The 114,055-nt window shown below is 38.3% G+C and overlaps 1 protein-coding gene across 2 annotated transcripts; it reads right to left on the bottom strand.

The window, feature by feature from the left end:
* Positions 1–9,476: 9,476 nt before the first annotated feature.
* On the bottom strand, positions 9,477–111,380 carry vav3a (vav guanine nucleotide exchange factor 3a). 2 transcript variants are annotated; one of them, XM_086151467.1, is made up of 28 exons: positions 110,905–111,379; positions 95,070–95,186; positions 60,828–60,886; positions 60,646–60,711; positions 58,605–58,713; positions 57,594–57,695; positions 55,694–55,762; positions 53,629–53,732; positions 53,276–53,375; positions 52,591–52,686; positions 48,899–48,967; positions 47,380–47,466; positions 47,205–47,290; positions 45,794–45,926; positions 42,162–42,271; positions 36,031–36,132; positions 34,129–34,220; positions 31,314–31,336; positions 29,759–29,777; positions 26,891–27,021; positions 24,917–24,982; positions 24,346–24,380; positions 23,752–23,868; positions 20,922–21,009; positions 20,202–20,331; positions 12,556–12,636; positions 11,572–11,723; positions 9,479–10,061 (listed from the first exon to the last, which is right to left on the bottom strand). In XM_086151467.1, the coding sequence occupies exons 1-28, from the start codon at positions 111,109–111,111 to the stop codon at positions 10,017–10,019; spliced, it is 2,595 nt and encodes an 864-aa protein (XP_086007593.1). In that variant the 5' UTR covers positions 111,112–111,379; the 3' UTR covers positions 9,479–10,016. The 2 variants fall into 2 exon arrangements, with proteins under 2 accessions (XP_086007594.1, XP_086007593.1); XM_086151468.1 differs by lacking the exon at positions 12,556–12,636 and having other exon boundaries at positions 9,477–10,061; positions 110,905–111,380.
* Between the last annotated feature and the right edge of the window lie 2,675 nt (positions 111,381–114,055).

Below are 114,055 nucleotides of genomic sequence, written 5' to 3'. Positions count from 1 at the left end.
CAAATGAATGAGATGAAATTCACAATAAATCAACTATGAATTTGATGCTATTAATAATGATAAAATAAGCACGCCATAGAATCTAAATCGCTATTGTGAATCAGTTAACTTGCTACTTCTGTGGAATTACAAAAAAAAAACCTGACAAATATTAAGTACATGTACCACGATATTGAGACTTCTATAGTGATAGTGGTAGAATTTGATTCCTGATCATTTTTGTTCATTTCTTTCCAGAGGTGTTGTGTTTGTGTTCTTGTAACTATAGAAAGAAATACATCTGTTGTAACACAGGTGATGGCCCGCTACAGTATTACTGATTTTCAGCAGCCAGGCATGTTTCCCAGTCATTTAAAGCCATTTAAACCAGAATTTAACTACCACATCTGGAAAAACCTTAATGCATTCCTAATGCATTTAGGACAGACAGTCCTGCTTAGATTGAATCTATGCTAGTTTTGTACGGCCTGAAGAAAAACTGGAGCGTCAGAGTCAGACCTTCAGCGAATTTAACGTGTATTATTTTCACTGTTTTTATCATGCAAATGAGGATTGAAGGCAAGGTTTATGCCACCATCTGGTGTCATTGTGTTCATGCATATATGGTTGTGTTTGTGTGAATAAAGGAGCCCCTGGCAGACCTGCAGATCACTACACATGAGAGTACGACTTCATTTCATTTCATGCAAGGGCCATCTGGGATAAATGCAGTCACCTTACACACACCTCCTCTACAATGCTGAGGTATTTCAAAAGGCACAAAGACACGAAGAGAACATACACTCTCCTGCATCTTCTCCTGCATTACTGCCAGCGCTGTAATCCAGAGAGACTGTGTGTGTGTGTGTGTGTGTGTGTGTTTGTGTGTGTGTGTGGATGTATTTGTGCGTGTCTATACAGTAATTCATTTTTTGTGATTTATTACCCTTTTTTGCACTGGTATAACAAATAAATTGTTTACTTAAATATACAGCTATTAATGTTTAAACTGATGTAAAGACCCCCGTATTTATTCCATTCTATTTAAGATGAAAAATATCCAATATATTTATTACACAGTTTGTTCAATGGTAAGACCAATTACAAGATATTTTTCCTGTACTCCAGTAATAATAATGAGTTTTGAAGAAGAAGATTGAGCCTATGATTAAAGAGTTTGTGCATGCATGTGTAAATGTTTATGTGTGTGTTTTATGGTGATGAGCTGTCTAAGTGCGTTCCTTAGACAGCACCTCTATGTTTATGCAGTGCTGATAATCTCCAGGAAAACAGAGGGAAAGTGTGCTGCTTGATATTTGCACACAGCAGTCGCACCGTCTGGCTGTGATGATGACTCCCTCCTGGCCTCAAAAGGCAGCAATAAACCTAGAGGAAGCATGAGAAACAAAGTCAGAAATATACTGGGAAAGGTGTTGAAGAACTCATAACATGAAATACTAAGAGAAATGGGTGAGATCAAATGACTGTTGCAGTGAACTGAAACCGGACAGGTTCAGTCGACTAAGCACAATCCAATTTGTTTCCTTGCTTCTGGAGCTATGAAATTGGAGGTGTATGATGTCATTGAAATTATATTCATTATAAATCACAAGTTTGCATATCAGAGTGTCTCAAATTACATGCCACACAATAAAGAATGACAAAAGAAAAGGATGTTAACATTTCACCAGTATGTATGTATTTATTAATTTATTGTTTCAATTTACCATTTTTTAAATATTTGTTTTCATCCATATACTTGTTTTGACCTTTTTTTAATTTTGTCATAATTTGAAACAAGAAAAGCTTTACTTTGGGTAAAATTTTGGATAACTTGGATGGCAGCTAGTACGTGTTGGATTCAAAATGACTATTACAAAAACATATTTAACCAGTAACCTAAACAAATAGGTCACGTTTGTTTTGGGAACCACATGTAACAAATAAAGTCAATAAAAATATTTGCGGGAAGGAAACACTTGGAACTGAATATTGGGATGTAGTAATACAATCGTGTGTTTTCACTCGAGGGCTCGGGTCTCATAGCGGTCGTACTTGAGCTGGAAAGTTCCTCGTTCAATTCCTGGGTCCTTTACGGCCTATCGGTGTGTTTTGACAAGGCAATCCACGTGTAACTGCCCGCTGCTCATGGTTCATCCATGATGGATAAAATGCAGAGGATAAACCTCTCCATAAACAAACGATAGGAAAATAAAGGATTTTTTTTTTCAATCTTCTTTAAATGCCAACTCAGGTGAGCCACTTGAATAATTCTTTTTTTTTTCCCAATGACCAACACATTAGCGTAACACAACCCGTTCAACTTATATTGGCACCAACACCCACCCTTGGCACTTGTATACAGTCTGTCAGAACTTAAGAAGCGCCTCAGATGACGGATGAAACGTCTTAAAAGAATAACAGCACCAAGGAAATCAAAACATGATTTGACAATGAGAAACCTGGATGACAGAAAAAAAAAAAAAAACATCTCTACATCGGAGTGTGTTTCTGTCATTTTGGCAGAGCCATCAGATTATTCCTTAGCATCAAGAGGAGCATGTAAGTGATAATTTCCTAATCATATAATTGAATGCAGCTCCAAAGACTCTCCTCAACAATGATGGTCAACATTGTGTTTCTTCTTGTCTCAAACATCCAGTTTTGATATTCTTCACGTAGCTCTTTGTTTACTTCAAGCTGCGGTTCAAATGTGCTCCAGAAATAAACTGGACTTACCTGCTCATCTCCGTGTTATTATTGATCCAACTGCCGTTCTGACCTGCGTTTGGAAAGCTGGCCTTCAGTTATAAAACAAGGAGGTTGGTTTGATTCTTGAGTTATTTTCTTTATTACATTTATTTCCAGTTTACTGCTGGTTAAATTAATTTCACGTAAATGATTGGTTGGACTCTGTGAACAAAGACTCCGGCATGATTTTGATTAAAATGTGTTTTTTTTTGTTTTTTTTTTCCACAATGTTGATTGCACGAGGATGAATTCCTGTCCAATAATTGTACATCAGTGGTCTTTCCAGGAAAAGCTGTGGTATCTGTGATCAAACATCATCTCTACTTTTATTAAAAGACAACCTGGCAGGGAGCTGCTTACAGTGATGCAAGGATGCCTGTATGTGTGCGGGTGATGTAGCCCAAGAGTAATCCAGCAGCTGAGGAGGGGGGAAGGCTGAGGCGTGAATATGAGGAGCAGCCAGTGGGGACTGAAGAACAGAAATACCTGGCACTGTTAAGCCATTTTTGAAAATGTGAAATTGCTGCCACTGAAATGGAATGAATAAAGGAAAGATGTTAGCGGTAGCCTCCTTAGAACTGGGATTTAATTTGCAATATATTTTTAAATTCTCCAAGCCATTTGGGAATATTAGAACTTCATTTGTTTTTGTAAACATGGTTGACCGTTACATTTTCCAATCTTAGCATGTTATCATACAATCCATAGATCTTTTAGGTCGTTTGTTCCCGCATTCCATCACTTACTGATTATAATATTATAATTCACCAAAATTCAGAGATGTGATAAGTTATATCAGCTGTTGATGGGAATGTCCTATTGATATTATTATAAGTAGTACTGGCAGTATAATTGTTATTGTTAACTGCTAACAGTTAAGTCAATTCATGTTTCATTATATTTCTTATTCTTCCTCCTTTCTACTATTATCTATTACTGTTATGGTTTTTGTTTTTTTTTTACTTGAAACTCTGGCACAACAATTTCCTTCGGGATTAATAAAGTTGTTCTCATCTCATCTCATTGTTGTTGTTGTTATTATAAATAAAATGATATGTCACTTAATATTAACAATATCGCTGGTGGTTCTCAAGGTCCCTTTGGTATTCAGTGAAATATCTCAAAAAGCACATATTTTATTTGGTTTCTTTTAAAATGTATGATTTTATGATAAGTACTGACATGGAATTTAAAAAACAAAATAAATAAATAAAAATACTATCATAACATGGTTGAAAATGGATTGAGACTTTCATCCCTCCTATCCCTTCAATATTTATAGATTTATTGAAAAATATTTGAACAAAATATATTATGTGAGGCACACCGCTTGTGGTGGCAGAACCTTATCCACCCGCGATCAATTACGACCGAAATATAGCAGCAATAAAATAATAGAGGTAACTTTGATGATTACGTTCACAATGAAGACTGAAAATTGAACCGTGAGCGGAAAATTGATTTGGAGAAGAATATCTCGGTTAATAACAGCCAAAGCCAATCAATAATATTCTTATTTCAGATCGATTGGCCCCCGCTGTAAACTATATGCAATACTGTATTCTTGTTTGGGTAATTTAGTCATCTTTTGGTTTACGATGTCCCAGAAAGCGCCACTTGATGCTAAAAGCTTAAGAAGTACAAGAAACCCAGTCAAGCACAATGAAAGGCTTCTCTTGTGTTCAACCCCTTTCCCTGTCAGAGGACTGCCGTGTCCAGAGAGTTTGGCTCCGCAATCCTTTAACTGTGAGAGAGAAAGCTGATGTCACTTTCTTGCGAGCCATCTGTCACTTTGGCGGTCCGGCCTCAGCTGGAAACAGACCTGTGTGATCCAATCTGGCCCGGTCAGCTCAAAGCCGTCCTGGTGGGCTTTTAGCTCGGGGTCTCTCTCCACCCCTGCGGTGCCGACAGCAACTGGCTGCAACAGTGTTGTGCCGCCGATTGTTTTGATGCCTCCCTTAACTTCAGCAGGTAAACGGGTGCCAGATGGTCAAAGAAACCACCACCCACACACATGGACACACGTACACGATGCACCGAGTATAAAAACATCCGACGCGCTTTCACAATGATTCCCTGCATGTTATCGCACAGTCGTAGCAGTCACCTTTTTGTTTTTAGTCTTATTGTCTCTATTAGGAATTCGGGAAAAGTTGATTTATTCTCTTATTGCCAGCGCGATAACACAGAGAACCACTGGTTCGCCAAACATTCATTCACACCAATTAGCCAATGATCCAGCGAGAAGCAGCGCCCTGCTGGTTTCAGGTTTCTAGAACTCCCGGGGTGGCGAAACAGCGCTTGAACTCCATGACAGCCTTTTAATAAGCGCCGCTATATGTTGAGATACTAATGTTAGCACTAAAGTCACTTGGAGCCTGGCTAGGATGACTAGGACAGTAATGAGGAGTAAAGTGTAATGCGTAAAGGGTGAAAACCAGTGTTTTTTACTCAAGGTTAGTTTTCTGCGTTTAAAAAGGAACAGAATCTTATTTTTTGTGTTTGCAGTTGGGTTTTTTGAAGTTCATGGTGCGGCTTTTCAGTTGGATTATGCATACCTTAAATCATACCAGGATTGAAAAGCAATTTATATAGGTATTCATGTGTAATTTTTATAAATTCTAATATATATATATATATATATATATATATATATATATATATATATTTTTTTTTTTTTTTTTCTAATTATGTTTCAGAATTTACCAAAGAATCATACCTAACAATAAGTCCCACTCAAGAAAAATACTATTTTGCAGAACAATGGTATATCTATGTGATTTTACATTTTCAGTTAAATAATGTTAAATCTACTCTTGTTCTCCTATCTCCACATGTGTATTTATTTAGTCTGTTAAATTTATGTTTTTGGCCCATTGTTACCTGTAATAATGATAAAATGAAGAGAATGTGAACTGTCATTTACATGCATAAAAACAGATTTGGTGAAATCATCTGACCCAAGATCATAATGAAGTCTCACTTTTCCCACAGGGTTGCAAGATGACTGTCCCTGAAATAAAAGGTTGTGAAAGTAACAATAAACATTTCTTTTTATTTTTGGAAGATTTAAGGCAACGTTAAAGTGTTGACCCCGTTGTACTGTTGTTCTGTCTCAGTGATTCCTGCAGTCGTAGAGGGCGGACAACTAGAAACCAAAAGGTGTTGAAGCATCAAATAAATAGAGACAATTTACCATAAATTAGTTAAGGATCTTACGAGTGAGTTTGTCTGACTGGCAGCTTTATGACCGATCATCTTGCTTTCCTGTCCTCACGTATCCTGTTTTGTTTGTATTCCTCTTTTTTTCTCTGTCAGATCCTGTGTCTGCTCCCTGGTCTGTTCATTTGCTCTCTTCAGCCCAATTTGTTGCCGCTCTGGCCCTCCGAGTCCTCGTTTTTGAAAAGAGAAAGCCGTAGATTTTGTCTCGGGTGATTTCTGTGTTCAGTGCCGTCTGCCTCCTCTCACCTTGACAGTACGACATACTGGAAAATAACCACCTATCCTTAAACAGGATAATTTAATTTAGTGTAATAATAATTCAATTCAGCATCTAATTGTATGATCTGATTATGTTTTCACTGTAAACGTAGTATTTACATAGATGGTTTTAATTGAAAAAAAACCAAAACAAAACTAAGAATTATATATGTTCGTTGAGCCGACAGCGTAGGCAATGCTGTCACACCAGACACCAAATAAAATTTAATTTATTCGAAAGTCTGTTTTGATTGTTTACTCAAAGTAACACACATTTACTGCAAAAGCATAGTATGCTTTAATGACCTGACAACACTCTTATAAGAAGCAACGTAAAATTTTATTATGTGCACTGTACATATTTTACAGTATGATACAGAAAAAATACAGGGTAATGCTACACAGTCTGGATTGCACGGTTTTAGAGTTAGGCCACAGCGGTACCGTGGTATGAAAAAAAAAAAAAAAAAAGGATTGAAAAATAACGTAACAATAGCGATCATGAGTACATCTTTGGCTTCGCAAAGAGAACATGGGCACGCTGACAGTGGCGTAATAAACATGTATCTGGATGGTGGATTTCTTTTTGTGAGTACATGTGATGACTATTATATTTCATTTCCTGGTATTTAGCTCATTAGGATTGCACTCTCAAACCCAGCCAGGATGTTTTTATTTCATGCATATACACCTGTAAACCCAATCTTTGCACATGCGGAATATGTGGTGAGAGAAACTTCCCAGATTGGATGATAAAAAGCTCTGTTTGTTTGTCCGGTATCGCCACATTTCTTCCCTCCTCGTGCAGCGGCGGTTGCAGCGTATAGAGTGTTGGGGTGAGGAACAGAATACAGAGAGAATCCAAGAGGACAGAGATTGGATGAAAGATAGATGGGGAAAGAGTGTGGGAGAGAGAGGGGACGTGACACAGTCAGAGAGGAGATGGATGCAGTGGGGTCGCTGAGGTGAGGAGATGGTGTAATGATTAGATCACAGATACCCTTGAGCTTTCCTCCCATCACTCCCGCACAAAAAAAAAAAAAATCTGGAAGTGCAGTCAGAGGGAAGAATGCCTGCAGTTGTAAATGGCCACGCTGTCAGAGTTCATTTCAGCGGAGAGGGAGTGGATTACTAGAGAACCCCGACGCAGCCTCTCTAGTTCTCCCAAAAAGGGAGGGGATGTTTGTGCCGGATAGCAAACGTAGGTTTACAGAAAATATTAAGGATTGTGTTTGACTGTTTGGAGCCTGCGGACACTGTGGGAGACAAGAGGAGAAGAGGAATGTCGTCCTCTCCACCTAACTCAACTCGGGAAATGTAACATGAAAAGTTCTGAGTTGAAGACAGTTGAGCAAATACTTTCTTATGAATGCCTGTTTTGCTGTAGGAAACTAATGGCTACTTGTTAGAAAACGAGTGGATACTTTGGTCGATCTGAAAGCAACAGGTTTTAAAGTTGTCTAAAATGCTTTAAAAATGGCCAATTAGTTGACGTTATCCTCCAAACTTCCACCAGCTGAAGGTGACCGCTCAGGAATACAGTGTTTTGGATGCTTCCATCTAGTGGTCACCCAAAGATATTGGTGAAACTTGAAACGACGAGAAAATATTCAAATGTTTAAAAGGTTTCGACGAAATCTATCATGACGCATTTCTTGAATAGTCACTCAATTATTTTGACAAAAATCAGCAAAAATGTATAAAATGTAATGGCTTCTAAATACTACTTAGGTCTGTACATTATTTTACCTTTGGCAAAATATTTTTCACAATAAACATGTGACAAGAGAGAATGGTAGCTGAATACTGTGTTTGAAATCCGTGAGCTTCCATGGAACGGAGTAGTGTTTCATATAAAAAAAATACATACGATAAAAATATTCTCCCTTAAAATGTGTTTTAGTCCAATACCGTTGTGTTTTATGTACATTTTATGCATTTTCCTTCCACATTAAAAAAGCAAAATAATTGTTGAGTCTGTATATAAGGGATGTAAACCATCCCAAATTAGAGAAGCTAAATCGACAAATCCAAGGTTGTAAATCAGAACACATTTAAATCCGTGCAAAGTTTGAACCGAGTTTGCTGTGATCAGAATGTCTCCCTGCAAAGTTGCTGATCTTTTTGCATCTCTCTGCCTTATTCTGTCTGTGGCTTGATCTTCTGGAATGCATTAATGGTTATGTTTTGCACATGGTTTTCTTGTAGAGGTATTCATTCTGACAAATGTGGGAAAATCCTCTTTTACTGCGGATAACGGAGACACTGCTCATAATGTTTATAGGCGGTGATGGTGGGACGAAGAAAAGAAGAGGGGGCGAGAGGGGGAACGGTTAGGGAGCAGTGAAGCAGGGAAAAGGGTTTCTTAATGCTGATTTTCCTCTGGATTGGATGTTGCGACTTTCAGCTAATAATAAATATATATATTTTTTTTTTAATTCCATCTCTTTCATGCCAAACAAAAACCTCTGAAATGGCAACAATGCAAATCCAAGTGTGGGATGCTCAGTCTTAGCCCCTATGCCAGATTTAAATTGTGTGTAAAGTCTAGAAAAACAACATCTACCGTTTATGACATTTTTTGAATTTCAAAATTTAAGGACGCTCTGCCAAATACATAAAAATGTGGAGGGAGAGAAGACTGAGATTGATGAAAGGAAATAAAGTTGGACTGCCTTCTCTTTTCATCGCTTTTCTTACTTTCATTTAAACGGCGCAGGGGGTTCCAGGTTGTGTGGCTTGTTCTCCAAGTGAGCCGGTAACACCTAAAATAAGATAAACTCGGCTCCTTTCGACAGGGCTGCCATAGATAAGAGCGGGAGGATCACTAACGGCCATGACAAGTAAAACATAAGTGTCTGGGAAGGAGATAAAGAATGTAGGAGGTGGAAAGAAAATAGGAACAATGGCGATCAATTGCTGGCGCTGCGCTGCAACGTTATCCGATGCTATCTCTATGTAATGTCTCCTGACTGAGTTTGTGTGTGTTTGTGTGTGTGTGTGCGCGCGCGTGTGTGTGTGTGTGTGTGCCTGTGTGCGTTTGTGTGTGTGTGTGTGTATGCGTGCGCACACACGTGTGTGTTTGCGTGCAAGCTCGGTGATGAAAATCTCAAGGGCCAAAGAGATGGCTGGTGTGTGAATCTGGGTCATCAAGTCATCAATAACCAGCGGCAATGGTGGAACAAACACACAGACAAGGTCATAACACACTGAAATCCTTTCAGAGTGAGGAGATGATGAAAAGGAAGGAAAAGCTTTTTACAGCGTGTTTTTTTTTTTTTCATCCTACATGCTGGATGGATGGGAGGCTGGATGGATGGATGGAGGGTTGGAGGGGTCATGAGTAGAGAAGTGGCGTTACCGTTCCCGCTTTTGACAGACCGGCGATGGCCAACTTGGCGAGCAGAAACAGGTGGGAGCTGGGGGCTGCGTCTGGCCCAGGAGGGGGGAGGGAAAGGAGGAGAGGGTGAATTATGGATCGATGATGGAGTCAGGAAGAGGAGCGCGGGGGGGGGGGGGGGGGGGGGGGGGGGGACGACAACTGTGTCTGGCCAGAGCTCATGCCCCCGCTGACAGGCAAGCTGCTAGATGGTGAAGTCCCTCATCCACAGACCAGATATGTCTCTGCGACATTATGTAGCTCTTTCTCTCCAGAGCGTCGAGGCTTTGAGGCCGGAGACGAAAGCGGGTCTCGGCTTTGACTGGTCTTTAGCTTTCACACGCCGTGTCTGGACATCCTGCTGCTGCCGGTCCTTCCTTTATCTTATTTCATACTATCTTATCGTTATTAATCTCCACTGTTCAACTCACTCCTCGCCTTCCTCGACGTACGTGGACGGGAACCAGCCGATCTGAGGGAAGGATGAGAAGAATTTGTTTTTAAATACATGTTAACAAGGCAAGGGGGGCGGTTAAGGTCTTTCGGGTGTTTCAGTGCCCTATGCCCTATTACAGATAAAATGAAATGAAACAAAACTAAATAAAATGTAAAAAAAAAAACAACTACATTAGGGAGCTTCTTGCATCCCCCTCTTAGTTTACTTTAACCCATAATAATAGTGATAATTATTAATGAACACCTTGATCGTCGTCTTATTAAAATGCAATCATCAGTAGAAACCTCTTAAAACAAAAATTAATTTGTTTCTTTTGTAGCAGATGCTTAATTATATGCATCTGTCACATATGGCATCTTCACTGAAAAATGAAAAAAGCCGAAAAAGCCGGTCTATGACTGCCAAAACCATTTGATGAGACAGATTAACACTGACAATGTATTGTAATTAATTACGCAAATCGTTCATGAAAGAATGGGTTTAAAGGGGTTTAAAATTATGACTTAGATGCTGGCAGTTATTTACGCTGTTTTTTAATTTTTTTCAAGCACAGGAATTTTCTAAACATTCTGTTTTTCAAATAGCCAGCAACCTAATTAAAAAAGAATAATAAAACAAATACATCAAGGAACAAAGATCAGAACAAGTCATTGCATTTTTTTGTAAATAAACTGTTCAGAATGAAAAATTATGGTGTAATTGTCAGAAGGATAAAGAGTGTTTGTAAGAGCAATAACGACTGTAAATACGTGAATAGATTATTTAAATAAACCCATCTTTATTTTTCAATTTCTGATTTCCCTTCACTGAGCTCATTTATATATTTCATTTTTTTGAATAGTTTTGATAATTAAAACATGCATACACACACACATACACACACACAGGGGGAATGTTAGACTCTATTTAGATAAAAAACAAAAGTGGAGCTGATATGTTTATTTCCTTGCAACTTGAAATCTGCAAACTGGATGATTACCAGCCATATAATAGATGTTCAGTCAAAATCATTAATGTTGATTACAGTCTAAACAAAAGATCAAAACCTGAATGATTTACACTCGCAATCCGACAGATTTATTGTCACAATAGTTCCAACATTCACAATCTTCATAGGAATTAAGGAAATAAGCTTGAACTTTTATGGATCTTTTCCTTTTCACATACACACACACACACACACACACACACACACACACACACACACACACGCACACACAAACAGTGGTTTATTGGCTTCCAAGAAGTACATACGAGCATCTTGGTTAAATAGAGAAATTGAAAGCAGCTAATGGGTTCTAAATCCTTTTCACTGTGAAAAATGTACATTAATCTAAAATGAGTATAATTCCAGCCCTGTTTCATTTATGCATTCAGAGAAACCAAATAAAAAAAATAAAAAAAAAATCACCCACCACATTGACTTTTTTTTTTTCAAACAGAAGTCAATACCTGCACTCTAAAAAACCCAGGTTTATTTCATTTTATTCACTAAATCACAGCTGTGAAATGAGGAGTTTCTTACCCTGCCATTGACCTCGCCTCTCCACCACCCGTTGGCCCCTGACTTGGTGTAGATCTTCACCACGTCACCCTCCTGCAACGAGAGCTCACGTGTGTCACGTGAGCTGAAGTCGTACCTTGCGATCGCAACGCCGATCACTTTGGGAGTAAACACTGCGGGGAGAAAAAAGATAGCGAGTGAGACAATACAACTGCGACTCCATAATTCATCCAGCTTTCTAAATGGATAAGGGTACAAATATAAACGCACACACACACACACACACACACACACACACACGAACTGACATGCTGGTAAGACAAAAGCTATTTTTTTATATTTTTGATCAATTATGGAGGGCATACTGATGTAGATCTGAAATGTAGGCTGAGGGAAGACAGGCTCACTGAAACGCAAGTAACTGTGTGCATGAAGGGATAAACCTGCCAATCTGTCATTTTTTATGACACCACCCATCTAATAGCAACTCTGCTGCACAACTTTCTTCATTTTAGTTTGGAAAGTCCAGCCGTTGTGTTTTGACAGCAACGTGACCCAATGTCCTGTCAAGAACACAGAAGAATAGGATGAGTAGTAGGACGTGGAGTGTGTTAGTTAGTTTCTGCAGCTCCATCCCAACTGCTAGCTCTCTTTTTCCTTTGGACTGACTGGAGGTTTGACCTGGCAATAGCTGACAGGTGAAATTGCGAATTTCGCACGTCACAAGAATAACTCGTATGGAGATGCTATTTGCACACCCACACACACAGATGCGCACACACGCACCGACCGCAGTCGGCTACAAAACAACGCTTTCCAGTGGGCTGAGTCATTATGTGAAGAACAGGCAGATTACACATGCGTTACTGTAAAATAAGAGGCTCAACAAAAACTGACGAATGAGATGTAAAAGCAGCATTTGAGGTGATGCATGAAAGGAAAGTCAGAGGAAGTAAAGTGAGATGGACAGCCAGAGAAACAGAGAGCGAAAAGTGATACCTGTACCTGACCAGAAGGGAGCAGAGGAAGGAGGTACAAAGCTGTAGCCGGCAGGAGTTACTAAAGAGAGGCCGCAGAGCAATGGGGCTATATGGCGGGACAGGCCAGGCAGGAAGCGGAGGGATGCAGGAGAGGAGGAGGTCAGGAATGGGGGGTGTGGAAGGGTGGGGGTTGTTAGGAGAGAGAAGCAAAGAAAAAGTACATGGTTTTTAAAGAAATCCTATTTCCAGTTGCACTTCATTCACAGTGACAGTTGTGGCAGTATGATGTTGGACTGTGAACACATATTGGTTCTCATTAGTACAAAAGGGGCACTGAATTCTTCAGTTTGAAAGTAGGCTTTGAAAAGAATCTCTTCAGAGTCAATCCAGAACGTAGTGCTCAAAAAATTAAATCAAGATAAATTAAATAACAAAACCATATAAAGTGGCTGTGATACATTCATCGCTGTGTTGTGACCTTTGACATTTTTATAACCAACCCATAATCATATCAATCATTTACTTTTTACTTGCTTATTTTTTATTTATATTTATCTTCTTATTAGTTAATTTAATCAGAGTCGTGTATCACAATGACCTTTCTTCTATCATATCGGAACCAAGATATTTCTTATGTTTTGAGTTCTGCTGTTTATCCCCAGTTGACGTCTATAGGCTGATATCAGATACATTGCATACAGCGAGGGAGGGGTTAGTTGATAAATAAAATAGAAAAAAAAAGAAAAAAACATTTCCTTTGAAATGTAGTAAAAAAAACAGGCATTTTTTTTCCCACTATCATTGCAGCATAAGAATTATATTTTATTTTATGCTGAGATCTATGTGTCTGGATACAAAATTATACTAATTTCGCAAAACAGTGCAGTTTTCTTAATTTTAACTCATCCATAAAATGCACGACACTTATCTGACGCTGTGTTACAAGTGAATTGTTGCTTGAGTATCAAGTGTAAGTGCTGGCTTGAACCCCGCGCATCCAAAACCTTCACAATGCACAATATATGGCTGAAAAATATACATTACTTTTTTGAGCAGGTGACAGTTTCTAAATGACTGTCTGCAAAAACACACATATTCATGCATCAATGCACAAATACACTCACACACATACACTCATGGTTATTCACATACACATTGCATCCATTTGATAAACTTGCAAGGTAAATTTTACAGACTAGAAATTGAACCTTATACGAATATATTGCTCCTTTTTGCTGCATTTTGTCTACAAATATAATCCACAAGTGCTGCTTTTCTTAAAATGTTTCACAAGTGGGGGGAGAGGTGATACTTTTTCAAAGTTAGTTTATCTGAGAAAATATTCACAACTTGATAGGAGGGGGAGCAAACACAGCGGGGACACATCATGGATGTCTGCACCACTGAGGGGAAACATCATCTTCAGTAAACCAACCTACTTCAAATATCATCCACCTATAATACAATCATAACATTGTAAAGCTCCTATCATTCAAAGTTCTTCTAACAAAAATTTAACTTAGCAAATCATTGTGTTCTTTATTATGTCCTTATTGCCTTGGCATGTGTTATTTTGCTGCTCGACATGGCCAAGGTCCAAATTTTTTTATTTCAAAAAGTCTGCATATATCTTTATCTTGGAAACAGGTTGAAAATAACCCACTTGAGGCCCGCCACATTTGTATTTCTGTCAGTCTGCTGGTGTCTAAAGAAGTTAAAGGTATTGATTCGACACACGAATCAGTGAAATACTTAGAGGCATTAGTGGTCTTCTAACCCTCACGAACCTTTAACCCTGAGTTTCTCGGTTCCTACAGATGAAGTCGAGTCTGCCGTTTTTTGTTTTTTTTTTCCTGTAAAGTCAACTCAGGAACCACAGCTTGGAGAAAGTGCTGATGCTGAGTGAATGTTGCAGTCCAAAAAGTTTGGCTTGGAATGAACATAGAAGATCAGCTGATTATCTACATTATTTGTTTACTGACACAAAATAATACTAAATAAACACTCATGGTAAATTGCTCCTCATGAAATGGGACTTGGATTTTTTATTTATTTATATATTTGTCATTTATGTGTCTGTTTATTCATGGGGTTATTTATTTGTTCATTTATTTTATGGCAGATATGTTAATTACATTAGATTATGTAAGAATTCCTGTTTATCGTTTAAAATAACCCTTGCATTTATCGGATCTGTTCCAACATTTTTGCACACATTGCGCTTTGTCCACCTGAGGATTACATAAAACTATAAAAGGTTATTATTCGTTTTCCTCTGTTATTTTAACTACAGTGAAGTGGATTTGATGTAAAAAGTGACTTACATGTCAGTGACAACAACAACAGCAACCATAGATTTCAGCTTAGATGGCCACAGTTACCTGCACAGATTTCTTTTCAGCATTCACCAGAACTGTGTGTTCATTCAGATATATGTATCCTTTAGAGGGAATGAGGAATCTGATCCTCCAAAAGCAGATAAATGACTAAAATTCATCAAAAATAAGCCGCTCCTAACAATACAGCCAGACAGTTAACTGTCCTGTGATATTGATATAGTGGGGTTGGAAGGTTTTAAAAGTGAATACTGATGAGGGCAGCGAAAAACAGCTCAGCAAACCCTAATGGTATCGAGGTGCAAGCAACATGAAGAGGGATCATCGTCCTGCACTTCAAACAGGAGCCTAAAATACCAGCCGCATTCCGCATGCTTCATTTTTGCAGAATATCATTTGTGGACCACACTGGAATACAGAATGTGAGCCGATTGACTAATAGGGACCGAGATAGTGAATATAAACTAACACACACACAGGCATACACACACACACACACACACACACACACACACACACACATATTCTTGTTCATTGCCTCTCAAGAGTGAGGATCAGAGTTTAAATATAATCAGCAACTCCAAATCCCACAATCTGTCAGCTGCAACGCTTCCTTGGACACATCGATTGATATTTTCTTCAAACATGGGCATCAGTGCCATCATGGGTCATTGTATTGATCAAAAGCTATCAATAATTCAATTTTGAAAGTATGGTTGACCTGAAAAATATACAGTCGGTTATCAGTCACTCTACCCAATGTAGAGATAAGGTTAACTTTTTTCATATAAATACAGAGTTATAGTGGACGGGGAGGAGCAAAGGAGGAGCAGCCACAGCAGAGACCTCTCCTAAAAAGATGATGTACATAAATGTACTTATGATTTTTTTTTTCTTTTTTCTTTCTACTTAAGGCTTCTCTTTTGATTTTGTTGTATCTATTCAATTTATAAAAAGGGGAATGAGTGGTGATGCACATAATTACATTACAAAAGGAACCTTACACCTGTCAGTTGCATGGAATTTCATTCCTTCTGAATCTTTACAGAATTTTAATTTGTGTGAATTTGTTTTCTTTTTTTGGATTTATTGAAAATTGTTGCAGACTACACAAGGAATGTTCCAGTGAGTGGAAAATTGATCTCAATCTTCTTCCTCAGTCATTTGAGATTTGAGAGCAATTTACAACACTGTTTGACGGATAAGTTATTCCTTGTTATTCCTAACTAATAAGAGTAGCTCTCCAAAAAATAACAAAAAAGGAAAGTAGAGGTATGAATTTAAAATCTGCCAGCAGTGCCTTGAATGAAATGGAGCCAAAATAAGAATCCCTCAAAAGTTAAGGAAGGATTCAAGTTACTTGAGCATGTGAGGTGGAGGCTTAATCTGAGACGTAAGGCAATAGGCAGTAGGCAATCGGCAATAGGCAATAGGCTATAATAATAATGATAATAACAATAATAATAATTATAATATGGACCTGGGTTGTTTATGCTTGTGTTTGGAATTGGGAGTTTGAGCCACAAGCTGACTGGCTTTGCAGTCCTTTCTCAATTCTCTGGCCTCAACATGGGAATACCATTCCTGCATGTAGAGGCACGACTGGTTGAATTAAACCAAATTCTACCGCCGCTTATGATGCATCACACTTTCCATCTTTCCATTAACCAATGGAGGGTACTGAGACTCGGCCGAGCTGTCACACCGGGTTTAACAATTCTGCGTGGAAACAACATACGCGGCGAGATGCAGACAATATAAGTGAAACCTCTCATTGCAATACACAAAAAAATGACTTCATGTTGAATGTCTGAGTATCCATTGTCTGTCTCGTTCCCAAAATAAATAATTGCTTTTGTGCTTTTAACCCCAATTAAAGACTCCGCTTTTAAAATGCACTGCAGAACTGATGTAAATAACTTTTTTTTTCCCACACAGATATGTCAGGATTCGCTCCGGAATTGGCAGCTTGACAGAGCTTCCTGTTTTTTATCTATTGCTTCCCTTTTAAACTCACAAAAACATCTCATTAAAATCTCAATACAAAAGTTACACACGACACCTGTTGTGCTGTGAGTCAGAAATGCAGCACATCTTGGTGGATTGTGTGTTAGGGCTTCGTTCAGCCCCTATGACAATCCTGAATACTGAAAGGAATCAAGTTTGTTCAAGTAATGGCTGGCAAAGCCTCTCGGTTAAGAAGGAACAGCTGCTGCGTTTCCAAACACTCATTATTGTTGTCATTTCTATACAATGCAGCTTACAGACAGTGTGACATGGGAGACAACATCTGCCTTGGTGAGGAGTTCCCATATTTGCAAACTGGATTGCTTAAAATTAAGCTGTTTAAAATGATAATGACAATAATTCTAGGCTCATGGAGAGGGAATCTGCAAGCAAGTTGTTTTTATTTAATAACACTGCAGTCTTAACAGGTCTCTTCACGATGACACACCCTGAATAATATGATATTATTACACGATTTTGTACTGTATTACAATATATTGTGGTTTTGTGACGTTATAATTTGCAAAATTACAGACGCACAGAAGATTACCATTTATGTAAATGTGTTGATCTACATATTCTATGGAAGTGTGTGTCTGTGTGTTTGTGCTTTTTTGTGAATGTGTGTATGCAATTAACTTTTTAAGTGTTACAGTAGATAATTAAAAGATACATCAGAAATCAGTCACCAAAATAATATCCAACTAACTATGTAAACCGCACACATTATCAGAATCATAGATAACACCCCTTATGATATAAGCCTTTTTTAACAATAGCCCATTGAGTGTCACTCAATAACCTATGACTTTATTGGGATCTTACACCTATTTAAACTTAATATCCAATATTTTAAAATCCGAACATGTATTTATTTTCTGATGTGCATTTATTTTTAAAGCATAATAAAAGTTGATAACAATGTGGAAATTATAAAATTATTGGAAATAGACATTATAAACCTGTGTGACATTCTAAAGATCAAAAAATAATAATGAGAGAGAACATACAATAACTAACAACAAAGAAAAATATGTGAATAATATGGATGGATATCCATGTAGTAGTATCGCTGAATATAGTCTGATCTTGATGAAACTATCATCAAGTCTGACTGTTGAATCGCAGAGGGGAAAAAATATAGTGTATGAGGAAAATTTAAAAATGTGTCTTCTTTTTTTTTTAACATTCTCAAGACTCATAATGATGTAAAAATCGATGTAAAAACACAATTTTTAAAAAGGATTACCAACTGTGCAATAAAAAGCTTTGTAATATTGATGCTATGTCAATAATATTGGATTATTTACTATTTTATGTTTATATTATTACTGATATTATATTATTTATTATATTGTATTTATATATAAATGTTTAACTGCCATGTGACCTTCATAGCATTATACCACTACGTACATCGACACATGGATGTTCAGGTGGCAATCTTCAATTATTTTATTGTGACATTATGTGCTCAAACTCTGAGTTGCAGAAAAAAACATCACGTTATGCACGAATGAGCTAGAATTTAGAGAAAGAGAAAAATAAATTACAAATTAAAAGTTGTTTTATGGAAAGGAGAATAAAGAGAATTTGTACATATTGACCAGATAACTGCGAACCATTTTGGTTATTAAACATTTTGGCTTTTTTTTTTGTGAACTCCTCCTGGGAGAAAATGCCAAGAAGTCACTTTATCGGCAGCCAAGTGGCTATCAATTCTTTTCCTTAAAGACTGCAATAATCTGATCTTATCAAATCTAATAACACACTCAGAGGATCCTTAAACCATTGTTTGACTGTTCAGTCAAAAACAATAAACATCAGAGGTGACAGAAGAGGTTTTTAACAACAAAAAGCTGCGCTGCTCCTTTAAGGCTGTTAAGACGCTCCCAAGTGAATAAAAGCAGCATGTTCGAGGTTGGAAGGGATAGCAGATAAGAAAACACAGCGGGTGGCTGGAGTAGTGGGAAGGAAAATCTGTAGCATTTTGCTGGTGTTAAACTATAAAAAAACTATAAAGAAGATTGTTCATGTTCCACTGATGCTAATAAGCTCACAGTTTTGTGGGACAAACATCCACAGACACGCGTCAATCTGTCACCTTGCTCTTAAAGCATGTGTTTGCTGCTGTGACAGGAATGTGCATCAGAGCATTTATGTTAAAATTACTAATACAAACACATGCAAGGTATCCTGAATGACTCCAAGTCTAAACAAATTACTGCACTGGGAATTCTCAATATTAAATTTATAAGAACTCTGTCCCTTCGAAATATTCACCACCCCCATCAACCAACGGTAAGAAGGAGCTAAGAATGCCTATATGGTACACATTGCAACATGCAATAAAGTAGGTTTTCCACTCTTCTCTCTGAAATAATATTATTATGAATAATAATAATAATAAGAAGAATTATTATTATTATTATTATTATTATTATTATTATTATCATTATTATTATTATTATGGTGTTTAGTTGTTCCACCTCACAGCAAAACAGTCCATGGTTCAATTCCCAAAGGAAGCTTTTCTGTTTGGATTTTGAACATTCGCTCACAGAAAAAAACACGCACTAGGGTCATCAGAGACTCTAAACCTCCGAGGCGTGTGTGTGAGAGTGTGTGTGTCCTATGCCCCGATATGTGGCTCTGTGATTGACTGGCCACCAGTCCAGGGTGAGCCCTGCCTCTTGCCCAATAACAGGTGGCGTAGGCTCCAGCTCTGAGTACAAGATAGGCGGTGTAGGGAGTCAATGAATGAGAATTAATTAATCATTATCTCTACAAATCAAATCGACTTGCAAGTTGTACGATGCAAGAGGTAGAAGCAAAACAAGTGTGGCTATGAAGGGGAATATTTCGAGCAGTTGTGCGGACAACCGTCAAAAGTCAATAACCTGCTGCACTCAGAGTTTGTGTTGCTCCCATCTGGCTGTCAATTCAAGGTCAAGAAGGCCCAGCAGAATGTACATAAGAATTCATTATTCCCCCCTGATGCTGCACGTACTGAGTACACAATCACCACAGTATTTCATGAACCGCCATGTGTGATGAATTTCCTCCCTACATTTTCTGAATGCGCGTTGTTATACGAACAATAGATGTAATTTGCTTTCATCTAAGAGGTTGCAAACATTTTCAACATGCATAATAAACTCAAAATTAACTTTGAATAAAAGTTCAGATCTAATTACAGTGGGCTGATTCTACACTGTTTCGTTTTGGTCATATTTGTTTGGTAGCTATGGTAGCAAGTGGTGTAAAAAAAAAAAAAGATTGGTTATGATGAACCAATGGTTTACTATCTCGTGGGTGTGATACTTACTGTTGCCGCCTGACCGGTTAAAGCGATGCATAGCAGCATTCTCCGCTTCCCGGTAAGGAAACTGCAGTGTCGTGTCCAGACTCCTAAAACCTTCCCTTAGTGAGTGATGCTTGTAGTATTCAATCAGCTCCTGAATTCACAAAAACACCAACAAAGAAGCAAAGTTTGAATAGACATATAATATTTCAACTGTAGTGTCTGATTTTTTTTTCATGCAGATGCAGCAACATGCATTATATTTGCACATCTGTCTAACCACACAGACTGATTTAAAAAGCACATCATATTGTGTTTATGGTGGAAAAAAATTAAGTTGTTGATCCTTGAGAAAATGATTTTATCACCTTGGCAGACAAAACTTTCTATAAGCGAGTTTGAAATTAAATGTTGTGAAAATAATGCTCTCTCTCTCTCTCTCTTCCTTTGCGCTCAGACACACAGTATTACACTCAAAAATCCAAGCAACAGCAAATACAGTCCTGGCATAAATATAACTGGTGAACCCTTCCAATATGTGCTGGACTTATCTATAATGCTGAAGCCCTCAGGCCAGTATAAACACGTCTCTAATCTAAGTTATTTTTGTGCACACTGCTAAAATAAAATTCAGGTTTTGACACTTCATTAAGCGAACGTGATGATTTATTCATGAATTGCAGTGGTGGAATTAAAAAAAAAAAAAAAAGAAAGAAAAAAAAACAGCTGCTGTGAAAGACTCACAAATATGCTCCTGAACTTCTTGTTCTCTGCGATGTGGAAGCAGCCCTCTTTGGTCAGGATCTTTATGTGCTTCACGTCGTTGTTGTACCTGTGGGCCATTGAATAAGTTATGAGCGTTATTTCCCTCTCTGATCACCGTCATCGATCGGAGACCCTGGCGGAGGCCACGTCCAGCACTGTAATGCATTGCGTCCCGGTGCTATGTGACACGTGAAAGATGGGTGGCCGGGGAAATGTGAGCACATGGCTCTCACGGCGCTCTATCCATACAGTGTGGTTACATTACACTTTTCTTTCAGCCAATGCATAAGCACTAACATTGAAGAACTATCTATGAAACCATTAACACTTGCAGGGAAGGCATTTAGCAAGTGAGTCAAATTGAATACAACCCCCTTCTATTACACATTTATAATAGACTTTGTTAACAATAACAACAACATGAATAATGATAATAATAACAACAACAACTATAATAATAATAATAATTTTTTATTATTATTATTATTATTGTTATTATTATCATTAGAAGATGAAGAAGAAGAAGAATTTGTAGTTACTGCTAACAGCTAAGACAATTTATATTTCATTATATTTCTTATTCTTCCTCCTTTCCACTATTATCTATTACTGTTATGTTTTTACTTGAAACTCTGGCACAAGAATTTCCTTCAGGATTAATAAAGTCGTTCTCATCCCATCATCTCAAGAAGAAGAAGAAGAAGAAGAAGAAGAGGAGGAGGAGGAGAAGAAGAAGAAGAAGAAGAAGAAGAAGAAGAAGAAGAAGAAGAAGAAGAAGAAGAAGAAGAAGAAGAAGAAGAAGAAGAAGAAGAAGAAGAAGAAGAAGAAGAAGAAGAAGAAGAAGAAGAAGAAGAAGAAGAAGAAGAAGAAGAAGAAGAAGAAGAAGAAGAAGAAGAAGAAGAAGAAGAAGAAGAAGAAGAAGTCGATGACCAACAGCAATAAAAATAACGACAACATAGAAAGAAAGAAAGAAAAATACCCTACAACAGATTCAGGTAGTAATGTTTCACAGTATGTTTTCTGACAATCTAAATGCTTTGGACTGAGTTTGCCAATTTATAACATACATCTTTTCAAACAAATCACTCATATATCTTACACATTTTCTTTCAGAATTGTGATTTTTTTTTTTTAATTTATCCACGTATTTTTGGATTCAAATTTTGGTGTATAGTTAGTGCTATTTGTTTGGATTATGTTCTTTTTCTGATGGTGGAAACAAAACTGTGATGAAGAGCAACAGGAGTTCGTAACAGAAACAGGCAAAGAAATGATTGGAACCTGAATAATAATGATAGAAATATTGTAGAAGGATAGCTGAAAATATAAAGTTGTGGCATATCTTGACAGTTTCAGGGCAATGTCATTTATTTAGTTCATGGTGTCATAATTTCTTTCAGTCCTCAGTCTTGTAATAAAAAAATCTGCAATACATTCAGCAAAAATGCACTGATTGATTTGAGCAAATAAGAATTTGCTGAGATAGTGAATAAATGAAGTGTGCAGCAAGTGGAAAAGCCGCAAGATTTTTTTAATCATTAGACTGTAGATAGTATATTAATTGAACACACAAGTGAATATCCTTTTTCCAGCTCAAGAGCACTGAAAAAAGAAAATGTGAGTGACATTTTTGTAAATTTTCCTCCAGCAGCTACAGCCTCTTTTTTTTTCCTTCTTCACACCTCCATGCTGATGTTTTAATAACCTTGAAGAGACATACAGCCAGTCCCCGGTCTGTGCAGAGATCCATGTGTTTGTTTGTGTGTGTGTGTGTGTGTGTGTGTGTGTGTGTGTGTGTGTGTGTGTGTGTGTGTGTGTGTGTGTGTGTGTGTGTGTGTTTGTGTGCGTGTTAAGCGAGCATCAGGCAATTAAGACTCTAGCATAAAACGACATGAAGGGACAGAAAGCAGTCCTTCTGGCGAGAGAAAAATATGCTAAAAAGAATGGAATAGAAGTTTGAAGGAAAGACTTCACTTCTCACGGAGAACTCACTATTAGACTCCAAGAATCCAAACTTTTATTTTAAATTTTATTTTATTATCAAGGTTCAAATGGCAGCTTACAATTGATAAATGCAGATTATCTTCTTGGGTTTTAAGGTCAAACCACTAATTAAGATCCTGCTCTGTAATTAAAGTGAAATTTGTACTATGTGATTTGTACTATGTGACATATATTTTTTTTATTCCATTCAAAAGGGAACATGTGAAGTTTAAATTTAATTTGCATATTGGAAAAAAAAACCAGAAAGTCATATAGAAAAGAACAAAAAGGCAGTTACATTTAGGTTAGCAGCTGCTAACTCAGCTGCTCCGCAATAAAACCTTAAGTGCCATCTTGAAAGTACGCAGTTCAGTATAATGGTACTCATGAGGGAGATGAATATCCACTCAGGGGACAATCGGGGGCCTTGTACGCACCTTGCAGAGCACCCACCGTGCACGGATCTAAATTTCGTAAAGTTTGGATTTTGAATTAATTTGAATGCCTATATCATTCCCTTGGCGTACATCTAATGAAAAAGCACTCCTTTATCACAGTTTTTATATTTTCATTCAAGTTTTGTTTGGTAATGAATGAAATGGCCTCAGCTTTGATTAAACATCAGCTGAATAATTATTATAGACTAAAGCTTCATCTAATCAGTTGAGATTTAGTTGACTCAGTATAATAGACCAATGACAAAATCACTGCCAAGAATTGGCTGCAGGAGAAACCCTTTTTTTTTCAGAATTTGATTTGTGATATAAATGCAACATTTAGATTTCCTAAAAATTCAAGGCAGGACTTTTGGATAGCCTGAACTTACTTAATGCTGATGGCATATTCTGTGTAATCTCTGCTGCGATGCCGCACCAGGTAGGTGCTGTTGACCCTGTTGATGAGTTCAGCCTCAGCTTGGAGTCTTTCCATGGGCCCTGCAAACCTGCAAGGCAACATACCACCAAAGAATGAGAACAAACTCAACTTATCCAAGAATTATGCAATTTGGGTGGAGTTGATGGCACTCTTTGTATACATTGAATAAACTACTGCAATAATTACCAGTTTGTTAGCACTTCGAGGTATGGTTGCCCATTGTCAGTCTAATGATAAAGTGCCAGCAGTTTGTATACTCATTTATTTATTTATTGTGACACATAAAACCAAAAAAAGAACATGGTAAGTACAAACCTTTAAAAAAAAAAAAAAAAGATTTCCTGATAATTATTTGGTGATTGTTGAACCAGTGAACGTCATCTAGTACACATAGTTCAACCTTGATTATAATAATGCCTAGTTATCACCATCAAATGTGCTTCTTGTACATGAGGAGATTCTGCTCATATTTGTGATTTTTGGACATTTACTCTGCTCCTCCCATTACATCTAAACATTTAGGTCGGTGGATTAGAGGACATACCAAGGCTGAGTAGAGTAATCAATGGGCTTGGGCACCTGAAAAAAAGGAAAACATTGTGAGAAGTTTGCTTCGTTCCAATCCCTTCATGTCTGCATCAGTTTGGCTCCATTACTACACAACACTCAAGTCAAGAAAATGCTGATTTATTTCATGTTCAGCTATTTTTACATCCCCTATAAAAGTAACAAAATGCTCCTCTTATCTTTACTACAGTGTTCCACTGTGATAATGTTTTATTATCATAAGAGGGAGGGAGCTGGACAGTCTGAATTTCATCTTATCAACTGAAAAAAAATGATGAGGAAGAGGTTTAAAAAAGATAGAACGCTTCCTTCCAGCATTTGTTTGGCTTCAAATGTATTACTTTGTATGATTGCTTTTGTATTTTTTTTTTTCCTCTCTTCTCTGCTTATTGATAGAGTGAGCAATCTTTCTCACGAGTGACTTTTCCTCCTGGTTAAGGCAGGTGACTGTTTGCCTCCCCTTAAAGCATCTCACATTGCCGAGCTGCATGTAGGCAAATATGAAACAACAGGCGCTGATTTATTGACGGCATCGAGAGGCTGCTTACGCATGGGCACGGCTTCACAGCGTCGCTTGGAAAAAAGCCAACTTCTTTCGTCGACAGGATTTTGCCCTGAAACCACATAGTGATAATAGCATTATGTACGTCTGGTATACTCTGTCACCATAATTTAAAAGAAAATAATTAGCTTACAACAAAGAGGAGAGCTGCCCCAGTTTACTATCATGGAAATAATAGCTACTAGTTCCTTATTCCTTCTACAGCAAGGACTCTTTAAGCTCAATGTCTTCATTTATCAACACTGCCAAGACAGATCCATATAAACAGGCAGTAATCTCCTCCTAAGTGACTCAGACATTGAAGGTTTACTCAGTGTTTACACTGCAAAGTCAAGAAAATATCTTAATTGTGTTCAATGATTAAAGCATGGATGCAATAGCTAGGAAAGAAAAAAAAGCTTAAAAGTTAATCACCTATGTCAGACCTGAAAATCATTTCATCTTTTCTTTATTTATTCTTTAATGGAGGACGCAATCCCATTTTTATTGTCCAATCTTATTTACCCCAAATTATTTTTTTTCTGTTTTATGACTGAATCTGCAAATAAATCAGCAACTGCAACTAAATTCGAGTTTAACTCATTCAACACACTGACAGCCAGAATTGTGTCACAAAATGAGCAGCCAAGCCACAAGCGAAACACGTGCAAATGGGTGGGTGTGTATTTCTTGTGGTCTCTGGAAACTTACCGCAAATTCTACTTCCTAGTGTTGCTATGTGGGTCATTTGTTGACAAGAGGAAGACAATGCCTTAATTTGTAAGTGTTCTCTTGAGTCGTAGTGCGTGAAGCTCTGGATTAATTTCATTTTTTCTTAATAAACAGTCAAATTTAAAGAACCAAAGTGAGGGCATTTCTACTTTGCATCATGAAAACAGTTAGTAAGCAACATTTTAGTCAGTCGTGATCTGAAGAAACTGTCTCATTCAGTTTTAAATGAGGACTTGTATTTTCAGTAATACGTCAATATGAAGCAGTGGTCCGATGTACTATCTCATACCAGAAAAATAGATAAATAACAGACACTCTGACTAATTTGATTCAGTGTTTAATGTGCCATGTTAATTACGGCTACCAGTATCACAAATAAGAACTATCAAAATGAGTCCTCTTTTATGGACACATGCACAGCTTCTAATGCAGGACCTTTTATCAGTTGCCATAGGAAGCCCTGATCTATGTCACAGCCTTACTAAGAGTGTAATAATGATTATAGCTGGTAATGCTGACAGAGTAAACAGATGGGTACCATTGAATGAAATCAAATTACTATGATCGATTGTATTTATCATGCACACTCAGAACTGAAATGATTTAGGTCTCCTGGCCACGCATTTGATGGATGCTGTATCTTTGGGGAACTTCAGCTTCTACTGGTTAAGCTTTTACACACGATTAATTGAATTCTTTATCTGTGTTATCAGTTGCATAGCAAGCAATATGGGATTTTTCGTTTTGTCATTATACGTTTAATTATGGGAATGTGGCAATGCAAGTCAATGTGCTGCATGTTAAATTGTGATGAATATTATTCTTTCCATGCTCATACAAAAAGAAGAAACTACCTTACAACAAAATATCACATTTCTAGAAAAAAAAGTTCTTTGATGAGTGAACTCATCGCAAAGCAGTAATTGCTTGCATAAAACATGAGCTTTCTTTACACGTGGAGTGAATTTGTGTGTGGGTGTTTGTGTTTCTGTTATATTTTCCATATGCAGCCGGTTAGCAACAATTGTCTGCATGCCAGAAACACTGCAATCATCCTGTTAGAAAAACACGGAAAGAAAAATAATTGCGGTAAAATCTTTTTTTTTACTGCATCTAATACCTGGCATCAAATGATCACCTGACTGATAACACATCATTGGGAACCTCTTCTTGAATACACCACAAACATGCATATTAACTTGAGAAAATGAAATATGAGTATGTATTTGATAAGGCTGTGAACTCTGACCTGCCACCAAGGGCTGTGAATGTCGGCGCAGATTAATTCGATGATATCACCGGTCTGGATGGTGAGGGCCGGACCAGAAGTGGGACTTGGCACACCAAAGTAGTTCCTGATAACCAGCATCTTGGGCAGACCTGCATGAAACAGTTACTGTAGGCATACCGGGTTTCAGAAGAACATGTCTACAGGTACATGCTTGGTTTTGACCTGGTTTTGCATTCAATTACCCTGAACATTTCTTTTTATCCCCTTGTGTAATTTTAGTGCGCTGCTTTTGAACTTCAGTCTTGCTGTTTATGTTTTGTGTGTGTGTGTGTGTGTGTGTGTGTGTGTGTGTGTGTGTGTTTGTGTGTGTGTGTGTGTGTTTGTGTGTGTGTGTGTGTGAGAAAGAGAGAGAAACAGAGAGAAAAGAAAAGAGAAATAATACCTTTCCGTTTCACAGTAAACTCAGGCTTAATATGAAAATTTTGACAAAGCCATTTACATTAATGGGTCATATTTATCATATAACTTCTTAGTTATTCCATGTTACATTGAAATTGATATTACACTTTTGTTTTTTTTTTCATCCATTAATTGTCATTCACCCACTGATGGCAATCCAACCTCCTCTTCAGAAACTGCTAAGGTAGTTTGTCACATTTTAGTTTTACTCACAAAGGACACCTCTTTGTTCTTAGCAATCTCCTAAACATTTTCAAGACAAGGCACATTTATGTAGCTTCTACTTCACGGCTACTTTTTGGGTCCTTGGAAAAAGAATAGATAATGATATCCCATAATGAGCCCTAAGGGGATAATAGTTTATATTCTCCCACGTGGGGACTCAAAAACAGTGCAGCTGTACCACACGTTCTGACAGTATAGTAACACTATGTTATCACACCTACTTAATGTTTAACTAGGGCCAACTTTGACTATCATGAACCTAGAAATCAGTGAGACTGCATGACGATATCTCTTATCTGAATTGCCCTCCTGTGCCAAATACATTTCAAGCCAGTTTTCAATATAAACAAGAAAATAAAAGATGTGTTTGCCTTCATTTGCACTGCGTACAGAAATAAAATAAGGTGGAAGAATTAAGGGAGAGGAGCAGATGAATGCAAAAAATAGAAATGTAAACACAGCCAATATACAAATATACACTTTGTCTCTTCTGTAGCATTGCACCAGCCTACATTTAGCCTGTCTGCATAGCACATCTCAAGACACAGAGCCATGAAGAATTGCATTGGGGGATCTGGGGGGAGCGGGGGGGTGAGGATTCATTACATTCCTATCCTCAAAAGGATGAGCCATGTGTTAGCACACCTTTGAAAGCAGACAAAGAAAGCATTGGAATATTATGAATCGCCAGGGGCCGGCGCAATCAAATGCCTATTGATTTTAATGCATCTTCAGTCAGAAATGATTTTCTGCTGTAAAATAGATGGAGGGCTGGAAAAACCGTGTTGAAGCCAAGTTGATGAGAGATTTGAGGAGAGGTGTATATACACAAACACACAGCATTGACATGAGAGGTGAAAAGATGCTTGTGTTAAGGATATTCTGTGCAAGTCAGAGAGGCTGTTTTTACTGTACCAGGCAAGCTATTTTATAAACTCTTCATTTCGATTCTGTTCTGTAAGTAAACACCAGTTAACAATCTGCACCTTCCTGTTTGACAAAGCAAGGTTATCTCTGGCACCAGGAACAGAACCGGTGACGGCAATAATAATTCGAGCAAACCTCAGAGTGTGCTAAAAAATGTAAAAAATAAATGAATGAAATAAAAGAGATGGGAGGCAGGATGTACGAGGAGGCTCACATCAGAACAGAAACTTTCACCAAAGGCAGAAAAGATGCATAACTGCAAATGTTTAAGTCATAAGATTATCATACTGACACCTGGACACATTTGCTAGATAAAATATTTATATATACACATTCATAAATGTGTTTCTTTTTTCTTCTTTTCAAAACTGATATGTTTTTTGGAGGGTGATAAAATAGGATGAAATTGTAAAAAAAATCATCAGGTGTTGGAAATAAGCACCTCCCTGGTTCTGAACAAAAATGGGAATTTTAAATCAAAATACACGGAGGATTATACAATTTTTAATGCTTTTTGAATGTCTCAACTTTTGTCGCTGACTATTTGGAATCAAGGGGATCTATGGAAATATTGCTACATAATAATAATAATAATAATAATAATAATAATAATAATAATAGTTGTTGTTGTTGTTGTTGTTGTTGTTGTCATCATTATATTACATTATTGATACTGGTCAGCTTCATGCTGCTCAATATACAAGAAGTAAAATACAAGAAGAAACAGTACATGAGAAAATATTCAAATATCAAGTATAAGGTTTAAAACATCCAAATGTAATATTTTCATGGGCTTCCAGATGAACTAAAGCTTAGCAATATGGCACACAGCCAATGACTATAAAAATGTCCATCTGTAACTGGAACTGAGGGGAGGAAGTGTGTCCTGAATAGTTTACAATTTGTTTGTTTTCAAATAGACTCTTAAGTAGATCCTGAAAAATTGTCTTTGTTTTAAGCAGCACAAGACTGGAAATAACAATTATAGGGGCGTGAGGATGAATTTATTTGTAAAGTAACTATTGTGATGAATCGTTGTGTCACTTTTATTGCACAGCACTTGTCAGAGCACAGCTCATCTGCTTAATGGCTGCCCACCAATGCTGATCAACACAACAATGTCATAGTTTATCATCCGTAAGTTCTTCTTTACATTCCTATATAATTCAAGTGATTCATGTAAACCGTTGCCAAGAACACCAACGGACGAGGAAGAGCAGGTTGAAATGGGAGAGAGATGAGTCACTGTGTTAATTAAAGTGTTGGGTTTCTCACCTGGATCTCGATCTTTGAGCTGGAAATTTTTCAGAGAAGAACAGACAGAGAAAGACAGAGAGTTAAAAATACGGACTGCACGTTCATAAACAAAAACATGTTCAGTCAAAAGAAGCACTCAAGAGACATGAGATATATATTAACCACTGATACGCACAAAGCTCCATACTTTTTATCTACATTTTGCTAAGTTGAGATTTGTGCTGAGCAATGCATTCCTACTAATATACAGACAATGCTGAATCAACAAGAAACTCCAAAAAAAGCAAGAAAAAACATGGCATGAAATGTAGACATTTTCCTCAAAACACATTTCAAAGTACATTGATCAACTCCAAACTTGTTCACCCAGAAATCTTTAAGAATTATCCAAAAAATATCCACTATATACTTTAAAGTCTTCAAATAAACTAAAAATAAGCAAGGAAAGGGACGAGAAAAAAAAAAAAAAAAACTCGATATAAATATGGTTTATTTGTGTTATGACATGTGATTTTGCCAGCTGTATCTCAGAAACAGATCTGAGGATATCGATATACGTCATTTTCTGTGCTGCCTGGCTCAACTTTTAAACCCTTCAATCCACTTCCTGCTGAATGCAGAATTGATATTGGCAGTGAGTCTTATTCCACACTTTGGGAAAACTTATATCACATGCATTGTAATTTCCTGCAGGTCCTCTTGCATCAGAAATGCGTTGCAGTAAAACAGAGACTTGACCTGCAGTGTGTGTGTTAGTTGTAGACGTCAACAGCTTTTTCATTACAATGATTGAGGTCACTTTATACAGCTGCAGTAATGCCTCCTAAATGTTTTTCATTCTACTTAACTGTGACTATTTGTCCTCAAATGTAGATTTTCATGCGATAAAGATTATATATGACATAAAAAAAAAAATATATATATACGTTTAGTGATTAATTAGTGATTAATGTAAATTACTCCGTAGTGGCACTGTGATTAATCTGATTAAGATTTTTAATCATTTAACAGCCCAAATCTCAAAATAAAACATAACAATTTATAATACTAATAAATAATATGTATACCACTATCAATGGATATTAATGCATCTTTATCTTGTTGGATAAAACTTTGAAATGTTTTTTTCAGATTGTATTGAATATGAGTGCATCCACACGGAGCTTCCAACTTTCAGTTAATTTCACTGCAGTGTAAAGAAAAATAGCTTTGTAACATCAGATCCTCTTTCGTTATAACCGAACGAGTGAAAGACCATTAACGGCTCAGTTAATTTCCAGATACGAAGGGACTTGTTTCAGTTTAGCTGTTTTCGGGTATTTGAAAGCAATACGCTGAGGAAAAGGAAGCCATACAACAATTTCAGACAACAGCTCAAACCCGGGCTAAATCTGCACCAACGTTCTCAATCAGGTTGGTAGGCAAAGTCAATTGGAGTCTCCTTGGCAAACAGCTGCAGGAGAGAGAAGTCTTCAAAGTGTAGCAAAGCTTTTGGAGTAGAGGCGCATAGTGCACACACAGATAGGAAGGAAACACATCAACAGAGACATGCACACACACAGCGGCAGCTCACCTGAGTTCTGACGGGGCCGGGATCTGAAAGAGGTTTGAGAACAGGCATAGTGAATGACAGGTTAGCGGGTGCATGCAAACACTTGCACGCTCTCGTCGGTACAAGGCAACACTCCCTCATTAGTGGAGAAGGCGGACGCTGGTGTCTGACCGTGGTTCACTTTGTTTTGCTGCGCTGCCACTACCTGACAGCCCAGATAGAGGAGGTAACGAGGAGGGGGTAGGGAGGGAGTGGGGCAGACCTGTGGTTTTTGCTTCACCAGTTTCTTTCATTGGTTCCCTAAGGAACAGGTTACACCCCCTTGACACCCATACGCACACAAACATGCTCTTGTACCTGTACAAACAGAACACTTGCATAATCGCGCGCATACCTCCACACTTGGCTGGAAGCAAACTGCAAATATATGCACTGTACATACAGTGCTCCACTACAAATGCATACACACACAATTACACACACACACACACTCTCACACACACACACACACACACACACAATCATGCACAGTTACACACATGCATGAATACAAATACACACAAAGACATCCGATTGAGCACAAACTTAAGCAAAGACAGACTCACAAATGCCTACAAAAAGATGCACAAAGAAACACACACATGTGGACAAGCTTAAACAGACTCACTCACTCATGCACAAACCTAAACAAACACACAAACAGACACACACACACACACACACACACGCACACGCATACGCAGACATACACACATTATTCATGGCCACACACCTCTACTCAGCTGGCCAGTTGTTTGTCAGGTAAACTTTGACCTGTTATACAAACAGAGGGTGAAGGCGCGGATAGCAGAGAGCGCTGCAGATAAGCTTAGGCTTATCTGTGACCCACACAAGCACAGACACACACATACACACACACAAACATGGGTAACAAGAAGTGTGATTGTGTCCTTCTTCACTGCAGAGGTTTTTTTGCAGAGGTTTTTTGTTATGTTAACACAGGTGTCAGTCTGTTTGGCGATTTGGTAAGCCATAGAAATCAGGTTCAGGTTAAACCCACATCACCACCATGCCGTGTTTCTGTTCATATAAGATCACCGCAAAATCTCCAAAATATTACATCTGTAAAGGGTTATTGTTCAGAAAATTCATGAGTAATCTACAACGTGTTGCAACAACATAACCCAGAAGTCTTGGACGAATTTCAGAAGATTCTTACAAAATTTTACTGGAGATCTTATTCATCCTATCTTTGTCAGTTCTGAAGAACCAGATAATCCTTTTAGATTAGTGGAAAGCTCTGCAAGAAATGAAGCAAGGCCAGTTGCTCCATTGCCTCATGACACTAGTTGGAAATGACAAAAATAATTATTGAAAGAATACTTTTAAAGGTCAGATCATGACGCACACCTGATTTTACTTGAAATATCTGAGTCACAATCATCAGGTAAGATCATCAGATTTTGGGAGTGTATGTTAATGTTTGTGTCCAGAAATTTTAAAACAGTGATGAAGATGAAGCCAGTGTTAGAGGCCCATAAATAAGTCCAGTCTTTAAGACTTAACTCATGTAAACCCCTTGTTATTCCAAATTAGTTCATTCTAGAAACTTTTCCTCAACGTGAAGTTTCAAACTAAAATATCTTAACTTCAGTGTTACAACAATATAAGCCCTCTGCTATTCGTGACAGGGCACTGGGCGAAAACAGCAAGGAGTAATGACAGGAGAAATTCAAAGAGACATCCCAGCCTTCACATTTTCCGTCCCTCCCATCGCTGGTGTTGCCCAAATCTACTCAGGTACACACAGTGCCCAGGTGGGCCTGGCACTGGCGTTATTGCCTCTGCGGCCTGATAACACCATGACAGATGCAAGTCCAACAGGAGCTGGCAGCTTGCCACGGGGAATACAAACTAACACACTAACACATACACAACTGTGACACGCAGGTACTGTGTGTGCTCCTAAGAGTGAGTTTGCTTGATCATAAAAATATTATGCAGAGCTTTGGTTCAGTGAAAATACAAGAGCAAGCACCTCTTCGGTCCTTCACAGACACACGCATACGCGTACGCACACACACACACACACACACACACACACGCACAAGCAGAGGACATGTTAGGCTGGATTCCGAGGGCCTTATTTTCATTCCAAGTTTTCCCCCATTCCTTTCAGAAGTGTCATTGCACAGGGAGGTGAGTGACAGATACACAATCGGGGCACAATAAAAAAGTCAGGAGATTTTTAAGACTCCTCTATAAAAGTGCTATTAAGCTTCAGGGAGTGCTGCAAGTATGCACAGTGACATTGCCTTTAAGGTGCTCTGAAGAGTCAAAAACCTCCCAGGGAAGCAGAGGAGCTTCTGAATGAATATTAAATCTACCGATCGAATATTTGGATGACCTTGATTGCTGCAAAAAAAAAAGTGACACATTTGAGTTAAGCTGTCGCGTTTAATTCCCACAACTGCGCTGGCGAAATCTTTTTAACAATGTCACTGTGGAGATTTTTTTTTCCTTAAATCACAGAGCAGCAAATCTCACACAAACCTGTAATTAGTGACATGGGACACTTATATGCCTAGTTTTATGTGCCATTATGTCATCTGTCATGAGGTGCACAGTGCTATAAAAGTGCAGTTGTGCTTATACAATTAGATTTAATGTCTCTCTCAGACACATTTCGGTCAGTGACAAATTGTTCAGACTAGATGTGACTTATATGAGTTTGTGCAATAAAATAAACCACTGTGATAACTTTGTAGACCAAATTGGGTTTTATTTCAGTGCGTGTGTGAACGAGTGTGTGTATGTTTGTGCGCTGGTGGAGTACCTGTTTTCCCACAGCAGCCCAGGCGTCCAAGGCATTCTTTATGAGCACCTAAGCCACACTTGGAGCACAAGTATCCCTGGTTAAAGATGCCCCTGTAGGCAGATGAAAAGGAAAATTCATCACATGGATTGTTTTAAAGCACAGACGGTACCAGCGGCAGATCAGCGAAGGTGTTAGCAAAAAGCCGAATGAAGTTCGGAGACTTGCTACGCTGAGGCATTTAATGAGGCTTGATGTCGAGGAGAAATTAGATGAATGAAACCAGCAAAGTTGCCACATTTCTGACAGTTGTGGTGTTGAGAGGTGGTGGACATCCGTTCTATAGAGTCAATTGCTTGAAAAAGATTATAAGTCTATGTAATGTGACACACATTGTTTGGAATATTCAAGTATTTGCCGTTGCTCATAAATATATGATAATATTTAGGGAGGTGGCACTGAGCTTCATAAATCAATCAATTATTCTTTTAAGTAAAAAAATCACTTGAACAACAATCTCAATCCAACTCCAAGTTAGTCATACATCTGTGAAATCAAACTGTTCACTGATTGACAATCAATTTCACATGCTTTTGTGCAAATGGAATAACAAATGTGTGGAAATTTTACGTAATTAGCAAAACACCCCTAATAAAGGAGTGGTTCTGCAGGCGGGGAACACAGACCATTTCTCAGTTTCTACGCTTTGGTCACTTTTGAATGCTGGCCCTTGCATTCACTCTAGTGGTTCCGGTAGTGCAGCACATCCAGGATGTGAGGTTTGTGTCTGTCGGAGTAGTGTCCGGAGCGTGGAGGCGCTACCAGGAGACGGGTCAGTACATCAGGAGACGTGGAGGAGGCCGTAGGAGGGCAACAACCCAGCAGCAGGACCGCTATCTCCGCCACCTCATGCCCAGGTGTTGTAGGGACGTCACACAGGCATGTGGAGGCCACACACACTCCTGAGCCTCATTTTGATTTGTTTTACGGACATAACATCAAAGTTGGATCAGCCTGTAGTGTGTTTTTCCACTTTAATTTTGATTGTGACTCCAAATCCAGGCCTCCGTGGGTTAATAAATTTGATTTCCATTGGTATTTTTTGTGATTTTGTTGTCAGCACCCTCAACTATGTAATAAGTATTTCATTCAGGTCTAGGGTGTTAGTTTGGTGTTCCCTTTATTTTTTTTTGAGCGGTGTAATTATATGATGATCCAAAAGCTTGTACTTAGATTATGTAAGTTTTTTTTTTTTACATTTTTACATTTTATTGCCGTGTTGTTTAAAAAGCCACACACAAAACTGCACCCAGTCCCTGGAAATCAATAATGATCAAAAGCAACAAAACAATTTCTGCCTTAAAAATAATCTGACGGCAAAAATGCTGATGAAAAGCTGCATTTCTAATGTTTCTGCAGACTCCTTGATTCTTGTTTTTCACATATTCTATATTTAGAGAATGTTAGTGGAGCCTGTGGCTTTCTGCATATATTCACAGTGCTGCTATCTTGTCCCTTTTCCCCATCCATCGCCTTGAAGGAGTACTGAGGTGTGACAGACATTTTTCTCCACCGTCCTCGCTAGGTGAAACTACTCATTCGTTCCCGCTGTGAGAGGAAGCATGAGTCATAGTCCTCTGGGTGCCCATACTATTCAGTGAATTCAAAAGAAACTTTGTGTAAGTAAGGTACATGTGCAGGTAGAGAAGGGACTGAATGGAAAGTGACAAATAGATTGTGTAAAGAAATAAGAGGCCAGCTTTCATGATGCTGAGTGAAGGAAAAGGGTCCGTGTCTCATCCCCAGGCTTTATGACTGACTATAGCCTTGAGCAGTTTTTGTGCTGCATGCAGTATGAGTGTGTTTGTGCGGCATCCAGTGTGTGTGTGTGTGTGTCTCTGTCCGTCTGTGTTCGTTTCTTACCTCAGTAGCATGTGGCAAGAAATGCAGGAGGTGATTCTTTCAAAAGTGTGCATGTGAAACTCGTGGAAGTTGTTAGTTGCATTCTCTGGACGAATGTTAGATCTGAAGAGAACAAAATACATGACTTCAAACTCTTGTTTGTGTAAAGTTAAATTGCAATTAAATTTCCAATATGCCTGAATGAAAACAATTGATATACTATCAACTAGGCACTATACTGTATGTGAACTAATGACTAAAATTTCATTCTCCACTTTACTTGCAGAAGATAAAAATCTTCATGCAATAAACAAGTTGTATAGCAGGACCTGATACAGAGTGCAAAATATGCATTACCCTCAAACACAAACACATTGTCATACAAACTAAGAGTTCAGCCTTAGACTGCAGTAAAAAAAGGATGCTAATATGATATCTGAAGTGTTTTTACATTGTGGATCAAGTCTTCAAGTCCGTCATGAAAGTCTAAGGCACATCTCAAGATCAACTGATTAGCATGCTATTGCACATTTTACTTTTGGAAACTGGTTTAACTCTGATGTTATTTGTCGGGGAGTTTTCTCCCTTGTCAAGATAAAAAACCCTGAAGATTACATCGAAGATTCAAACACCATGTCACCATTCAAAAGTCCACATTCATGTACAACTTCATTGGGAACTTCTGCAGAGATGTAACAATAAGCCCCTCTAATTTCTTTTTGATTTGGCATGAGAGAACAGTGTTATTGTATGGTATGTAGCATAATGTGACAGTTGGGGTTCACAGCTATAGATGTGTTAGCTGCTCCAGATGCTATTTTCGATCTATAGGACATGAAGACAATTAGTTGGAGTGACTGCATTATATACTGCAAATTACAGATGAGCTGCGGTTAATTAATAAAAGCTACTCCCTGCTGTTTCTGTAACAGTGTTGCTTTTTGAAAAGGATTTGAGTTCCAAACAAGAAATAAAAAAAATGTGTAATTGTCGCTTAAAACTCTATTATGGATATGGTTAGATTATACATCTGTCTTTTGAAGCGGGAGGGAGGGGACAGAGTTGAAACAAGTGTTTTCGTCCCTTGAGATTTCATGTCATGTGCTTGCTCACATGCTTTCCAACATCTAGATTTGTCAGTCCATGACCTGACGGTGCATATTTTGTCAAAAGATTACATTTCAAACTCTTCTTGCATACTTTTTGATGCCCACACACATTAAGATTACATTAAATTTATGATATTTGTTTTCAAAAGGAATAAATTCAGAGAGAGGAATCATCACTGCAATTATTTAATTTGCCCGTCCTTTTCTTCTTCTCGACACACAGAGCTGCACATACAGTCCATCTACAGCGGGATGTTATTAGAGCCGTGCAGCCCGGCTCCCTCAAGGCAACATCATCACACATGAATCTCGAGTGCAGCTAAACACAGCCTAGTGACCAAATTCACAAGTTTGGACCTCCTCTCTGAATCTCTCCTGGGAACACAATTGGAGAATCAAGACAAACCTGACATCTAATGCTGGACTCTGTGATGTTGCCACCTTCACTTCTACCAGACGCGCAAGGCTGTGCAGCCCCGAGGGCTAAGCTCCACCTTGCTAAGCTCCACTTTTACTCTGAGAAGTTATCAAGCATATCAATGCTGTATGGCTTAAGCGTGAAATTTCAATATTTTGCCGAATCCTTGTTGGCTGACAAATGCAATGCTATTTTTTGCCAACCCCACTGTGAAAAGTTTTGTTTAATTTTTTTTTTTTCTCAAGAAAATGTCCAAACAAAATGAGACTGGAGAAAATTTTAAAGACAAATGCTGCTTCCCCTCCAGCCGGCATAAGCTGCTAGCGCTGCGGAGCGCTACAGTGCCACCCATGAGAGACCCCAAGTCCCCCAGGAGCTGAAAAGGAACAGTCGAGAGTGAACAGCGCAAACATGTCCCCCAGTCCGTTGTTATGGGAAATGTGAGATCTCTTCCAAACAGGATGGACGAGCTATCGGCACTGACTCAACATCAGAGGAAATACCGGCGGTGTGGCATCACGGTGTTCAAGGAGACATGGCTGAATTCCATGATTCTGGACAAGAAACAGGGGTAAGAGGAAAGGTGGAAGGCTTGCTGTGTATCTTAATGAAAAACGGCGTCACCCAAGGAACACCACGGTCAAGGAACAACTCTGTTGCAAGGACATTGAGCTCTTAGCTATTAGCATGAGGTAATACCATCTTCCTAGGGAATTCTCTCATGTAATTGTTATTGCAGCATATATTCCCCCCTCTGCTAATAGTGAGGAGGCCTGGGATGTCCTGCTTTTGACCCTGAGCAGGCTGCAGACATAGCACCCTCATGCCCTCTACCTTATCTCTGGGGACCTAAACCATGCTTCTCCTTCCTCCATGGTACCAACATTCACCCAGTATGTCACATATTGCACCAGGGAAAACAAAACACTGGACCTTTTCTATGCCAACACTAAGGAGGCATACAAGTCAACACCCCTCCCTCCCCTGGGGAGATCAGACCACAACCTGGTTCATCTCTGGTCTGTGTACGAACCCCTCATGCTCAAACAGCCAGCTGTGTAGTGCACAGTGAGAAGATGGTCCGAGGAGTCCGAAGGTGCTCTGAGGGACTGTTTTACAACAACTGTGTGGAGTGAACTCTGTGATCCTCACAGGGAGGACTTAGACAGCATTACAGATTACATTAACTTGTGTGTGGAGAACACTGTACCCACCAGGACTGTACGGTACTTCTCCAATGCTAAAGGCTAGGTCAACCCTGACAAAAAGGCTTAAAGAGAAGAAGAGGGTGTTTAAGTCAGGAAACAAGAAGGAGCTGAAGGCAGTGCAGGGGTATTTGAGGTGGAGGATTAGACAGGGGAAGAGGGACTACAGGAGGAAGATGGAGGAGCAGTTGTCGCAACATCAGCGGAGTTTGGAATGACCTAAAGACCATTGCAGGCTAAAAAGTGTCAGACTCCCAGGTCGAGGGAGATTGGAGTAAGGTGAACAAGCTGAACCGTTCTTCAACAGGTTTGATCAATCACTTTATCCTCCCCCAACCAACCCAGCCGTCTCTTCGGCAGTCGCCCGATCACACTTTGTGCCCCTCCCCCCGCCCCCGGCACACCCAGCACCAGTGCCCAACAATCCACAGCCACACATTCTGCCCCCCCCTCATCTCCAAATACCTTCTTTCCCCCATCACACTCCTCACCCCTCCTTCTTGTTACTTCTACCCCCACGGAGTAGAAGACCAGGTGAGAAAAGAGCTTAAGAAGATAAAGACTAGAAAGGTGATGGGTCCGGATGGGATCAACCCCAGGCTCCTAGGGTCCCCTTCACCCCAAGTGTGTGAAGGAAAGATTTCACAGGTCCTTCCTGCCAGCTGCTGTTCGACCATTTAACACCCAGCTCTACTCTCAATAGACTTTTCGTTCATTCATTCATTCATTCATTCATTCATTCATTCATTCATCTACTCAAGTGTCCATTCATTCACTGTCCCACACATCCACTGCTACTTACTACTGCACTGCTACCACTACAAGTATTGCTCATGTTCGCTGCTAGTTGAAATTTTTGCACATTTACACTGTTTATATATTGTCACATTGTGCAACTTGTTAATACAAACCCTATCTATTGATATATATTGTTAACAGTGACTATTGCTTATTCTTAGGTCTTCTATTTTTTGATAACTTTTCTGGCACTGTCCACTTCTGCTGTGTGTTGCTGAAATTTCCCCACTGTCAGATGATTAAAAGAATATTCTATTCTATTATATTCTACTCTGTTCTGGGAGCAGCAACAAAAAGTATCTGCTTTTTTTCAATTGAAGTGGTACGACACAGACTTCAATTTCAGAATAGGTAGAGAAGAAAAAAAATACTTGCTATTTTTGTTATGTTTTTTGAGAGTGAGACTGAGTCTGCTGCAAACTTTTTAAGCTCCCTGCTATGCTGTAGACCAAGGGGCACAACAGTCTGAAAAGGCATGTTAATAATATAAAGTCTTCCCCTGCACTCTTCAGTGATGAAGATTTCACCATCTGCTGTTCAACCAACAGGTTCTCTTTCATTATTTGGATTAGATTTGTCCTTTTCTGTATGCAGACTTTTGTGTCTCCCTGCCCTTTGTGGATGCCGAAACTGAATCGGCAAACAGCGTGTCACAGAAAGACCGATAACATGCGCAGAGAAATGTTTTCACAATCAGGATCAAGGAGAGCGTGTCCATTCATTTATTCATTATCTATACCGCTTATCCTGCTGTCAGGGTTGCAGGGGTCTGGAGCCGATCCTGGCTGTCATGAGCCAAGATGCAGGGCTCAACCTGGCCTGGTTGCCAGTCGATCAAAGGGACAAATATAGAGACACACAACCATTAAATCTCTTATGCGCATGTCCGAGCTCTTTGAGGTCTCGAATTAACCTGCTGCGTGTTTTTTGGATTGTGAAAGGGAACTAGAAGGACACGCACACAGACATGAGGAGAACAGGCAAACTCGTCAGGAAAAAGGCCTCCTGTTGAGATCAAACCAGGGACCCTCTTGCTGTGAGGCGGAGACGCCACTGCCTCACTCTGTGCCACCCCTGGAGAATATGTTATAATCTGATTTTCTCATGAATTCCCCCATTAAACAAGCAGAGCCTCTGTTTTACAGCCTCAAATCACACAAAGCATCATTTATATCCTAATATTTATCAGACGCTATTTTGTATTGTTGCTTTTATTTCCCTATATTCAGTGTAATATCACAAAATTGGCGAGCCCTCCTGCATTGCTGTTCTGATGGACCCTGCTGAGACAACACTCCACATCAGACAACAATAACAGATGGTTGAGATAGTGAGTGACATGTCAAATTCATTTTTAGCTTTTTAACATGAAACATAACACGAAAAATCAATGTATCCATTGATGTATTGGATAAATAATCTATTTAACAATTAGTGAATTATCACCAGGGAAGCTTTTCATTCAAAATCCTGTAACATAACGCTTAGTAAGCCAAGTAAAAATATTCACATTCGAAAGGCATAACAACGTTTCAGAGTCACAGTGCCCAGCAACTAGCGTGCACCGCATCTCACCATTATGCTGGGATGGAAGTTTATAAATCTGTGAACAGCAAACCACTCTACAAGCTGAATGTTGTGGCCCTTTAATATTAGCAGCTTTGGTATTTGACTGAAAATGTTTTTCATTTTCTACAAGTGTGCCACTTGTCCAGCCAATAATCATGCCTTTTTCTTTTCCATGACTGCAGGATCTGACACGCACTTGTTGATTTTTATGAACTATGTGATTCTAATTACACCGAAACAGCTTTATTTCATGCTTTAAAATGAGGGAATTGATTGTCGCCTGATTCCTGACCCTTGATGCCACTCAACAAACTGATGTTTCCCAGGTGAAAAATATCTATTTGTCTTTGTTTTTTTTTTGTTTTTTTTTTTTTTGTGGTAACAAAAATAATTGGTTTATTTTGTAAGGAGCAACTGATTTTTTAAACGTGGTTTCACAGTCACTGAATTGTTCAAAGTTTTTCATCAAAGTTTTTAGATATGGTCTCCATTCTTAAATGAATTCTAGTCGTAACACAGACAATTTGACTATCTTTATTTAGTAATGAGGAGTAATTTGAAAGAAAAGGAAATATGACCTATTGGCTGCTGATTTTAAGACAGCATATGTAAGAATGAAAATGAAGAAATATCCCGTAATTTTTTACTAAATAATACACTGCGTGGCACCATAGCCCACTCTTTCGGATGTAAACCAATAAATTCAGATTTACTACATGTTCAGTCAATTTAAAGCACACAAACCAAATACAACTCAACATTAATTCACTTTGTTTTCTATCTAGGGATGAGCCCTGAAAGATTCAGTTCTTCATCTTCATTCAGTTTGTCTTGTTAAAGTGTGTTTCTTATCACCAGCTAATCGTTTTGTCTCATTATCTCTCATAAATCATTTGAGAAACTCAACTACCAGAACAGGATGGGCAACAGGGTTTGTTTTGACACTGTCAGAATGCAGCTGTGACAAAGAGACACACATAGTTATCACACTGTCATGCACTTACGCATACACAAGCACACATGCACGCGTGACGTACGCACGCACACACTCACATGGCCATGCCAAACTGCTCCAGCCACTTCTTTTTCAGCTCTTTGGTCTTGAAGAAGAACTCAAAGCCGTTCTGGCCTTGGTTGTGAGTGAGGTAGAATCCGTAGGACCACTGCAACAGGAGCAAAGAAGACAGTTGAAAAATTAATAATAAAAGGATGACACACAACAACACCGGCTAAATAAAATAAAGGGAGCAGGAGGGGGCAGGAGCAGAACGAGACAGGATGCAGAGAGACAGATGGAAGCAAAGAGATGCAAAATGGAGGGATGCCTCCGGGAGAGCAAACAAGAAGGCTGAGGGGATGGAGGGTGGCATCACTGACAGACAAACAGACAACACAGAGAGGAAGGGAGCACAAGTGTGAAGTAGCTGTGCCATATAACTGCTGGGCATCTCACTGCATGTACGATTCTTTAATCAGCTGCTACTTCAAAGACTAACTTTTGGTCTTTAGCCTTTTTGTAAACACATGATCCTATTTCATACGAAAAAAAAAAACATCAATTAGCCGATGCTGGTAAGATGCACTTTTTGTGGCTACTATTTATGGTTTTGAACTTCTAGCACTCAGCTCTGAAGGCTAGAAACATGCCAAGTTCACAGTGCTGTCAGGGAGGCATTGCGGCTTGTCTTTTCCCATGAAAGAAGAGAGCGAAGAAAAGCAAGACTCCACAGAAGGATTCCCAGTGGACCCGGAGGCTTAAGCTCAGCAAAGATATCGTCTAGCTACCAATTTGTAAAGAGAAGGAGAAGGTGTTTGTCTGTGTATCTGTCAATTTTTCTATGCTCCGTTCCAGCCCCTCCCCCAAATCCTTTTGGGTGTCTCCTTGATTTCAATGGAAAGGGGATCGCACATGTAGACTTTTCTAAAAGTATGTATTACTTTATGATGTAAGTCAACAGTAAACCCAATACAACTGAAAAATAAACACCAGCCACTTAACAAAGGGAAGTTTTCTAAACATAATAAAAAGGCACCATAGAAGTACTATTACCATCTATTACCATCTAGTACTATTACCATACCATCTATTGCAGGGGCGGCAATTATTTTGGCTGGCGGCCCACATTTCTTATTTAATTTTTATGCATGGGCCAACTAGGTAGCATGCGAATTGAACAAAATGAAAATTGCTATTTAAATATTTAAATTTTGGGCATTTTATTTCCACTTTAAAATCATTAATAGTCATAAAAATGTACCAACATTATTTTGGATGTAATAAGGAGTTTTTAAACTCAATATTGATTTAAAACACTTATCAAAATATTCAAGGAAAATAGATTGGCAGGCCGGACAAAAAAGCAAAACGGGCCGGATGCGGCCCGCGGGCCGTGCAATGCCCAGGTCCGATCTCTTGGATATTTCCGCCCACAAGTAGGTTTAAGTTTAGCTTTAACTTTCTTAGAATTTACCGTCACAATGGCCCCCTCGGAAAAATCCTCATCTCGCTAATCTCGATGTTTTGACGATTAGCACATTGTGACGTTTTAATCAGAATGGAATAGTGAAAGCGGTGACTCGACAAGAGCGATTCTGCCGTGTGACAGAAAACTGTAATGATCATCTAAATTTCGACCCAGACTGAGTCACTGCTAGAGCAATAAACTCAAGAATAGCGCAAGCAAAACTTTCTTCAACATTAAATTCTGAAGCCATAAGATTTTGGATAATTACAAAAAAAGAGAATGCATGTTAATATGAAAATTACCTCAAGAAACAACTGACATTCAACCAATGTCAATGTCAATACATTTTATGATGTTGGAGTTGGCATTATAGCACAAAATCATATCACTGCATGACATAAAAACATATTTCAAATATATTTAGTTTTACCTCAAGATGACATGCATGTAAATATGAACTCTTTCACAAAAGTCACTCACGTCTTTAGTATTTCCATATGTAATTAAACACATTGCCTTCTATCCATCAAATCAGAGCTAAAAGGGACACAGACTTTGGCAAATTTTCCTGAACAAATACACTCTTTATGCCTAGGTCCTATTACAAACAGCATTATTACTGGAATCATTGTTTCCTGGCACGCCTTGGATACCATTCCTCATTATGATTGGCAATATTTTTCACCACTTGGCACTTAGTATTCACTGTGTATTTGTGTGTAGTCAGATTTAATGATAACACCATCTGGGAGGAGGTAGGCCGTTCCCATCTGACACTGTTTCAGTATTATGCAGCAGAAAAAAAAGGCAATGCAAAACATGCACTGGAACACACACACAGCAAATAAGTTAAGACTCTTTTCATTTGATTATTATGCTGTTTGTGTTATGAGCTACAAATATTGTTCATTAGGGATTTCACCAGCACAGAAGGCAGCAGTGTTGCACAGAGGTTTGTAAACATACTGTGAAGAAGCAAGTTAACGCCATTTTTACTCCATTTTATGAAATTGCATTTATCTGATAAATTGTTATGCTCCATCGTAATGTTGGAGTAGCCTTGTTAACCTGTTTGTCAGGAGTCCAACAGGGTTTGTGAGCTTTGCTGACTCTGTCATAAAGAAGCCATAATGGAGTCAACAGCGCAAGTCTCCCGTCATATTGGATAAGTTGTTATGAGATGCTAGTTTGTTCTTTAAATTTTACAGTGTGTTGATACATTCTGTTTTTCTTCCATTACTATAATAGTAAACAGGGGCAGCAGTGTAACATGAAAAGTCAAAAGTAGAAACAAGTGTTGTATATATTGTATTGGCCTCCATCCCCGAGTGAATTAATTAATTTCATCGATGGCAAATCTACCCGTCAAAAGTGGCTAATCTACTGTATTTTGGAAAATTGTAACAAAAAACACATTCAAATTCAACTAAATGTTCAAAATGTGTTCCGGTTTGTTTGTTTACTTTTTATTTCTGGTTTCAAACTGACTCAACTGTTCAAGCTTAAGAATTACAACCGTCCTTATTGTACCATAAAACTTTAGAAGTGTGAGTCACATGTTTATCCCCATTGTGATGTATTTGGGCTAAGATGTGTGGAGCAATCGAGCCAGCTGTCAGCTCAGTGAACATTATTCCTCTGGATGAAAATTCAAGGCTGATGTTTTTATTGTTGAAAGCTCTCCATTTCTTTGGGAGCCACAATACGGAAAAACTGACACTTTCTTGAGATGATGTGGTCTGCAAGCCTGGAGTTACACATGCATATAGCATCTGTTTTTTTGTTTTTTTTTTCCTCTTTGCCTTTGCCGGTTTAATTGTGCAAACAATTCTGTACATCTGCGTTAGACCACTGTCACTTTGGCCACGGCAAAATCTGAATTAGGTCACTCTTTTGAATTTAGAGAGGGAGAATAGTTATGAAAAGATGCATTCCTGCCAGAAATGAGAGTTGAGCTGATACCTTTTCCAAGGTGAGAGGTAGAGCTGACATGTGAAAAACAGGTACAGGAACATGTTATAGTGTGAGACCAACTTGTGTGCAGGATAGTGAGAATGTGATCTACAGTACAATGTCTTAGATAGGCACAGTATATAATACGCCACTGCCTGCAATGAGGCACGTGTTGAGTCACAAGGTCTGCTGGCAGCCTTGGAGATGTGTTTCCTTCCAAATGATGACAGCAACCATTACATGGCCCCGTGTCTTGACAGTACAGACCTTTCGGTTCTCCTTGTCCGAGGTCGGGTTGTTTGTGATCTTGAAGAAGTGAAGGTCGATCACTTCTTTCATCTCGTAGTTGTCTCCCCGCCGCTTGCAAACGATTACAGCAGCATCGAACAGGAAGATGTGCCTGGGTTGAAAAAAAAAAAAAAAAAAAGAAACATAAAGACCAGAAAAGGGAAAACAAAAAATATATTAAGCATAAATAAGCCAAAAAAAGGGGGTTTTGTTTCTAACTGTCAGTTTAATTTGAGGAAAAAAATGCTCTAGTTTTACATATAAGTATTTAAATTCCATGGTTCTTTGTACTTCCACATTTAATTTTTCCTGTATTTCTACATGCACTTATAAATTAGTGTATTTAAACATACATACAGTTATGCACTTTTTTTATCCATACATTTATGAGGCCAGATAAATAGACAAGATTAACAACGACTATTATAATAATAATAATGATAATCATTAGTATTACTATCATTAAATGTAGAAATACCCCTTTACATGAAAAGGCTTTATGTATTTTATATTTTTACTGCACTTATATTAATTTACAATACTGTACTGTTCTATTTATCATGAAAATTGCTGTTTGTGGAATCTTTGGATTCTCCAACATTTATTAAACATTAACTCAAGATCAGTAACACAGGGCATACCTGTGTAAGAAGCAAAAGAAGAGCAAGAACAGCATTCATAGTTTAATATGATTGAAAAGCATGCGGTCTTTATGGTCGCTTTCCAGAAGTATGACCTGTTTTTTTCTTTATTTGTTTCTCATGCTAATAGAGATGCTGCCCTCTTCTCCATCTTTCCTCTTCTTTTATTTTCCACCGCTTCCTTCAGGGGCAGCCACAGCAAATCATCTGCCACCATCTAAATCTATTCTATGCATCCTCTTCTCTCACACCTACTAACTTAATGTTCTCTTTCGCTCCTCCCATAAATCTCCTCTTCAGTCTTCCTCTCGGTCTCCTGCCTAGCACTTCCAATCTCACCATCCTTCTACCGATATTTTCACGATGAAACCTCTGCACGTTGCACGTGTACTGTCCGTCTGACAGACTCTTTCCTGACACTGGCCATCCTCGTCAGTCCCAAAGCCACTCCCTGGCTGTCATATTGATCGAAAGCGTGCATATTCACAGCTCTTAAGCTTTTGGTCAATGATGTAATCTTCTCTGCATTCAATCCAGTGAATGATAGCCAAAACAAAATCAGAGATAAGCTCTTCAGATCAAATGTTATTATTAGTCACTATATTTGGCTGAATAGCTTTTTCCTTGCTTGGCTTTATTTTGGCTTCCTGGTTAAAAGAAGAAAACACCTCACTGAATTTTAGTTCTGCTGCACCCGGTCAGTCATTATAGCGAGTCAGCTACCCGTCAAGGAAAAAAAAAAATCTTACCTGTCCTGTTTGGCTCGTTTGTCCACCGAAGCCACCCGTACCTCTCCGTCACCTTTCGGTCTCCCATAGTTACTGAGAGGCTGATTCTAGAAACAACAAGGAGAGGGAAGAGTTTCCCATGAACTGTGAAATCGATAAAAGCCCCCTTGTTATTTGGAAGAATCCAGTGGCTTACCAGGTTTTCAATGGATTTCTGATACTGATCTATTTCTCGCAGCGTCTCATTGTCTCTCTTGACTTCGTTGACATACTGTGCCAAGTCCTGCACGCATATTAGATAATAAAGTCAGGGTGCATAATGAGGATATTTCTCCACAGCATGACTAATTTCATTCACACAAAAGGAAGGGCCACTGCTTCTATGGTGATGGTGTGATTTGAGTGGCCTTTACATTTTGTATTTTCTCTTTTTTTATACTATTCTTCTCTCTTTATTTGCATTCGTCTCATTGCGGGCTTGCAAATTCTCCTTCCGATTTTAAAATTATACTGTAAAAAATATCAGCTTATAGCATCAGTTTAGGTTTTTTAAAATTTTTTTTTATTATCATACGCCAAACAGATACCCTGCATTCAGAGGACTTGGATGTTTGTCTACATACTTCTGTTTAGTCAGAAAAAGCAATCTATATGTCAATCCCACCCCTAATAAGCGACCTGCTGACACTGGAAAAACAAAAATCTGGTCTTGCTTGTTTGGACTTTAACAAGAGCTCCACGCAGAGAATGCTGTTGACCAGCAGTACGTCTGAAAGTCAGGAGGGGAGGTTCATCTCGCAAAATTGACTTTTCTCGCTAGTATCCAGAGCAAGGTTTTAGCCGGGCAACACGGTCTTTCTGCACCTGCTGGACATGACGGAGTTCGCCGGCTTTTCTAGGGGGCACTGACACGCTGTTTGAGTCTGAGGCCAGACAAGAGCTCCCGGTCTGAGGCGGTAGACAGTCAGCAGACTGCTACAACAAAATCACTTCTTTTGTCAAGTGCGTGTGGACAACATAAAATATTTGTGTGTGAACTTCTCACAGGAAGTTCTGCTAAAAAAGTGCAGAGGTCTTCACTCCGAGACTCTTTGATGCCTGACGGGTTTTGTCGTTTTAATTATTCACTTAAAGTTTGCAGAAAAGGGTCATTTTATTGGGAGATCTGAAAGATGGTAATGATGTGATGGAAAATAAACCTTCCATTATTTTTGCTGTTTGAGAACTTTTACAAATTAAGCAAGAAAACAAAACTGAAAGTTTTTCTGTGAAAAAAAAGTGGCAGTTTTTTTCTGACGATGATGTCACAGCAGTATGTTACTATGACAACTGCAACCCCCATGAGATGAAGCTACAATGTTTGGCTCCATTGACTGATTGAGGTGATCCACTTTCGAAACATCACTTGTTTGAAAACCAAAGGTAGATGACTCAGAATACTCATTTCATGGATAATCTAAATATTTCTACTTAGTATTATAAAGTTGAAGTCATCATTCAATCAAATAAATAATCAAACTAGACCATTGAGTGTTAGTTCTCAAATAGGTTTTACATTCACAGATTGACTTGTTGTATGATTTAATTTAATATGTGCCAATCCTTGAAATATGTTATTATATCAGTTGCAAACCAAAAAAAAAATTGGTATTCTCTAGTTTTTATACATGTCTTCTATACAATATACTAGAATATATTCAAATAGTAAAAAATACCTTCATGGCATCCAGTCCTTTCCTTAGGTTGTTCTTGTCTGTGAAGTCATGAGTATGTTTAACCAGCTCCTGTCGGTGAAAAAAACACACGGGTTTAAAAAAATTGAATTGGTCGTACAGGAAGACGTATTTTCCATTTAATAGAGAAAAATGTAATTGCATTACATACTGAATTAAAACGTGGTTCACTGAGGTTGCATTGCACCATCGACCTTTTTGGAATTGTGTGAAATATAAAAACAAAGCGACATGTGATAATTGCTATCTCCTGCTAACATATAGAGCAGCACAGCTACATCCCACACACAAACTTAATGCTTTGGCTTTAGATATGAAATGAAAAATGTTACTGCGAAAAGAATCCTGTCCCAAAATAAATCAGATAACGTGTGTGCTTGTGTGAGTATGTATGTGTGTGTGTGTGTGTGTGTGTGTGCAGCAGATATTCCTTGCGTTATGGGGACCGTTTTCAAGCCTTGCTTAAAGGTGAAGGTAGTACTAAGTCTCCATGAAATGAATATGAGCTAATGCAAAAGTCCTCCGAAGTGATGGAAACACAACGCAGTGTGAGTGTAAGTGAGTACTTGTCTATTGCTCATGTATGTGTGTTGCTGTGTATCTGAAATTGCTCGGTGGTGCCTTGCTGCAGCATAAACAAGACATCTCGACCTCAGCGGTGGAGGATAAGGAAGGATGCCATGCATGTCCTTCACACAGGCCCATACAAACTGCTTACACACACACACACACACAGATACAGGAAGACACACAGGAGTCCCAACGGAGATATATATGCCTGTTCCCTACTGCACAAATCCCTGTTGTCAGTCAAGCTCATCCTGGGCATTATTATCACCAGCATGGAAGAGTCGCATTTATCAAACCTCCACACATCCGGAGATACAGAGCCAGGGAGTGGTCACACTGATAGCCAGGGCCGTACATGATGGACTTATTGAGGAAACAGTGTTACAGTGGATTTGACGAGGTGGAAAAATTAATACCGTGAGAAAAAAAGATGAAACAAGGGGAAGACTGACACTAAGAAAAGAAACAAAGAGGAGAGAAAGTGCAACAAGTAATATGTTAAATGCATTATTCCTTGCCTAATGACAGGAGTTGCTGTCTGCACTTTTTTTGTTTTGTTTTGTTGGTTTGCTTGTAGTTCCATGAAATGATGATATACAGTAAGTATTGTTGCTTTAACATCAATCTACAAAGCTTGCATAGTCTCACATCCGATAGCACACATTCCCCAAGGAGGGTAGCTATAGACGGGCTGCTTGCAAGAGGGCATTATAGGGAGCTTTGTGAGTTCTCCATTGCAGTTTGGGTTCTCTACACCTTTTGCTTCTTTTTCCTTAACTTTAGCTTTCCACCCTCTTACACAGTGACTGTTTTGTGCTTCAGTCACAAGAAAAGTGACAAATAATGTGGCTAAAAATATAACCAAATCACTTCAGAGCATTGATGGGCCAAGAAGCAGTGAGACGATAGGAGCCAGGTGTTGATGTAAATGATTACAATTGCCATTTTTGTGACATTTGCCCCGAGAAGATCTTTTCCCATAGGTTTACAGTGGGAAAGAAGTGGCTGTAAAACAGAGGATACCGATTTTTGAGAGTCACAACCTGAGAAATGACCCATTTAAATATCCTGATTTGATTTGTTTGGTCTGATAACATTTTGAGAGTCTAGAAGAGCCACAAGATGAAATTATTTTATCTCCGTTCAAGTACCAGAGGACTAAATCAGATTTCAGTGGCACAAGTTTTTATATCCCTCGCTCTCTGGATTCCCATTGTGGAAGATGGATCACAAAAGTCCACTGATTTTTTTTTTTTCCCATTTATATCATGTGACACTGAGCAGCTATTTCAATACTGAATTCACTTTTCTTGTACATCCAAGGTCTGCAGCACAGAGCAAAAGTGAGGTTAAACTCATGGTTTATCAATTTTAATTTTAATTTTAATTTTTCAATGGCGGGGCATAACATTTAGCAAAATAGCTTGCATCAACTGACCGTGAAGCAATGCTTTTAACAGCTTTATACTTAATATCTGATGGTACATCCAAATAAAAAGGTTGGATTTTTTTTTATATCACACTCGAATCTATCTGTTTATCAAAATGGGATGAGATAAATTTGTTTCATGTGGGCGGGTTGCTTGAACTGGAACTTTATAAATTATGAATAAGTCATTTGAAGTGATAACATTTCTCGGCATGCATGAAAGGTCCTGCTGAGGCCATGCAAATAAAGATTGGTCATACTGGAGGGGTGAGATGCTTTCTGACCGGCACAGGAGATATGTTTAGTACCTTAATCATTTAAAAATCAAATATAAAAAACTAATAAAGAAGCTGCAACTCGAGCTCTTCGTTTCAAACATTGGCTAAAATATATTTTCTCAGCAAATACTATTAAGCATAACCATTGCTGAAATATGAGAACACTTTGAGACACAGTAAATTTTAAATATGAATGTCAAATTCCTCAGCATGTTTAATTTTCTAGACCTTGAGATCTAACAGTAAAGGTCTAGTTACTCAGATACTATCTGACAAAACATGAAATAAGTATCTGAATATGTAACATCAGATGCAGAATAGGCAATGTATTTATTAGCTTAAGAATCCACACATTCAGAGCTGATTTTTAAGATTGTAAATCATAAATAACTTGTTTTTCAAATATGTTTTCCTTTTTTCCATAGAAATCTGATTAGTCTCATACACAACAGACATCGCAACACACACGCATACACACCTTCAGAGTGAAACAAACTGAAGAAAGTTCATCTTGGCAACGTTAAGAAGGATGCAAAAGCCTGTGACAAAATCCAGCTAAGATTCCGTGAGGAAATGTTTCACTTCCCCGCTGACTTTGTCTGCACTTTTCAGAAACTCACAGATTCTCACCACTTCAGAAATTCTTCACCCTTCAGTCTCTATCTGTCTAATTATTTGTTTTGTTCTATCTCCGGCATTCACTTTCACTCCTCACTTCTCTTAAGCCAATTTTCTCCCTCCTCCTGCTTGATTGTCTTGATCAAGTCCGAGTTCTGTGGCATTTCAGAACTGTATTCGCCCAGCATCCACAAGGATGGTCGGGGGAAGAGTGAACGGCCTCAATGACAAGAGCTTAGAGCAACAAAAAGCGGATAATGGTGCCTCCAGTGGCTGTGTCCAGTAATAACAGTGATTCCTGTGACTGGCGATGATGGAGCTTGATGAAAAGAAACCTCCCTGATGAGACTGCATCATTTACTGACAGTCATCAGTCCCGTTTTGATCCCTTACAGTGACATGGACTGACTGATCGGGTTGAAATAAACTCGGGAACTACGTATTATACAGCTAATTATGAATTCCAATGCACTGCTGTTGCATTTGATAGATAACAATTACTGTCCGTGGGCAGATCTATTGATCTTTTCTTTTCTCACAACACAGAATAGCTATTGTGACATGTTTCTCTTTTCAGCAGCTATATGAGAATAAGGGCAAAAATCCATCCCTTCTACAATGATAAAACTCTAATAACTTTCAAAGTTCTCTGATTTCAAGGTATTCATAGGATACCCCACGGCCACCAAAAAGACAACCGCTCATGGCATGATGTGCAAAAAATTTGCCCGGCGACTGGAGAGACATTTTACTGAATATTGTGGCGAACAGTCCAATACCTGCAGAAAAAGGTGGTACTTCAGGACTCGCTGCATAGGAACCACCAACAGGTCCCTCAAGGTGAACTTGCCATAGTTTGCCCTCTTTGAACATTCCTGTGATAATAAAGAAAATTGAAATATATTCTAGTATAGTTTTTCATTTTAGAACAGGGATTCTTAAATAAAGGTGGGTACCTGGGCCGTTCTAAGTGGGCCAAGGATGTGTGTTAGAAGTAAGAAAGGTGTCTAAAGAATGATTTATGGTGCACTTTTGTTTTGAAGGTACATGCTTTTTCAAAAACATTTTTCAAAAACATTTTGAAAACATGGAAACAAAAATATTAAAGTGAGATCACTCAGTGTGAGTTCGTCGAGCTCATTAAGACAAAAAACAGGGAGCCAACTCCAAAAGTGTGCGATACTTCACTTCAAGTGTGTGACCTATGGCAAGATATGTTGAGAACTAGCAGCTTCAAGGAAAAATGTCCGGTTCCTTTTATTAGGCTCGTTATAAAGGAGTATTTTCGTTTTTCTTATGTAGCAGAAAATGTGTTCTTGATTATATGGGTTTCTTAAACCAAATGTCTCACAAGTGTAAGAGTATTTGATGATGCGGCGCCTGGGGAAATCTCTTGAGGGCGTCCTCTGACCATTCAAAGAATCTTTGTAATCATCTCCTGAGAGGTCAAACTTCTTTTTTTACCTCAAGCTTCATGCGAACATCCTCTCTCTCTTTGCAGATGTTATCCAGTGTGGCGATGGCTGACTCTACATGGCTGCAGTACTTTCCATAGATCAACAACCTGGAGCAAAACACACGCACGGAGGGGCATGGATTCTGGGAAAGTGGTTCGGCTACAGCTTAAAAGCAGAGTAAAAGCATTCAATTTGACCTTAAGACTTACTGTTCTGGCACGGAACACATTTAAACATGATAACTCAAAGTCACAGATGCCTGATTTGAGTATAAAGGAGTCTAGACTGTTTCAGGCACACATTTTTAAAGAATTGTGAAAAAGATAATTTTGTCATGTGCTTTGGAAGTGATATCCGTACCTCTCTTTGAAAGTGATGAAGATCTGGTAAAGGTTCTGGGCACTTCTTTGTTGGACCGAATCTTGGAGCTCCAGCAGTAAACTTTTGTGAACTTTAACAAGATCCTAAAAAACACAGCGCACATTAAAAAAAAAAAACATCTCAGTGTATATGACAAACCGTTGGATGGCATTTACAATGAACCCCGCAGCACCAATTAAATCATATGTGACCTACTACTTGTTGTGACATTCACATTGTTTCCTGGAGAGCCTGATTTATTTGGCTCTCGGAGATCACTAATGTTCCACAAAGGGTCAAAAGATACCAGATCAAAATCCAAGGTGAAACATCATATAAGTAAACTTGAGTTCCAAAGCAAGAAAATAAAAACAAATTTGGTACTGAGCTGTTACAGAGTTGGAACTGGCACCAAAATGTTGCAATTTTGAATAGAAACATGTGGATCGCGTGACAGCAGTGTAAAAAGATATCTTGAATTCTTGTAAATTTGGCATTCGGTAAAGTGGCAAACCATTTTAATCGAACAAATTCTATAAAGGCTTAAATGACATCATTGTTATGTATTAAGGTACCATATTTTTATACTTACAATTTGTAGTTTTTGTTTGCACAATAACAGAATCTGGGTTACTTTGCTTCCATTAAACAATCTGTATGATGATTAAAACACTAAATTCATTCTCTATACTATTTATCCTGCACACAGGTTCACTGGGGGTGGAAGCCAATCACAGCTGTCACTGGCAAAGAGGTGGACTTTAGCCTTTACTAGCCCCCCTCAATCACAGGGCAACATATAGAGACAAACAACCATTCACTCCTTCATTCACAACCACGACAGTGAAAGAGTCTTTAATTAACAAGTAACATGTTTCTGTCCGTGGGAGGAGGATGGAAAACCCACAGGGAACCCCAACAGGTGAGGGATGAACATGCAAACACTACATAGAAAGAGCCCGGGTGGCCATCAGAAGCCAACATGAAACCATCTTGCTCTGTAGGGATGGAGTACCGACCGTTGCATCAGCATGCAACTCCGATTAAAATTATAATAAGAAAGAATTCATAGATTAAAAAAAAAAAAAAGAAAAGAACCTGACTTGTTCAAGATTAAAACTGACTTGTTCAAGATTTTATTTATAATGCACATTGTGGGCGTTAGAAACGTTTGAAATTCAAAGGTTTGTCATCAAAATGCATGTTGATTTAGTTACATTTGATTTTAAAGTTGATGACTTCTTTGCACTGGTTTATATGCATTTATCGATATACATATGTAATTTCTAAAATGTAACAAGTATTTCTGCAGCAAGAAGTCTTACATCCATGACTCTTCTTTAGTGTTGGGCAATCCCTGTACTTGTCCTTTGGCGCCACCATGAGGTCAACTATTTTCCTTTGTGTCATGAACTATCTTCTGAATCAATTCCAGGTTATCTCAAAGCTTGAAAAAAATTCAACTGAAATTGTTATACAAGAAAAGGCAATATTTCAAGTTTGTGGGGAGATTTATATGCATGGAAAGGAATAAATAAGTACATAAAAATGATGATGATGATGATCATGATAATACTAATAATATTACTACTACTACAACTACTACTACTAATAATAATAATAATAATGTTAAAAATACGACAAACAATAATAATAACGTGTTCACGGACCATCTATGCAGAACCGAAAATTAAAAGTTAATATTAAAAGTGTTAAAAGTGTTTACAAATTGAGCCTTTGTCAATTTGTGTGTGCTGAATGTAGTTCTCAGTGTTTTTTCAGACCCAAGACTCAAGATTTTTTGGGGATGAGAAAAACACACGAGTAATCAGTGGTATTGACATTTCCACAGTAAATGGTATTCAGTTTGCATTAATATTATTTTGTCCTGAACTTTTCCCCTTACTGCATTTGGAACTTTATATAACAAAGTTGTGTAGCATATAGAAAAGTTTCATCACTTGAGATTCATCCCTTGTTTCGGTTTTCAATCTCAGACTCCAGCTTTTGAAAGGAGAACTCAACTATCAGATTATTCATCTCGTTTGCAGAACTGATGACTTACCGGGATGTTCACAAATACGTTTTCCATCTCTGCCATGGATAAGAACATGGTGAGGGGCGTCATAAAGTGCTGCAGCAGAGAGAGACAGAACAGATGAGAATGAAGCCTGCCTTTCCAGAATAAGAGTGGGGATGTGATTTTGGGAGAAGTCATACTGTAGGGCTGAGTTGCAAAGAGCCACAGTCAGCAAAAACAAGCAGAGCCGTCTAGGTCACGACAATAATCTCATTTTCAGAGTTTGCAGTTTAATGATTTCCTCCAAGAAAGCCACCGCTGCTTCCTCACCTCTACACCTCCTTGGAGTGGCCAAGCACAATCTAAATTCCACCATACACTTCAAATTGAGAGCTATCTACTCAGATCGTATGCCGGTAAATGAGCCGAGGTCTTTTTCCAGACGCTGAATACAAGCAAGCAAAAGACAAGCAGCAGGGCAGAGCCCGAGTCTTGGGCAACTTTTGTTGGGTTCATGTTGTAAACTGAAATAAGGACCTGAATAAATACAGATATCGGAAAATGTAGAGACATCCAAATTAATTCATTCATTAAAATGTAGAGGAAGTTAAGATAAATGTTAAAATAAACATAATTTTGCTTCACACATGATTTAATTTTCTATTGGGTTATTTATAGTCATCCATACATACATAATCATTGAAAGTTTTTTTCAAATTAATTTCTTGTTTCCTTTTTGGGAACTTTTCTGTGAAAAAAAAATAAGGACTTATTTAGGCTTGGTAAATTGGAATATGCTGTTAACAATCTCAAATGCAAAATTGGAAACCTTCTCTTTTGAATAGAAATATATGGGACTTGGAGCCTGATCATTGTGCTACATCAGGACAGTCCAAAGGAAATCATTGGGTTTAGAATCAGGGCTTTTTGAAAACCACAGCACCTTGAAACCCATGTCTGATGAAAAATTGTGAAAAATTCCCATTCAATTGTGTGAGACAGAGAGAGAGACACTCTTAATGTCAGAGGTGCTCTTCTTCCCTTTAGTGTGTTTAAAAGAAATGTAGTTTTTATCCATTCAACTTGCCACAGACTCTGTGTCGCTGTGACAAATCCAGACTTAATCAAATTATCATTTTTAAGGCGGATTTCTGTAACCACTTTACAATTGCCAGCGGGCAATTACTTTTAAACAATGTCAATAGTCAAACTGCAAATTTGCAAGTTGTCAGCAGAGGCAACAGTAAGAAACATTTATTCAACTTGTATCTGCTTAATCTGCACTCAGGGTCGGGATTTGGGCCGCAGCCAATCAAACTGGTCACCGGGAGAAAGGCGGATCTCACAATGTAGCGATCACCGCTCAGTCACAGGGCCACATTCACTGTCTGGCAGTGAAAAGTTTGGAATTGCAATTTGGAGTCTTTACTGCAGATTTCTGATCGGGGGAAATATTCTGGGAGAACCCGCAGAAAACCAACACAGCCACCCACACACAGACATATTCTATTTTATGCTCATTATCATATAACTCATCCATCAACTCAACCTATTTAGCAATGTTAAAAGCATAACTCATAGTTGTGATAACATTTTTCAATTATTTGTTACACATAAAAACATGAATAGAGATGATTTATTGTGACTGGTTAATGTTGTTTACAAGAGAATCAAGCAACCCGTCAGACTTCAAAAGATAAAAATACTTCTCATAACACAAAATAATTAAATATTGGCATGCAAGCAGCCCCAAGTTTCTTGCAACAATGCAACAATGTGAACCTCTGGTATTATGTCAAAGTAGATAATTCAGATTGTAGATGCATGTACTTTTTTTTTCCTTGACAACCTGTGATTTCATGTCAGAGCACTGTCATTTTATGTCAGAGTTGAAAACAAATGTTAACATGACTCCAATAATAATGTGCAATCAAAAAGACTGTACCTTCTCTATAGAGTCCAGAGTTTCAGTGTATTTCTCTTCTGTCTGCCTGATCTCTGCTAAACAGCAACTCCTGATGTCAGTTTCTGCATGCTTCTGGAACGCCTACCCACACACACACACACACACACACACACACACACACACACATGCACACAAAAACACATGCATATGGAGAGAGAGTGTATGCTTTCATTGTGTGTCAGGGTTGTGAGTTTAAAAGAAGTCTTCAAACAGATACGGCTAAATCGGCCGGTCGAATAGGATAGGAGGATACAATGGCGCTTTATTGATTATTTTGGAGTCACGTATTCACCCATGCAAATGAGATAATCTGACAGAGATAAACACTACATGGGGTATCATTAATATGACCATGACATAGGATTTATGATGCTTGGAAAAACAAGTTTCCACATGTATGAGTGTAGCAAATAGAGGAAGAAAGGGCGTACCGGTAAGCTATTTTTCATGACCACTGTTCTATAGCAATGCTCACATTCATATCTATAATCATATTTATAACAATGTTGACACTCTTCTACCAGCATTTATCCAAAAGCACATATCCCATGTCACATGTATGGTTCCTACACCATACATGTTACAATAAACACTTTGAATCTTCAATCTTTGTCTCCGCAGACTATAGTGCCTTAAAATGTAGCATTTTCTAATCTTAAAGTGAAGATCTGTGAAAGGTTCAGATGATAGTTGGAGTTGGAGCACCGTGTTTTCATTGAAAGGTATTATTTTGCAATTCAATAATAATTTGTGTCTAAATAAAACCTACAAAGACATGTAAAGACATGACATCTAAAGACAGTATGACTGATGCTTTTTTTATCTAATCCGGGTAAAGTTGAGCTGGTCAGTGGAGGGGGATTGATTTTCTCTTAGCAGCGGAGTGACGTATTTTCACAAATGAAAAATGTGATTCGGACGAAGAGTCAGTGTGGCAGAAGGCGAAGTATTACTGTGAGGAGGAAAATCACTGAGGAAAGGGGGACTGACCGGAGGCGGGATGGCTTCTGTTTTCATCAGGTCCTCATAGATCTCGCCGCCATCTTCATCGTCGTACACACAGTCATACAGATCCTCCTCATCCTCCACTGTGTTCTCACTGTGGCACACACACACACACACACATGATAGAACATGGATGTGATTTCAAATTTACACACGGCTGTTTGCTCCTCAATGGAATTTTTTCTTTATTGCTTCCTTCAACAGATTTATACAGGACTGTCTCAGAAAATTAGAATATTGTGATAAAGTTCTTTATCTTCTGTAATGCAATTAAAAAAACAAAAAATACTTTTTCATGATATTCTAATATTTTGATATAGGATTTTTGAGATATAAGTCATAATCAGCAATATTGAAATAATAAAAGGCTTGCAATATTCCAGTTGATTTGTAATGAATCCAGAATGTATGACATTTTTGTTTTTGTAATTGCATTACAGAAGATAAAGAACTTTATCACAATATTTTAATTTTCTGAGACAGTCCTGTAAGCAAAGTTAATGTATTTATTCACTGAATGTCCTCAACACCCAAGGCATGTGTGCTGATCATTAATTCCTCATTTCGTGTAACTTGGTTGGAAGTGTAACACGCAATTAGATGGTGTAAGATTTTCTCCAGATCAGACAATCAACTTGTTGATATAAAGAACTAAGTTACTGTGTTTTAATTTTGGACAAGTAACACAATCCCTCAGAATATTTCTCAAACGCTGGAAGAATGTACAAAGACTGTTATAAGAAACAAGAATCAATCTCGTTTGAGGCCTGGTTCAAAACCAGAGCTAGCATCACAAAGTGTGCTTCAGAGAAAATGAATTCTGTTTATTAATGCCACAATTCCTTTCACTGTTTCAAAATAAGAGCTTCAAACTCATGCGGTGCCACGGCTTGGGAGCTGCTGCAAGAATTCAGAAAAAAATCCTCCATCAATTTAAGATTAAATTGCTAACAAGCAGCTCATCCCTTACACAAGGCAGTGCGATAACAAAAAAATATTTTATGTTAATTGATGCATTAAAAATTAGAACCTGAACTCCTTATACATGAAATGTGTAAAAAAAAGAGGGGAGAGCTTTTTACACATATGGAAGAAGGAACCACAATGCACTGAAATAAAAAAAAGAAATAAAATCAGCGAAAACATTTAGTTGAATATGTCAGTTCATTTTGTCTACATTTGGAAATATTAGTTGCAAATGCAGGATTTGGATTGTTATATTTTGAGTGTAGGCCATCAAGAAGGCTCTATGAAGATCTTTATCTAGTTGTCTTGATTTGCTTGAATCAACAGGACGTATTTTAAAAAAGAAAGAAAGTGGAAGAGGTTCAAAGAGTTTTCTTCTCAATCTAAATACCTCAAATCACTTCTCATTAACGCCACAATGGCTCCATGTGGTCAAAATGCAACCACTTGACTATGTGAAATTGTATATGTCCTGTTGCTAGCATTTGAACTAAGGAAGATGTAAAAAAAATAAATAAATTGTTTCAGGAATCCCATACCTGCTAGTTTAGAAAAAAAAAAAATTGATTTATTAAATATACGGATTATCCTGGACCCAATCCCAGCTGAAATTTGACTAGGGGCGGGATTTAACCTTGAGCAATTGCAAGTCAATCACAGGGCATCATGTAAAGACAAACAACCATTAAAATTGTTATTAAGGGACACTATGGTGTCCAATTAAAATGGACTGTGGAAGAGAAGTGGTGAACCATGAAGGTGAGAGCTTGAAAACAGCACACAGAGAATTCTGTATATTTTTGAGTTGAGAGGAACGACATCCACCATTCAGTCGAAACTCGAGGAACACATATCGCCTGAAACCACAACAGCCTACAGAAGTAGATGGAAGATTAAGGAGCTGAATTATAGAACTAGAGGGGCCGCCACAATGTGCCACCTTCAGGCATAGGCTAATGGGTAACTAGTATCACTAGTTAGTGATAATCTTGCAAACAAAAACCCAACGTCCTTCAAGAACTGATGGAGTTTATAGTAAGTGTAAAGAGAAAAGACTTACTCTATGAGATCCTCCAAGTGGTTGTATATATCCTCATCTTCCACACTTTCCTCTGTTGGAAAAGGCCTTTGAACAAAATAAAAGTATGAATTTTAAAATGTGGCCGTGAACTGAGTGTAGACTGTATAAGATACTGCTCTTAAACAAAATGCTTAGATTGTAATGAGTGAATTTAAACATACCTGATTCCAGTTTGCTGTGCAGTTATTGAGTGGGAAAGTTTAGAAAGTGTGTCCATAACCTGAAACGGGAATGTAGACTTTAGGATAGAGTATTAGGAAAAAGTAATTTTGACATAAAATCCTTGGATTGGAAATAATGGGGATGGGGGGGGGGGGGGGGGGGGGGGGGACTTCATATTTTGCATTTCTAAGAGAAGACACTTGAGGGCAGCATTCTCAAAGGCTGCAGCAGCAGCAGCTGATGCATATTTTTTTTTTATATCTTTTTCTTTTATTTATTTATTTTACTTTTTTCACCAAGCAATAACACAAACTGACATTCTATCCCTCGAATAACAACGATCATTCAAAGACTTAAATGATCAAATTCTGAAATAAAGTTGACTTATTTTTACAGTCTAGATAAAGAAAATTAGCCCTGAGGCACAAATGATGATACAATACATTTATTATAACATATGTACGATACCTATACATTTAAAAGAAATAAGAACACTAGGAAAAATTTTTCCACGTATGTTATTCAATCAGTGGATAGTTAGTGCTGCAGTTGAGTGAACTGTAAAGTAATTGATCGTGCTGTGGAGTAAACCATGAGTTATTTCACATCCTGTGCTCAGCCCTACCAGTGACCTTGACCCTGCATGTGTGCCTCTGTGTGTGTGTGCTTGTGTGTTTGTGTGTGTGTGTGTGTGTGTACGCACGCTTCTGTGTAAGCTACTAGCCTAATCACAACTGAATTCACCTGCTGCATGAATGATATAGCTCCATTATCTGAGTCCACAAGCGGCCAGTTTGTGGGTCATTCATCCGCTGACACGAGATACAGATGTACATTCACCCCGGAGCGTAAGCTCTCACGGATCAATACCGATCACACAACTGGCATTTTCCTCCCCCCACCAGTAACTTGTGGTGCACAAAGGGAAGGAAAACGAGACAAATGTTGCAGTGTGCTGCTCTAGAGTAACCCCTGTCGTGCAATGTGGCAGTGACGTAAGTGACGGTGAAGAGGAATAATGTAACTGTCAGTGGTAACTGTTCATCATTTGAATACAATGTACTGTCACTTTAAGTGATGAGAACCCTGTCCACTATCTGAAGCTTCGCACATCCTCTGACTTTGGCGATGTCAGAAAAAGGGCAGTGCAGTGAAACATGGAATTCCAAGCTCCAATCAAAGAGAAATATTATGGGCAGCTGTAAAGTGTGTGAGCACTGAGGGCTTCAGACCTGTGTTACACACTGCTTAAGGGAGCGTTGGGTCAAAGACATGTCCTTCCCTCAGCCTACATCAAAACAACTTACACACAGTTTGACTGCTTTAAGTGTCAAAAGAAATGGCCCGTTTTAAATGTAGATATACAGCACATCAACATCCATGTAAAAACTCACACCATCAAGAAAAATAAAAAGCAAGAAGAATTTTCTCTGGTGGCATTCATTATTATGGAGTGTAAAGTCCATTTATCACTAAACGCATCACTTGTGTTTTCCATTAAAACTTCACAGGATTACTTTTTCTTCACTATTGGGGATCTTGTGGATAAATTCACTGTTACTCCCACAGTTATATCGATCCATAGCAATAAAACAAGTGGAAATGAAAAATATCTATTTTGTTGGTTAAAATCTGGTTGCTTAACAGTGAATGCACAGGAATAACTGATAGGGCTGAGATTAGAGATATTTTCATCATCTCCTCTTGTCTCTCCTCTGGATTATCGCAACTGAACAGCAAGAGGACGAAGCTCAAGGTGAGTTTGTTTGGAAAAATATCTCCCTAAAATGGAAAAAAAAAAAATTGGGGAAAAAACTAACTTAAATAAACAATAATGTCATGTCTTTTAGCTCTAAGTCCAATTCATAGTTTCTGTATCAGTCCACGAAACAATACTTTCACAAGTAGGGTTTACAGTTTGTGTTTGTGTGTGTATATGTGGATGTTTTGTTTATTGTTTGTTTTCTTCTGTCTAGAGTGGCTTATAGAATACTTCTAATTACTGAATTCATTTATCCATTTTTAAAAAAGAAACAAAACTAATTGCCGTTGGCATTTTAGGGCTGTTGAGGATGTAGTGAAACTGGAGCCCATTGGTTAAAAGAAAAGTCTGCATCGATAAAAGTAAGTCTATGGAAAAAAATACTAAAACTTGAGGTCCTTTTAAATATATAACGTCAATATTTTCATTGAAATTTGGCATGCAGCTGAATTTAAAGAGACTGTTGCCTCCTGCACATACAGTTTTGTAATAGAATCGTCTTCCTTGTTATTAATCCTCGCAGAATTACAAGAAAGGCATTCTGGCATGCTCCCTGCAATAACGAAGAAGGGCATGACATCCGGAGGCCAGTTGGCAGGTACAACGCGTCCACAAGCCCAAGATCCACTATGTGCTGAACAGAGCTTTGGAGTCGGTCCAGTTTCAACCACCAGCTGAGGACGAGTGGAAGAGCCTCTCGGCTCTGGTGAATCCATGAGTCATCAACATTCACAATGAAACTGACCATTTGCACACAAACGCCATTTTAAAATCACATCTATTGCCACCATCAGCGGCTTGGTCACTCATGACTGAACGCCCGGGAGGAAATGAAAGGTTGATAGTTCAAAATTCATCATGTCAGCAGTGTAAAAATATAGATGATTACAACTTACTGTGTGACATGGGGAACTTGAAGGCATGGCTTAAGTGAAAGGGAATGATGACTGACGGATCACAAGACAATATGTGTGCATGAATAAGAAGGAAAAGTTATGCACGAAAAAAGTGAATCAAAAACAAAGAGTGCTTTTTGGTTATTCAGATTCTTTTACTTAACCTCAACCTCTGAGGATCTGGAGACAGATATTTTCATGATTTGCAGAGAGTTTAAGTAAAATACTATACGCTCTCTTAGTGATTTCCTTGCATAAATAATTGGCTGCAAATGATGCTTATGCAAGACTTGCGTTGTGTTTTGTCAGCCAAAGTAACAGAGGAAGTCTGAATTAAGGCATTTAAACACTGACAGAACAAAAAAGGTCTTGATTTCACAAGATAAGGCTGTTTGTTGTATTAATGATTTAATTCACCTTTAACCACCAGTCTATTAGATAAGTTGTTGTTGTTTAGGCTCTAAAATTTTGAGTTGTGACACCTATGTTTGCTGTCTACATTTTTTGAATATTTGACTTCCCCTCTGTAGAATGTGTCACACTATTTAGTGGTTGTATCACGTTTCTCTGGTCCATAAATATAGCTCTCTAAAAGAATACATGATCTGAAATTCAGTTATTGCATTTGGGTTAGGGCCAAGGGCCAAAGAAAGAAAGAAAGCCAGGAAAAGAAAATGTCAAAATATGAAAATTGTAGTGTTTAGTTGGTTCTATCTGCAATGATCTGCTTCATACCAGTTTGTAGAAATGTAAATCACAAAGTATCAAAATAATTAACACCATGTGGGAATATAAGCAGTGACTAGGAGAGGCCTTTTTATTTTGTTTTTGTGAAACTAAATCAAGCTTATCTTGCAGCTCGTTTTGCCTCGCAGTGGAGGCAACAATGGAACATACGCTTTGAATGAATTCAAACACATTGATTATTTTTACAGTGTGTGTGTGTGTGTGTGTGTGAAGGTTCTCAGTTGTTCTGCAGTCAGCAACTTTTGGCACCAGGTGTAAAATATGCGTCCAGATGTGACAGGATATCTGGACTGAGGTTCCACAGCACATCTGGACTCTTGTGTCTGTCCTCAGGTCGTTAGCAGTCAGCAGGAAAGCTAACTGTCGCTGATGTGGTTTTCACACACCCATAATGGAACTTTTTCTTGCTCATGTTTATTTTTCTTTATTTTCCAATATAAAAAGTTAAGTTTTCAAGTCAGCCAGAGTTGAGCACAGTTCGGGGGGTTAACACCAATGGACTTGATAAGCGTTGATGAAGATGTAAATGCAGATACGGCTAATAAACCCCTCTGAGTTGACAGGGAAGCAGAGCGAGTCCTGATATTTCACACCAGAGAAATTAAACCAGGGCAAGGGATTTATCTGCAGAGATGAAAGGAGGATGTGCACAGACTGGCGCTGGATGCAGCTTCATCTCAGAAACCCAAAAAAAAAAAAAAAAAAAAAAAAAAAAACCTAAATAAACCAAAACAAGCTTGATTTCACAGAATGACAGATAGTAACACCACAATGAAGAAGAAATGCCTTCACTGATGAGCAACGCTTACTAATGTATTTGCCACAGTTATACATAGAACACAACATCAGTGTAATTTGACCACTGCATTTAACCCATCATGGATGCACCATGAGCAGAAAGCAGGTAAAGAACGGCTCCAGGGGAGCAGTTAGGGGTTCAGTGTCTTGCTCAACAACACTTCGACAGGCTGGGAGTAGCCGGGAATTAAACCAGGAATTTTCGTTTCTGTACCACGCACAATGCATCACATATTAAGAATTACTGCAGCTGTGTGGGTTTTTATCCCCATGCTATACCTAAAAGTGTTGTGTATAACACAGCTTCTCATTTGAGGATTTAAAAAAATCGTGAAGCATCATCCACACATATAGACATTTTTCCATCTCCTTGTGGTTACATGAGCAAATGGCAATATAATAGCAATATAAACAATACAAACAATACAAACAATATAAATATAAACAATATGAAATAACTTTGTAGGACAGTGTGCTGCATCTTAAACATTTCTTTTGGATCTATATCTTGAAAATGTGTATATGTTTGTAAGATGTTCTTGAATGTTGAATACGGCACTTTAAATAAAAGATACTATTATTATAAGACCAGTCACACTATATTTTCCATAGCAGCAAAGTTGCTTTCACTTAATTGTTGGTCTGGCCCATTAGAGCCACTGTATGTGATGAAATAATACAAATAATGAAGGATGAAGGATTACTGTCGCGGAAGTTCAGTAAAAAAAAAATAAAATAAAAAAACCTAGGATCAAAAGCAAGATTTCATTTCGTATTTCAAAGTATGAATAAGCAGAGCCCCATCTGGAGAAGAGTGGGGGTGGCACAAAAAAGTCCAGATTCGTCTTCCTCGTGAATAGTAACATTAAAAACATACAAATCTAATGAACGCATCTGATTCAGTGAAAATCACTAATACAATACAAAAGCCCTTTTACACGCTGTCATTTTGCCATTTCTTAACAACAACATGAAACTCAAGAGGATCATCATTTTACTGCTCATGAAAGGAGACCACATGATAGAGATGATATACGTGAGGATTGATCGTGGCTCCATCCCACAGTCTCAAGAGAAGATTCACATGACAGGATGGTTTGATCTTCAGAAAGCAAACAGATGATTTCTGATCTGCTCTCAACATTCGAAGCACCGAATCTACATGTCTCTCTGTCCTGGTAGAGGTCATATCCAGAGTGGGTGATTCATTTTATTGTGTAATCCTTGTACTGGTTTCACACACGGTCTGGTTGAATGTCCATGGTTTTAGATTTGTTTTGTTTTTATTTTTTCTCTACTCTGCTTATGTGCCTCCAACTCAATGTTGATTTCATATGCTTCACTATCTAAAAAATTAATCACAATATATGCATAATTGAATACAAAATATCTAAAATAAAATAATATATTATGTCATGTTATGTCATCTCTATCATCCCTCTTCCATGTCCTGGTTTGTTTTATCCTACGTTTTCAAAAACAGTTGTTCACACCAAATTACAAGCTTTCCTGCAATCTAGAATCAATGTTTCATTCAAAATGGTTGATTCTATAAGCTGTAAACTTCTATTAGCATCTATGAGAAAATGACTGGGGATCAGCTGTGTGGTGCAGCCCTGTTTTATTTTTTTTATTTTATTTTATTTTTTCTATAACTACGTATGAGATAGACCGGAAGGCATTCACCTGAGGGACAGATTCAGCTGCACAAAGCAGGCAGGTGTGGAAGCTCCCTCAGAGAGTATTAGCGTCACACACAGGTCCAGCTGACCATTATGTCGAGACATCTTCACTTGACTGCTTCTGGGTTTTTATTTTGTGTTACATACAAAAAGTCTAATTGTAATTTTTCCATTATCTATATCTACATCTGTTGAAAATACATGAAAACCTTCTGAGACACTGCACCGGGGATTTTGAAGCGAGGGATGTTGAATGATATTCTTTATATTCTCAGAAGAATATAAAAGCATGTTGGGTTTGAAAATCTAACTGCAGCAATAATGTCTTTCCCCTAAGAATAACCTTTCACTGTCTCTCAGTTTTCTTAGGTCATCTTTTGATAAACATGCATGAAAGTCGGTTAAGCAAGTCAGTAAAATTCTGTTTGCAATTGAGGATGAAGAGGAAAATACTCTTCTCACACATCATCACATTGCTGCTTTTCAAAGTCTGATGTCAGTTGACAAGTGCATTTTATGTGATGCACCACATAACACACACACACTCACACACATGAGCGCATGCACACAAACACACACACATACGCACTCACAAACACACTAACATTAAAGTACCTTAAATATATAGGTGATTACCAAAATGTGCCTCTTTTTGACATCGAGGGTGTAATAACCACATGGCACCTCAGTAGAACTCGTGCACAGTGTGACTATAATGTGTCAAATGTGTCAAATGTGTCAAAAAGTTGAGGCTCTTGACTCTTTCTTTGAACTGTCCATCACGAGCAAAAGTCACAATTTCCACGACATCGTTTCTACCAGAACCAAGCCACCGCAGGTGTGTATCAGCATTAAAAGTTATTTCAATCTCTGAAAAAGGACTGACAGCAGTCAACCACTCACACGCCTCACTCAAGAAGAGAAGCCTGTCATGAGTAGTGAATGCATGAAATAAAAATGTCAAAATTCCATCTGATAGTTGAATTAAAAAGCTGTGGTGCATTGAGTGCAGGAGGTAGGGGATAAACAACAGAAAACCTAAATGATACATCTGTATCCTAAAAACATGACTTGCAAAGGCTCTTATCAGGCTCTTATCCCTTTAATATTTGAATTAATAAAATGGTTGTTAAAAATGTACTGTGCAATAGTAAATAAAAGACCCAAAAGGATTGTGGAGGGTGAGGGTAAAGTTTGTTGGTGTTCATGTGATGTCCATTCTTTTAAGATCAGACAACAATAAGATCACTGCGTTCCTGACATTTGTAAATGGCATCTAACTGCTTCCCTTGTGTTAAAAAATATATGTTGAATATAAAAATCTTATTTTTCATTTTCCTGCTATCTTCATTTGTGTCTGTTGAGCTTTGCAGTAACATTTATTTGCATTAGTGATCCTCTGTGTGCATTTGTTTCTGTGTTTCCTGACATGCACATTTTAAGAACCCATCCATACAACATGAGGCCAATATATAGGCTGATAGGCTCATAGAGAGACCAGTTAATGCTTGGCAATCAGAACTACGGCTCATTAACACCCATAATGTATAATTAGTGTGTTTGGATATTCAGTAGTGCAGCTGATTGAAATGCAGTGCACATTTGCACTTCTTCTCAGTTCTCATTGTCAGGAAAAAAACAATTCACCTCACTCCCATCGCAGTCATTATTTATGTTTAAGACCATGGAAAAGGCTGGAAAGCAGTCCCCACCTAAGAGGAAATCTAAGTCCAGTACATGAATATATTCATTGACATGAATTTTCTATTCTGTCTCTCCTTAGCTTTTGTTTATTTTTATCTTTTTTTTCTTTTATTGTTTTTATCATATTTTTGAAGTTATTAGGCCTCCATTGGTATAGAGAGAAGCATTGCTTTCAGAATGAATTTGAAAATGTGTAAAGAAAAAAGACCAATATAAAAGTAAGGTTGGTTGATTTAACTGGATTACATTGAACACAACAATATCAAATTCATCCATTGTTTGTTTTCCATGAACCAACGCCCCAGGAGACTTCCTTTATGTCAGCTGTTTGACTCAGTCACTGATATGGTTAAATACCATCCTTATTTAACAGATACTTCCAAATTAACTTGTCACTATAGCTTGTTTCAAATGGTAATGAAGCAAATCAGAGATAGTTCATATAAGAAAATAAGTTAAAACCCCCAAGTCGATGATTTTTTATTTTTATTTTGTCCCCTTTATTAAAACATCTGTCGCCAACTAATTCACTGCTATTTCTACTCCAAATTTATTATTATTTGAATGTGATTTTTGGAGCCTGTTGAGCACTTTTATTGGAGGAAGGAAGTTGATGAAAAAAAAAATTTGCATAACACATGACGATAATTCTTCATGTAATTCATTGATGAAATCTGAAAAAGGTACATCAATACAGACGTGCAGTAAATGTCCTTGGATTGAGCAATTTTGTGATGCATTCAAATAACACCTGAATTAATCAGTCGGGGCTTTTCTGTTAGACCCGGCAAGATGAATCGTAAATTACAATCAAACAAAGCATGTTCTCAATTAAAAAATTCTGATGAAGCTGATGAAGGGATAAGATTTTTGTCAGCGCCAAATGGCACATCTGTAGCTGCACATTTGCACAGTGTTGTAATGGAGCAACCATCCAGCTGCTAAGATGTTTGAAAAGTCATTACCCAGCACAAACTGTTCCGCCGAAGGCTGAAGACACTCCAAGTTCTCCTCCAAGTTTGGAAGTCAGGAAGTTCCACCACATTATAAACTTCAGGTAAGTAATATCGATCAGTGCTTTTGATCACTCTATTTTAAATATCCTGGACCTATAATGTGTTTCATAACATTCACAAGATTGCAATGAATATGAATGCAATTCATATTTTCAACATTTTCTCAGAGCAATTGGCTATCATTTGATTAAATGTGGCAGATTTTACACGTTCCCTACCTGAGTCAACCATTTTTTTATGTTCAAGCATTCTTTTTTTTTACCTTAAATAAGCAATTAATTACCTACAAATACTCAAAATTAGCCAGAGGGCATTTAGTCGGCAATCACTAAAATGACCTAACGTTGTTAATTAAATCAGCTAAATTTAATGATTAAAAAATATCATTATAAAAAAGAGTCACAACACACACACACACACAAGCATGCACACACACACACGCCATCCTGTGTAATCAAAGCAGACCCTTGAAATCCTGTTTTCACCCCTCCTTTTTTCAGACACATAACAAGACCACGCATCACCTATGTCATCATACCTTTGTAAGGTTTTAGACAAACAATCAGACACACACTTTCTGACATTCCCACACAGCTTGAGTCCTTGATGCACAAACATGGCTCATCTGCTCAGTCCTCACCTTACTGACAGGTCAGATGACTCAGATCACCGCATCGCAGTATGAAGTGACTTGTTGTGATCCACCGGGCAAGTCGAACAACAAACACACACACATACACACTCTGTCAACACTCTTGTTATCATTCCTTTGAATTCTATATTTTATTTCTCTTTATTTCTAATTCAGTGAAATACCAAAGAGTAATTTTGTAGTGTTTAATAAGGGGGCAGTTGAATTATCATGCTTTTCACTGATGTGTTTTTCATTGTTAAATGCAATGCCATGACAACACATATAAATAATTCAAAATAAATGAACAGCCAGAAAACAAATAACCAGCATTAGGTACTGATCCTGATTCCTTTTTTCATTGATCTGGGTTTTGACCCATTTTGAATGTACTACCTTGAAAACTGAATTTAAAAAAATGCAAAAATAATTATCAGGAAGAAAGTGCCATAAAAATTGCAGGAAACTCTTAGCAGATTAGCTGATATTACTTAGGACAAGCAGCAAGCTGCCTATTGAATCTTGGTAATATCTCTAATATTGCATCAAAATGTGCAGGAAAAAAAGGAGACGACTGAAAATGGACAAGAAATAAACAAAACAGAAAAACATCTATTTGATGATAATTTTCAAATAATTTATTGTTTTACAATTAATGACGCGGTGGACTAGATACCGGCAAGTTTTTAAACACACAAATGTGATTTTTAGTCTCTAAACAGACCTTATCAGCAATTTAAAACTGCTTTGAAAAGCAGCACTGGGAAACATCAAAAAGGGACACCTCAAAGCCGAGAGTCTGCGCCACAAGATCATCACCGATTTTTCGGGAAGATTCAAAGCTTGTATAGGCCCTTTCCTTTATCTGAAGATAAGAAGGAATCTGAGGTCTTCCTATTGTCTCCACAGCTGTTATATTCATTAAATCCATTGTGGCAGCCACGTTCAAGACATAACGTCATCTCTTCACCCACTCTCACGCAAATCTACAATACAATCACCACTGTTTCATCACACTAAAGTGCCGATCTGAAACGCTGTCCCACAGTTAACTGAGGGTGAAATGAAGCAAATAGGGAGAGTAATCTCCCCGAGGGAGCGCTGCGTTAGAAAATATAAGCCCAGTCTCTCAAACGGTGAACTTGACGTGTTGAATGCAGCTTAAAAGCTGCACATTTCAGCCTCTTGCAGTCTCATCTGGGGCAACTTGAAAGAATTGCCAAAACCATAAGTGAGTGTATGAGCAAGTTTGAGTGGGTTGTCTGCATTGTAAACCATGTCTCCAGGCCATCAGTGAAAATCCATATGGACATTCCTCCTCTTTTTCTGCTTCCTCCTGTAGACTTTGATCACAGTGTGTCGCTCACTTTTAATCAGCCTTGTTTCCCTTTGTGGAGCCTTGTGACTCACAAGAGGGCATCACTTTGACATCATTAGGGGACTAGAGTGTGGAGTCAAGACAAAACGACCTCTGCCCATGACATCACTAAAATCACAGAAGCCTTTTCAGCAGCCTCCATATAAATAAATGACAATTATAAGGAAACTACGATTATTTTTTTTATAAAGCACCTCATGAATATGTAGAAGTGACGTGATAATTAAGACAATAGAATGTGGCCCTGAAGGCTCTTAGTATTCAAGGTCACGGTAGTCATTGTGAAATCACCTTGAAGACATTTCACCTCATTATCCCGAGAGACTTTCCATCATCAGCAGTAGCAGTTCTGTCACTTACAATATCACCAAATATATCGCAACGATTTTGGGCTCCTTGTTTTTGGGCAGCACTCCACACCATATCAAGAATTCAGGGTTAAACAAATCAAACTGGACACTGATGAAACCATGGTGTCCTCAGATGACTTTCCTCACTTGTCACATTTTTATAGCTGATAGGAACTGGCTGCTTAAGGACAACACTCTGTCTAACAGTTCCAAACTCACAATAGATCACATCCAAGGGACCTGCTGGACCTCTGTTTACAAACCACCAATTTCCAGTGCAACAATTGTTTCTTAGACAAAAAACATGGACGTGCCACTGGCATCTCCCATCATGGCGACTCTATACATAAATGAGGCAGAGAACAAGGCATTCTACTATATTTGAGGCACAATACAGGTTCAGATTTGTGGATGGCAGGTGGGTTAAATTCAGGACATGAGACGTGGAAGCTTTCACAACATAGCTCAACATGGTTGACACCCATATGAAGTTCACTCAGGCGGATGTCAGTGATGACAAACTGCCCCTCTTGGACGGCTCAGTACATATTATACTGGACAGAAACCTGGCCATTAGGATCCACCATAAACCAACACACACAAATCAATACTTGATCTTTGACTCTAACCACCCTCTTGAACACAAACTAGGGGTCCACAGAACTCTCCAGCATCAGCGGGGAATGTCCTGACAACTAAGAGGTCCATTACGCCAGGAAAAAAAAGTCTTGTGGCTTTGCCAAAAGAGAAACCGGCTGAAGAAAGCCCACAGAACAAGAGGAAAATAGAAAGAAACACAAGGACAGTGTAATACCATAAATTGCTGAGAACTGAGAAGGATTTTCAACAAAACTTAAGTCCTTTTCATTTCCAATTTTTCCCATCCTAGTATGAGAGAGCCTCCTCTTCAGGACTCTGTGGTCCACTTACACCTTTTGGGCAAAGGCCACTCCTTCGAAGACAGGGATGTCCTTATTCTGGCAAGAAATGATGACAGTTTGAAAAAAGTCAAAGAAGCAATCTTTATAGAACTAGGGAGACCTTCACTCATTGTAGGAAGGGATCTTTGACATAACCTTTCCCGTACAAAAATCGCAAGCATCCTCGCGGATCCATCTGCACTCTACAACTCATCCAGTGAAGTCAATAACCCCAAGTTTTCTGACAAACTCCCAAGTAATGATTAATGATATGTGGTTTCAAAACAAATAGGAGCAATAATACTGTCATTAAAGTTTTCAGTATCAGTATCAGTATCACCAGGGGGTAATCGCAAGGCTAGCCTTTATGTTGAATAGAAAGACATTTTTCCATTCAATGTCAATTTTCCAGACACAAAACTAAACATACTGGAACTACTCAGCACTCAGAAGATAATGACATACATGGTGCCTGGAAGGAACTCTATCCAAAAAATAGGGAGCAGCAGGTTACTATGTTCATGTAGATTGTTTTTTTTCTGGACAAACTGAATATTTTGCTGATGTTTCACTGGAGGTCCCAGTCATGGTATGTATAGCATCTGAAATAAATGTAACTCATTTTGAAAGGCTGTATTCTATTTCTAGTGCTCTATTTCTTGTCCCGGCTCACCGGGCTTTGTGTCAGGTTGTTTCCAAACATTTCCGATATGCATCATCATTTCTCTACAGAAACAAGAGAAAGTTGATATTATTAATATATATCATGTTTTTATTTTGAAAAATTAGGGTAAACTCATTTTGGTTTCCAGTTTTTATTGGCTACAATGGGAAAACCAAAGAGAGTATATGAGCATATTTAATTTAACAAATTCATGAATAATGAAACTTCTTCACAGAAAGTTAAAAGTAAAAAGATAAAAGAAGTGTTCAATCTTTTCTTGGTTCAATATGCCATCCTGTGAGCCAAAGTGTCTTAATTGTTAATAAACATCTAAAAATTAGGATGGAATGCAGACGACTTTAATTTTAATAAATGTATTCCTACAGTGGAGTGGAATAACAATCTGATGCTGAGAAAAAAAGATAATGGAACATGACAGCATATTGCATTTTTTACCGATTGAGTATTGTAAAAGAGGGACTAGTGAAGGAGGTCCATTCTTGTAAAAAAGGTCACCATCACCAGAATGTGGCCAAAGTGGTTAATAATATATATATATATATATTTTTTTTTTTTATAAGTTTATAAGAACTTAGAAACATAGAGAGAGGAGTCATTGCTAGAAACCACACTGGCTGTCACTACAAAGGTTAGTATAGATACTGTTGCCGGGACGAATTTAAAAGTGGATTATTTCTTCAACAAAAACAGATCTGAGGGCTATTTATCAAATCATCATAAATTGTTTCATCCAACTTTGGAGTTAGCCTGTCACACGTAGTTCATCCAGTCACTTAGAAAGCACTATTTGAAAGCGCCAACACATTTTTCGATCAAAGCGGACTGCTTATTTCTTCTTACAAAATATCTGACATATCAGAAAAATGCATTGATGCAGCACTAAAAAATGGGTTTTGTTAAAAATAAATTGGTTTTGTGAATATCTTTTCGCTTTTACTCACATTAACAACAACAAAGTAGTATGCAGAAATAAGTTTTGTTCTACCCCCTTTTATTTATACCACGGAAGAATTTGCATGCTACAAACAAAAGGGCTATGAATATATCAAGCAATAAAATAAGCATAACTTGTGCTGCTTGGTGAGTTAGACCCCAAATTAGATAAGATTAGATAAGATGAGATGGATTTTATATCCCGCAGTGGGAAATTCAATTGTTACAGCAGCCTTGTAGATAGACGAGTGCACATAAAGGATCTCCGTAAAAAAGACCTTTTATAGGATATATAACATAACAGAAGGTATAAAAAAGAAGGAAAAAACAAATCACAGTACCTCCAGTATTTCCACATCGTAATATAAAATGTCCCTATATGTGATTTCTAAACGTCTTTCTTCGAAACTTTTCACACACACTCCCCATCTATTCATTAGTGAATCTGCATTTCAGTGTTTTTTCTTTCCTCATACACCTTATATCTCCTCATATCCTTCAGTTTAAACTTCATTATCCATGAAAGTCTCACTATATGCCAGTGTTCTGTTGAGGTGTAATGGCTAAACCATGTACATTAGCTAGGATACAGCAGTATAAGCTTTGCTTGGGGAAGCTTTCTTATCTGCACTGATCCATCTAAAACAATTAGCTCTCACTTATTATTCCTTATGCTTCCCATAACTGAGGCAGATTCGAAGACTACAACTGTATTTGGGTAAAGTTCAAAACAACCATCAAGGCTTTTTGAGGACGTTTATTAGTTTGGCTCCAGTTATATTTTAAAATAAATTAATTTCTGATGGGAACAGGTTTTTCTATTTCCCACTGGAAATGACCCAACCACAAGGACTGCAAATATGCAAACCGGGTGTGGTTTGGATATGTGGAGCAGAGCAACAGTTGTAAAGTGCTCACTTAAATCAAACTTGAGAACATATGCAGGATTTCTTCACTATTTTCATGATAATTTGATTCTGGTTATCCCAGCTGTCGTCGGGCAAGAAGCGGGGTACACTGCGGCCCTGAGTGGAGGATAAACGGCGGAGGATGAATGACAGGATGGATCATTCTACGTCGCCGTGCTGCCGGAAATCCAATTTGTTTAATTTATTTCTCTTCGTGTTAATCCTTAAAACGGTTCAAAATTAGACCAAATTTATGGATCAGCATGGCAAAGCCAATAAATCCGGGTATAGCCAACTGACAATTATAATTGGTAATGGTAATACAAATATAGCCTTATTCATGCAGGTGTAATACTGCCAGTGTTAAACAGTCTTCCAAAGAGATAAAATACAATATATAAAACATTAATGAAAGCAGTTCAAGGGTTACATACAAATATGATGGGTCAAATAAGTACGCTTTAGTGATTTAATCAATGAGTCCATTAAGTTCAACCCCCAATCCATTTAATAAAAGAAATTGGTTGGAAGAGGCCGGCAAGCCATTAGGGTCAAAAGTGGTAAGAGATGGGGAGCTGGACTATAACAACCCCTTTTGTGGGTGTCACTCACTCCTCTCACAAGGAAGGATTCTAAAAAGGTTTTTGCCCCAATTCCCAATGTGAATGGAGTGTCATAGATAATAAATGAATGTAATTGATTAAACTCTTGATCCGTCTCTTGACCCCTTGACAGACCGCCCTATTGAGGTTTCCAACAACAAAGGGAACCTGAACCAGTAAAGCAGTTAAGGACAATCTTTCGGGTTGGTTTTGCATCAATAATCCAGAAGTCAAAGGCATTTCAAAAAGTTTCTAACACAAAAAGGTTAGGGAGGAGTGTTGCTGTACAATAGACAAACTTTGTCTCATAAATGGCAATACAAGTGTAAGTACATCGTACTTGAATTAACCCTCATATTATGTTAAGGGTCAATTTGACCCATTTCACCCATTGACCCAATGGGTCAAATTGACCCTTAACGTAATATGAGGGTTAAGTGATCTGTTATCATCGTACCTCATCCTAAAAATTATCATAATAGCTTGCTTTTAACAGTTTCATTGCCATCATCCTCTAGGGTTGTTTAACAAGTTTGCAGAGATGCAAGAAGCAAAAAAACAAAGGCCAAGAGGTCAGATCCCAAGTTTCACATCATTCATTCTGGATTGTTTGCTCAAGATATAAAAGGTTGAAAGATAAAGGAACAGCTCTCATATGCCCAGTGATAAAACCTTGCTTTACTGTGCAATTAATTTAAGCTTAACTTTGCTGGTTACTTGGTCAGTTATGGGTTAGGGAGCATTACTAATTTTACCAGATTTAATAATGAAGGGGCTACAATGGAAAGGCATTCACTTAGGAATGTACTTACATCCTATTGGCTGTTCTGTGGTAAGCTGCAGCTCATGTGGAAATCTTGATGTTCGTAGCGTACCGCATAATACCAAGTGGTAAAATCCAAAACCAGGTCCCCAACACCAGCCTACGAGTGCGCTACTCAGAAGAAAAAACTTCCAATCGGTCTGTAATGTAACAAATGTTTTCCCACTTCTGGATGTGTTCTGGTTTACACTGTCCACAAATAGCCTGCTTGTCACATCTATATGCCGTAAGTAGGTTAGCGTTACTTCGAATACCCTGAGGAGTCTCCAGTATAATCATGAACAATTAAATATGCAGTGTTTCAATCTCACTGGGCAGATCCTGCGCTTAAGTCATGCAGCTGTGCGCAATCTCTTAATGCCTTTCATTAGTGACTTGAATAATTTGACATTACAGGGTAGCAGACACATAATTTATACTTTAGCGATCATCGAAGTTGAGCATTTACAACCACGGAACTCCAGAAGTCTTGGCAGAACTAGTCAGATGCTTAACTTGAGGCACTTTAATTTGGGATGTCCACAATGTTTCCCTAAGCAAATGTGTTGGCCTTCCAACCATAACTATACTGCTTCTGTCATAAACAACAATCTTTCCTTAACCTAAACCACATTGTAGTGCATAGTTGCTGAAAATCAGGAGCAGTCAGGTCATTTCCTGGTGGCCTGAGGCAAATTTTTCCCCGACTTGAACTTCAAAAGCAAGAAAATGGCAACCAGTAGTTCTTTCAGAAGGCAAGCATCAAGAAATCTCATGCATGAGCTCCCTTCACATGTGAATTCTGACTGGTTGACAGTAGCTCACATTAATTCTCCACTGGTTTTAGTTTTTTTCATTGTTTCCTTTTTCACAAGCCTTTTAACATGTTGTTATTTTATAAGGGTCCTTGGCTAGCTTACTGGATCCATATTTCAAGAGCAAGTTTGTAAAATGCTAATGATGAGAACTTGTTAATCCACGAACTACCAAGTTCATGATCCTCTGTCCTTGGAAACAAATGTTGACGGTAAGAAACAGACTCGCTGTTTCACTTGTTAAGATAAATACTTACCAGTTATGAATTCTGTCTCATTAACAGAAGTAGACAGTGATAACTTCGACAGTACTTCAATCCCCATAAGCAAGTTTTCTATGCCCAAGACAACTCTTCATGTGATAAAACACTAAGCCTTCCTCCACCATCTTATTCAATCTATTGCAAAGATCCAAACTTATTTTCAGCTGGTTATTTAAGGGTTAAAAAACATCTCAACTGGGTATTACATAAGTCACATTTGCTGCCTCAGTATATAGTGAGAGGGGCTCAGTATTTATGAATGTGAGTGTGGTTGAAGGAGATAAGCTTATGGAGTGGCCCACACTTTGAATGACAGCACATCCACCCACTCCACCTCTGCCTTATGGGAAGCAATACAGAGAAAAAAGTCCTAAATCTCCTCATAGTGGGAGCCTTGAGCATCTGGAAAAAGAATCGCTGACATACATCCAGTCCTCTGCATGGCTTCTACAGGATCTGTATGTTACAGAAAAACATCTCGGAAAGATCAGAAGAACATAAATGTCCCTGTGAAATCCCATTTGTTGCTGTTCCATTAGAGACATGACAGATGCTGCCTCCAGTACCTCATGAAAGATTGAGAAGGAAAGTTTTCAGAAATGTGTTTAGGATGGAGATTGGGCTGGTTGAAAACAATCCCCCCCCCCATTCCTTTTCTTTTAAATTAAGCCAGGAGGTGCCCACGGGAAACTGACCTCCCAGAGCTGAGAAAGTCGAATGAAGAGAGTGAAACAGTGCATGCAAAAACCAAAAGCCGAGCAATGTTGTTGCAGGGTCTCCCATCTAACAAAGTACTCCGGCCGTGGGAGGCGCATGTTCTGAATCTAAATGCAACTCATACATTCTTTCGTTAGCAGGCCGTTTTACGGCTTGACACAGTGTGTCAGAACTGCGAAGCGGTTTGGTTAGTGGATTGTCTCTCATGTGACATTATCCTCTAGGTCTAGGCCTGCCAAAAAAAAAAAAAAAAAATCTCCATCACGGAAAGAGCTTGCATAGTGAAAAGATTTTACTGCGATGCGGAAGCTTTTTTGAGAACCTAGCACCGATCCAGACCGTTGTGATGTGTCTTCTTCGATTTCTGCGACTATGTGTGCATTTCAGTTAACGATGTACTTGGAAATTTAGGTGATGTAATATGAAGGGGAAATTGGCTGTGCTGCGGCGTGAACATTGCATCTGAACACCAAATGTGGAGTAACAGCCAAGCTGAGCTCAGAGAAGATGAAGGGAGATCTTGACTCTATCTCAAAAGCTCCCTAGTTCATACTAAATCTTCTTGATTTAATACATACTAAAATTCAAGTGTGAAAATGACACAATGCTAAGTTATGTTTCTCATCCCAGCGCAATAACTTTCTGTCAGCTGGTTGCCTGGAGACATCATTGTGTCAACAAAGTCTGCAGGAATCGCCTCTGTCTTTCTGATGAATACTCCTTTTCACTCCCTCAAACAACGCCGTCTTTTTATTTCAACAATTCATGAAGCAGAACTTTCATTATCAAAATACACTGTTATTGTTGCTCGGCCAGGTGTTTTTTTTTTTTTTTTTTTACTAGTCTACATTTCTCTGGGAAGCGTTCCCAATCTTTAAAATTTAGCACATAATAAATGTTATAACAACACATCAATGAGAGTGAGATATAAGTTAAATTACTGTGCTGATTAATGGCAAGAATGATACATATCTCTGATATCACAATGGGAAAGTGGCAACAGATTTAATCTTGTGATACCAGGCAATTGGAGATCTGACAACGTACTGGTAATCTGGGAACCTCCAGTCACATGGACAGCGATGTGACCCCGAGTTGACGAAACTGCACGCCTTTCACTTCCTGAGGACACACATTTCTTGAAGGTAGTGTTTCTTCTCCTTTGTAACACAAGCTATAGATACAGAATAAGAACCTGTGACATGGAGAGTGGTTTTTGAATGGATGTTCCAACCAATGTCTGCGGTTGGTATATGAAATGACCTTGTTCTGTGTGCTCAGATGTACAACACATGGTTCAAAACATATTCTTACTTACTAACTACTACAACACATGGGAAAAAAAGTGAATATTTGAATTCCTGAAGTAGGTTATGATTCCAGGTTATATTACCAGAACAACTCAAACTGACCAAAAGCATAGGAGAAAGTAAATCATTTTATTCTATTTTAAAGGCAAGATGAGGTTAAGTATTTCCATTAATTTGTATATAAACATTCCCTGTACAAGCGTGCTGGCATGATATTTTCTGCAGTAATGTTAAACAAAAACTGTATATTTTTTCGGTATCTATTTTGAGTTATTAAAGAGGCTAGTGGAGGCGTGAGTAATGATTCATGACTGACTAATCACGCATTTAATATCAAACACATTTCTGCAAACCTATACTATATTTAACCAATTTCCTTTATTATGGTGATGCTGCGAGGTCAGTGGTTCCACTGTATTTTCAGGCATTCAAGCACTTGGAATGAAGACGCTGAAGAAGCTGTGAAAAAGTAGGCCAGCAGAAAGAAGGGCTGGTTCGTGGACCTGCACTCTATCCTTTGTGGTCTTTGATTCTGACCACGGTGGCGTAGCTTAACAAGTGCTATGGTTTGCCCAGATTCAGCAGCAGCCTATAATTACCTGGCATGTCTGCATGTAGACATTAGCAATTAAAACCCAGTAACACTTTGAGTTATATTGCTTGAAGTGTCAAATTCAACTGCAATAATTGCTGTTGCCTCACACTATGATGAGTATGATAATAAATGCCGGGGTGCATCAAAACATGATAAAGTAAAATCACAGTATCTATACTACAGTGACCTCAGGTCAATACTTAATTTCTTACAGTCAATGCAGCTGTAGATATTAAAACATAAGTGTATTGTTCAATACAAAATAAATATTTTGCATGAAAACGTCTCTCTATGATCACACTACCTGCAGCGTTTATGTGTTTTTCACTCAGCGGGAGGCTTCTTTTGAACTGCTTTTTGGCCAAAATGCACAAAACACTCATGTAGCATGGAAAAATAGTGTCCAGAGTGGAACGTTGCAGCATCACATTTCCAGTGCACTTTTTGTTTTGTCAGTCTATATACAGACACAGACGCACAGACACAGAAACAGATACACACACACACACACCACACCCTTTCACACTCAAACACACATCCAATTCCAGTGACCTGGCTGGGTCACAGGATGAATGGATACTAGATAAAACTCTGGGTTGACAGGTTGACAGACACACAAACTCCGGAAATTTAGGGGAAGACCAAAATTCTTGGTTAGAAAGTTACAGATCTTACACACACACACACACACACACACACACACACACGCGCGCACACACACACACACACACACAAGCTTGTGGTTACCCTTTTTCAATTATATTCCAGTGTGCCACAAACAACCATATGCACACACACACAAAAAGATGCACATATATAGGTATGTATGTGTATATATGCTGTACTTGTACACAATGTATTTGGCTTAACATGAGATAATTCATAAAAGCATATTTTTTCTATCTATTTGTTTTTACATCTTCTTCTACATCAACTTGAATTACAAAAACATACAGCATACGATACAGGGTGTATTTTCGTTTTACTTTTTTTTCTCTTTTTGTCAGCTTGGCATTGGAACAGTGCATGTATCCATACACATGAAAGCTAGATTCAATCCACACACTGACACACTGAAAGAAAATACTCCAAAGGGGCCCCGTGCTACCTGTTTTCTCTTCCTGTTTCCTGCTGCTCACTGAGAGAAAGATGAGTCAGTCCCGGGGAGTTGCTGCCCACGTACACACAACACTGCACACTCATACATGCGACCATTTGCAAGTTTGAAACACTCATATTGAAACATCTTCTTGAATCATTTTAATTAAAAGAAAGTTGGTATGGCGTTTGAATGTCAGTATGATTTATCAACCCAGAACATATAAGATCTTTTGTTATACCATCCCTGGAAATGATTCTTAGTGATGTCTGCCCCACTGCAGCTATACTACTGCCAATACTTTGCCATGGTGAGATTACTTTAAACATTGTCACAATAGTAATGGTACATGACTGATCTTACTTTGTTTTGTCTTTCAAGGGTTATTAAATAACAACATGTCAAAAAGACACACACACACATACACGCACAACTCAGACCCACATACAACATGCCCACATGCACATTTATCTGTATAAACATATGTCTCTATGTATACTGGTTTGCTCATATGTACAGAAATAGACATATCAAGACATAAACATAAACTGGTATACACAACATATATTGTATTTCATGACCAGGGTTTAATGGCTTCTTTATAAATCAATGTATTTATCAATTATAGCAGCTCAGTCACAGCAGACCATTTTCCAGACTATTGATTTGTATGTTGAATGTTGTAACTAAAGTGGAACTGAAATATGGATAAGACGGTTTTGGGGGGGGGGGGGCTCTGCATTCACACTTAAGTAAGCAGTCTGCACACTTTGACTGCTGTTTAGATGTTTCAGGATTTGGTGTATGTGTGCTTGATTGACAGATAATTGACCAGTAATATAGCTTATGTAAGCTGCCCTCTGTACAGGTTTACAATTGCTGACATGTGTATTTTGTCTTTTTAGGCAAAACAGTGAAAGCCTTACCCCCTGCTGTATTACAAAGGTGCCATTAATATTTTTTATGCCTCGCTTCATGTATGAAGGGATCCATCCCTGTGCCTTGTCACTCATTCCAACAGCCACCAGCTTTCACAGTAGCTCCAAAGATAAAGGCTGGGCTATTAAATGGGAACAGGGATCTACCCTGTTTGTTACAGAGAAAACTATAATCCACACAGGGTTTTTGGGCATGAGACAATACTTGAACTCCCATTTAGCACTGAACAGTGTTTAAAGCGGTTAACAAAGAGGAACTTAGCTATTGATTTCACGTGTTGTAGAAGGAAATGAAGGCCACGGAAACTTTAATCAAACAATGCCACTATATTTTTTCAAATATTTTAGAAATTAGATTTTGTTTACTGACAGACAGTATTTGAGTTTTGAGGTAATGGTATTTTCAGGGTTAAGTAAACTAAGTCCATTCTGTTTGCTTACATTGTATGGCACATAACATTACAATCTCACACAGCACATGTGAAACACTGGATCTGCAAGCTAAGCCCTTGTTGCATACACCTGTGAGTGTCTTCCTCTGCAACCTTTACAGGTAGCTGTAGCCTTTGGGCAAGAGAAGATGTCTTCAGGTGGTGAACAACCTTCACTGGGTGTTTTGGCCCTCAACCATAATACCCTCCAGTTGGTGTGCTGTTGTGAGTGACCAGCTCACTGCCCATCTGCCTCTGGCCTCCAGTATTCCTCCTCTCCTACTTCATATCCAAAACAAGGCACATTCTATCTCATCCCCTATCCTACGACCAGCTTGCTTCTTGCTTTGCGGAGCAGAAAGTAAATGCCATGCCGACTTAGCAGGGAAGCCCCTGCACCCTATCTCCACAGGGAACAGCCACATCTGCCAGCCCTTGTCTCTGCAGTCTTGGACTAGATTTTGGTACTTCGAGGCCTTCCTTTCATCGGCCTCCTCACAACCTTCCTCCCACGGAACAGTGAGCTTGACCAGAATTAACCTCTGGCCTTTGGTTGACCATGGCACAATGTCTGGCTGAAAGGTTGTTTTCAGGGAACTGCAGCCTCCTCCCAAGATCGAAGCTCATCTCCCAGGAGCTTGCGGTTTGAGGGATGCTAGGCTTTTTCCTTTTTCTGGTAAGCACAGGCCTTGCTCCTTCCTTAAGGAAGGTGATCCCTCTCTCCAAGGCTGTGTCAGCTGGCCTCTTCTTGCCTCTCTCCCACTTAATGACATCACCCAGTGAGAGGAGAACTTTATCACGGTGCCATCTATACCGCCCCAAGGTTAAAGCTGTTTTACACCCAGACAGTATATGTGCCAGAGTCCCCTTCTGGCTTCAGAGTTTGCAAAGTGGATCTTCTCTTAGCCCCTATGTGTGCATATGTAATGGCCAAGAAAGGGAGACAGACCTCAAGAGGAAAGAGATACAGTAAGGTTCCAGTCGCCACAGGTCTCACCACATGACTTTGCGCCTGAGCATATCCACTTGTTTTAGCTTGTTTTACCAGGTCATCATTGGAATCCCTCAGGCTTAACACAATTCTGCATTTTGCCACCTTTTACTCCTCAACAACTGATGAAAGGGGGATCTGCAGTTGGCCAGACCGGATGTAAAGGCCCACTGAAGAGAAACTTGGGGGAATGCCCAGCCACCTTCGTAAGTGCTTGTTGGTCTTCCCTTCAATGACCTCGACGGTAGTCATGGGAAACTCAGAGACAGTGAATAGCCAAAAGACCCTGGGCAAGAGGCCATGTTGGTACAGCCAGGTCTTGCACTTGCCCGGGAGAACAGATTTGTCGATCTTCTTTACCTATTCCTAAGTCTGCTTAACTGCCTCAGTAACATTCACTATCTGTGAGTGACACGTTGAACCGTTTTCCCAGGCACTTTATTGGGTTTCCCTAGATGGATGGAATGACCTCTCCCTGGACTTGGAGGCTGAACTTGTTGGTAACTCTGCCTTTCTTGATGACCAAGAGCCTAGACTTCCTGGCTTTGAACAGCATCCCTGCCCAAGAGGCAACACTGCCCAACGTTTCCAACACCCATCTTACTTGGACGTGAGTCACAGTTATTACTTGGATGTCATCCATGAACGCTCGCAGCACTGGCTGGACAAGGACAGATTCCAATTTAGAGCCCTTAAGCCCTTTAAGTTATGCCCTCTGCTGATATCAGTAGGTTAATTCCCATAATAAACAAAATGGGGGAGATGGTACATCCTGTTGGGATCCCCTATTGGAGGTCCAGTCAGCTGGTGACTGGTGCGGATGTAAGTCTGAGTTTGATTGCCACAAGGTAGCTGGTGATCATGTCTCATTGATCATGTGTTGTGGGGTTTGAAATGTACCTGTATTTGGTGTTGAACACTCTTCGGTTTCTCCGAAACAGAAGCAACATACAGTATGACAATGTTCTTTCGTTTGTTGTTATCTTCCTCCTGTTCTCCGCTCCTGCGTCTTGTGGTTTCTGATTCGGCAAAGGCCCAATTAGGGTAGCCACAGGATCTCAAGGCTTTCCTAATGTGTTGTACCACGGCCTTGCTTCCTTCGGCGGTTGATGGGATGTTCTCGGCCAAGTGGTGTAAACTTCTGATTACCCCCTTTGTTTAGCTTTACCTATTCACACCCCTATTAGCATAACAACCCCCTTACACCTAGTTTCTGCAGGTCAACTCTTCCAGTTATATTCGGACCCCTCCCTCGCCCCCGCTAGAACTGAAGAAGCCTCTCAGATGAAGGGTGAAACGTCTTCAAGTAAAGAAACTTAAGTCCAGTTGCCAAGAAAAGAAGATTCCGCTAAGCTGTATTTAGTTTGCACCAACTCAATTCTAAGGAAATGGTTCAACAATAAAAGGAAAAGAGTGCAATGGTTGACAGATGGTGGGATTTTCAGGAATGCCTGGCATATCATTGTGCATCTGCGCTATAGACAGACTGGACAAAAGGGAACACAACATTGTGTATACAGAGGATACACATGGACATGGATAAAACATGGATTGATCTCCCAGCAAAGCATGCACAGAAAGGTTGCAAAAATTCTCTGTGGGGCCAATTTAAGTTGAATGGGCTACGACTAGATCTTAAAAAATGAAAATAACATTTTCACACAGGCACTCAGGACAAATTTGACATGTATGAAAATCAATGGTCTTCAGTTGAAGGGGAACACAAGAAGAAGCCCACATCAGCCCAATAATAATAATAATAATAATTATTATTATTAGTAGTAGTAGTAGTAGTAGTAGTAGTAGTAGTAGTAGTAGTAGTAGTCGTAGTAGTAGAAGTAGGACTATTAAATTGACTGGTTCAGTTATTTAAATTGTGGAAGCAAGAAATAGACATATATTTTCACGTCTTAGAGTAACGCTATTTCAATGCTCTGTATGTGTGAACATATGGCAGTTTTGACAATAAAGTTGACTTTGACTTCGACTTTGACTTACTTTTACTTTTGACTTTGATTACAGAGGAACTTGCTGTTGTACTCATGACCAAACCTTACTTCCCCATGGTGAAACCACTTGCCTGTTTTTGTGTTATGTCTGCTTGAACATTTTAAGCAAAGAAGGATTTGGTTTGAAGATAAAAACACCCCAAAAGAAGTTCCCTCTTTTCCATCAGCTCATCATACAGATCAAACAGATGTCAGCATACATCCCATACTTTTCTCCAAAGAATGTGAAATAATCACAGAGAATTCAGCATTGGACCCAGAGAGGAAAAAGGCAGGGAATGTGCTGGCCACACACTCTTTAACAGCAAGCGAGCATGATTTTTTTTTTTGTTTTTTGTACATGTACATGTGCATCCACACATGTGCATGTGCATTCATGCTTGAAGAACCCCAGTTGATACAAGTGAGTGTCATTCCAGTGGACGCAACTGTCATGCAGACAGTAGCCAGAAGACCATGAATTATCCACGAAAGTGTGCGCTCTCAGAATAGTAGCTTTAAAACAGGTTCAGCCAAATTGTTCAAAAGGAATTTCAGAATTCCAAAGCATTGCATTTGACTTTCAAATAAAATGCTTTGGAATTCTGTCAGTCCAATGCATGCATTTTTTCCATTCATGGCACAAAGCTTTTCATAGTCCTTTCATAAACATATATATATGGTGCAGATAGAAGAATGGCAGTGAGTGTGACATCAAGTGTGAGAATATGTACTTTTAATTGGGTGGTTTTTAGGGAGTATAGTCTCTCTTAAAAATCAGTCTACAGTCAAGAGCCCCAAAATCAAGTTACGTTAGTGCTTTTTTCAAGTGAGTCAGAACATGCTTGAGGAGCTCAGACTCAAAATGTGTTTGAATCGTGGGTATAGGTGTTTAGTTGTGCAGTTGCTGAACTACAGAATTCAATGCTCTTACACCAGCTTTCAATTAAAAGACTTAAATTAGCATGGAAATCCAAAACGTACACTGAATGGAACGTCTGCTCTCTGCAAAACATGCTTACCTGTCTGTTCAGTTACTTACAGATGAAGATGACACAATAAAAATACATTACTGTTCTATCTGATAACAGTCTGGCTGATTATAGGTGTCCTTTTTTTCCGCATCAAATCTTCACACAACCAGGAAAACAGTTCACGGGAATTTTAAGATGAAATTTAGTCTTAGAAAGTACCCTTTGTAAAATCTGGAAGTACATAATATGTTTTGTAATTTTGACTGTTCACATTTCCTCAAGCTCTCCTACTGACATAAAACAGTATGTAACATTGCACAAGTGGGCTTAGGGTGCAAAAGGCAAGGCAGGCTAATGAATTTGCCCTGGATAGTATACTTCATACAGGCACTTAAACTGGAGCTTTGACTGACTTGGTACCATTTTAACTGAAAATGGAAACCTCCTACACTATCCTTGGAATATTCCTCTGGGAGGAACACCCATCAGCAGGGGTCACGGAAAGATAACACTGTGATCTGAATCGATCCTTTTTTTTTGTTTGTTTGTTTGTTTGTTTTTTTTTTTGTTTTGTATTTTGTCTATTTGTTTTGTGAAATGAAGTCCACATTTCCCTTATCATTTTACCAGAATAACAGTCATGTAATTGCAATGGGAGCTAGTACAGCCCCCCCTCCTAAATACATATTAACCACATAGAAGTGCAGATACACCTAAGTATCCATTAACAGATATCAGACACTTGAGATCTGACCATGCAAATCTGCAATACCATCCGCAGCTGAAGGGCAAATGAAAGAGAGGAAGATGGGGAAAAACAGGGACAGATGATGGGTCTCCTCTGGAGATGCATCTCTCCTTTAGTGAATTTCCACAGTTAATTTATCACAGTCAGCTGAGAAGGCCGCAAATCAATAAAGCTTCTCTGCCCTCTCTTTTCTTTCCATCTTTGATTCCCCCTCTCAGCCTGTTGTTTCAGAGAACCCCAACTCTGCCAAAAACAGAATCTGCACGCTCATCCTCTTCAAAATGCCAGTAATGGAAGACGATAAAATAGGTCAAACTGAGTTGATGCGAACAGAATCATCGAAGGGGTAATACAGAATAAACTTGAGTCGGATGGATCATTGCTAAAATGAAGGGTTAATTCTCCTGAGGTAGACTTGAATTGGAAAAAGAAAATCTATAAATCAAGGGTTGGAAGTACAAATCATTGCGTGATTAAAGCTTCATGAATATGCAACAGAAGGGATGAATAACATGCAGCTGCAAAAACAAGAGGAGAATTTTTTGATTTATTTACATATTACAAATGCACGTGTGACATCTCATGAACAGTTCCTACACAGCAAAATATATAGCATTTAAAGAATGAAATGCAGACGATTTGAGGGAATTTTGCATGAAAATAACCAGCACAAATGAAGTTTGTTTGAAACTCATGGTTTATGTGAAAACAATCCAAACTGTTTATCTCCGTAAGGTTGAAATATACACAGCAAATTAAGATATCATGTTTCTCCAACACGTTCCTTTTTATCGTGAAAATATATGCCTACTTTTGGAGTCATTTCACATAAATTGTACTCAATTTCATAATGTGTTGTATGTAGTTTCCTTGTTTTATTTAGGGGGAATTTTCATGTTAGCAATTCTGGTTATGATATTAGACAAATAAATAATGATAATTACGATATTTTAGTTAAATTGCTGCTTATTTTTAGGTTGTTCATTGCTGGTTTTATTTATATAGTTATTTATTGCTGATTTTATGTTTTTTCTTAAGATATGTGGCAAATTTTGTTGTTTCTTAGGTTCATTTTACACCTTAGTTTTAGGTTATTTTTTCTTATCATAGGGAATTTTAGAATATTTTAAAGTAATTTTAGACAATTTCCCACTGATTTTGATTCTTGCTTATCTGTATTCTTTTTATTTTGTTTGTCCATGTTCTCAAAAGCAGAACCAGTAAAAAAAATCTGCAAGCAAATGAGCAACCTCTAAATTAATAGGGATGTAGAAATGAAAATAATAAAGGAGTTACTGGACTGAAAATGGGCTTTCAAGCAAAACTTCATAGCAAATACATACTTCACTAGAATTAAATAAATTCATAAATAATGATTATGAACAGAATAATGCAACCTTGTAGGTCAGTGAGTTCTAACACAGGCTAAGCCACAATATTCATTAATGAACCGGCAGGAGAGTCCTCTTAATGGCCGATTTTTCCATATACTGGGAAAATGTCACTGCTGTGACTGTATGGAAATGTTCCTGTCAGCAGTTTGATTCTATTTTGAAACGAGCAGATATAAAATAACCCTGATTTTGCAACAAAATATGGGTGGCACTTACTCATCCCCACTCAGGATCGATGATGGCAGCAGTTTATAACGGGCCGAAAAAAGCCACAAAATGCTGTGGCTTTAAATGATCTTCAAAAATTACTTAGGCACTATAAACTCTGGTGCTCTGTCACCATCTCTCTTGCCAGGTGTGCGTTTCAAAGTTTCTTTTCTCCCTGCAGAACCTCAGAGCCCCCAGACCACCATGTGTCTACAAGACAGATGTTTAAACCAGATGTTGCAACAAGGAAAGAGTTTCAGGCGGACCTGCAGATCTGCGTGTTGTGCTTTTCTGGTACTTCAGTCTTAAAAAGCCTTAAACCCAAAGCCAGGGGCTTTTGTTTATCATCTAAACACCCACCTTTAAGGAAAAGAAATTTGGAGGAATTCATCTGAACAAAAATACACCTTTAAACATGTTTTACAGAGTTCAACTTTTGAAGATCTGGAGATAGAATCATCACATATGCTCTCAAAAACAAACAGACAGAGTTGATGTATTATTCAGTAGAAGTGAGAGCTATTTTTAAAACAACAAAAAATAAATTTCAACCTGCAGGTGAGTGGCAGCTTAGCCCATTGCCTCCACTTCCCGCTCCATTAGCCCGTGCAGAATCAGTCAAGCGAGGATTAAGTGCCAGCTTGCTGTCTAATTTCAGAGATGTTAAATTCACCCCAGGCGATGGAAGATTTAGTCAACAGAGTCATTGAAACAGTTCCGCTTCAGCCAAGAGAAAAATCTAGTCAGGAAGATGAGGGTGAAATTGGAAGCTGAAAAAAAAAAATTAACAAGATCTCATAGCTGAGATGACAACATGTCTCATCATTCAAGAGTGGCAAACTAAATCAAATGAGAATCTACCAGAAACGTGTGCTGGAATATTGAACTTGACTCGGCTCAACTAGAATGAAGGTAAAAAAAATTCTTTATTTGGATATCTGCAAGCACTTCCTGAAGAGGGGTAAAGTCATGAAATCCAGAAGGCAAGGATGACAACTATAACTACAGCGCATTTTGATCGATATTGAGATCATGATTGAACACTTTTATTCAAGTATTCTAAAAGATTATAGGAGTCCGAATTATTTTTAAAACAAATCGTCTGTCACTTATCCTACACTCAGGGTTGCGGGGGATGCTGGAGCCTATCTCAGCTGTCACTGGCAAGAGCCAGGGTTCACCCCTGATAGCCGGTCAATCTCAGCGCCACATAAACAGACAGACAACCATTGACTCATTCACTCATTCAAGACTTCTTCTTCTACTTCTTCTCCTCCTTTCGAATTTTTCCTTCAGGTGTCGCCACAGCGAATCAACCTTCTCCATCTATCTCTACTCTCTGTATCCTCCTCTCTCACCCCAACTACCTTCATATCCTCTCGCAGTAGGTCCATAAATCTTCTCTTTGGTCTTCTCTGGCCAACCCCAAGGTCGCAGACCGATACCGGTCTATGGATTAATTGGTTACCGGGCTGCCCAAGTAATAATCAATTATTTCCATTGGATTTATTGTCTGAGTCTGAATAATCTTGGTTTTGAAAAATCTTTTATTTTGCTAAATGACCGGAATCTCTCGGTTACATCTTGGTCACTTGAGCGCCAAAAATGTAACCCACAAGCTAGCAAAATGAGTAAAAACCAGACATCAGATGGAAAGTTTCTTTTTGAAGGGGAAAAGGTCTAGTGAAGAGATAGAAGAAGAGCCTACAACTTCCAATAAAAAGAAAGATTTAAACAGACAATACGGTAAAATTGTCTGTTTAAATCGGTAAAAATTGTCAAGCGCTGACCAGTCCACAGTGATAAAAATGTTAGGGACCACCGCTATCGACCCCCTGCCTGGCAGCTCCAATTCCAGCATCCGTCCACCAATATATTCACTATCCCTCCTCTGTACATGACCCAACCATCTCAGTCTGGCTTCTCTGACTTTCTCTCCAAAACATCTAACATGTGCCATCCCTCTGATGGACTCATTCCTGATCCTATCTGTCCTCGTCACTCCCAAAGAGAACCTTAACATCTTCATCTCTGCGACCTCCAGCTCTGCCTCCTGTCTTTTGGTCATTGTAATGGTTTCTAGTCCACACAGCATCGCTGGTCTCACCACTGTCTTGTTTACCTTTCCTTTCATTCAGGCTGATTGTCTTCTATTGCATCTATTTCTCCACCCATTCCAACCTGCTTGAACCCATTTCTTTACCTCTTTTCCACACTCTTCACTTGACCACTTGACCCCAAGTACCTGAAATCTTAAAACTTCTCCACTCCCTGTGGCCTCACCGTTCCACCCGGGTTCCTCTCTTTCACACACATATATTCTATCCTGCTGCAACTAACCTTCATTCCTCTCCTTTCCGGTGCATACCTCCACCTCTCTAGAGTTCCCTTAACCTGCTCTCTGCTCTCACTACGGATCACAGGGACAATTTTCCCAATTTTTTCCAATTACCTGCTGCATGTTTTTAGACTGTGGGAGGAAACCGGAGAACCTGGAGGAAACCCACACAGACACAGGGAAAGCATGCAAACTTCACAGAGAAAGGTACCCAAACCAGGGTTTTTCATGCTGTGAGGTCGAAGTTCTAACCTCAGTGCCACCGTGCCGCCCCAAGCCCAATACCTTCAAACCCAAATCTTTCCATTAAAGGTTATAATGACATAGAATCAGCACTCATTGATATTCGTTATTGACGTTTCTCTTTGGCAGATGGTGATGATGCTCCTACAAGCTGTTGGCAGCTGCCATTGAACAACAGGAGAAGAACACGTTACTTGTCATGTAAGTTTAGGTTCACTGAAGGACTTTATTAAGTCAATCGCGGTACCTTTTACATCTACCAGACATGTTCTGAATGTAAAGTGCCCTGACAGTTAACTGCTAAAATAACCATTAACTCTAACACTGCTTATGTCAGTAAAATGGACCCAGTCAGTAGCAGACCTTCTAAGGTCTGTGTGAGGGGCTGATGTTGCCATGGAAACATCAGAACACCTCATCAGCAAAGGAGCAAGAGAGGGGCCTGGCTACTGTATGCATCCTGACATTGTACTCTGGAATAAGACATAAGAGGAAAGAGGGGGAGGGTCATATCCCCTTTAAATGTGTTTTTTTTTTTTTTTTGGCTTATTTCCACTACTTACAATTATTAACTGATGCAGTAATTTTAGGTGGTCTTCATGGCAGGTCTACCATCTGAAACATCAAGTATGGAACATAATCAATAGAAAACTATGATGTCAATGTGATATCCCAGCTTTAGCTTATTGTATAAAAAACACCTTAACATTGCATTAAGCTTAATTTTAATTTCTTGTTAATCAGAAACCAAGATGAAAGATTTTATTCTTGGATACATTAATTTGCTAAGCAGATTTTTTTGTTTAAATACCCCCCTTCAAATATGAACAAAATAACTCACCAGCAGCTTTGATCTGTTTGGATTAGCAGATGATTAAATTCTCTGCAGTATCTAATTTAATTTACTGCAGTAATACCAAAGCACATATGGAGGATAGAGATTTAAAAAAAAAAAACATATTCATCTAAAGTTTACATCTCAAAATGTCAAAACTTTTTAAAAACTTTTTCTTGTGCCTTTTCTGTTGTACTAATTGTGATTGATATCATGCATGTATGTATGTATATATATATATATATATATATATATATATATATATATATATATATATATATATACATATATATAATGGGTACAAGGCAATAGAATGGGGTTAACTACATATTTAAACAAGTCTCTAAATTCATGCTCATGGAATACATGCAAAAATGATATGACTACTTTTTACATAACAAATTTTAAGTTATCGACCCAGAAGCAGTGGAAAAGACAAATTAAATATGAATGGAATTAAGGGCTGTATTGGAACGGTAAAAATTAACAAGATTGGGGCCAATAGCAGGCTCATTAGTTGCAATGTTATTCAAAAAACTGGGACACGCCATCTTTTATAGAAATGAGAAAATGCACTTTTCAATATTTACTGCAAGCAGAATCATTAAGCGGCGATTGGCCTGAAAGTTGTGATGACCAGGATCACGTTGGAGTGAGTATGTCGATGTTTTCATTTAAGACCAGATATTGGCATGAATCCCTAAATGTATACATTCCTCATGTCTGGATCAAAACAGAACTCTAACATAAGATATTGGGTCAAAAAATATGTTATATACTGCAAAACCGCAACACATTGTTTGAAAATGTTCCTAAATATATGTGTGTGTGTGTGTGTGTGAGAGTGTGTGTCTGTGTTTGAACTGATGCTCAAATACCACCTGCCATGTTTACTTTATATCAGAACAGTGGATGGGAATATCAATACAGAAATGTAACTGCTCTTTTCCAGTTTTAATGAGAAAAAGTACATTCATGCAACCTTTCTCATTGTTGACTAGATTTGCTTATGCTGTCATGCAGGAGGAATCGAAAATGATAATCAGCCTCTTCTTTGTACTTGTAAGGTCTGTTTGTATGAATCATTCAACATTTTTAGTCATGTGACATTACAACTTAGGTGTTAATGTGTAACTACATCCTGTCTTAAGGATATCAAGGTAAAACACACTAGTTCAGAGGCTCAAACAAGCAGTTGGACTTTTTAATAGATTTAGCAGAGGAGGAGAATACTGATTATATTCAAACATTATTCACAAAATGAAGAATGTATTAATAATAGTGGGCTTTATATTTTCTTTGATTTGGTTCTGTCATAATATTCACACTGAAATACTCATAAGTTTGCACTGCTGAAAGCAGAACACAAAGTAATTGAACACAATTATATTTGTATTTACAGCTTTTAATTGCATTCGATGGATATCATGCAGAAATGGCTTACGCCAATAAAGATAGAAGGGTTTTGATTTTTATCTCAGCATGCTGGCATTGACATATCTCAATATAACAACCATACACACACACATCAAATGCGCATATACACACGCACATGCACGTACACAATCATTATTATAGCTCTGAAGCAAGACCATACTTTGCATGCTTTAAAGAGACACTTTCACCCTAATGAAAGGAAGCAATGAAAGTGCTGTGTCACGTTACTCACAGCTCAAGAGCCTAAAAAGAGGAGAGCTGTACTTTGTTTTTTTCAGGAAATGTCCTCCTTTATTATCCTACAAACACTTTTCTAGGAATGAAGCCACTGTCTGCAGGCAGTTAGTTTAGCCTAAAGTAAAGAGGCTCTGTTACAATAACTCAATACTTACTATATGTTACTATATTTCTATAGATGTATCCCAATTCAGTGTTGCATCCTTCACCTGGTATTTTCTGTTGGACCCTTTGCAGTCCTAAAACCCAGAGACCTTTGCGCACCAACAAGTTTTTCAAACATTTTGATCCAAACTAAGCTGAAGTACGGCAATTTATTTTTTCCCACGCTAGGAGGTAACTGTATAGATCCCCTATATCTGGGAATTTAAACAAAACAATGTTTATAAAACCTTCGAGTGGGCACTTTCAGGAACATACTATAATACCAGACAGAATGCCTTCATTTGTATGCAAAAATACACAAGAATCTGATTAAGATTTTAAGAATACTGAGATTTATAATATGTTTAAATCTGTTCTACTCTGGGTTCTTTTAGTTTGACAAGATGGGTGAACTATTTCATTTCATGGACACTTGGAGCTCCATATTCTACAGAAATCATACTAACTTGTGGAGTAAAACTGGCTTGACCTCTCAACTTGCCTTTAAAAGTGTCTTTAGAATGACGCTATAATCCCTGCACAGCTGCATTCTGGGAAGTGGCATCTTCCCACTTGTGAACATTAAACCTACCGTATAAAGCAGCTGTGATTCATGTTCCTAAATAAAAAGGGCAGCCAATTGACATGGCAACACTTTTTCTAAATTCCAACAACTCTCTGGGGATGGCAGGAAAAACTTTTCTGTTCAATTTTCTGTCTTACCTTTCCAAAGTCCCTGACATCAAAAAGGTCAAAGGCCTCAAAGAGCTCACTTTTCTTCATGCCAAAAGTGTCGCTGCAGGCAGCCAAGAATGTCCTGATATTCTTCAGGCACAGGAACTGAATGAGGATAAGAACAAATATTAGAAATCAGCCACCAAGAATGCCATCATGCTAGTAAAGAGCAGTATGATTCACGTGAGCAATACATGCAAAGTAGCAATATCCATATTTAAAATCACTGAGCGGATTCAAACAGATGCTTTTCTATTCTACTTGCTTACAGCATCTCTAGCTGTCTAATCGGGATGCCTTGTGGTGGAGCTGGTGGAGGCACTGGAGGGCCACAGCTCTAAAAGATAGATGAACCCGTGTTTATAGACACCATGAGACTATCTTGATTCATTAATGCGATGAATTTTTTTTCATTTAGAATAGGACAGCAAGCTGATGGGTTTTCAGCAGGGACTAGTTCAGTGCAGAGAAAGTTCAGAATGTTGCCAAGAACTTATTGACAGCTGCTTTTCATAAAGTGTGAGTTCAATTATAGCAAAGCAGCACCTTGAACATGAAAAATAGAATCAAATAATCAATAACAAATCCGTCTAATAAACAATGCCATTTACAGAGGCTGTAAAAGTCCAATGTAAATCAATTAGCTAATAGGCTGCTGGTAATGAGGGTTTCGCCAGACAGCTAACGCTAAACACCACATGCTTGAAAACACCACAACTGAGTTTCTATTATTGATAGATTCATTTTTTTTAAGAATCGCATGTAAGTCCTATTAAAGAACAGCAGTGAAACAGTGAAAGGAGACACTGTTAACATAGTGTTGCAGTATCTGCAAGTATCGCTGCCTTGTATCATTTATCCTTCCTGCTGTTGATACAGGATGGAACCGGAAAATGGAGAGGGAAATGTTACAGGAAGTGATGGCTGACCTCATTACTTTCTACCCAACCAATGGTGGGGCTGAGTAGTCAGATGACACAAACGCTATTTATGCATGTGACTACATCATTATTACACTGCAAATTCCTATTACACTTTAAGTGTTATTATTTATACTTTTTTTTTCTGTGACAAATTTGGAGTCCTGCACCTACACATTTCCTGACATAGTGTATCCATCTGGTACCAGATATGAGCATCTGAACTCATCTGGTGACAGTATGAAAAATCAGATGTGATTTTCAGAGAAATCTTGAAAAATGTATTCAACATGAAAATGCATTTCAATTTGCACAGTCTTGGTTCATTTTTTTCCTTGCTGTCTCTATTAAACTTGAACCACATATGTTATTAATTTTGCTTGGGAAATTCAAGCCTTGATAAAAACTTGCAGGGAAAGAGTTGAGAGACTTGAAGAAAAACTGAAAACTTTGCATGTTGACACAGCACCTCAGCTTCACCTCAGATTAAGTTGGCAACTAGTAAATGATGTAAATCATTGTAAGATGACTCCGCCTTCGTGTTGTACTCACTTACCTAGTCTCCATTAAAATTGATAAAGAAAGAGAGGTACTTCCATAGTGCATTATCAACCTCTTTTTCTTCTTTCCTCTTGAGAAACACATTTAGTACAAGCATCATTTTATTATTAATTATTCTGTTAACACAGACTATGCAGAAATGTTAGTAAGCACATATTTTACACAGAGGAAGTCAAGTTTAGCACACTGTGAAACAATTACAGCACATTGTCACTGTTGTCTTGAAAGACATTTTCTACTATTTGTAACAAATTCAGTGTAATACAAAGATGGATGACATTTGTCTGCACATTGCATGTCCATGCATCAAACATGAAACTCATCCTCACTGGAATGAAATGAGCTTTATGGATGGATTCACAAAAGAGAGAAAAGCCCCCAGCCAGAGAGCTCCTGATAAGAGGCAGGGTAAGACGGCAAGCTAACTGTGAATGAGTAATACTGAATGTTTACATTTGTACACATCACTTTCTTTTATCAGACGAGTACATCTTGTCAGACTGAAGTCTCTGGGGATTCAGTGTATTATCTAGGGGAAGCAGCTTCAGCTTCACACAGTTCATGCGTGTCTCCTCGGCACTGAGCTGAAGACAGTAGAGGGGAACTGTATTAACAAGGGAGTCAGGACATGAGGCATCTCGCTCTACTGACGGTTTTCCTTTTGCTGCAGAGGATCTCTGATCTCCTGGAGCTACAGATCTAACATGTGTGTGGCACATCTGAATGTGTTTCTAAATGCATCCGTGTGACTACATTTGATAAATGTATCCTAATAAACTGCATTTGTAAGTCACAAACATAACATGAACTTCCAAACAACACAATTGCCATGAATTTTGTTTTTTGTTTTTTGTTGTCAAGAGTTTGTATACAGTAAAACCAAGACAAATATAGGGGTGAACATCAGCATTAAGTTTGACATTTTACTTCTATGTTGGCTCTTTGCCGATCCTGCACAGTGTGCATGTTCATCACCAAGAACCAAATGCAACAAACTGTAATTCAACTTTCAAAACATCACACCAAGCTGCACTCAATGTTTTACCTTTGCACCGCCAACACTGTTCATATTTATAACAATGTTTACACAATCTATTTGTGAACAGTACATATCCAAATGTACTGCGGACAGCAAAGCAAGAATTTCATTGTACAGGGAAACACGTTTCTACACTGTACATATGACAAGAAACACTTTGAATCAGTTGCTAGTAAGACTTTAATGCTACCTTATGGGGATTCATATGTTCATTGGAAAATTAATTTTGCCAGAGAAAATTATTCACCTCAAGGGACCCCATGACCCCAAGTCTTTACACTTATAGGCCTTTCCGTTACTTCATATTGACTTCATATAAATAGACCTTTTATGACTGATATTAGCAATAGAAGTAAATGACAGTGAGCATTTTCATTAAAGTCGCCCATTTTATGACACAATTATTAAGAAAATGAAAAGAACACTGTTTCCTCATTTTCATGTCCCACCCTTCCAAAAAGGTATCAAAATTCTGTTTGGATTCGCAATCCCAAACACCGTAGGATAATGGCGGAAGAGGCTGATCTTCGCTGCTTGTTTCCGGCACTGGAATACAACATTCAGCAGTTTACCTGCAAGCTGATTGCTGATACTTGTTAGCATGACACTCCCATTGCACTCCCTCCCTGACAATTTGTGAATCGGATGCCTGTGACAGACCTAAGCAAATTATCGAGAGCTTGGCTGAAGTGTCTTCCCTAACAGACACCGTTATCAACAACGTTGCCCGAGCTGGACTCTTCTCGGTCATTCAACAACTCCGTGTGGTGGTGCCTGGAAGCGGACCCTGATTACTTATTGCTCATTTTAGTTAAGAGTCAATATATGCTGCCACACGTGAAAAAAATTAAAAAGCATTCTTGCTAATGCATTTTATTTTTCAAATTAGACATTTCTAGCTAAAATTTGATCCTTCGGGTTATGTTTTGATTTTGGAATTCAATTTGGATTAAGTCACAGAATGGGTAGTCTGGAAGAAGACAATAAAAATGCAGTTTTGATTACTATTCATTATTTTAGTTATGAGTTAAAATATGCTGCCACATTCTGTCAATAAAAAAAACATTCTGCTAATGCATTTTAATGAGAATTATGATACCTATATGCTTCCATACTGAGACATAATAAGCTTAGGGCTTAAAAAAGGACCTGAAACAGTTTGATATGGCATTGTTATGGATGTGAGAGTCAATTTGGAGCCGAGGTCAAGAGGTGTAACCCCTTCGATCATGGATAAATTTGACCGTTTTCAGTATACCCAGCTATTGTGTTTTGGTCAGTGGCAAGTGTTGCCATGGCAAAAGGGTCTGTGCTAGATGACTGTCAATTAATTAAATCAATAATACTGTTCTTCCTGACACTTTGTGCCTGAAGCAGAGTCTACATGAGTTTTTATATGTTGGCTCACTGTGGTGTATGCTACATGACAGGTTTTTTTTAATCACCGATTGTTGTATACTTATGATGTCTAGAAGAAATTACGTTGTTATCAAAAAATAGATGTCATGACTGCTAGAGATATTGTCATGGCCAAAGACCTTAAACATGCATGTCAATGACTGAATGTATCAGACCTGTATTAGCTAGTAATATTGACTGAAGTCAGGTTTTAAAACTCTTCTGCATCGAAATGAAACGTGCAAGTAACCTCAATGTTGGCAATGTGGAAAGGGGGCAGGTTAAAATGCAACATCACTCCAAAAAACCCCAGTTTGGCTTACGTACACATGCAAGAACAATTATCTTAGGATCTAACCCCTTACATTAATGTAGGAAAGACAGGTTTTCCATAAGACAGGTCATCTCACTGCTGCACATTTTAGGTCGAGCTCTGTAGCCGCAATACAAATCCAGTCTCCTCTTATGTATTCCATCATCCAAGTCAAAGCTCCATAGCAACAAGCTGAAGCCTTTTTATACCCCCTCATTCCCGCACACCACTGTTCTGTGGCACTTAATGAAATCCATTTCTTATTCTCTCATTCATGTATTCCATACAGACAAGTGGATCTTTACTTAAAACTTACTTAGCATCAGTTAATGTTAATCACATGGATAAGTATCTTCCAGAGGTCTGATTAATTAACTGACTTTGGTTGCTAAAACCTCCCAGTCTACCTGCATATATTATTTGTCTTTATTTATTAGCTGACCTAAAAAGGAAAGTAATGGAACGACGCCATGCAAAGTGACACACGTGACTTTAAGTGAACTTTAATTACATCACAGGGATATTGTGCAAATGACATAGTGTCCATCTGCCATTCTGTTTTGCCAGGATACAAAGTCATAACCAGCAGGTGACACAACACAATCCAATAGGGCACATCATATCCATGTCATGCTAGGGGTTAAGTCAGCTGAGTGACGGGAAATGGGGGGTGGGGGAATTTTCGCAGAGGCCTGCTATCGCTGACAAACCTCTTTGGTTCAGGGTTCATCATAGCAGGCAGCCACCAGCTTACTTAGCTTAATGGAATATTATGAGGCGACAGCAGCTGTTCATTGTGCCTTTACACGGTAGCATCTGATAGCTTGTCCTCTCATATAAGGGGAACTAAACTGTGAAATTTGCTGCTTGTTTGTCTGGAATGAAAATACCCTGACTTTGTTTACAACTGACACGACAAAGTCTTTCCAGTCATAAGCAATCAAATTGGAGAAAAAAAAAACCTTTGTCTGATTCCAGCTCCATGATCTTCCTCTTTAAGGGAAGAAAAAAAATAAACATCCTGACAAGGCGCCACATATCAAAACAAACCTGCACAGTACCTCTGCAAAGTGATGCATAGTTACAGAGTACATTTATTGTTTAGATAGTAATATGACATACTTGAACTTAATATTAGGAAAATACACATTTGTGAGGATAGATGGTTCATTTTTGAGTTTTTAAGCTTTTGCATGTCAAACCATCAGTACATAAATGGATTAAGTTATCAATATTGAAATATCTGCATTCAATAATCTTAGTGGATGTTTATCCTCATTGTGTATATGAATACCCATTTCATAAACCAATTCAATTACTAATATAAAATTAGAAAAGAAAACCAAATCCAAAATGATTAGTTTCTGGGCTTTACTATAAAAGTTAGACAAAAGCAACAGTTACAGTTAGGAGCTTTACAAGTTAACGCCATGCTTAACATCAATAGTGCAGTATATGGGACTTTTGCATAGGGAGAGGATGTTACTTAGTCTTCACTCTGTGGAATGCAATTCAGACATTCATGAGCTGCTCACTTCCTCATTCAACTCATTCAGTAACTGAAAGAAGTGCACTTGGATTTCAGATACATAAGTGTTGCACATTTTAGAAAAGACAATTCCGGTGTCCGTAATGTTTTTTAAGTATCGATTCTTGCAAGAAATTCATTCATGTTGCGAGTGTTTTCTTGACTTCGAAGATCCAGTTCTCCATAAAAAAATAAAATTAAAAAATCCAGGCCATTTCAGATTAAAAAAGTGAGCAGGTCAAACAAGATGCAAAAACAAAGGTGAAACACTTATCTCCCATTGGCAAGATAACAAATAATGGTATGTGTTTACATTGCTAAATGTGTCCTTGCTCACTATGAACACAGACAATGTAATTCCTGAGGAGCCAAATCTTAATATCTCAAAACTAAAATAGGCCATAATTAAAATAATAACTTCACATTTGCTTTAGATCAATGATTGTGATGTTTCTTTAATAAAATCAGAAAAATATAAATTTCTATGCATATTTCCAAAAGGAGTTTTGCATCACTTACTCTGTCACAACTATACCCTGCAGCAGCGCTTGTGGACACTGTTTCCCAACTTAATTCTGATTTACTGAGAAAATTATTCATGATATATCATGATTTATATATATATATATATATATATATATATATATATATATATATATACATATACATATATAAACAAGTTGAATTTGAGGTTGAGGGACTCGTTCTATCCTTGGACTCCAATTAGTTGTGCATAATGTTTCCACTAGGCTACAACTCAGTTGAACACATTGTATTTTCTTTTCTTCATTTATTTGGCAGCCTAATCTACTTGTCAGCATGAGAAACTGTGTGTTTAAGTGTAATGCTGTTTAAAATGCATTTGTTTAATTTTCTTTTAAAAAGATCAACGAGTGAACACAGGTGTATAAAACAATCAAACAAGCATAATATAGCCCTGTATAATTAAATATGTGTTATCAGTAATCTAAGATAACAAATTACATTACAACATTTCCGCAACCAAATAATACAATATAGTAATTAAAACAGTCCATATGATGAGTTTGTTAAACAAACTTAAAATAGCTGTCGTCTTTACTCAAGTCATATTTAATTCTGAACTTTTATGTGTAGTCAATTATTTCTAGCCTAAATTCTTTGTATGATTTGTGAAGAGAAGGATCAGCTTTCTCTTACCGATACATACAAAGTATAAAATACAAAGGATGAATATGAAAACTTTTAAAGTTTTGAATTTGTTCTCTCTGTTCATTTAAGAGCTATATTTATCCAAAAACAGTACTCTTGGTTTTTCTAATCCATCAGGTGTTACCCCTGTATTTCACAGACATCTATTCAAATCTTTCCATTCTTCTTTTTTCAGAAAAACAAAAAGGTTTAAACTACTCACATCATCAATACAGACCCAGTGACACGTGAGTAAACTTATATACATGACTACTTATCAATAAGTATTTATGCATTCTTGAAGTCCTGAGCTGGTGCTCTGACAAACTACTGGTATTTTACATGGCATCATATAAATTATTGATTCCCACAATATGGATCTTACATTTCAGGATTAACAATGACCTGAACGGTATAAGGGCTTTACTGAAACTGTTTTAAACCCAGTCCGGACTCCAGTCCTAACTAACCTATAATTTCACATTAACTTCAGGATAGAATGACAAAGCATATGCCTTCTCACTTTCCTTAATGTAATGACAACACAGATATACCCTTCACCACAACTTATTCCAGCTTGTGACCTCCCCCCACAACACAAAGCCATTTTCCACCAGAGTCTGGTTTTAACCCCTGTGACCCCTGCGTACACACAAAGCCATTTCCACCTCCCCCTGGTCGATAAGGGGAATTGAATCAGCTGGCTATGTGAGATATGAATCCTCTTTGCTGCTGCAGGTCAAGTAGTTTCATCTCAGCTGCATGTGAAAGGGGCAAAAAGAATGTTTATGAGGGGAAAAGGTGACGGAGCGTGGAATATCACACAAGGTGCATTAGACACACTGTGAAAAGAAAACATCAAACATGAGCAGAACTGAGGCAGACCCGCCTCCACATTTTACCTCTGTGATGATTATGTTAAAAATGTGTGAATAATGTGCTGCTGTGCTATTAAAAGGTCAACTGCTGTCTGACCTCTCTGTGTACTGATGTGTGTTCCTGTGCTGCATACAGGGATTTTGAAATGAAGTGTTTATAACCCAATCAAAATCAATAAGTTTGAGTCCAACATTTTACTTGAAAAATTATTCCACATTTTTTCCTTCTTAATTTGCACGTCTTTGCAATATCAACAAAAAAAGTTGCACACACCAAACTTTGCACTTTACTTTGCTGCACTGTACATTTTGGATGTACATCGTTCTTTATCATGCTTTTGGGGGGGTATTTTGTATATATAGTACCCATGGTTTTGTGCATATTTTATAAAAGGTTTTCTTTTACATCTTGTTTTGCTGCTAATTGCAGTCCACTTGGCCTCGTAAAACTAATTTTGCTACATTATCATTAGAGTGGAATGACAATGAAACTCCTGGAATTCTTAAATCCTTGAATTATCATGCGGTCATAAACTAACCAAGCAAAATTCTTGCCCGTCGCAGCTATGTGTCCAGATTTCTCATACGTAGAGGACAATCGCTTTTTCTATAGTCAATTCTTCAAACAATTTCTATTTACAACAGTCATCCTTCACTTAAACGTGAATGGCTCATTTACATCTGTTCTTACGAAAAGCCGAAAAATTCCATTGTGCATGGGCAATCAAACATGCACAACACACGTACTATTTTAAGCTGCGCTCACAGATTTGTATGTGCCCAATAACCCGCAGACCTCGAAACAGCAGTGTCCACCTCACTTGACTTGAGGTTTCCACCACAGAGAACCTGATGGGAGAAGGCTGCAGACACACCACGGCAGTACATAGCCAAGGGTATCATCTGGATCATCGTCCCTGACTGCTCAATGTCCTCCAAAAAGCATCTGGACATTTCCATCGACAACAAAATCAGGTTGATGCTGAACGCCTAGATACACACTCGAGACTATCATTATGATAATGATAGTAGTTTGCCAGCATTGACTTTCTCAGTGGTTCACTGAGCAAGATTTGAGTATTTGTGACAACTCAAGTCATCTTCACTCGAGTACCTTCCAATAAAATCATTACATGTATTGCGTTTTCTACACACGCTAAAACATAAGTCTTTCCTGATTGGCTGATAGGAGTGTTACGATGGTGATGGAAAGATATATCTCCGATACATGCAGAGGTGAGACGCTATATCATATGCAAATGAATGCTGTATGTGTGTGTCTCTATACATATAGCAGCACTGGAAAACACATGCCATTGAGTTGACACTACAGTTTAGACCAGGACTTGAGTGTGGCTGCATAGGAAAAGCAAATAGAAGCTTGCATGGCTGCAGTAACTTGGTGATCGCATAATGTCGAGAATAATATTCTCTATTCTCTTCATCATATATCAAAGAGCGCAGGGAAGCTACTTTGCTCAGCCACTCATTTATTGCATCATAATGTAACTTTGTGACATGCATGCACACATGTAAATTATGTCAGTTAAACTGATTAGACAATAACTTTATCAAATATACTAAAACTGCAAAAGTTTTCCAGTTTTTTTTTGTTTTTTTTTAATTGATTTTTCCATTGGTCACACTCACTGGGTTCATAGAGAGGTAAAACAGTGTGTTATCAATGTAGAAGTGGAAACTCTCATTAAGTGAAATTTTTCCACTTATATAGGTTATTAGATGAAATAATTTATCAAATAGTCATTCAAGTGTATCAGCTATGTTTCGAGCTCCTCATTTTCACAAAACTAACTATTTTTGATGCCTAACCTTGTTGTAATTCGTAAGTGCATTAGTAAAGACTTTTATAGCATCTCTGTAAGTATATTTCTTAATACAGAGTATGAGTTCTCTTCATCCTTGAATGTACTTCCATGTTTTGTGAAACAATTTCTCCTATTTGATGCTCATTGAATTTAGATAAGCATCTCTGCGCCATCTTCCTTTCACTTTTACTTTCTGAAAATGAAAAAAGAAAAAAAAAAAAACATCTTTGAAGGTGCAAAAATTTCATCAAGTGAAAAGAGAGGGCTTGCTTTTCATTGTCTCTGACACCTCACGACTTTGGTGTGATCTCAATAGGGGACATGTTTAGTTTCACTTCCTTCCTCTATTCCATTTCCTGATTTCCTGTGTCATAGTGCACAGTCCGCCTGCGGTTGAGACACTCAGGTTTTGGTGGATGCTTGATAATATTTTCATTATGATTTTAACGTTGTATTCCTTGCATTTTAAACTCGATAGCATAAAGCTATGCGTTTTTTTGTTTGTTTTGCTTTTGAGAAGACTTACAGCGTAAGATGAGATTCAAATTGAATCATATGCTTGAGACGTACTTCGTAAAAACTGTCAAAATTCAATTTCAAATTACATTTTGTTATGCAGCAGAGATGTCCTGGACAATCCTCTGCATGTATACAGATGCATACAGCATCTCTTCATTTCCATGAAATTTGAGTTTTTGTTTAGAGAGCAAATCTAATGCGAAAAGTAATCTTTTACGAGCGAAGCTACCTAGCGTCTCAATTGCAGATCAAAGTATTTCCCATAGCAGAAAGGGAAATCCATATCTTAACTTGGATAGACCAGCATCACTCACGTTATTTAATTTTTAAAAACTTTATTGAACTAAAAAACTTTTGCAACAGTTTGCAAGATGTTCTTCTCATGAGGAACATAGACAAAGAACATCTGAATCACATTCAACTACTGTCTCTGTGTAGAGTGTAAACAAAGAGTACATGTGTTGTGTGTGTGAAACTAGTTATCTGAAACATGTGTTCTGTGAATTTATTGCACAAAAATGCATTGTCTATTTCCAGTAGGATAATCTCTGCCTTAACTTAGGACTTAGAATGCAACACAGTGGTCACAGCACTCTCAGTCCCATAATTAATAAAGTAAAATTATCAAATTGATCGAATAATAATAGCTATTGGTTGTTCACAGTGCACATGTGAGAAACAATCTGTACAGTGACTTCTTGTTTTCCTTTCAGCTACTCCCTTCAGGGGTCACAACAGCGAATCAACCTCCATCTAACCTCCTCTCTCACACTAACTAACTTCATGTTATCTTTCACTGCATGCATAAATCTTCTCTTTGGTCTTCCTCGAGACCTCCTGCCTGGCAGCTCCAATCCCAGCATCTTTTGACCAGTATATTCACTATCCCTCCTCTGTACAAAACCCAACCATCTCAGTCTGGCTTCTTTATCTCCAAAGCATCTAACATGTGATGCCCCTCTGACAGATTTATTCCTGATCCTATCCATCCTTGTCACTCCCAAAGAGAACCTCCAGCTCTGCTTCTTGTCTTTTCCAAATGTCACTATCTCCTAACCATACAGCATTGCTAGTCTCACCACTATCTGGTACACCTGTCCTTCCATTCTGGCTGTTATTCTTCCATTGCATAGTACCCCTGACACTTTTCTCCACTCATTCCAACCTGCTTGAACCTTTTTTTTGTTCACCTCTTTTCCACACTCTCCATTCCTCTGGACTGTTCACCCGAAGTACTTGAAATCCTCCAACTTCTTTATCTCCATTCCCTGTAGCCTCCACCTGTTCCCCGCTCTCATAACAGATCACAATGTCATCTGCAAACGTTATGGTCCATGAAGATTCCTGTCAAACCAACCTCATTTGTCAGCCTGTTTATCACCACTGCAAACAAGAAGAGTCTCAGAGCTGATCCCTGAAGAAACCCCCTCCCACCTTCAACTTCTCTGTCACACCTACAGTGCACCTCACCACAGTCTCACGCACATATCCTGCACCAGTCTGACATACTTCTCTGCCCCTCAAAACTTCGTCATACAATACCAGAGTTCATCTCCTGGCAGCCTGTCGTATGCACAATGCAGCTCTCTACCAACATTCTTAAAACAAATACTGCATCTGTAGTATTGTTTACTGCTTATCCCAGCTACCATCAGGTGAGAGTTGAGGAACACCCTGGACTGGGCTACATACACAGACAGACAACCATTCACTCTCTCATACAACCAATTCACTGAGGCAATTTTCACAATTTTCCGTTCATATTTTTTGGACTGTGGAAGGAAACCGGAGGAAAACCGAGGCAGAACATAGAAACTCCACACAGAAAGAACCAGGGTCCTTCGTGCTAAGAGGCTGAAGCATTAAGTACTGCGCCACCATGGCGCCTGATAACATGATAATGAAATATTATTACGTATATTGGATACATGGACACCATGTCTTATAAATATATTAATTGAAACTTTTGAGAAAAAATACAACAAACTGAAACTTCGTACTGAATCTTACAAACAGAACAGAAATTGTTAAAAAAAAAGTTTGTGAGGATTGTCAGCGGACCAGATCAATGTATTCACCCATCATCGTGACAACTGGATTTGTTCAATATCTTGACTCCTATGACGCTAAAAACTCAGATGATGACACACTGGGTCAACATGCCACACTCTAACTTGCAACTCCACTTCACACCCTGATTCAGACGACACCAGCTTAATGGCCCCTCTCACCCTGGTGAGTAAGTAGGTTCAGTGGTAATGTCTTTCTTGGGCATTCTCAGAGGTTACATACTAAAATAACCCTCAAACTAGCAAGACATGAAAATGAATAAACTGGAAATAAAACGAAATTCAAAATTACTTTAAGAAATATTGCAAGTTCCCACTATAAGAAGCGGGGATATTGTAAGGCTTCTTAATGAGGCATGTCACTTACAGCTGAAAAGGTGACAAATCACGATATTATGTTCATTAATATTGCTGTGCATTTTGTGCCACGTGATAATTGATATGGTGTTGTGTCCGGTAATTCCAGACATAAGTACACAGTGTGCAATATGACACTGTAATATAATAATATAATAATATAAAAAAAATTACACAGTCCGTCAACCATGTCAGACAACTTTTAACCTGTTATAGGGTTTGGACGAGATATACAACTTGATTATGTTATCCGTTTCAAAAAAAAAAAAAAAAATCAGTAGCTCCTGTGGTTTGGTTGGGTCTAGACCAAGGCATTGAATCCTTAAATATTGAATTATTATATCATAGTCTTGTAAAGCAAAAATGAAACAGTGAATTTTTCTTGATGATTTGAATCGCTTTACTGGTTACTTTGAGCTGTCAATTAATACAGAAAAGATATAAGTTACAGATGCATACAAGTATGAAAAAAGTAAGACGCTAAAACAGATGGGCCCTCTAATCATATTCACTGACAGCCCATAATTCTTTATCTCACACCATGAAATATCTCATTACACAGATCATCTTGTTTTCTCAGTGAACACACTGATATGTCACCATAAGATTGTACGGCTTTTCATCCTGTCTACAAACAACTCTCTGGTTCTTTATTGTTTCTCTAAGGGACTATTTCTCAAAACAGCTGACTTACTGAATAACTCATAAATACCTCCAAACATAAATAATTGTCCAGAGTGAGAAGCTATTGCTGAAGCCAACATCACACTTGAGAATTCTCCTGAGTTTTTTTTTGTGCTTAATTACTCAGTGGGCTAAAACCTTCAGGGCTTTTATGCGCTTGGTGATGAGTCCATGGAGACCAGACCAGGCTCTTTGTAGCCCCATCCCTTCCCTCCCTTTGTCTCTCCACCTCGGAGGTCCCAAGGGTGAGGGCACAGTAGCATCCTGTGCATTATTATTGGCCAATGATAAAGTAGCTGCCACAGCCCTCATGAATTATGCGCAGTGAGATGTAATGGAAACTCCACCCTCGGTTATGTAAATGGATTTAAGGAGACAGACAAGGAGGCAGGCAAACATTTTTTGTTGAGGCCATGGATCAGCTGGTCCCCAAAATCACATGGCGTGAGTCGGTGTGAAAAAGGGAAGCCATCCATGAGATATTGACACACATGTGTTGGGAAATCTTGAGCCAGTGTTGGATGTAAAAAGAAGTTACACCCATGAATTTGCATTCAAGTGCATTAAATGAGATTATAGTAACAACTGGCCAAATTGACAGATAATGGAAATGTGGATTTACAAATCTGTTCCTCAAGCAGGTCTCATTTGAGAAGGAAGTTTAGTTTGACTTGACATCTTTTAGTTTCTTACATAACGGTGAAATGAACAATATTGCACAACTCTTGACTAAATGTTGTCAAAAAACAATATTCCACCCAGGGTATAGTGTTGAGCTGAAGAACCAGCAGTACTAATATGCAGATACAAACACAAATGAACCTTTACATGATCCTGGAAATGTACAGGACAGTGTTGTATCCATAATACAAAAGTAATTTGCCTCTAAATCTAGAATCACCCCTGGCTCACAGTGTGAGTAAGCCATCCAATCATGCATTAAACACACTCTGCCTATAAATAACCCAATCTGTGCCAGGCGCGCACCATAAAGAAGTAGAGTTTGGGTTAGGGTTGGTCTCCATTTGTGTCATTATGCCGTGACTTACGGTAAACACCGACCTACTGACAAATCTTCAATGGAAACTGCAACTATTAGCCAATCGGTTCACTTCCGGCCATAAGTGGACAAATCGTCTTCTCCTCTTACACCGTCAATTTGGTTTTGTCTGAAGTATCTGGGTAAAAAGATCTTCCAACGGTTGCTCTCGTTTTCAAGTGATGACATTACAATCCTCTGTGACTATTTAAATTGCCCACTTGATCTGTGCGCCGGAGCCGAACAGCGGATACCCAATCGGATTGTGAAAGACCAGTAACTGCATATCATATTGACTGTGCATCTGTGACATTGTGTTTGGAGCGATTTGTTTTTTTTCCGGGAAGAAAGCCGAATCCCCCTTTCCAGTACTGTTTGGAGTACACCCGTATAACCGATACCGCCTAAATCACCTGTGCATGTACAGCATCGCAGGTACAGTCTAATTTTCATTCACTAGGTCTGGAGGCTCAGTAGGTGAGTGTCTATTACTCACTGTGGGTTGTCTCTGAGCCAGATACCCAGATTCACTGTTATGATGGCGAATATTAATCTGGCTCAGGCTGTCCTGTCGCTGAAGCAGATGGTATGTGACAGGCAGAGGCCATGTAGCTACAGCTTTCATCCTTCTATTGAACTCTTTAAGTTAATAATATTTACATAGGTTTGCTTTATCTGCTTAAGACTGCCCATTAAAGTCCAGACAAAATGCAACCAGACAATTCCAGAAACTGCGTGCGTTCATTCTTCATAGACAGTTTCTTTGTTTAAGTTCTAGATCAAAAAGAAATAGATTAATCGCTTGAATATGCGATGAAAAGTGAGGCCGGTGTGTGTTATATATTTCTCCTAGAATAGATGTTATCGAAGCCTCATCACCACATCACCCTCGTTCGTCAATCACATGTCTTTTAGATGGCAGACAACGTCGAACAACTAACAAAACGGTTTGTGTGGACCAGTTTGGTTTGTGTGGAGTAAAAGTCAATAGAGGTAGGTTCAACTGAAATGTGATTTAAATGTAAAGGGGCCTTTTTCTCCAAATTCAAGCAAATTATGTAACTTTAAATTGACCTCAGATACAGATCTAAATCTGCCAATATGAAACCCAGTTGATTTTATGGTAGGTGAAGAGTTTCCTTTTAAGGTAGAGTTTCAAACTGGGAAGTTTGAAACTGTGAGTAAGGTATCAATTTGCGTTAGATAAAACAATATGAAATAACGAGTCGACTCGTCATTGCCGTTTTCTTCGTGTGTCAGCGGGGGCGGTAGCGTGCGAGGTCACCAATTTCTTAAAAGTTCACAATTCCGTTAAAACCAAACACTCTCTGTCTCATCACACAACCCCGATTTATGTCTAAGACTACCAGCAAATATTATTGATGTCAGTCAATGTCATTGAACTGGCATTTTACTTCACAAACGAGCGGAGAAGTTTTAAACGGCGATAATGTAAAGGGAGTCCGGTTGTACTCAAGTTGCAGTCGGGCAACCTTCGACAGGGACTCGGACCCGGTCCTACCTGAGACATCTGCGGCCGCAGGTTGATCTCCTTCAGGTTGATAGAGTGGGGCTTCAGATTGTTGAGCAGGTGGCAGAGGAGGACTCCATCCCGGAGGGTTTGAGCCAAATCGAATACCTGAGCAGCCTCCCATGTAACCCGGTGGTTTACTGGAAGCACCTTGCAGTTTATTAACCACAGTGCGCATTGCCTCCAGTACTCCATCATTCTTCTCACTTCGGAAAGAAGACAGCGGCAGCGGCGGCGGCACCCTCGCGGCGGCGGCGGCGGCGGCGGCAGCGGCAGCGGCAGCGGCGGCGGTGGCTCCGGGGGTCGGGGTGAGGATGCGGGTCAGCACCGTCGTTTCTGAGTCTCAAATTGAGTCCATGATACGAGCCGCGGCGAACGGAGGGCAGAGATTCACGACGCCGATGCGAGAATGACAGCTCGGTGTACTATGACTGGATGGAGCTCTCTCTCTCTCTCTCTCTCTCTCTGTGTCACTCATCCCTCCCCCTCTTCCACTTCCTCATCTCTTCCGCTTACCATCCGTTCACACGTCGTGTAAGACTTCGACTGCAAACTAGAAACGAGCGTCCCTCAGAAATGTTTTTTTTTTTTCCTCTAACCTTTATTAGTCTTTCCGGAAGTCAACGAAATAATTGCAACTTTAAGATAAAATAAACTTTAAAATCCCTTTGTCACAGCAGCCTAACAGTTGTAATGTCAAAAAAGAAAATAAATATGGATATAATTATGAGTATAAATATAAAAAGAAAGGTTGAAGACAAAAAAAAAACAATGAATAAATAGACAGCAGATAAGTAGACAACAACAACGTCATCAGGGATGACAATGGGTAACATCAAGAAAAATACACAACTAGAACTAAACAACAATATGAATAGCATGACATTTCTATCTCAATAAAGCTATTAGATTCAGAACAACAGCATGACAAATGAAGAAAACTGCAATATCACATGCATTTGCTGTGTACAAGTATGCAGTTTGAAAGTATTTATTTGAAGTATACAAGATAAGTACATATAATTATAAATAGGCATTGGCAGACATAGGCCTTGACATATACAATGACATATACAGTGGCATGTAAAGACATATGCTGTACAAACACATACACACATTTGTACATGTATATGAATATATGTTTACTCATATATCAACATATACATAATTGAAGTTGACATATAGATATACTATACAGATCTAGAGAGACATATAGCCTATAAAGTCATATCCTGCACAAAGACAGTCATAGGTTTAGAAAGGCATATACAAATGCAATCTCTATATAAATGCATCTATAAAAACCCTGGCATATATACATATTCAGTACATAAACATACACATAACAAATGCATCTATATGCACGTATGCAATAGGCTGGGGTGTTTTATTGTAAATGTATATATATTTTACTTTGTTAACATCTATTAAAAAGATGGTATATGGTTGGTTGTAAAATGTACTGTATGTGATTTCTTTTCTAATGTTGCAGATACCCTGTCTGCTCATCATTAGGCTTTGTATTTAATGACAATTACATGGAATATTGAGGACAATAATCTTTTCTGTCATGAAAATAATACATGATGGGACATGCAGAGATTGCTGAGAATTTATTTTTTCATAACCACATTTTTTATTTTCAATCAAATGGCTATTCATAATTTGATGTTTTGTTATCTACACAATTCAAAATCCAGCTATCCTGATCCTGTACATTCTTAATGCCTGCTTTATTTTGTTCCCATTCTGGATTCAGTCCACCAGCCACCGAGCAAATTGTCTCCATGTGGTCATTGTGACATTCTACAATGACAATGTTTTGTGTCTCCAGCTCATCTAATGAAGCCCTTCCCAGTTTCAATTTGTAACCATTGTTTCCTCTATTTAGGTGAATGTAAACAAAATAGCTGCTGTTACTTCCATACTGTGTCATAATTTATGAGCAACAAGGGCATTTCACTGCTTTTGGACAACACACAGGCATGTCCACATATCTGTGACAGTGGTAACACGATACAGACTGATTAAGGCTGTTTACTTTTATTGTTCTTTAATAACCGTCTTAGCATAGAAATCCCAATTTCTCGTTATTTTTTTGCGTATTAATCGTGCAAACACAAAAAAATGCTTCACATGATACAAAGAGCATGACTGAGCTAGTATGTGATGAAAATGTGCCTCTGCTAATCCAGAAAATGAAATAAACACAGATAGAATTATACGATTTTTACAAAACTTAGAGGTTCCTCACAGGGAAAATACAGAGGAACTTCTTAATGCATTTTGGGAGCATCCTTGGATTTTTCTGGTATTTTTTTCCATTTTCTTTTGAAACAATTTTTATTTGAATTCTTCACAAAATATAATGTTTATTTGCAAATTTACTAAAATCACTGCTAGCTGTTTTATTCAGTTTTTTTTCACAATAACCAAATATGCCAATAACCTTTATTTAAAAAGTAATAATATTTTCATTATTGGCCATGATATTCCATGCAACATTTCATATATTATTGTTTAAAAGATACAAATGTATGAAAAGTTTGACGCATTTGAACATTTAAAAAAATGCTGGTGAGCGAATATAATTGTATTTCTTTTCCTGTTTTATTTTTTTTTAACCATCTGTACAGTGATAGCGGCACAAAACAACACACAATGCAGGATCTAGTGAGATTGTGATTTACAGCATATGTGACACCAACTCCCTGCTTTTACCTCACATAATGGTACAGTCATCCTCTTTATAATGAAGCAGAAGTGTGCTGACAATTAAAGAGTAGTTTTTATTGATCCCTGTGGATCTATAATCACATTCTTAATGGTGCCTGTTAAAAACATAGACACCGGAAAGAGGGGGACAATAAAAAAAAGGCCTTTGCAAGCATTGGAATTGTAAAAAGCACAGAAAGAAACATCAAAAGTAGAGCACTCTATATATATTGAAAAAGAAGTTTTTATTACATAAGACAGGAATGTGAGAGAAATCCAATATGTGAAAACAAATACAACCCTCTATATAGTACAGGCTGCAGAAAAATGTGCTGGTAATCACATTAAGTGCGCTATATTTGGTTGCTTGCAGTATTGCAGAAAATGTGGAAGATAAGCGAATGAGAAACGCTCACCTGGATTATAG

This window comes from Fistularia commersonii, chromosome 8 (genome assembly GCF_037954325.1).
Source record: "Fistularia commersonii isolate RoL2024-O1a breed Wild chromosome 8, RoL_Fcom_v1.0, whole genome shotgun sequence".
NCBI lineage: Eukaryota > Metazoa > Chordata > Actinopteri > Syngnathiformes > Fistulariidae > Fistularia > Fistularia commersonii.
The sequence above is the reverse complement of the archived record's forward strand: the minus strand, read 5'-3'. Positions and strand labels throughout refer to the sequence as shown.

Coding starts and splice junctions, on each gene's coding strand:
- vav3a (XM_086151467.1), bottom strand. CDS start 111,111: ATGATGGAGTACTGGAGGCAATGCGCACTGTGGTTAATAAACTGCAAG. Junction 42,272..45,793: donor CGGACAAGGAGAACCGAAAG/GTCTGTACTGTC, acceptor CTCCTGTTGCAG/TGGTCCTACGGATTCTACCT. Junction 12,637..20,201: donor TAACCGGTCAGGCGGCAACA/GTAAGTATCACA, acceptor CCCGCCATATAG/CCCCATTGCTCTGCGGCCTC.